Below are 144,179 nucleotides of genomic sequence, written 5' to 3' on the forward strand. Positions count from 1 at the left end.
CCTGGGGGCCTCGGGATGATTTCGGATGGTTGTCAGAAGAATTAGAAGTGGTTTGAAGCAGCTGAAGTTGTTGATCTCTGTCATAACCACACCTGTAGTTGGGTTCCGCAGGTGTGGAGCCGTAGAAGTGGCATCCATCACAGAAGCGGAAAGGGGAGAAGTCAGCAGGAGCCGCAGGTGCGAAAACAGGCTGAGTTAGTGATTGTCGCAGATGTGACCGTTTGTCCGCAAAAGCGAGACCGCAGGTTCGGTCCCATGACTGCAGAAGCGGATTAGCTGGGCAAAAACATATAAATTCTTGCCTTCGCGAATTTGAGCTATTTTCACGTCTTTTCAAACAGGAAGAAGGCTTGGGGAGCATTTTCAAGAGAGATTTTCAGAGGAGTTCATTGGGGTAAGGTCTTTGGTCCCTAAACTCATTATTGGAGTGATTTTTATCATTATAAGCATGAAAAATTAAGGAAAATCAGTGGTAATTTGGGGGCTAGGGCTTAATTAATTAGAGACTTTTGAGTGATGATTTGAGGGACCATTTGATGTCCGATTTTGGTACTTTTGGTATGAATGAACTCGTGAGAGTGTGAGGATTCTGGAAATATAAATTCTACCCAATTCCGAGATGTGGGCCCGAGGGTCGTTTTGGTCATTTTACCTTATTTCACGTATTAGCTTAGAATTTCTTTGTAGAATCAGCTACTTAAAGTGTTATTTACATTATGCAATTGAATTGAATAGATTTGGGTCATTTAGAGTCGAGTACTCATGGCAAGAACGTGGTCTCGGGTTGATTTTTGAGCTGGTTCGAGGTAAGTGGCTTACCTAACCTTGTGGGGGGGACCTTCCCCTTAGGATTTGGTATTTTTGATGATTGAAATGCATTGTGCGTGAGGTGATGAGTGTGTACTTGTGCTAATTGTTGGAAATTTGGTCTTCATTAAGTAATTACTGGTATGTTTCCTTTCATGTTTTTATTACTTGCACTATTAAGCCTGTTGTTAGCTTAGGAAAGCATGTCTAAGTTATTTAATTGCTTTACTTGCTCAAACTGCTTTACCTGAATTCTGTGTAGCATGCTAGGCTAGAATTACTTGTTTGCCTAAATGTAAAATTTGAGATCCCTGAATATTTTCCTGTTGCTACTGTGTATTTACATTGGGACTATGGGTGTGGGATTTCGGTAGCTCCCCCCTTGTCTGTTTACATTTGGGACTACGGATGTGGGATTCCGGTAGATCCCCCTGGATAGTTATATGGAAATACGGGACTACACCCGGTAGATTCCCCCAGTACTGGGTATTTATATTTGGGATTACGGAACAGGATTCCGATAGATCCTCGCGCACTATGAGTTGGACTACGAGACGGTATCCCAGGAGATCCATTGGATATGTATATTTTGGACTACAGGACAGTATCTTGGGAGGTCGCCAATTGTTATTTTTAGTGCTGAGCTATATTTCTTCCTGTGTTTACTTTGCCTCCGTAATAGTTATTGTTGTCCTCTATATCCTGTGTCACTTTTACTACTGTACTTATTTATATTATTTTGTTCTACACTGTCGAACTTTATATTTTATTTAACCTCAGTAGGGCCCTGACCTTCCTCGTTACTACCCGACCGAGGTTAGGCTTGGAACTTACTGAGTACCGTTGTGGTGTACTCATGCCCTTTCTGCACATGTTTTTCATATGCAGATCCAGGTACTTAGACTCAGTCCTATCACCCTTGAGACGACGCGACTGTTCTAGAGACTTCGAGGTATATCTGTCACGTCCGCAGACTGAGGTGTCCCTTTCTACTCTCCTATTGTATTAGCCCTTCTTTATTTCTTTTCCTTGTTAGATATTCTGGGGTTAGACACTGGTAGACATTCCAAGGCTTGTGGTTTCATGAGATTCCGGGTTTTGGGAAATATTGTTAGTTTCGAGAAGTTGTATTGTATATGCCGAGCGGCATTTTAAATACTGTTTCATTCGGTTATTTTGGCTTTTAAATTATTTCTTCCGCAAGTTTTGTTTATTTTCCACATTGATAGGCTTACCTAGTCGTAGAGACTAGGTACCGTCACGATGGTTCACGGAGGACGAACCGGGGTCGTGACACTCGTACACTGAACATAGGCCGATAAGGCCATACAATCTTTTACGTACATGGCATGTGTCTACAAGCCTCTAAGAATACACATCTAAATCATACTAACCAAACAAGTATATCCGAAGTAATTGAGTGCACCAACATCTTCCGCTGAGCTGATAGTCTACTTGGAGGGCTCTCGACCTATCTATCGGGACCTGTAGGCATGAAACGCAGAATTCCTAGGAAAAAGGGACGTCAATACAAATAATGTACCAAGTATGTAAGGAATAAAAATCAGTAAATAATAGACATGAGAGAAACATGGAGTAAAAGACTCGACATGTACGTTTGCATAACTCTGTAAATCATTTCTTTTTTTATAATGTCATGCATATGCGTATAAATGCCATACCATACATGGGTGTATGTGTTCATAACATCATCAAGTCTCTGAGGGCATCCCATCATATCATCTCGGCCACTGTGGGCAAATCATCAACGTATACCAGCTGATCAGGTGGTGGTGCATATATAACGTCGTAACCTTTTCCCATATCCTATATACATATATATACATATATATGCGTATATAACGCCATCTGGTCATGGGACAATGTATATGAATGCAATGCATGAAAAGTATGTCAATAAAATCTCTTGGAATATCATAAGACCATTATGCCTTTGAATAATATCATGAAGTAAACATTTTCAACTTACGTATTTTTCTATGACTCATGAACAGATGATAGAATAATATGACACATGGGGAATCAAGAACATAAGCATCTCTAATATTTCTATGAATAGAGTCACTTATGGAAATTATGCATCTACTCGTTTCATTGTATCGTATGGATCATGCCAAAAGAAAGAAGGGATGACCTTAACATACCTTAGCCAATTCTCTTGGCAATCCCTCTAACACACGTCAATTGTGATAACACGTAACGACGGATCGGAGTAGAGGAAAATTCATATGATATTCTTGAGAAAGATTGTACCATACTCTGTTATAATTGCAAAATCTCACTTTGATTTGAATTGTTGAAAGTATTGTGTTGCTTATATGATATATGCATATTAATTGAACCAAAAAATGTGATGAAGTTCTTTAAGAGTCATAAGACTCTTAAGTTACAAATGATAGCGTGATTTCGGATCTGGATAATAGCGTGAGTTATATGACTCACGTTCTTTAAGAGTCATAAGACTCTTAATTTTAAGACTCTTTAGTTTATTATTTCTTATACAAAGATGTGGGCCCCACTTTCCTAGTGACTAAGCTACAAAAGGCTCTCTTAATGCCATTTCGTTCTATGGTTTTAAGAGTCACATTTCCATAAAACCTTGGCTGCCACATAAGATTCTTATCTAATAATTAAACACTAATCATCTTAATTAATTATTAATATCCCCTTAAAATCAATAATTACCTGATTATCCACATAATTAAGAATTATCACAAATTACTTATTACTACTCACTTTTAACACACCTTATACACCTTACTATCATGGTCATGTGGGGTACCGTGTATGGTACTAGTCCATAAATACTGGGTATTTTAGCTCGGGTCGTATTTTATCCTAAAATGTCAAACCTCGACGAAATTCATTTTCTTTGACTTGCTTACCCTCTCAACTTCACGAATTTACTTATCACTTGTTTGAAATAGCATAATGCGTATAATCTAAAAATAATCTCATTCCCGAACTTACGTTGATTAACTTATGACGAAACTTAAACGTACGAAAATGCAAGATGTAATATCTCAATTCCTGTTACCACGTTCTATTCTATATGCTATGTAGTCAGTCTATTATAGACCTCAACATGTTCCTGTTTGATACATGATTCCTGGTCATCTTGTTCTCACCTGTTATGCCTCAGTTATTGTTGTTCCATGTGATTATATGATTAGTGTACTTTCAACTACGATATGTTTCTGTTTGCCATGTGTTTCCTGTTTGCATTCTCCCTGACTAGTATGGCTCAAATCTTGTTACTTTGCTTTGTTCTATGTGGTTATGTGATGGGCTTACCTTAGCATGTTTGGTCCTTGATTTCTTTTTATTTCTTTCTAGACTAGAGAGTTTTAGTTCCTCCTATCCTATGCTATATGTTTGTTTGGTTAGTTATTTCAAACTCCAGCATGCTTCTGTTCAATATATGTCTATATGAGTCCACCTAGTGATAGTTAATAAACTAAGTCAAGTGAAACCCTGTCTAAATCAGTTGTATGTTCCATGTTCTGAACATAGCTGGATATTGCAAGCATGTAATGTGGCTAACTCTGTCTGTTAATTAAAGTGTCCTTGATTTTTGTGATCATTGATATAAGTATCCAGTCTAACCAAATATCAATCTTCGTGAATCATGTGCTGAGTATGGATCCTATTTGTACGACTATGTTTGCAACCCCTGTAGCCTGAATCTATTTGCTTCTAAAATTAAACTGTTTTCTAAGACCGTCCTTGTTACCTTCTATGTACTGGTTTTCAAATTTCTACTCTTAGTCCTTTAGGTTCCTACCACCCCCAGTGTGAGCACTTGGGTCCCTGAGACTCCTTTAAACTCTGACACATTGGAGCTGGTTTGCCAACCTTTTTTGAATTCTGTGTTGAATACGTGGCTCTAGAGTGAGCATTTACCGGGGTCCCTGAGGCCCTCTGGGAACTTTGACACACTAGAAGTTTGGTTTAATATGCTATGAATGGATCTATGCTACTATTTCGAGACTGTTGTGCTGAAGGCCTGGCTTACATATTTATAGTGGGCCTGCTAAGTCTCCCTATAGTGTAATAGATCCTGTTATGTAATTATTCATTCCGGACTGTAATAATCTCTGTAATAAATAGATATGGGCTTATTAGTAAATGTTGGGGGGTCTATTGTTATATCCTGAGAACTAATGCTATGGTGTAGCACCCCTACTTGGGGACGATTACCAAGTATTGCACAGAAGTAATCCTATAGGCTAAAAAATCCAGGACCCCTTTTACTCTTTGTTTTAAAAGTAATATTTGTTTGTTTAAATTTCTTTATTCCCGTATAAGACTAATTCACTTAAATTGAGTTTGGCCGGGAGTTGTCCTAAAATGTCAAAATCCGAACTACGCGAGGAAAAAGGGGGCGCGACAAGTGCCCTGGAGACGGCCAGGCTCAGAGAAGAGCGGCTTGATGAGTGGATAGGGGAACTAGAAAAAGAGGTTTCGGACCTTGGTGATCAAGTTGCCGCTCTCGAGGCTGAGATGGCACAGTTATTAGCTCAGCCAACTTCTTCTCGCACTTCGGCTTCTCCTGACGTTCCACGGGATCTGTAGGAGAAGTGGATCCATGGTGAGGCCCAACTGGATATATTTAGAGATCTGATAGGGGCGGGGATAGTTTTATTGGCCGACTTCGAGGATGCTTGTGCTAAGGCCCGTGCAATTCAGATTGCTTATGGTTATGACCCCGCTATACCAGAGGCTAGTGATGACGAAGAGGATGTGGGCGTGGATCGAATTGAACAGGACTCCTAGTACGAGGATGAGTATCCTGATGGTGATGGTGGTGGCGGAGATTAGTTGTTTTTCCTTCTTTTCGTTTGTAGACTTATGTATATATTTTTTTGTGGGCGTCTTTCAAGCCTTTGTAAAAAAAAATTCTAAGTATGAAATGCCAGTTCTATTGCTCGTACCTGCTTTTGTTTTCTTTTCTATGAGCTTGTATGCATTTTTTTTGTTTCTAGGTTGCCTTAACCATAAAAATTTAATTCAAGTAGTTATGGCCGAAGGCCGATTAGGTTTTAATTTGAATAAGGTCGAATATAATCCGCGTTGAGTTATGGTCGTGGTCCGAATAGGCGATAATTCGAACGAGGTCGAATGTAACCTAGTTTTAAGTTATGGCCACGAGCCGAATAAGTGTTAATTCGAGCAAGGTCGAATATAATCTAGTTTTAGGTTATGGCCGCGAGTCGAATAGGTGTTAATTCGAGCAAGGTCGATTGTAACCTAGTTTTAAATTATGGTCGAGGGCCGACTAGGTATTAATTCGAGCGAGGTCGAATGTAACCTATTTTTAGTTATGACCGAGGGTCAAATAGGTGTTAATTCGAGCAAGGTTGAATGTAACCGAGTTTTAAATTATGGCTGAGGACCGACTAGGTGTTAATTTGAGTGAGGTCGAATGTAACCTATTTATTTAGTTATGGTCGAGGTCCGAATAGGTGTTAATTCGAGCGAGGTCGAATGTAACCTATTTTTAGTTATGGTCGAGGGCCGGATTGGCGTTAATTCGAGCGAGGTCGAATGTAACCTATTTCTAGTTATGGTCGAAGTTCGAGTAGGCATTGAGGCAACATTGCTTTGGCTATGTGTTTGGTGAAAACATGGGTGAACTTCATGTATTTGTGCTTTGTTCATACACTTGGGAAAATTTACATATTTTTTGGGCTGACATTCCAGTCCCAGTCTATCTAGTGTTGGCCGGTGTTCCAGTCCCAGTCTATCCAGTCCCTTCATTGGTTGACTTAGAGGAGTATATTGAGAGGTTGAGCAATGAACTATCCGTCCGGTGTCTCTGTCTGTTCGCACTTCTACTTGAAGTGTCCCCCTCGTCGCCTCGTTAAAAACCTCCTTGAGAAAACCCAATTGGGACAAAACTCAACTGAGGGAAAAAAGAGTACGGCTTGGAGAACACTTTTTCTTAAAAGTTGAAGTAATTGAGGTGGGTGACATTCTAATTGTTTGGTAGTATTTTTCCTTTTATTGTTTCTAGTTGGAATGACCCTTTGTTTGCTATTGTCGTGATTTTGTATGGGCCATCCCAATTTGTTCCCAATTTGCCTCTTCGTGAGTCTTTGCTTGCTTGTGTTTTAGCTTTGAGTACGTAGTCCCTAATTTTAAATGGTCTAAACTTTGCCTTTTTGTTGTAATAGCATTCTGCCTGTTGTTTTTGGGCAATCATCCTTATGTAGGCCATACCCCTTCGTTCCTCGGCTTCGTTGAGCTCCTGCCTTCTACTTTCATCGTTCCCTGACCTCTCGTGAGAGTATCTTAGACTAGGCTCTCCGACTTCGACAAGTATTACAGCATCAATCCCATAGACTAATGAGTAGGGCGTCTCTCATGTGCTTGTCTTTGGCATTGTCCGGTAGGCCCAAAGTACTTTTGGTAGTAACTCTGACCATAGTCCCTTGGCGTATTCGAGCTTTTTCTTCATGATGTTCAGCATTGATTTGTTGGAGGACTCCGCTTTCCCATTTCCCGCGGGGTGAACAGTGTTGAGAGTATTCTTTTGATATGTCATTTCTCAAAAACATTTGCAACTTTTTTTCATGTAAATTAGGGTCCGTTGTCGCAACTGATCTTTTTGGGGAGACCGAAATGGCATACGATGTTTTTCCATATAAAGGCGATCACTTCCTATTCGCGTATATGGGCGAATGCTCCTGCTTCTACCCATTTAGAAAAATAGTCGGTTAAAACAAAAAGAAATCGTACGTTACCTCGCCCTACGAGGAGGGGGACAGCGATGTCCATTCCCCACTTGATGAATGGCCAAGGGGAAGTGACTGAGTGGAGGTGCTCGCCTTATTGGGGCGTACTTTTGCCACTATTCGCATTTTTTTACAAAGTCTGTGGCCTCTTTTTTCATGGTAGGCTAGTAGTAATCTGCCCGTACAAGTCCCAGTTCGGACCCTGACGTGTTAGAAGCGCCAGCGGTGTACAAAATGCAGAGGTCCTGTGTTTGGGAAGAAGCGTGGGCGGCTTATTTTTCGACTTCGGCCATTATTTTAGTGCTGAAGTCGGCGACGAAGTCGGTAAGGACCTGCGACTTTATCGTCGTTCGTGGTTGATATGCGATATTATGCTCGCTTAATTCTATGGCCCATTTGGCTAACTGCCCAATAGATCGGGTTTATGCAAGATACTTCTTAAGGGAAAAGTCATGACTACCGAGATTGGGTGGCACTAGAAGTAGGGTCTAAGCTTTCGTGAAGCTACGACCAAGGCCGAGGCTAATTTTTTGAGGTGAGGGTACCTCGTCTCGGCGTTAGCTAGGTTTTGCTAATGTAATAGATGGGAGATAGCGTACCTTTATTTTCTCGGACAAAGACTGCACTCACAACTACTTTAGATACAACGAGGTAGATGGGGAGGCAATATCTGGGTTCCGATTTTGAAAGCAATGGTGGCAACGACAAGTAAGCCTTTAACTTCTTCAGGTCTTGGATGTAGTTAGAGGTCCATTGGAGGTCGTTATCCTTTTTGAGTACACTGAAGGATTTGTGGAACCTATCAGATGACCGTGAAATGAACCTCGAAAGGGCATTAATATGGGCGGTCAACCTTTGAACTTTTTTTTGGTGGTCCAGTGGTCTGGTATCCCTTCGATGGCTTTGATTTGGTTGGGGTTAACCTCGATGCCTCGCTATGACACTAGGAAACCCCAGAATTTTCTTGAAGCCACGCCGAATGCACATTTTTTTAGATTTAGTTTCGTTTCATATCGCCCGAGTATGTCGAAGGCTTTTATCAAGTGGTCGATATGTTCTTCTTTCCTTTTGGACTTGACTAACATGTCATCTATGTAGACTTTCATCATCTTTCCAATTTGGTCCTTGAACGTTTTTGCCACCAACCTTTTGTACGTTTCCCCTGTGTTTTTTAATCCGAAAGGTATAACTCTGTAGCAGTATGTTCCTTGGTGGGTGATGAAAGTGGTTTTCTCCTTATCTTCCTCTTCCATGAGGATCTGATTGTAGCCCGAGTAGGCATCCAAAAAACTTAGCAGTTCGTGCCCGGTTGTTGCGTCAATGAGTTGGTCGATATGAGGTAATGGAAATGAATCTTTGGGGCATGCTTTATTTAGATCTGTAAAGTCTATGCACATTTGCCACTTCTTGTTTTTCTTTTTCACCATGACCACATTGGCGACCCATTGGGGGTATTTTGACTCCTTGACGGAGCCATTTTCCAATAATTTTTTGACCTCATCGCGTACTGTATCGTTTATCGCGGAGTTGAACTTCTGCCTACCCTACCTTATCGGGGGTGGAATGGGTCGACGTTCAACTTGTGTGTAGCGATCTCCTTCAGGATACCTGGCATATCTGTATGGCTAAACGCAAACAAGTTCGCATTAGTAGTTAAGAACTAATGGAATTTACCTAGTTCTTGAAGCTTGCAGGCGATACAAGCTTTCTTGATCTGGTCGTTGCCATCTAGTTGAACTAGGTCAAGGTATTCTATGGTTGATTCTGCAGCTTCGATCGTATCAAGGTCTCTAATGACATCCTCCTTCTCATTACACATCGACCTCGGCCCTGCTAATTGTTATGCCTCTTTTGCTTTGCCCTTCATTTGTTGAGTGATCGTACAATCCAGAGTGATGCAGTAGCATTCCTAAGATGTGCGTTATTTCCTTCGTATGCTAAATATTCCCCCATAGAGTTGGAAATTTGATGACTTGGTATAGGCTGGAGGGGACGGCTTTCATGGTGTATATCCATGGTCGCCCTATTATGGCATTGTATGTCGTGTCCTAGTCCATGATATAGAATGTGGTTTCTAGAGTTACGCCGGCGGCCAGGATGAGGAATGTGATTTCTCCAGATATTCGTTCAACTGCATTGTTAAAAGTTGTTAGCGTGATGCAACACGGCACTATCCTATCCTCGAGTTTCATTTGTGCAAGTACCCGAGGGTGGATAATACATGTGCCGCTCCCATATTCTACCATAATACGTCTCACATCTATATCTAATATTTGTAAAGTAATAACAAGGGCATCATAGTAAGGGAAAACCAAACCGTGGGTATCTGACTTATCGAAGTTGATACCCTTTTCGAGTTTGTCATATCGTTCGTGAGTGATCGATCGTTTGAGCTTTTGGGTTGTGGTGAACTTCATGCTGTTGATAGAAGCATCGTCGCCACCACCGATGATCATTTGGATGGTGCGGGTTGGTGAGGGCAGTTTCGGCGGTCCCTGATGGTGTTCGCGTCCTCTGGCAAAGTTGGTCTTTCTCTGGTCGCTCATCAATTCTTTGAGATGTCCTTGCTGAAGTATGTTTACGACCTCCTATTTTAGGGCGATGCAGTCCTCGGTTTTGTGACCTCGCTATTGGTAGAACTCGCAAAGGGCGTCTGACTTTCTGGTGCTTGGATTTGACCTCATCTTTTGCGGCCACTTTACCTTTGGTCTGAGCTTCTCCAATGCGTAGACTATTTCTAAAGGTGACACACAAAAATTGTGAGTGGATAATAAAGGGGGAATATCTCTCTCATTCCGATGAGTCCCTGTCTTCGATCTAGGTGGGCCCTCTTCATGGTGGGAGGGGCGCGATGGCACTTCTAACATAAGGCTGATGTCGTTCTCGGTTAGATCGTGGAGCTACGAGGTCCATCTTGATATCGTTTCTTTGATCTTTCCTGGATTTGGCTTGTACCGAGGTCAATCAATGAGTTGGACCATTCAGGTCGTCCTCGTCTGCTCGGGCCTTGGCACAGTAGACATTATGTATTTCATCCCAAGTAGTTGGAGGGTATTTTATAAGCTGAGTCAATAACTTTCTCGCCGCCCTTGAACCATTCCAGCTCAGCCCGTTCTAGAAAGTTGTGACTAGGGTTGTTCGTCGGTTGGTTTGGTATGGTATTTAGATATTTCAGTTCGGTATCTTCGGTATTCAGTTTTTTAAAATCCTATACCAATTCCGTACCTAATTAAATTCGGTATGGTTCGGTTTTTCTCCTTTCGGTTTTGGTTTATTCAATTGGGTAACTTCGATTTATTCAGTTTGAATACTAACTAGTGCATAGCGCCATAGACTCTAATATTCTTAATTAAAGTACTCAAAAATACAAAACTAAAAATGTTTGTTGACAAATGTTTTGTCCTAAACTAGCAAATATTGACCCAAATAGAGAAAATTGTACATAAAAGAATATTTGCTCATTAGAAATATCTTGTTACTTATTTAGAGTTAATTGATGAACTTAGAGAATAAAGGAAAGTAAAATTTTGGATTTTTTATATTTATGTTATAATTGATAATATGTGTTTTATGTAATATAATATATATTTCGGTATGGTACGGTATCAGTATTTCAGTATTTTTATTTTAAAATATCTAATACCAATTTTTTTTAAAAACTTAAATCAAATACCATACCAAATACCAAAATACTGTATAACAAATATCAAAATTTTCGATTTTGGTATGGTAATTCGGTATTTACCAAATTATGCACAACCCTAGTTGTGACGACCATTCCTTCCGATACATTTGGTAAGGTCATTCTTACTCGATTGAATCGGGCGAGGAAGTCCCTCATTCCCTCTCCGCTGGTTGTTTGATCGCGAATATATCGTTCATTCTCGCCTTTGTCTTTTTGGCCCAAGCATGGGCCGTTACGAACTTGTCGGCCATCTCTTCGAATGTTTCAATTGAGCACATGGGCAGCTATGAATACCATGTTAATGCTCCTCAAGTAAGGGTCTTGCCGAAACTTTTCAACAAAATGGAGGATACTTGTTCCTTGGCGAGGTCATTGCCTTTCATAGTGGTGACATAGTGAGTTACAAGGTCTTCGGTATCCTGGGGTTTTTTTTATAATAAAAAAACAAGATCCCCTTCCAATACGGGCTCAAAAGCCGACCTCTTTCGAGCCAAAGCTAAAACGGAAGTCGGAGCTTGGTCCACATCGAGAGAAAATGTTCGTAATGTCGGTTGTACCATTATATATTTTTAAATAGGGAAGCATTTTAAAGGTTTTTGGTATGGCATGCGGAGTAGCTTCGTCATTGTATGGTTGCTCGACGAACCGACCAGTGTCTCTCTTCAGCAGGAGCTACGGGGCACCTACTATTTTGTCGACCCTTTCTTGGTGTTCTTTCATTTGGTCCCGAAGTGCTTTGTTCTCCGTCTCTTCCATCTTTCTGGAAATGGTTGTGAGGGTGTCGTCGCTTGCACTATTAACGATGTTGTGAGTAATACCTGTTATCAGAGGAGGGAACGGGCCATACCACTCAGTTGTTGTTGGTATAACGCAGGTCCTTGCATTTTTTATAATTGTATCTTGAGTGGGCTTGTTGAAAATGATGGTTAGCCCGTCGGTTAGCCAAGCCTCGAAGAGCTTTTTTAATGTTGGCGGTGTCTCTTCCATAGCGGACGTGGGATCTCCTTTACCTCGGGATGTTGAGATACTGTTGTGAGGAGGAGGTTATCTGCCTCGCCCGAGAGAGGCATTAGGCATTATATCCTCACCCTCTGTTTCAGAAACCTCGTTGATGGTGTTCAAGAGGTTGGTGGTGAGGTCACCTATTACCCTCGTTCTTTCTTCTCCGTTACCTACCATATCAGATCTGTGCATACTAGGAAAAGGAATTTTGTTCTTTTTTTAGTTAGCAATCCGTGCTAGTTATAGATCTAGAGGAAACTAAAAATTTAACTAGGAGATCCCCACAGACGGCACCAAATTGTTTGACCAAAAAATGGGGACTTTTGGCTAAACTATTAAATTTTATGTAATGAAGGGTTAGACCTAGTTAGTAACAATATCTCCAGATTCAAAACTTGATAGCACAGATAACGTGGGATAAAGTTGGTGGGAACCGAAAGCAATGCACCTTTAATATTCCAAAGGATGTGAGCAATAATAGAGGAATGTCAAGCAATAAATACCATTTATATAAATAAGGAGAATAATTTACCCAATAATAAATGAAGTGGATGATCTTTCCTTCTGACATGATAAAAGATAGACAAAACCTAGAATATTTGAACTATTCTCAGATTTGATGGAAAAGTCTAGAATAATGTGAGCAAGAATCTTGATGAAAAGGTAGAGTTTGTATCTTTTCTACAGAGAGAGAAGCTTCTTCAAAAAATGTTTTTTGAATATTACATGTCTTATCCCCTTATTTCTTTTTCTCTTTATACCAGACATATCCCAAACAACCCTAATAGTACAAGTAAAAAGAATATCTAATGGAATATTCTCATCAATGTCATTATTTCAAATAACGATTGTTACATCTATTTACGCAACAATCGATTTCGGCTTTGGTTGGCTCCTCAGTCACGAACCTTGATTCTTCATGGCCGCCCTCGACCGACCCTTTTCTTAATGTCGCTTCAAGCTAAATTCTTTAAGGCAGATTTTGGCCCATACACTCCTATCACTTATTAGGAAATTAGAGGTAACTTCATATTATAAGCATTAATTGGTAAATTAATAGAACTAGAAACTAACCTGCTATAACATGTTAAGAACATTGATAATGTAATTTTCTTTTATAATCGTTGAGTATAACTTAAATCTGATTTTAGTACACCACGAAGGAGCATTTGCGATAACTACTTAAGAAGCATGACTAATGACACTTATAACAACAATAATAAATTTAATGTAATCTCACAAAGTAAGGTCTTGACTAATAATAATTACCTTTTTGCAATTTTAAATGTAACAATTTAGCTAATTTGTGCCAAAAATCTAACTGCAAGATTCAAAACTTGCCTTCAATAGATTGGGCCTAACCGGATGAATCATAAATGATCTTTATTCGCCTTGAAATATTTCAAAAGGAATTTTCAGATACCGCTATTGTTTAGTAGTTGTTAACTTTCTATAGCTACCATATACATAATTACTTCATATAGCTACTATTTAGTTGTTACATGTCGCCTAAAAGTAGGGGAATCCAGCTGTTTAATAACATAAAGAGGATCAATTAGCATGTATCACTCCTAATATAACTCAACAAAATCACTTCTACATAATTTTATTTCTACTGTGATGTATTCCATGTATTCATGCGACTATATTTATAAATACAGTGGGGTAATCCACCTAAAAAGTAGGGATTATAGCTGTCTAATTTTTTATTTCATGTATTCCCGCGACTGTATTTATAAATACAGTGAGGTAATCCGCCTAAAAAACAGGGATTACAGCTGTTTAATTTTATATTTCATGTATTCGCACGAATGTATTTATAAATATAGTAAGGTAATCCTCCTAAAAATAGTGATTACGGGTGTTTAATAACGGAAAGCGCAATATTGAATTGTATTCAATTTTACTATATTGAATTCAGTTATATTCAAACAACAAAATCAAGAAATAGGGTGTATGTTGTAATACCCAATTCGACTATATACATTGTATTCAATTCAAAGATATTTATTATTCACTATTATACATTGTATTCAATTTACCGTATTTAATTTGACTCTATTCAAATAACAAAAAATTACAAAAAAAACACAGTGACATTTGGTTGTACTTAAAAAATACAGACCTTCGGAATACATAAATACATGCAAAAAAAGCAGTGTTTTATATAAAAATACAATATATTTGAGTGTATTTGTATAGAATATAATATATTTATATCATTGTATGTGACTAAATAACAAAGAAGAGAAGAAAGTTCGTCGGAGACGGTGTTTTCCGGCCAAGAAAAATAATATATACATTGTATTAAAACTAAAAATGGAGACGAACAAAAATCCGACCTCAAATCTTCTCTGGCGTAGCCATGGCCAGATATGTTCGCCTAAGAGGATGAGCCAATAGTGGATGACGCTGCTGAAGATTCTGACGCCGACGACGATTCTACGATGAACACAATGATGACGCCGACGATTCTGTTGATTTGATGGAGAAGAGATAAGATTAGAATCTTGCTAATAGAGAGAAGGAAGAGAGAGAACATAATTGGCGTATTTCATGCCTCAATGATAGCGTATAAAATAAATATCTATTTTGCTATAAAATAAAGAAGGTAGCTATAAGTAATAATATTTTGATTGTTTTGATTTATAATAAATATGGTGTAATAATTTGCTATAGGAGGTAAAATTTCCAACTTTCAACTAGCAAAATAAGAGTTGCCTTCACCTCGCAATTGACATTTCGTTGGTGAAAATGTTTAGGGCAAGTCAGCCACAAATAATGGCATCTGTTAGCCAATATATAAAAACATATACTGATTATATATAAAAAAATATTTTTTATATATTAATATTTAATATATAAATATATATTTTACGGGCTATTATATTTTAGAGTGGCAATATTGTATAGTTCTCCCAAATATTTAAATGAAGCCCATTCATGGAAGATTTACTAAAACTTCTATCAACAAGAATATTTGAAGTATTAGGTTCTTCAAAATGGGATTCCTCCATAAAATGGGCTGCTCAACATGGGTTATAACAATGGGCTTTATCACTATCAAATATGGACCAATATCAACAAACATTAGAGGATTTGACTGCCCATTGATTAAAGTAGCCCAAATTAAAGCCTGAGAAAGAAAAATTTCTTTCACTAATAGTCATTTTTAGTGCTGCTATTTAGGGATTTATTACTGCTTATTTTATCTTAAAAAATTTAAATTAAAAATTTTAATTTCAAGACAATTTAGGACATTAATATTTCGCAAAATTGAAATGAAAAACTAAAATTTAAAACACATAAGCTAACTCCTAAGTAGCAGCCTTTTCGAGTGGAGACATGATATCACTACCCATATATATAAATATATACTCCCTTCATTCACTTTTACTTGTCCACTTTGGACTTTTTACGTCCCTTAAGAAATAATAATTATAATATATATTTTACCACATAACCCTTAATAATGATAATATTTCAAAAAGTCTTGAGAAATAATTTAAAAAATGAGCAATTAATGATAAGGGTAAAACAGGAAAAAAAGATTGTCTTTCTCTTGATTTAGTATAGTGGACAAGTAAAAGTAAAAATATATTTTTAGTATAGTGAATAAGTAAAAGTAAACAGAGGAAATATTTGTTATACACAATTATATGTGTTATTATACATAAATTATTCATTGATTATTTTTAGTTTAAACGATTGAGTGAGTGGCTATTTGGGTTAATTCTTCTTAAATATCCGAGGCACAGCCCAAGAGATGCAAACAATTAATCTACCCTTAGCTTTCTCTCAAGTCTCAACGGTTCTGGAACGGATAGAATCTTCTCGAAACTCCTCACTCCTCACTCAATAATACTTCCAAAATTAAAACAATATTAAGCCCTAGCTCCTCTCTCTTTGTATACTTTACCAAACTTCTCCTACTCTTTCACTCCAAACCCACCCAATCCCCTTATCCTCTCACAATACAAAGACTTCCTATAGCAGCTGCCTAAAGCCCTCAAATGGCTTCTGCTAATGCAATTTCCACTGCCTCTATCATCCCTTCTCCTTCTAAACAGGTTCCTTCTTTGCTACCATTTATTGTTTGTATCATTTCTTTATATGGGTCTTGTTGTTTCGAGTTTTGTTCGATACTGTGTGTGTTGTTTGTGCCATTTCTTCTTATGGGTCGTTTTATTTTGAGTATTTCTTACTATTTAGTGCTGTTTATACATGTGAGTTTACTAATATCCATCGACAGTGTTAAGAATTTTACACTATTAGGTATAAGGTTACAAATTTAATAATACAAATCCACACTTTTTATGGAAGGTTGCGTGGAAATACCTTTTGGTGACCTGATAGTGTAGAATTTCTTTATACTATTGGTGTATATAAGTTAAATTCTTTCTTGAAATGGATTATTGTATTTGTGTTTAAGAGTTCATAGTACAATTTCTTTATAAGGGTCATCTTGTTTTAAGTCTTAGGTGCTACTATGAATGTTTTTTGTACCATTGCTTTTTGGATGGGCGGTTTTGCTTTAAGTCCTTTTGGCTACTATGTGTGTTATTTGTATTATTAGCTACTGTGTTTTAAATTTGGGATGCTTACTTGTTTGTTTACTTATATATTTGAGTGTTCGATGCGCAGGGGGCATTGAAGAACAGGAGGGTCAACCAATTGCAGGGACAGAAATTCAGCAACAGAAGTGCAAAGAGCAACCGGTTTGTAGTCAAGGCCTGTGCTAAAGAAATTGCCTTTGACCAGAAATCTAGGAGTGCCCTTCAGGCTGGTATCGATAAGCTTGCTGATGTCGTCGGTCTCACTCTTGGTCCTAGGGGTATGTTTTTTATGCCTCCTAATTGTCTTTTCAATATTTTGCGGCACTGTGGGTCAAAGTTTTGGTTTTTATTGCTTATTTGAATGACCAGTACTCTTAATTCTAGTCATTTACCTTTCGTTATATCCTTGGAAATGAAGACACTTGGTGGCCTGAAAGTCTTGCCGAGCTGCATTTTAGCTCCCTTTGTATGTTTTGATTATGTAATTCCGATTTCATAAGTTTGAGCCAGAATTAAAGGAAAAGGTTGTTTCAGTCCTTAAAAGAATTCTTAGTTGATGCAGTGAATTATCTCGTGTACTTGAAGGGAAATGAGGCGAAGCAAAGAAACTTATTTCATTATTTAAATAATTTTCAGTGATAGTTCTGGATTATCTGTATGTAGAATGGGATAAAATGCCGTGATTAATGCCTAGCATTAGTGTGCTATGTCTGAATTTTCTTGCTCCAAGCGGTGCAATAGTCTTCAAAATACAAGACATTACTAGACATCTTTTGTGCTATACTTATGTGCTTCTGTTTCTATTAGCTGTGATTTAATTTGCATGAACTATGGTTTCACACTACGGCTTGTAGATCTTCAATAATCAAACCACTTGTCTGATTAAGTCTGTTAGTATACTTATATGCTTGGTGCTAAATGAATGCAATTCCTGAAGACATTTTACTCTCCTACAGGGAGGAATGTAGTGTTGGATGAATATGGCACCCCAAAGGTAGTTAATGACGGAGTTACAATTGCTCGTGCTATAGAACTACCTGATGCCATGGAAAATGCTGGTGCTGCCCTTATCAGGGAGGTTGGTTCTTTTCATGTCAATTCTTTAACTTAAGATCATAGTGATTTTGCCCTGAATACGCCTTCGTCTAGTACAAACATGATTTTCTAAATACTGTTGATATTATCTCCTTGATTTCTTCATTTGATACCTTTGAAATGCCTACTCTGAAGGTTGCAAGCAAAACCAACGATTCAGCTGGTGATGGAACCACAACTGCATCTGTTCTTGCCCGCGAAATCATTAAACTTGGTCTGTTGAGTGTTACATCTGGTGCAAACCCAGTGTCTTTGAAGAAGGGCATTGATAAAACTGTACTTGGTTTGATTGAAGAGCTAGAAAAGAAGGCTAGACCTGTTAAAGGTCGTGATGACATCAAAGGTAATATCTTAATGCTTTTCTTTGTGGACTCTATCCATCATTCATCTGTGTGCGATGCTAATTATTAGTCTTTCAAATTGTTTTGTTCGACCAGCTATTGCTTCAATCTCTGCTGGCAATGATGAAAGTATTGGCACCATGATTGCGGATGCAATTGACAAAGTCGGTCCAGATGGTGTGTTGTCCATTGAGTCATCCTCCTCCTTTGAGACAACTGTTCATGTTGAAGAAGGAATGGAGGTTTGTATCTTTGTTGCAACTATGCTATATTCTTCATAGTGACTGTTACTGACAGTGGGTTTAGTGTTGTTTTTGTTGACATTTTTTGCTTAATTCGTTGCAGATTGATAGAGGATATATTTCCCCACAATTTGTCACCAACCCTGAAAAATTAATTGTTGAGTTTGAGAATGCTAGAGTCTTGGTCACGGATCAGAAGATCTCGGCTATCAAGGATATTATCCCTCTATTAGAGAAGACAACTCAATTACGCTCCCCTCTGCTCATTATTGCTGAAGATGTCACCGGGGAAGCTCTGGCTACTCTTGTTGTGAACAAGCTGCGGGGTATACTGAACGTTGCCGCCATCAAAGCTCCTGGATTTGGTGAAAGGAGAAAGGCTCTTCTGCAAGATATTGCCATTGTGACAGGTTCTCATACGCTCACTTAACTTAAAGCTCTCTCTTCAAATAAAATATTGATGATAGTGGAGAGTATACTAGTTTCCAGGTTCCCATTTGTTCTCTGTCAGACATAAGTTAGATGAGCTTGTTCAACAGGTATTCACACTTATCATATTTAGATGTTTAGATTGTCAAATTGATAGAAACAAACATAACCATTAAAAAGATAGAAAAGAGAAAGATTTTGTGTTTTAGAGAGGGAGAGAGAGACTCCAATGCTGAGCTAAAACCAAGAACTCTAGCTTGTTTGTTTCCTTGAATCCTTAATTTCATCCTGTTCCTATATATTATTTAATTTTTATTTTAGGAAGAAACTGGGACACTGTTCATTGGACTTTCGTTTTCTTTCGGGACAGATGCAATGATTATTTTCTTGCTAAGATGCATCTATACGGCGGAACATTTCCTGACCGTGTAAAATTTGTGATATTATTTCAGGAGCTGAGTACCAAGCAACTGACCTGGGCCTGCTCATTGAGGGTACCCCAGTTGAAGCACTTGGAATTGCCAGAAAGGTGACCATTACCAAGGACTCAACAACCATCATTGCTGATGCCGCATCGAAGGATGAGATACAGGCTAGGATTGCTCAGCTCAAAAAGGAGTTGTCCGAGACAGACTCGGTTTACGACTCTGAGAAACTTGCTGAGAGAATCGCCAAGTTGTCTGGGGGTGTTGCCGTCATCAAGGTCGGAGCTGCTACAGAGGCTGAGCTTGAGGACCGCAAGCTTCGCATTGAGGATGCAAAGAATGCAACTTTTGCTGCAATCGAAGAGGGAATAGTACCTGGTGGTGGTGCTGCCTTTGTTCATCTATCAACTTATGTCCCTGCGATTAAGGACAAGCTCGAAGATGCAGATGAAAAGTTGGGTGCTGACATCATTCAAAGGGTAAAGAGTGCTCAAATATTAATGATTACTCTCATGTCTCATTTCATTTTATTTGGCAGTATTTGGCTGGGCGAGGAGTCTAATTTGGCACATGCCAAAAGTATCCTAAAACTTATGGTCCTAAATATGCTATTGACATTTTTACGGCTATATATAAAAGAGCATGTCATAAGGGTAAAATGGAAGAGTGAAGGCTAAATGGTTTCTAAATATAGAAAGATGTCATTCTTTTCCGAAACAGACAAAAATGAAAGAGTGACCTATACAATGAAACCTAGGCAGGATAGTTTTTGTTTTGGGGTGGGTGGTAGGATAATTCTGGAATGTGTGTAAAAACATGAAGTCGATATAACGAAATATTATTTATTTATGTCTGTTAACTATCACTTTTTTGTTGCAGGCATTAGTAGCCCCAGCATCTTTGATAGCCCAAAATGCAGGAATTGAAGGGGAAGTAGTAGTGGAGAAGGTAAGGGAAGCTGAATGGGAGATGGGCTATAACGCGATGACAGACAAATACGAGAATCTTGTTGACGCTGGAGTCATCGATCCAGCCAAGGTGACGAGATGTGCACTGCAGAATTCAGCGTCAGTTGCAGGAATGGTACTTACAACACAAGCCATTGTGGTCGAGAAGGCAAAGCCTAAGACAGCTGCACCTGCTGCTCCACAAGGGCTCACAGTGTGATCCAACATAACAATATTTGGTAGGAATTTTTGTTGGTGTTGAGATGAACTTTGACGCGGGGGCGGGCATGTTAGGTAAGTTGATTAGTGTAGAACTAGATGAGTGCATTGTTAAATTTTTAGCTGGCTTTTCAGCTTTTAGTTCTCACAGTTGAAACTTGCATTAAAGCAAATATTGCTGCTCATTCTGGTACCATAAAGGCAATCGTCTATCTTTTGGAATGGATAAAAGTCTTGGTTATTCATGTTCATTTCTTTTCAGTTCATAGATTGTTATTTCAGCACATTGTGTTTAAATGACACATTTGAGATGTCGTTGAAGTGTTCAAATGGAACAGTATCTAAGTGAAAAGTGTGGACAAGTTTTAGGGGCCGTCGATGTATTTTGTTTGCTTTACGCTAACAGCGTTGGCGGAGCCAAAATTTTCACCTAGGGGAGTCAAAAATATAAAAAGATATGTATCAAAAAGTTAAGGGGAGTCAATGCACATTAAATATACATAGAATGAAAATTTTATCTAGCAATAAAGTATATTTTTGTTTTTGATGGACAGCAATAAAGTATAATTTTCTGATGAAGGAGTGTTGATCGACTCTCCTCGGTTGAATGTAGATCTGTCACGGATTAAAAGTGGGAGACATTCAGAAATAGCATTACTTACAAGTGGTCATTCAAAAATAGCCCAATTTTAAAAGTAATCGAAATTTAACCACTTTTTATGTGAAGATAATCTGAACGAAAACACTGTTCAAAATCCGGAAAAATACTCCAGCATAATATACTGGAGTTCCAATATATTATACTGGAACTCCAGTATATTAGACTGGAGTTCCAGTATAATATACCGCTCCGGCATAATATACTGGAGTTTGGAACACCGGTGCTCCACTCTCCAGTATATTATACTGGAGCCAGCAAAGTATACTGGTCCAGCATAATATGCTGGAAGTTCATACACAGGTGTACCGACTCCAGTATATTATGCTGGACCGGTCTCTGTTGCAGCAAAATAGTGGCTATTTTTCATTGACTTGGTAAATGCTGGCTATTTTTGAATGACCAATCCGAAAACTAGCTAGATTGTGCTATTTTTACATTAAAAGTGCGTCCTTTGGTCTTTCATTTACGTGATTTTATATCGTTTTTAGTTTGTTAAGAGAATAAAATTTGAAAGCATAGGTCAAACTTTCATTTTATCTTAATAAGAAGCTTTTATAGCATAAAAATGATATGATATGTTTGGGATCATAAACGTTTAGGGTCACAAGTTTCAAAGTCTTATGATTGCATAATTTCATGTTTAAGATAAAGTTCTAATTCGGTTGGTTCTAAAATTTATACTCAATCAAATGTGTCTACTAAATTGAAATAATTGTTAATTCAGCTTTCCACTAACTTAAATTCTTGGATCCTCTTCTAACCAAAATATGACAAAGTGAGTTGAATTTAAAATATAAAGATTACGAAATATTACTCTGTTTACTACACCTCTCTCACTAGCACCAAAGGTAGGCATTCGTCCGTTCATCCCGTTGTGGATTAATGAAGTTTTTTTACGAAATATCTTTTTTATAAACTATGCTATCATTAAATTGAAATAAATTTGATTCAGTTCAATCTATTATTTTAACTCAAATTTGATTAAATAAAAATTAATAAAAAGAATATATCAAAACAAAATGACATTTTAAATAAGAAATCATACCCTTTCAATTCAAACATAATGTAATTGAGCCACAATCACAAGCACTGCGGGACGAAAATTTTAAACAGGTTGGTCGCTGAATCAGTTTGCGACCTACTGTTAAATAGTTCCAGGGGTATTTTTGTTCTCTCACTTTTAATGGGTGACACATTCTTGCTCTCCAATGATAGAAAAATATCCAACACTACTAAAAATTCTGGAAAGGCTATGTTTCCTTTGTCGCATTTTTGAAGTCTTAATTAGTTTGATTTTGATCAAATTTTACCAATTCTAATAGTTACCATAATTTTACGTAAGTAATTCAAGATTTTAGGAAGTAATTGCAGAAATGTTAAAGTAGAACAGAAAGACTATCGAATTGTTAGTGACACTTTACGTTTTGAATGCCCAATTCAATTTATGACTGTTTAATTTGGGAAAAAAATTATATTTTTGTTGATTAGTAATAATGAACAATTCAAGTAAAAATAACACGGTATAGCCAGTTTTGGATTGGTCATTCAAAAATAGTCAGCGTTTACGAAGTCAATGAAAAATAGCCATTATTTTGCTGCAGTAGAGACCGGTCCAGCATAATATACTGGAGTTCGGTGCACATGTGTATGAACTCCAGCATATTATGCTGGACCGGTATACTTTGCTGACTCCAATATAATATACTAGAGACTGGAGCATCGGTGCTCCAAACTCCAGTATATTATACTGGACAATTATACTTGCTGGACTCCAATATATTATGTTGGAGTTCTAGTGTACTTATGCTGGAACTCCGTCATATTATGCTGGAGTTCCAACATACTTATCCTGGAACTCCAATATAATATGTTGGAGTTCAAGCATACTTATGCTGGAACTCCAGTATAATATACTGGAGTATTTTTCGGGTTTTGAACAGTGTTTTCGCTCAGATTTATCTTTACATGAAAAGTGACTAAATTTCGATTACTTTTGAAACTGTGCTATTTTTGAACGACCAGTTGTAAATCTGGCTATTTTTGAATTTCTCCCACAACTCAATGTAAACTTTTTTGTGAAAATGGCGTGTAGTAGCCACTAAATAAGAGTGTATTTAATTTTTATCCACTATTTAAAATGCTTATCAAAAATAGGCACTACTAAGGGGGAAAAGACACAATTACCCTTTCTCTATTTCTTGTATAATCCCAAAATCGATGAAAACCCTTATTTCATTCCTTCATCTTCTCCGTCATCTTCATCTTCATCTTCTCCGTCATCTTATGTCCTTCATCTTCTCCGTCATCTTCCGTCATCTTCATCTTCATCTTCTCCGTCATCTTCTGTCCTTCATCTTCTCCGTCATCTTCGTTTTTCTTTATTTGTAAGTTGGTTCAATGCAGTGTGAAGTATGTGTGAAATTTCAAAAATTAGCATTATATGTTGATTCAGTGTAGTATATTTTGTGTGATTCTGTTTTTGATAAATTTTTAGTGTGTGAAATTTGACCTATGCACTTACAATTTAAAGTTAAGGACTGATTGTCCTTAACTTTTGCACATGAAACTTGAAGTTAAGGACTAAGTGTCCTTAACTTTGGATGTTGAAAGTATAAGTTAAGGGCTGTATTTCCTTAACCTTTGCATTTACAATTTAAAGTTAATGACTGATTGTCCTTAACTTTTGCACATGAAACTTGAAGTTAAGGGCAAAGTGTCCTTAACTTTGGATGTTGAAAGTATATATTAAAGACTGTATTTCCTTAACCTATGCACTTACAATTTAAAGTTAAGGACTGATTGTCCTTAACTTTTGCACATGAAACTTGAAGTTAAGGACTAAGTGTCCTTAACTTTGGATGTTGAAAGTATAAGTTAAGGACTGTATTTCCTTAACCTTTGCATTTACAATTTAAAGTTAAGGACTGATTGTCCTTAACTTTTGCACATGAAACTTGAAGTTAAGGACTAAGTGTCCTTAACTTTGGAAGTTGAAAGTATAAGTTAAGGACTGTATTTCTTTAACGTTTGCACTTAAAATTTAAAGCTAAGGATTGTATTTGCTTAACTTTTAAACTTGAAATTTTAAGTTAAGTCCTAATCTTTGTTTGTTTTTCCTTCTTTTCTAGTGTTATAATGGAAGGCGATCGTTTTTTTTTATTTTGACGATTGGCGTAATTTTCTGGTATATTGGAAAGGAGATTTTCAATATAAGGAAACAATTAAAAGTTTTCTGTCGAATGGCCAATGGAAGAAATTGAGGGAAAATATTTTTGGCAACTTCTTCAGATTACAAAGTGTGAAGTTCTCGGGTAAACTTATGCACTATGTATTGCTTTCTGAAATTGTTAGTAATGAACCTGATTCGATGACCTTCAAGGTATTTGACCGCGATATTAAGTTTACTCGTGATGCATTCCATATTATTACTTGTTTGAAGTCTTATTCTTCACTTGACATGAAAGGTTTAAATGAGAAAGAGAATAGGCTTTTAAGAGTCTATTTTCCTGGAAAGGACAAAATTGAGTTGGCTGATTTGTATAGTTTTATTTCTAGTCGCCCACATGGTACAACTTCATCATTTGATGACAGTGATGATGATGCTTTGAAGTTGGCAACACTCTATTTTGTTGAGTCGGTTTTGATGGGCAAGAGGAAAAATAGGAATGTGTCGGAGCAAATAATGAAAATTGTTGACGATGATGCACTTTGCGCTTCCTTCAACTGGGGCTCTCTTGCTTATGAAACGCTATTAAAATCATTGAAGAGTTGCTTGAAATCAAATGAGAATGATGTTCAGAAGGAGAAAGAGAAAGAAAAAGATATTGATAGCTACACTTTAGTTGGCTTTCCTTTTGCGTTTTGTGTCTGGATTATGGAAGTACTTCCTATTTTCCAAGAGAAACAATTTGTGAACTTCAAAGAAGTTGGTTATCCTCGAATGTTATGTTATTCTGAAATGAAGTCTCCACAATTTGATGCTCTTTGTAGAAAATATTTCCATAATAAAAAAGTAAGTTAATGTAATTACTATCTCTTTTTTTGTTTATTTGTTTTAGTTATGTATACTTATGTTTAGTTTTTCTTATATAATAGGTGTTTAAGTTGATTGAGGTGTCACCCTTTATTCCCGTGGAAGAAGAAGATACACAGCCTCTTTGTGTGGAGGAGCCAGTTTCACAAGATCAAGGCTCAAGGTCTTCTTCCACACAATTTGACGAAGGCGTACTTAAGGAAATTGTTAGAGTATGTGTTTCTGCCTTTGAATAGTATTAGTTTTTTATTTGATTATTTCTTGCTTACGAACACCTTTTTTTTATATTATGTTTTTTGATTCAGAGATTATCAGAGAGTTTTAAGAAGGATTTGCAAGCAGAAGTTACCAGAGTTAATCAGAAAATTGTTGTATCAGAAAAAAGATTGAGAACGAAATCAAGGTAATTTCAGTTAGTCCAACTTTAGGATTTTGTGTCCTTAAATTTTGAACTTGGAATTGAAAGATAAGGACTTCTTGTCCTTAACTTTTGAACTTTGAAATGAAACTTAAGGACATCATGTCCTTAAGTTTTGAACTTGGAATTCAAAGTTAAGGACTTCTTGTCCTTAACTTTTGAACTTGGAGTTCAAACTTAAGGATTGCATTTCCTTAAGTTTTGAACTTTAAGTTCAAACTTAAGGACTGCCTGTCCTTAAGTTTTAAACATGTCCTTCTCTTTGTAACTTAGTTGCTTTCTCAGGATTTAAAGAAAACTCTAGGATCAAAGCTTGATACTTTGATGAACATGTTTGGGAAAGCTGATCAGATGAACACAGATAGAGAATCTAGTGTTCCAATTAGAAAATATGGAGTTGATGATCATTGTCGTGCTACTGAGCGTACTGGCATATTCAACCAAGATGCAGGTGGTGTTGAACGTGATTATATGGATGTGCATGCAGAGGGTCAGTATGAAAGAGAATTTAGAGATGCACATCTAGATGATGAAACTGAAAATGTTACTGATATTGAGAAAGGTTAGTTATAGATTTTTATTTTTATTTTCGTTGAAATGTTTATTCAATAGATTAATACATATAAACTATGCATGTGCATGCAGAAGTTTGTGGAGTGCCGGAGAAAATTTGTAGAGTTTGTGGATTGCAATCACAGGAGGATTTAACAAGTCCATTGGGGACAAGTGTCAGCGAGATTGTATGCAAATGCTTAGAAGGAACGTATGATCTCTCTACACCGCTGTCATACAAAGAAAAATTTGGAGTTCAAACTTGTGCCAGTCAAGGTTAGATAAAATTTTCATTATATATTGTATCTTTATTTTATTATATATTGTATCTTTTGAAGCAGCAAGCGAAGAAGCTGGAGTGCAGTATCAAGAGAAAACTGGACTACAATCTCAAGACATAGGCAGAAGTGAGATTGGTTCCAAATCTATAGATGCAACATGTGATGATGATGATGTAGCTGGAATGATCTTGGATATTGCAAATGGTTAGGCAGTGCTTTTTTAATTTTATATATGTTTGTTTTAATTAAAGATTATTAACATGTTAGCTGTTGTAAATATTTTTGCAGAATCTTGTCAACAAGCATCTAAAGATCATGGTGAACAACTGCAAGATAAAGAAAATGTGGAATTGCAAGAAAAAGAAAATGTTGCACGCAATATTTTAGCTGAGTTGTCTCTTGAAAAAACACAAGAAGGTACTGCGGAGAAGACAGGTACTGATTGTGCCCTAATTATTATATGTACAATTGAAATTTTGTCTCTTCATTTGACCTGTTACAGAAAACTAATATGAATATGTATATGTATATATATATAGTGTCGCCAACAGAGGAAAACAAAGAGGACACCAATGATGACAATCTTAACCAATATACAAGGAAAAGAAAGAGAGTCAGTATTGGTTATGATGGTCCGTCATTTTCTCTTCTTACTCCTACTCCTCCAAGTATACAAATGGACATTGATGCAACTTTGACTATGGAGGGTGAAGGAAATGTTGAAGAAGAACTTGGTCGAGGTAAAAGGAACAAGAAGTTAAGCTGGCAGTTGAAATCTCCTTTTGATAAGGAAGGAAAAGCAGTAAGTTCCAAGGCAGACAATCAAAATACTCTGAAGAGTTCAGGTTGGATAAAATCAACCTATACTCGTAGGTGTATTTTTCATTATGCCAAAGAAGATGAAAAATTAGTGAAGAAATTCATTGTGTGGTTGGGCAAGGAGAAAAGGAGAGGTCGCAAAAAAGAGTAAGTCTCTTAATGTGTTTCACTACATCCTTAACTTCTGTGATTGTAAGACTAATTTTAGGACTAACTGTCCTTAACTTATAGATTCAAGTTTAAAACTTAAGGACTTCTTGTCCTTAAGTTTGAATTCAAAATTCATAAGCTAAGGACATGCAGTCCTTAAGTTTGAGTATCAAATTCAAAAGCTAAGGACACTTGGTCCTTAAGTTATAGATTAAAGTTTTCAAAATTCTAACTTGACATTTTCAAAATTTTCAGGGGACAAATTGATTTATATGCTGATGATAATAGTTTGAGGAAAAAACCATACAAATTGTATCATCAAAAAATCAGTAGCAAAATATTTTTCCTTGAGCTTTCAGATAGCAAATTTGTTCTTGATGATAAGGTTAGATAATTCACAAGGCATTTATTTTTTCTATTATTAATTTATCATTTTTTTCATTATTTTATGACTGATTTGTTATTGATTTGTTTTATTTTTTGCCTTTTTATGAAGCATATTGACATTGCTCTCTATTATCTGAGAAAGAAGGAATGCTACCACCCTCGCGATCATCCTTTTCGATGCACAACTACTGATGTTCTTTTTGAATAATTATATGGCACTTGTGTATAAAGATTTCAGTGAAGATGCTAGTGATGAGTTTTGGTGTGCTGGTGATAATCAGTTATTTCTGACACCATATGTGTGGGGGGACAGCCGTAGATGTGGAATTGCATGGACTGAGGTTGACAAAATCTTTTTTCCATGTCGGCTTCCTTCAGAAGATGATGAAGCTGTGACACACTTTTTGTTGGGAGTATTGGACTTGAATCAAAAAAAGATTGATGTATATGATTCCATATACAGTGAGCCATATGAAGCAGGAATGAACTACATGCAAATGTATGCACGCATGATCCCCCATTTGCTAAAGTTCTCACAGTTTGACAAAAATCACAAGTCTTTTGGGAATGTCTTCAACAAATTTGATATACAGTGGCAAAGATCACCACACCAAACTGGATCGTACGTGTTATTATTTGTTATATTATTTATATGTACTTAAGATTTATTGTTTAATTCACTGCATATCTTACATTTCTCTTAGGACTGATTGTGGTGCATTCCTGATCAAATTTGCCGAGTTGCTGATGATTGGAAAGGACGTGCAGCAATTCCAACCCGAAGACATAAAAGACTTTCGAAAAGAACTTGCTGCAAATCTTTGGGCACATGGTGAATGGAAAAGAAATTCTGGTTATGATACTCCACCAGAAAATGTTGGTGATGATTATGAGAGTGAAAATGAAACATTCTGTCCAAAGGAGTTGTAAAGAAATTGTGGTGTTATTTTTGTATAAAATTGCTGTAAAGGTGACATCTGAATTATGCCAGTTTAGGATAGTTCTGAAATATTCTGTAAATTTGTGAAAAGGCACTTATATTTTGTTTTGTTGGCATAGCGTAATTTTTTGTAACAGCTACGCAAAATTACAATTTCAAAAGTTATGTCAAGGCATTTTGTTATTTATTTCGTTATTTCTCTCAACTGTTGATTTGTCCATTGAGTTTGTTAGTATTTGTTCATGACTAAGTATAAGTGAACTTCAAATTCAAAGTTAATGGCCAAATGTCCTTAACTTTTGAACTTGAAATTCAAAGTTAAGGACCGACAGTCCTTAAGTTTTGAACATGGGTCTATAACTTAAGGACCTTATGTCCTTAACTTTTGAACTTGTATTTCAAACTTAAGGACTCCTATAGTTAATGACAAACAGTCCTCAAGTTTTTAACATCGGACTATAACTTAAGGACCTATGTCCTTAACGTTTGAACTTAAAATTCAAAGTTAAGGACAGACAGTCCTCAAGTTTTTAACATGAGACTATAACTTAAGGACCTCATGTCCTTAACTTTTGAACTTAAAATTCAAAGTTAATGACAGACAGTCATTACGTTTTTAATATGGTACTTTAACTTAAGGACCTCATGTCCTTAACGTTTGAACTTAAAATTCAAAGTTAAGGATAGACAGTCATTACGTTTTCGAAATTGAAAGTTGAACTTACTGACTCCTGTTAATAATTTTTAATTGTTGAACTCAAAAGAAATTAAAAGAAGGTAACAAGATATAAATATTGAAAATCTAGGCATCCGCTCAAATTAGAATAATAATGAATACAATCTATAGCAAAAACTTAAAAGAGTCGATAAACATAAGTGTATATTTCTACTCTTCTCTATGCTTTCTTGAAAATGGATGGAGTGCCGGAGAATATATACAAGCTGTTCTATTATGACCAATTCTTCTGCAACGACCACATTTGAATGTTATTTTTGATGGCTTGGTAGCAGGAATATGCCGTATCTTTTGCCTTCTACCTGGTGGCACTTTGAAATCTGGAAGTTTAACAATTTGTGACTTAACACTCTCTGGTACAATCCATGAATCAGTATGTCCTATAAGATGTATTTGTCTTTCATATGTTTTCAGCCAAGATTCCTTTAAGTACCAGTGCGAACAAAAGTCAGACTTCTTGATGTTTCTCTTCTCGATAGCTGCAATTGCATGTGTGCATGGTAATTCATCAAGTTGAAATTGAAAACAATCACATGTTCTTTTGTTTAAGTCCACCAAGAAAGTTATTCCTTCTTCTTCAACTCTAGAACGCCATGAATCAACAGGGAAGACCTTCAATGTTGAAAAATTATAAGTGAGTACATTATGTTAAAAAATGTCAAAATCATAATATAAACATAAAACATAATACTTACGTTCAAAGTAAATGCTAAATCTATTCTGTTCTTCAATTCCTCCTCTACCCAACAAGAAACATCATAAAATGTTCCTTCTGCTTTATTTCTTCTTTCATAAAACCAATGTTGTAGCTTCACTTGAATGAAATCCATCATTCTTAGTATAGGCAGCTCCCTTGCTTCTAATAGCACTGAATTCATCGACTCAACTATATTTGTTGTGAGCATGTCATATCTTCGTTGTGGACTACAAGAACGTGCCCATCTTTCCGGTGGTTCTTCCATCAAGTAGTCATAAGTTTTCTTATCTACATTTGCAATATCTGACATGTATATGTCAAATTCTTTACGCTTGTATACTCTTGCAGCACTTTGGAAAAGTTTTATGACCTCACTTTTCACCTTTCTTCGCTTTAGGTTCTGCTCCAAATGATAGATGCAAATCCCATGATGGCTTTCAGGATATACCTTTACAATGCCATTTGCAATAGCTTGATGCCTGTCTGATAAAAAAATCAAATTCTCACGGCTCCCAATTGCATTGCGAAGCTGACTAAAGTACCACTCATAGGAATTGTTGTTTTCAGATTCTGCTATTCCAAAGGCTAATGGGAAAATTTGGTTATTTGCATCTTTTGAAACTGAAATCATTAAAACACCACGATATTTTGACTTCAAAAAAGTCGCATCAATAGCAATCACTGGTCTACAATGATTCCAACCAGCTATCGATGATCCATATGCGTAAAACATATAAAGAAACCTGAAAATACAATATAAAACAAGGTTAAAATACCCGAAGTTTAGGACAGTCAGTCCTTAACTTACATTTACAAGTTATAAAGTTAAGGACATGATGTCCTTAACTTTTATTTCAAAGTTCAAAACTTAAGGACCGGAAGTCCTTAACTTTTAATTACAAGTTCAAAACTTAAGGATAGGCAGTCCTCAACTTCTGGTTATAACTCAAAAGTTAACAAGGCTAAAGACAGCATGTCCTAAATTGTTTACCTATTGTTGTCGTCTATCTTTATGTTAGTATAAGTTCCCGGGTTTTTACTTGTCATCATGTACAAGTATGAACACAATAATTCATAATTTTCTTCGGGACTTCCTCTTATTAAAGCGGAAGCATGTTGAATAGCACGCCACGCCTTGTGATATCCAATGTCTAGTCCATGCAATTTTTGCATCTCTGCCATGACAAAAGCTGGTGTAACTTCAAATCTTGGGTCCCGAAGATTATCGATAATGTAACCACTAATCAACTTTGAAGTAGCATGCCTTTGATCTGCTTTCCTAGTGTTAACAGAGCAGTCATGCTTTTTCTCAAGCTTTACTATCTTGAATAATGTTGAGTCTTTAATTCTGAAAGCACGCACACACCAACGACACCTATCATCATTGCATGTCAACGAATATCTTGTTGAGCTTGATCTAACAACTTTGAATTCAAAATGTCCTTTGATTGCTACATTAGAAAAACAATTAATTATGCTCTTCTTCTTGTCAAATACTGATCCGACTTTTATTTGATCCAAAGAAGCATTTTCTCTTAATATCGTAGTTGGGGATTCTTTTTGTTTCAAATTTGATCTTCGTTTAGTTATTTGAGTGCAGGTTTTGTCAGCAACTACTTCGATTACCGGTGCACTCTCTAAGACTTGAATACCCAAAGCTTGTTCGTTGTCAATCTCTATAATGCTTTGTCCTTCTACTTGAATAGAATCAAATGTTTGATGCACCTCTTCATTTAATGGTTGAGCTTCAACCATATCTACTTCAACTATCTGTTGGCATCGCTCTTGATTGTCATGTTGAGTTTTTGTGTTGGCATGTTCATTGCTTGTTGATGCAAAAACTCTTTCCGAAATATCAACTATGAAACGACAGCTCTTGAAGAGTGAATGAGTTTTTAGCAACTCTATACATGTGTGAAGATCTAAATCTTTGGATACAAGCATTCCTTTGCTTGTCCCAAGGTTGATATCAAACCATATCAATATTTCAAACTTTTCACTATCCAATTCAATAAGCTCAAAAATTTGTTTAACGAAATCTTCAAACTGAATTGACTCAAGTGCTAGGAAAAGCTTTGTTTGATGATCAAGATATTTATAGTCTTCAGTCCATCTACCATTAAAAGCAACTATTATGCATATTGTTTTCATCCTACAAGTCAAGAGAATGGGAAACAAAGGACATACGTTATAAAGCAATCCTTGTAGAATTAAGAACAGGTGTACTGTAAGTGCAAGACCAAGTTAAGGACTGCCAGTCCTTAACATTTAAACATGTAATTAAAGTTAAGAACTGCCAGTCCTTAACATTTAAACATAGAATTAAATGTTAAGGACTGTCAGTCCTTAAGTTTTAAACATGGAATTAAAAGTTAAGGACCGTCAGTCCTTAACCTTTTAACATGGAATTAAAAGTTAAGGACTGTCAGTCCTTAACTTTTGAACAAGAAATTAAAAGCTAAGGACTGTCAGTCCTTAACATTTAAACATGGAATTAAAAGTTAAGGACTGTCAATCCTTAACTTTTAAAGATGGAATTAAAAGTTAAGGACTGTCAGTCCTTAACTTTTGAACCAGAAATCAAAAGCTAAGGACTGTCTGTCCTTTAACATTTAAACATGGAATTAAAAGTTAAGGACTATCAGTCCTTAACATTTAAACATGGAATTAAAACTTAAGGATTTCTAGTCCTTAACTTTTGAACCAGAAATTAAAAGCTAAGGATTGTATGTCCTTTAATATTTAAACATGGAATTAAAACTTAAGGATTGCTAGTCCTTAACTTTTGAACCAGAAATTAAAAGCTAAGGACTGTCTGTCCTTTAACATTTAAACATGGAATTAAAATTAAAAGTTAAGGACTGTCAGTCCTTAAGTTTTAAACATGGAATTAAAAGTTAAGGACTACCAGTCCTTAACTTTTGAACCAGAAATTAAAAGCTAAAGACTGCATGTCCTTTAACATTTAAACATGGAATTAAAAGTTAAGGACTGTTAGTCCTGAACATTTAAACATGGAATTAAAACTTAAGGATTTCTAGTCCTTAACTTTTGAACCAAAAATTAAAAGCTAAGGACTGTCTGTCCTTTAATATTTAAACATGGAATTAAAAGTTAAGGACTGACAGTCCTTAACATTTAAACATGGAATTAAAACTTAAGGATTGCTAGTCCTTAACTTTTGAACCAGAAATTAAAAGCTAAGGATTGTCTGTCCTTTAACATTTAAACATGGAATTAAAATTAAAAGTTAAGGACTGTCAGTCCTTAAGTTTTAAACATGGAATTAAAAGTTAAGGACTACCAGTCCTTAACTTTTGAACCAGAAATTAAAAGCTAAGGACTGTCTGTCCTTTAACATTTAAACATGGAATTAAAAGTTAAGGACTGTCAGTCCTTAACATTTAAACATGGAATTAAAACTTAAGGATTGCTAGTCCTTAACTTTTGAACCAGAAATTAAAACATACAATTTGAAACTCAAGCTACAGGACTTTGTATACAGAAGAACAACAACAAAGTGAAGGACATTTTGTCCTTAAGTTTTTTTATTCAATTTGCAAAATGAGGCCAGTAGAATCAAAGTTAAGGACATAGTGTTCTTATTTTTTTGAATTCAATTTCCAAAATGAAGACACTATGTCCGGAATACAGAATTATCATAGGAGGCGGTGTCTATAAATTTATCAATCCAGAAATTCAAAAAAATCAAATTCTTATCTAATATATAATCAAATCAATACAGATCTAAAAAAGTATAACTATAGCGAAATAAAAATTGATAGAAACACATGAAATTACAACTTACTGTTTATCTATGTTGTTTTTTTGGATTAGATTGCTGAATTTTTGAAATCGGGAAGAGAAATGGTGGTTCGTCCTCAGTTGATCGCCGCTGCTGCTGTTGCTCGCTTCTTCTCTTTGTGTAATTGTTGCTTGTGTTGATAGCGTAGGTATAAGTTATACCAGAAGGGTATTTTCGTCTAGCCAGGTATAATTTTTTTAAAAGGAGTGGCTAAAGTCTAAATACATTGAAAACAGTGGCTTTAAAATAAAAGCCACTTGTTTTAGTGGCTATTTGTGCCGTTCGCCCAACTTTTTTGCATATTGGGCCGGGCATTTTGAGTCATTTGATTCTATAATCTAATAAAACTTCGTATTTGAATTTGAAGTACTTTATTACTTTGATTCATACTGCGATGCATATTAGCCAACTAAATTATGATAACACAATAAACAACAAGTGAACATACACATAATGGGTTTAAATTTGCTTTTTAGTCGTCACTTTAAATTTTTCCAGGCTCTACATTGTTTTTTCTTTATAAAAAGAAAATTATTTTCATTTTTAAAATTGTAAAATTCAACGACGATTCCAGAATTAAGATGTTTGAAGGTTTTGAGTTGAGGGAGTAAGTTCTGAAATATATATCTAACTCTATTTATACTTCTTTTTTTCACACGTATATAGAGTTCGGTCCAAAGTATTACATTCTAAAGAATCTGATTATTTGTGGTTGGATCCACCACGGGGAGAATCAAATCCAAAATTTGTGTTCTTTAACCCTTTATGGATGGCACTAGATGTAGAAAAAATTATTCGGAATCCAAATGTTCGTTTCTTGACAATTTACATTGGAACCAAGAATTTTGTTTTTCTAATTAAAAGTTTGGGATTGGCTATTGTTTGAAAAGCTAATTTTGTCGAAGAAAATTCAAAGTAGTTAACACTAATGTTTATAGATGTCTATATTAGTAAACAACTTGACATGAAATATTTAACATAGGCTGAAAATGTCAACTTTTTGAAAGATTACTAAGAAATAAGGTCATCATCAATCACAATCTAATCTATATTTTGCTTTAATTAGAAGAAGGCGAAAGTGTATGTGCCTAATGAACATTGCATATGGCCCCAAACAAATTTATGTTTCTCTTTTTTAGGGTATTTTTCCCATTGGTTTCGTGTCAACTTCAAAATAAAACGCAAGAAAAAGAAAGGGAAAAAAAAATCTAAACAATATGTAGTAGCAGACCAATATTCGAGAAACATATATGGCCCACTAATTAATTGGTCTGGGACTATTAATTGCTAAGGCAAAGATTCACAGTGCATTTATTTCCCTTCAGTATCAATCCTGTCGTTGTTGCCTTTGCCCTCTTGGATATTACTACTTTCGGTCACTTTTAGTTGCCCAAAACTTTTCACGCCCCTTAAATTTTTTTATATAATTTTATCTATAATAATTATATCATTTCCAAAGTTTTGAGAAATGATTTGGATATGAGTAGCTAATAATAAGGGTAAAATAGGGAAAAAAGATTATTTTTCTCTTAATTTGGTATAATAGACAAATAAAAATAAAAATATATTTTTAGTATAGTGACAAATAAACGTGAACGGATGGAGTACAATATATAAACTAAAATAATATGAAAATGACTTCTAATATAGAAGATTCTAGAAGTTGTGGTTATATCTTTCGTTTCTTACATGGTGTTCGATATTTACATTGGAGCTCGAACATGCAAATTCGTATCGGAAAATTCCACATTTAAAATAAAGTGTTTCCTAACAAAAGTGACTCCATATCCAAAGCTCGAACGTAAAACCGCTAATTCAAGATAAAAGATGCAAGTTGTGATATCAACTATACATATAAATAGGACTACAATAAAGGAATGAAAACAAGATAAAAGAATATACATTACATTGGCAGATTAAAAGAATCAAAAAAGTGCTTTTACTCATGTTTACCCTAAAATCTGAGTAACAATTAAGTTTATATTGTGGTTTTAAAGATACGTGATTTAGTCCAATACCAATAAATAAACAAGGAATATAATATATAAATTGAAGAATAAAGCAAGTCAAATCAGTATGCAAGCCCAGTCTTGACCTCGAGTTATGATAGCCTCGAGGTAGGTTAGTAAGAACAGTAAAATTATAAGGCTACTCTGACGAACAATAATCAAGAAAGTGGCAAATGTATATTCTGTTGTCAATGAATAGTGTGTTACAAATGAATGAGCTCCCATTTATATAGCAGGGGGTCTTAAATAAGGTACACTTCTAATTATAGTAGGGAGTCTTATTGGATAGCTGTCTAGGCCTTGGTTTTCATCGAGCACTTCGATCTTTAAGTTTTATACTCCGCCATCGGGCTCGAGTCAAGTCTGTTTTGAGCTTATTCTCGAAGCAACTCCCCGAGGCTACGAAATCGGGCATACCTGATTTTGATAGTATACAGATAGTCCCCGCGTTTCTTAGAATAAGATGATAAGAAATGATTTGAGCCTCGATTTTTTTGAGCCCCTGATGATGATGTCATCCTTGTGACATAAGCGCTCGAAGTGACCAAAATGTCCCGTCGGATCGCTTCCCCAAAACATTAAATGCTTGCCAGTGGCGGTTGGCCACTAGCGCCGCCGAACCCTTATCGTTTGCCTATAAATACAAGGCTCCTTATTCGAATCAAAAACTTTACTTCCACCTTCAAACTTTCCTGATCTCTCCCCCTTTTCATCTCTCTCTTTCACTACCTGTTACTCCCACCCTTTTAGCGCCAAAAGATATCAAACTACGCCTCTTTTCACTTCCTCTAACCTAAATCCATGGCGAAAACCTCCAAAACCGTTCCTCAAAAGGAGAAAGCTTTCTCCTCTTCTTCTCAGCCGGCCGACGATAAAGCGTCGGCCCTTTTCCGGCCCCTGTGTCATAAAGAAAAACTTCAAAGTTGAAAATCCCCCCGCGATTCCTGGTCGATGTGAGCATGTATCGAGGTATATTTGCTCGATAACAGAGAAATACCTCGAGACCATAAAGAGGGATTGTGGCTGGGGGGATGAGGTCGTGGTAGATATCCCCACCCCCGAGGAGAGTATCACCACTCATGTGGAGGGGTTCCTACGTGTTTACACTTACCCCTTCACACTGGGTCCCATCGATCCAATCGTGATCGACTTCTGCAAGAGGTATCAGGTCACCCTCAGCCAGATCCACCCTTCTTTCTGGCGCATAGTGATCATGCTCCGTTATTTCTTCTGCAAGGCCGAGGGCTAGAGTTCACCCTCAATCATCATATCTGATTGTACCGGCCTCAGCTTTTTTGAGGGTTGATCAAGCTCCAATGTCGATCGACCAAGGCCTTCTTTGCTAGCAACAACAAGGATAAAGATCGGGGATGGATGAGCTGGTTCGTGCGAGTGAGGACCTGAGACATCATCCCAGAGGAGAAAATGCCATTCCCAGAGGAGTGGAACCCCGATCGTAAGTGAAGTTTTCCCAGTAGCCATTTGTATTTCGTTTTTGGCACTACATGATACCTTTATCTTTTTTGTAGTGGTCACTTGGATGCCCCATGCGATCACCGACCTCGAAGACTGGGCCCGAAAACTAGCTCCGACCTCCTCGTATGATGAACGTCGCTGGCATGATTTGGCGAGGGGCAGATGGGAAGTCAAACACCATGGTAAGTTCTTCTTGTAAGTTTTTGATGCTTTCCTCTTTATCGAAGATGTTTCTTTACTCATACCTAATTCTCATTCATGCTGGCATTGGAGATGTCTCTGAAATGAGTCCGGCCCCACCTGGGAAAGAGATCGAGTCCCCAATTCCGAAATCGGGGAAAGATAATAAGAGAAAAAGGGTCTCGAAGCCCGAAGACCCTCAAGATAAAAGGGCTTCTACTCGAAGACGCAGGAGGAATCTCATTCCTGTGGATATAGACTTAGTCCACCAGTTGAATGATGAAGAAGAAGACGAGGGTGAAGACTCAGCGCTGGTGGCCCGAGCCAGGAAGCCGGTTGAAGTTGCCAAGCCCTCCGAGACGGAAACTTTGCCTCGTGATGAAAAGGCTTCGAAGAAAGATACGGGCAAAACTCCTGAGTCACTCGAGGTCGAGATTGTTCCTCGGCTATCAACAAGTACACTAGAGGGGGCAGGTTCCGAGATCCCCAGTACTGAATAGAATGCCCCGAGTGATTTGCTCGGGGTTGTGACATTAGGTCACTCTCCCTCTCCACCGGCTTATTCTGAGGAGGCCATAAGGGAAGCTCGGGCTCTACAGATGCCTGACTTAGGCGGAGTCCCCAATGAAGAGGATCCCTTCCGGAATTGCTTTACCGGGGTCGATGATGCCATTGATCTCAGTGACGCATCTACCCTCTTCGAAGAGGCACAATGCCTTTTATCTCAAGTAAGCCTTAATTCCTATTATTGTAATTTTCCTTTCCTTCTTCTCCCTTTACTCTAACTTGTAATCTTTTTTCTATATAGGCTTTCACTAGGTTTAGGGCCGACCTGAGCCAATATGAGGCCGAGCTCCAGAAAACATCGGATGAGAGGAACGCTTTGAAGCTCCTTTGCAATCAAAAGGAGGAGGAGCTTAGCGACCTTCGGACAGACTTGGACAAGGCTCGTAAGGATGAGGCCGAGCTAGACAAGTAGGTAACTGTCATTTTGAAAGAGTATGGTCTACTCGACCCAACTGTGAAGGCTAATACTTCAGTGTCTCAGCTGCAGCAAAAACTTGAGAGGATCAAGCTGCTTCGAAAGGAAGTCGATCAGATCAAGGCTGACTGCAATCGGTGGAAGGAGAATATGGACCGCCTTGCTGCGGAGAAGGAGGCTGATTTGGCCAAACTGGCATCGGCTGAGGCCCAACTTCTCGGCGTTAAAGAGAAAAGCTCGACCCAGGTCAAAAGGATCGATGAGCTCGAGGTCAAGCTTGCCGAGGCCAGGGCAGAGGTCAAGAAGACGAAGGTCACGGCTGACAAAACTGTTGTTGTGTACTTAAGAGACACTGAGGCTGCACAAATGCAGCTAAGGGAAGCCTTCGATAGAGAGCAGCGGAGTAATGATCTGGCCAAGTACCAATCCTGGAGGGAGACCCTCGCGGAAATCCACACTCGAGGTTACGACCTCTTTGAAGATATAGCTCAAGCAAAAGCGCACGAGGCTGATGCTAGATTTCTCATCTCCTCCTCCGACGATGATAATGATGAAGGCAACCAAGGTGGGTCTGACAATGATGAGGGGCCCGAAGAGGAAGCTGCTCCCGATGGAGAAACCAGCCCCCACATAGTTAGGATTTTTCCTTTTCTTTTTCTTTTTGTAAGACTTCTTGTCGGTCTCTTGTACATATCTTTTTTTTCAAATATATAAAAGAAAAATTTTCTTGAATGCCTTCTCAATTTTTTTGAACATATTTATTGCCTTGCAAAATTTTGGCATAGTTTCATGCTTTGAACGGCGTGTTCGAGACTTTGTCTCAGATGGCTTCCTTGAAGTTGCAATGGTCGAGTTCGGATAAGGTTTGAACTTTGGGGCATAGTGATCACGCTCAACTATGCCTTATAAAAGACAAAGCATTCATTGCAAATAAATCAATGACGGCTCTTTATGGCCAATAATAAGCAATAAATGATGAACTATAAGTAGAACACAATAAATGATGAACTATAAGTAGAACACAATAAATATGAGCAATAAATGAAGTAATGAGATCAAGAGAATGTGTTAGAGAGCCGAGAGAATGTTCTTGTGTATTTAGTATTGAGCAACAGATCCCTACAAAATGACAAGGATCCCCTTTATATAAGAGGGGGAATCCCAACATAGTACAAATGCATTAATTACAAAGATATGAGGCTGGTACAGCCATTTAATGCCTAGATTCGTTTTTCTAACTAGTCTACTAGATTTGACCAGCTATATGCACGCACCTTGAGAACTTCAACTTGATTCGTCCAAACCACTAAGTTACATTGCCTCAAAGTCGATCATCGAGAACCCTCGAAGTCGACCACTAAAAACCCTTGGGATGCCCTGATGATTGTAAAATCGAACCGCCGATTTCTACCGCATACAGATAGTCCCCGTGTTTCCTAGAATAAAGTGATAGGAAACGATTTTGAAATCCTACGCCTTAAGCATCATCATCATGATGTCAGCCCATCAGAGCATTAAATGTTATAACTCAAAAGCCGCATAAGGATCACCGTCAAATACGACTATCGAGAAACCACGGGATCATCATGCTTATCAAAATCACTTTTGCTCATAAGTCCCCGAGAATTTTGTCCTCGATCATTTCTTTGATCGTTCTGGGATGGATTGCGTCCCAAGCCATTGTTCCTTCGATATGTGGCATATGGTTGATATCGTTCCCTGTTCGACATTGGCTCCATGTCCGTGTCCCTCGGGGCTTTAACTGCCAATCTATTTACATGAACTGAACCCGAAGGGGCTCCTAACTGGTCTTCCTCGACCCTGATCTTTGATTGATATCGATTGTGCCCATCTGCCCAAGTTACAGATGGATACTCGATCAAATTTTGCTTCAACTGACATGATGCTATCGAACTACGCTCGTTTAACCCCTGAGTGAAAGCTTGAATGGCCCAATCATTTGTTACTGGTGGTAAATCCATGCGTTCCATTTGAAATCGGGACACGAACTCCCTCAGCATTTCGTTATCCCTTTGTCTTATCTTGAAAGCGTCCGATTTTCTTGTTGCGATCTTTATGGCCCCGGTGTGTGCCTTCACAAAAGAATCTGCTAACATAGCAAATGAGTCGATGGAATTCAGTGGCAAGTTGTGATACCAAATCATTGCTCCCTTTGATAGAGTTTCCTCAAATTTTTTCAGCAAAACAGACTCAATCCCATTGCCTTCTAAGTCATTTCCCTTTATCATGCATGTGTACGATGTGATATGTTCATTAGATCTGTGGTCCCATTTTATTTCAGTATATCCGGCATACGGAACTTCTTAGGAATAGGCTTCAGAGCCGCACTCTGAGGAAAAGGCTTTAGCACGATTTTTTTTGAATCCAAACCCTTTAAGATCGGAGGTGCCCCTGGTATCTGATCGACTCAGGAGTTGTATGTTTTTACTTTTTTTTGTCATTATCTTTGATTTTCTTTTCTCCCGACTCAATTCTTTTGGTGAACTCTTCGAGCATTTTCATAATTGTAGGATCATCTCCTGATTCGTTACCATTCGTCCTTTCCGGCACTGGCTCGGTACGGTGAGTGATTTTCGGCTCGACTACACTCAGAGTTCTATGTTAACTCTGAAGCTGAGCAATAGCGGCCTGTTGAGCTTGTAGCATCTCGAATATTACCTAAAGACTAACTCCCCCATCTCCTACGCCCTATGTTCCTTGGCCACCATATCGGCCTTCCCTGCGCACACTCCCTTTGGGGTCCACGCCTAAGTCCGCATTCAAAGAAATGTGCGAACTGACATCCACTGGATCGGCAATCGGCACTTCCCCAGGGTTAGTCGGTGGCACCCCGACTCCTGAATCAATTACGTTATCGTTTTCCCCGTGAAATCCAAGACCGTCATCACCATGTATGAGTGCGTTTTGTGAGTTTGACATGATTTAACCTGAGAACAAAAAATCTTTGACAAGAACAAGTGTAAAAATAACGTGTGTTATCAGAATCAACATTGAAATAATCACTATTATCCTTAGCCCCATAGTGGGCGCCAAACTGTTTACCCTAAAATTCGAGTAACAATTAAACTTATATTGTGGTTTTAAAGATACGTGATTTAGTCCAATACCAATTGTTAAACAAGGAATATAATATATAAATTGAAGAATAAATCAAGTCAAACCGATGTGCAAGCCCAGTCTTGACCTCGAGTTGTGATAGCCTCGAGATAGGTTAGTAAGAACGGTAAAATTTAAGGCAACTATGACGAACATTAATTAAAAAAGTGATGAATGTATATTCTCTTGTCAATGAATAATGTGTTACAAATGAATGGGCTCCCCTTTATATAGTAGCCGGGGGAGGGGTTGGGGGAGATCCTAAATAAGGTACACTTTTAATTATAGTAGGGAATCTTATTGGACAGTTGTCTAACCGCCAAGTACAAATCCGTTTCGGAATTTAAACCGGGATCTTCGGGCCGTTGCGGGAATCTCGCTCTTTCTGTTACTGAATCATAATGGTGTTATCTCGAGGTTGGTCATACTCGGCCTTGATTTTCATCGAGCACTTCGATCTTTAAGTTCTATACTCCACCATCGGGCTCGAGCCAGATCCCTTTTAAGCTTATTCTCAAAGCAACTCCCCGAGCCTACGAAACCGAGACGCCCTGATTTCGACCTTATACAACTCAAATCACACTAGTAGCAAGAAAATGATACTTTCCTTGTACAAACAGGGATTATTGTAATAAAAGAATCCTTTAAATTATTTAAAAGAAAGAATAAATAAAAGATAGCAGAAAAAGCATCTATTCCATAATTTTTTGGCCGGATTTTCTGAGCTAAGTTTCTTTGCTCTTATCTCCTCATGTTCAATTTGGAGAACCTCATCTCTCTTTTCTTGTTTTCAGTTTTATTATTGGGGTATAAAGAGAGGATGAAATGCTTCAACATTCTAAAGAGGTGTTTTTCAAATTTGTCTATATGTTCACATTATGATTCAATGTAATCTCCTTTTGATTTTGGCATTTTAGTTAAACATATTTGAGGAAAATTGAATTCTTAGACTCTAATAAAGTAGTTAAAGAAACAATTAAATTTTAGAATTTATTACAACAAGGTCCAATAAGAATAAAATAGAACTCGTAAAATACATCATTTAAACGACCCCTATGATAAAATTTGAGAATTTCAAAACTTTATGACTGTTTTAAATTCTTAGTATTCGAACATCCATGTTCAACAAAGTGTACGACCCAAAAAATAAATTTTGGTTTTATACAATTAGATTACTAGAAAATTGGGATTTTATACAATTAGATTACTAGAAAATCGGGGTTAATCCTCCTGCTGATCTGGTTCGACCTTGGCCTCGCTTTATCTTTTAGCTTTGATTTCGACCTTTTGAAATCATATCGACGACCTTCAACGGCTTTTATTATCATTGACCGGCTCAAACATATAAAATGAAGTTTTTGCTCACACACGGAGCAATACTAGCAGAGTAGCAGTAGTAGTTAAACAATCTATTTCAAATCACAATATGCGCAAATATTGCGTGGGTGATTCAAGAGAAAGCACAACAATCTTATGGTTTATCGTATATTTTATATTTTTTCCTCCTAAAGTTTAACTTAAAAAATAGTTAGCAAATAAAGGTTTGCATAGTTGAATTATTTTAACAAAAGAAGACGAAAAAACAAAAGAAATAATTTTTTATTATTGGCAGCCTTGACAAAACAAATAACAAATGTTAGAAAGCCTTTACTTTTAATTAGGGGTGTCAATGGTTCGGTTCGGTCGGTTATTTTATAATATTTGTATCATACTAATTTTTCGGTTATTCTATTATGTATAATTAAAATTAGACTTTTCGAAACCGTCCCAATCATGTCGGTTTCTCTTTGGTATCGGTACGGTTCGGTAAATATTCGGTAATTTTTTTAAAATGCCATGTAAAAATTACTATTAGAAGTAGAATGCAGTAACATACGTACTTTTATAGGACTTAGCAAAACTCTCTAGATATTTTTACAGTTTAAAAGGTGATAAATTAAGAAAATATAAAAGATTGATAGAGTATAGATTCATCAATTATTCTACATTAACGTAAAAGAAACTAAGCAAATACAAAAAATATAAATCATACGAGTGAAAAGATATTAACCAAGATGGGTCTCAAGAATAAAGTCTATAGAAGATTAAATATTCAAAAAGAAAAATCTAAATCATACGAGAGAAAACATATTCAATACATTGTAGTTTTCTACTCATAATCGCTACAATACCTTGTGTTTTGCTAGTGAATATGTTGGAAATAATTTAGTTTCAATAGGAGTAGCATAATAGATTTGAAAATTAGGATTTTAAGTTTAATTACTTGTTGGCTTGTAACTATTTCATAATTCCAAGGTCCCGAATTTTTTTTTAATGCTTTATCATTTTTAAACGTAATATATAAATATATTTTTCACATTGTAAATTTATTCGGTACGGTTCAGTATTTTTTTCGGTTTTATTTTTATAAAATAAAAACTTACCCTAATTATCGGTACGGTTATATATTTATATAAAAACCTACAGTTTTATTAAAAAAAATCTAAAAATTGGTTCGATACGGTATGGTTCGATCGATTTAGTCGATTTTCAAATATCCATACTACTTTTAATATCTATTTTGTTTTCCTATCAGTGCCAACAACTAAATTTTGTATAATGTGATATAAGATGTGTAATTAATTATTTCAAGTTACTGCTTTCTTTTAAAGTGGCAACTGACAAAGATATTGCTACAAGAATAATAGAATATCAGATTCTCATATCCAATAAAAATATTAAATTATTGAGTCTGGAAGTCTAGATATGACCTATTGACTTATCTCGTTGGAAATTGTGTGCTTATTTTTCTAATAATAAATTGGGAGATGCTATGTGAGTTATATTAAATACTCCCTCCCTCTGTTCGCATTTGCCTACACGTTTTAACTTTTCAATCCCCTTAAAAAATAATAAATAAAGTACATAATTTATCATGATATTCATATTAATTGATGGATATTTTATTGGATTTGAGAAAATAATTTAAAATATGTAATAAATATTGTGGGTATAATAGGAAAAAAAATTGTCTTCTCTTAATATGCATAAAGTGATAAATAAAAATAAAAATTTATTTTTAGTATACATGCCGAGTAAAAATGAATCAGAGTATCAAATTATGATGGAATTTATGCAGTTCTTAAATTCTCTAGATCAGCAGATTGTTAGAACCAACTAAAAGCATAGAATCCTAGAAAAGAAAATGATTTCGACAGCTAGATCATCATAAATCCATATCTAATTATTAGTTGGAACACACCTTTTGGATGGTAAATACTTATTCATATTCGTGTTTGCACCACATTAAATAATTTAATCTTAATAGCTAAAAATTAAAGTAAAAATATTTTTAATTAACCATAATAAAGTGATAAATTTGTGTACTAAAGATATTTCTTGCATTCATTAATATGATGTAAATATCGAGTATGAATAAATTTTTATCTGTTTCGCCATATTAGAAATTCAAATTATCAAGGGAAAAACTTGTACGGACACAAGTGCACCAGTTATCGTGCCCAATACAAACGCTCAAGTTCGGAGGGGATAACTACCGAAAGCATCTAAGTAGTAAGCTCACCAAAGATGAGTGCTCTCCTATCTCGGCTTCCTTAGAGCCTTCGGTAGCACAATTGAGACAACGGCGGGTTCTCTATCCCTACATGGATGGAGTGCCAAGTTTTTTTTAGAATTCAAGTGAAAGTCACAGCGAGACATGAAATTTATCATTAGGATAGATATCAAGTGAAACTGCAGTAATGTATACAAGTAAGGTATCCTAACAAATCGATATACTTAAACCTTGTTCCTACATGACCTGATCGAGAATCTTTCATAGCCAAAAATAGCTGCCTAGACATGATGAAAGAATGCTATTATTAGAAAACTTTAATGCTATCCCTTTGGTGGACAGGGTTTGATAGCTAGTCCATTCTGATAATTTCTTGAATCTGATTCCATTAGAATTGATTCATAATTTTGACTTGAGCTGTAATTTTATTACTAATATACTTACTAAGCCGCTAAATATTTTTCCAATTCTGTGTTGAAAATGACATAAATTAGCTTTTTGGCTTCTGACGTTAGGTGAAAAGAACGATGGATTTGACACTTTCATAATACATCACAATTACTATCTGTTTTCCATTTATTAGTTTTGCTTCCAACACAAAGAACTTATACCTCTATGCTTCTCTCTTTGACCCTTAAAAAAGTTTTCACACGCATGAATTACTTTTGGTGAAAAAATTTATTCGCACTAGGCATTTATATCATACTATGCATATCAGATTATCATCATTAAGTAATAAATTGAGATAAAAATTCATATTAATTAATTATGTTTAAGTGATCAAAGTATATATAGAAGATACATGTCATGCTATTATTGGTTTAGTATAAATATTATGTGCAAATGAATTTTTTCCTTATTTTGCTTATAAGCATCTTGTTTTCTAGCTTTTTAGTTCTCGTGGAGAATTAATTCCGACAAAATCAGAGAATCCACCAATATAATGGACCAATTAGGGGTTCAGATGCAACACGTGTAACAGGAGAGTTCGCTTTACCGCATAAGATTCAAATAAAAACAATAGGAGCTTTGATAAGAACATTTCATTGTCTAACTCCAACACCCGTCTCTCGAAACGGTATGCTTACTTCTAAAGAAACTTTTTTTGCTGCGTAAGATTCTCAAATCGAGATAAGAGTGAGATTTGACAGAGACGCTTTTGTCTACCACCCATCTCACGAAACCGTATTATGCTTAATTTGTAAGAAATTTTTTCGCGACGTACGCATGATTCTCAAATCAAGATAAAAGCGAGAATTGACAAGAATATTTTGTCTACCACCCATCTCACGAAACCGTACTATGCTTAATTTTTAAGAAACATTTTAGCGACGTACGTAGGGTTCTCAAATCAAGATAAAAGTGAGAATTGACAAGAATATTTTGTCTACCACTCATCTCACGAAGCCAGACTATATTTACTTTTAAAGGATTTTTTTCGCAGCGTAAGATTCTCAAATCAAGATATATGAGAGAAAAAGATATTTTTATTTATCACCCTTGTTATAGAACCGGTACTATTATTCCTAAAAGAGCTTTTTTCGATGCGTAAATTTTTTGATTTAAGATAAAAATGCAGTCTGATAAGGATATTTTCATCAATCACCCATCTCACGGAACCATGCTGTGAACACCTAATTTTTGACAATATTTAATTTTTTATCACTTCTTTTATGTAAATATTTTAGGAGGTTTTAACCTACTATTATTTTAGCTTTATTACACTTTTTATTATAGGATAAAAATACCAAAAAAAATTAAAAGGTGAATTATCACTATTAATATTTATTTTATTATTTTTTGTTTTTATTTTATATAAAAAAAATCCGAAAATATTTATTTTTTTTAAAAAAAAAAAAATAATTTCGGGAATGATTTAAAAAATAAGAAAAAGGGAAGTATTGAATAAAAAATATAAAAGTAAAAATAGGTGGAATTATCTTTTAAAAAAAGCAAAAGAATGTAGAAAATTTTAAAAAATAAAAAGTTTTGTGGAAATTTTAAAAAAATTAAAAAGTAAAAGAAGGTTGGAATTAAAAAATAAATATAAAGGTATCTGAAAATTTAAAAAATTTAAAGTAATTGAAAGTAGCATTTTTAAAAGAAAAAGAAAAGATAGTGGTTTGTTTTTTTAAAGAAAAGTTAAATAAAGTGAGATTCTCTTTTAAAAAAAAATAAAAAGTGGGATTTTAAATAAGATAAAAGTAATTAAAGTTGGAATTTTAAAAATAAAAGTAAATAAAGGTGGGATTTCTTTTTCTAAAAAAATAAAAGCAATTTGTAAGTGGGATTTCTTTTAATTAAAAAATAAAAAAAAAAAAAAACAAATCTGAAAATTTCTAAAATTTTGCTATAAATAGAAGAGAAAATTTAGGAAGAAGGGGGTTCAAAAAAGAGGAAAAAATAGATAGAGAGAAGAAAAAAAAGAGGGGGCGGAGAATGCGGTATACACTCGATATACACTCTGGATACACTTGATATACATGGACAGAATTCATTTTGCAGAGAGTAAAAAAAATATAACCAAATTTTCTGAAATATTGAGAGCGGAAGAACACCAGAGAGAGTTCAAAGCTAGAAAGAGAAAACAAATAGAGATTTCCGGACTATTTTTCTTCTCCATTTTTACTAGTTTTCTTCGTGTTGCTGGGATTTCTGGATTGAGGTGTTGAAGCTACTGTGTTGGGCTTTCTGCTGCTGTATTTTGCTGTGTTATTACTGTTGCTGACTGCTCTTTCATCTTCTTGTATTGCCATTTCCAGGTACATAGCTGTAACCTTGGTCATTTGTAAGCCGAAAACATAAGCATGAATATACATGAAGATTTGAAGCTTTAAGTTTGATCTAGTTTTTCTACTGATTTGTATATTAGGATATCTCATTCATTAATATCATGCAAATGCCTGCGGAATGCATAAACTGGACTGTTGAATCTATTTCTACAAACATGTGAATAATGTTAGTAACTAATATTCGCGAATGTTAGTGATTGATGTTAGCCTAATGTCGGTTTTTTAAGCATTGACGTATTTCTTCGACAAGTCGTAAAAAGAGTAAAAAACAAAAATGGCTTTGTATTACACACAGTCAATTCCAATAGTTCAAGTCATCTAATAATGTTAGTTTAAATTAATCAAAGAGTAATTGGTATGTTTTGATATTACCGGTGTCACACCTCCTTTTTCAAAAGATGTCCCCCATTATCTTGGAGTTGGTGTAAGGTGTGGTGGGTTTGGATTGTTATGAGTTAGGTCCGAAAATTAGGCCTAAAAACGGGTAGTTTGAACCCAAATATTATTCTTTTGCCCAGACCCGAGAATAAGAACACGACGTTGTTCAATTAATCCTATGTAAGTAAAATAACTACCAAAATAAGACTGACATTTAAAACAAAACTATTTTTTAATATTTTTTCAAGATTAAAATAGCTACAAAACATTAATAAAACTATTTTTGTGATTTTCGTTTTTATATAAAGATAAAATATAAAGTATTATTTTTTTTTGTGTGTTTTCTAAAGATTAAAATGACTATAAAACGTTAACGAAACCATTTTTTGTAATTTTCAAAATTATATGAAGATAAAAAAAATACAAAGTACTAATTTTGTATTTTCAAAAGATTAAAATGGCTGCAAGACATTAGTAACTATTTTTTGTAATTTTCGAAATTATATAAAATACAAAAATAAGGTACTATTTTTGTATTTTTCAAATTTATGAGAAACGCATAAACTAAAATATATATATATTTTTTTGTAATTTTTCTTTTTGTGACGAAATAAGGTAAAATAGTCAAAATTAGCTAAAATAGCTATATTAGACCTAAATTAAATATTTACGCTAAAAATGTGAAAATTCTTGGGAAGGGTCAAAAATCACATGTCTACAGCTGCCCCTCTTTGACTGGAAACACGAAGAGTTTTCCGACAAAGAACGACTAGACATGTTTCTGACCCGACCCTTATTTGGAGGGACTAAACTAAAGGAAAAGAAAAGGAATGTGACCGAGCCCTGGTATCTGAGCTGCCTACATATCCTTGGTTATAGAGGAATCAGGCCACATGTAGTTCGGAAATGAGAGAGATGGTAGAGTGTACCGAGGTGAAGAGCCGATCGAGGTGTCATTCCGTTGAGGTTCCGGTCTGCGGTCCTGCTATTACAAAAATGAAAGATGAAGAAAACTAACTAAGCCTATCAGCTACTAGTTACAACGATTCCTATCTATAAGTCTTCTGAAACTTGGTCTCGAATCTTGAATGGTGCTTCATGTAGACTTTGGATTTGAACCTTGAAAACTTGCTAGTTGTAGATGCTAGTTCATCCTTCTTCAACTTTCCGGATCAGGACCAGGCTTGCAGTTCTTGCGACCTCAACCAACTACTGAGCAGAGCACATCTTTTCTACCCTTCTGCACTTTGGATTCTTTTTTTTTCCTGCTATTTCCAGCTTGGATTGAATGTTGGGGATTTTTGTTGTAACCTTCTACCTTCCAGTGGGTTACTACTTGATCTTGAAAGATATTCCTCTGTTCTACAGGCGGACTCCTGACTTCATCAACTTGAATTTAACAACCTCCGTTCTACAGGCGGGCTCCTGACTTCTTCAACTTAAAATTTAACAACCTCCGTTCTCCAGACGGGCTCCTGACTTCAACAATTTCTTAAATTCTATCACCTCCATTCTCCAGGTGGGCTCCTGACTTCTTCAACTTCTTGAATTTTAACACCTTCATTCTCCAGGCGGTCTCCTGACTTCAACAATTTTAAAAATAATTCAGCCTCCGTTCTCCAAGCGGGCTACTGACTTCAACAACTTCTTTAAAATAATTCAGCCTCCATTCTCCAGGCGGGCTCCTGACTCCAACTTAAAATTTAACAACCTCCGTTCTACAGGCGGGCTCCTGACTTCAATAGTTTCTTAAGAATAAATCAGCCTCCATTCTCCAGGCGGGCTCCTGACTTCTTCAACTTCTTAAATTTTATCACCTCCATTCTCCAGGCGGGCTCCTGACTTCAACAATTTTTAAAAATAATTCAGTCTCCGTTCTCCAGGCGGGCTCCTGACTTCAACAACTTCTTAAAAATAATTCAGCCTCCATTCTCCAGGCGGTCTCCTGAATCCAACTTAAAATTTAACAACCTCCGTTCTACAGGCGGGCTCCTGACTTCAACAATTTCTTAAGAATAAATCAGCCTCCATTCTCCAGGCGGGCTCCTGACTTCTTCTATTTTCAAAAATATATTCAGCCTCCATTCTCCAGGCGGGCTCCTGACTTCAACAATTTTTCTCAAAATAATTTAGCCTCTGTTCTCCAGGCGGGATCCTACAACCAAAACAAACGAAATTTCCTAACCCAGTTCGCACTGGGAAGATTTGTGAGTCGTTAGCAAAATTGTAACCCACTCATATTACTGATGCAATGATGAGAGTAAATTAAAGACTAGACTAGGATATGCATCTCCTACGAGTAAAACCAAAAAAACTCTTGCTAGCAAATGTGTCTGCTAAAATAAAACCTCAACGACGCAAACTAGGAAGTGCGTCTTCTATGGTTGAATCGAAATGAACTAAACTAGGAAGTGCGTCTCCTTGGGGTGAAAACTTCAGTGACTAGAACTAGGAAGTGCGTCTCCTATGAATAAAATCTCGATTTAGGAAGTGCGTCTCCTAAAAAACTTGAAAGACCTTGATTAGGAAGTGCGTCTCCTACAGGTAAAACTTCAATAAACTAGACTAGGAAGTGCGTCTCATATGGCCGAACTTAACATGAATCAAACTAGGAAGTGCATCTCCTAAGGGTGAAATCTCTATTCTGGAAGTGCGTCTCCTGAAATAAAATATAACCTGAAAAAGCCAAACTAGGAGGTGCGTCTCCTATAAATGAACTATCAATTTTAGGAAGTGTGCCTCCTATGGGTAAAATCTCAATGACTCAAACCAAGAAATGCGTCTCCTACGAATGAAATCTTAAATGAACCAGACTAGGAAGTGTGTCTCCTAAAGAAAAAATAAAACCTGAACGACCCAGACTATGAAGTGTGTCTCCTAGGGGTAGAATAAACTTAGGAAGTGCGTCTCCTATGGGTGGAATTTTAACGATTTTAAACTAGGAAGTGCGTCTCCTAATAATGAAAACTTAATTCAGGAAGTGCGTCTCCTATGCATGAAATTAAACTTAGGAAGTGTGTCTCCTATGGGTGACATTTTAATGATTTTAAACTAGGAAGTGCGTCTCCTATGAGTGAAAATAATTTAGGAAGTGCGTCTCCTATGCGTGAAATCTTAATTTAGGAAGTGCGTCTCCTATGGGGTAAAAGTAAACATAGGAAGTGCGTCTCCTATTGGTGAAACTAAACTCAGGAAGTGCGTCTCCTATTGGTAAAACTAAACTTAGGAAGTGCGTCTCCTATTGGTAACACTAAATTTAGGAAGTGCGTTTCTTATGGGTAAAACAGACTTAGGAAGTGCGTCTCCTATGGGTAAAACAGACTTAGGAAGTGCGTCTCCTATGAAAAAAATAATTTAGGAAGTGCGTCTCCTGGGGTAAAACAAACTTAGGAAGTGCGTCTCCTATGGGTGAAACTTTAATGATTTTGAACTAGGAAGTGCATCTCCTATGAAAGAAAATAATTTAGGAAGTGCGTCTCCTATGCGTGGACCATTTCCTTCTTCATGAATTACCTTCTTCCAGAACTGTTTTCTCGTGTTGTCGTCCCTCGAAACTGCTGGGGATAACATTGGTGGGAATTATTTACTTACCTGCTGGGGATGATACTGCTGGGGGAATCTTCTTTCCTCCCCCCCCTTCTTTTTTTCAAAACCACTTCCTTCAAAACTTTTATTTTCTCTCAACATTGCGGGAGATAAAAATGATATAACTGGAGATAACTCTGTTGAGGATAACACTGCTGGGGAATTTTCATTCCTTCAAAATTTGGTGCTCCACTCTTCTGAAGCCTGCTGGAGCGATACTGGCCCTTTGCCTTTCCGAACACAAGTTTCAATCATTTTGTTCTGTCTGCTGGGGATACAACTTCCTTTATTAAAACTTGGGGATAACACTGGTTCAAAGATCAGCTCCCTTGAGACTGGTGTTTATCTTTCCTCTTCCCCATATGGGTACCTGCCTTCAAGAAAATTTTCACAATGAGAAAATTTTCTGCCCCGGTTTGATGATCTTCTTTATGGCCTGTCTTTCCGCCATCAATAACATTCATTTTTCCTGTTTCAAATCAAAGAGAATTTTGTTAGTTTAAAAACATGGTGAGCGGTCATGCCACTCCTGATGGTTTCCTCTTTCTCCTTTCTCCGCTTTGTGTTCCATTATGCTATCAAAACTTGCTGGGGATGATTTAATTGTTGACACTGGCTCATCCCTTTTATCAATCTCATCTTGATGGGGATACCTTTCTTGATACGGGTTTTACGAATGTTCCTTCCTGACTTATACCACTTGGGTGTACTTGTCAGATCCCGTCTTGCAATATTGGAAAGCTGATGGCAAATTTTGAAGTCATTTCTCACTTGCTTTGACCAAACAGACTCTACTGGGGAATTTTCTATGAAAGGAGAAAGACAAAAAAAGGGACGGAATAAAAGACAAAAAGAAAAAGATGACTCTCTAACAAGAGAAACTATATATAAAACCTATCAAACACGGATACCGACTCTAACGGTCATGACATGCACATGTGGCCTATCCTCCATCGTCAAATCGCCTTTCACCATTTCTGTCTGATGATTTTCATCTGATTCTCAATCTTTATTCGACTAGTAGTGCCCCGGAGGGTTTTCACTATCAAGCCTCTCTCATTTCGGTTTTCTCTCAGCTTTCTTCGCCTTATGGTACCTGTGAAGGTTTTCACCGATAAGACTCTCTCAGTTGTATCACTTTACAGCTGGGGATTTTGAGTGTTGTCGGTATGACTCTTTCTGCTGGGGATTAGAGTCCTTTCTGCTGTGGAACAGAGTGTTATGTTCACCGGTAAAACTCGCATTTGTCTGACTCGACATCTTTTGAAGACTGATCAGAAGGTCTTTATTTGGACCGTAATGTGGGTTTTGGATAGGCTAGAAAGAAAGGGTATTAAAGGCTCGAAAAACAAATCAAATTGGGGTTCAAAATTACAACTTTCGGAACCATATTTGTTTACTACAAGCGCAACCCTTGCCCCCAGTTTCTTGCTTGGGGATTTTTATTTTTATTATACTATGTTACATTATGCATACTATGCACATTATGCACATCATGCACCCTATGACCAAGCCGTGAAACGCCTACGTATCCTCTTTGAGGAATTAGGTTAAACGTAGTTCACAATTCCTCTGTTTTCTTCTGACTTTCTTTTGTTTTTGTTATCATTTTTCTTTTTTTCTTTTTTTTCTTTTTTCTTTTGTCGTTTTGCTGTTTTTCTTTTCTTTCTCTCTTCTTTTTTTTCTTTATCTTCCATGTTCGTATTTTCTAGTCGTTGCTATTGATTCCGAACGAGGGGTATGAAAGAAAAAATAAACAAGGCTCAAAAAGGGGTAACGAAGGATAAAGTGTTTAGGTAGCAGAACAAAATGCCTTCGTCATTTCAGTCTTCAAACATGCCAAGTGCAAACAACACAATTAAACAAAATTTTGTAGCCTCTTCTGATGGTGCTGGACTTGACAATTATATTCACACATTTGCTTTTTCATTTGTCATCTCTAAAGCACCGTTGGGCAACACTCTCACTCGCATTATTATGAACGACCCTCATGTTAATTTGGCAAACCTTGCATTTAACGGTTTTCTTTATGTTTTACTTGCCCCAGTTCCATATGACACGGGTTCCAAATAATCTCAATCTGTTCTTATTTCCTTTAAACGTTTCGATTACCTCTCAATGGTTTAATGATCAGCTTTTAAGATTGGGCCAAAATTGTGTGCGCATGTCATGTCACTAGAATCGGTGTTTGAACAAAAGACACAACAAAAGGATAGAAGAACTAAACAAAGAAAATTACTGGAAATAATAAAAGACCGAAATTTGCATTATACTAACGGTGGAATGGTTCGAATAACAAAGTAAGCAAACAAACCAAAGTACACCATGAAACAAACCTGGACCAAACTAAGTAAATCATTGTGGCAAAATGGAGGGACAAGAGGGTTTGACACAAGACAATATCCAGATTACAACCCTAAGAATAATCCAAACAATAGAAATGACAACAAAATAAACCATCAAAGATCCTCTCCGGCTGACCCAAAATGGAGTGTCTTTCCAACTACCAAGCATGACATTTTAGCCATTGAGCTCTATATCAATATTGCCAAGACCATCACCAACTTCAGCATCATCAACATCAGTTAACAAGTTCTCAAGAGGATTCGCGTGCCCCGTGTCACTGTCATTGATCACAATTACCCCTCCCTGAATCATTCTTTCTATTTCCTTTTTCAAAGAATGACAGTCTTTAATGCTATGTTCTTGGACATTAGAGTGGTACATGCATCGTACAACAGGATCAAATCCTTTTGCATATGGGTCTGGAGTATAGCCAAGGAGCGGCTCAATCAGGCCAAAAAGCTTTAACTTTTCAAACAAACTTGTGTAGGACTCCCCAATCAGCGTGAAACTATTTCTTTGCCTTTGTTCCCCTCCATGCCCCTGTTTTCTAGGGTCGTTGGGTGCTTGAAAATGTTGTGAAGGCAAGAATGCATTATGTGGTGCTGGCCCTCGCCATAGGGGGTGACCTGATGGTTGAACCTGTGGCCGGACATTGTTCGGAGGATAATACTGAGGCGGATTATATGGAGCTCGAGGGCAGGTTTGGGCATGATGGGCTGAAAGGAGTTGCCCTGATGGTGGGTAGTATGGTTGTGGAAGGTTGTATGGAGTGTGCGGATAATTTGGGTGATGGGGTCTGGGCTGGTAGTGAGGGGAAGGACCTCTGGATTTGGACCCAATACCTTCTTCGACTGTTGCGACCTCCTCTCTCTTCTTTCCGAGCGCACCTCCCGTGTCGCTCTGGATGGCCTGAGTGGTTGCTTTAATCGCCGAATAGCTTAGGATTTTGTTGGATCTGAGTCCCTCTTCGATCATACCGCCCATTTTTACTACTTCGTTGAAAGATTTACCAACTGACGTCACTAGGTGACCAAAGTAAGTTGGCTCCAAAGTTTGTAAGAAGTAGTCCACCATTTCACCTTCCCTCATTGGTGGATCGACTCTTGCTGCTTGTTCCCTCCAACGGAATCCGAATTCCCTGAAGCTCTCTCCAGGCTTTTTCTCAAGTTTTAACAGTGTGAGACGGTCTGGGACGATCTCAAGGTTATACTGGAAGTGACCCGCAAATGCTTGTGCTAGATCGTCCCAGGTATACCACCTGCTAGGATCCTGCCTCGTATACCATTCGAGTGCGGACCCGCTTAAACTTTGACCGAAATAAGCTATCAGAAGTTCATCCTTTCCACCTGCTCCTCTCATCTTACTACAGAAACCTCGCAGATGTGCCATGGGATCACCATGCCCCTCGTATAGATCAAATTTGGGCATTTTAAAACCTACCGGCAATTGCACATCAGGGAAAGGGCACAGATCTTTGTAGGCCACACTAACCTGGCTGCCCAATCCATGCATACTCCAGAAAGATTGCTCCAGGCTTTTCATTTTACGAAGCACTTCATCCTGCTCCGGATTCTTAGTCGGCCTCTCAGTTTCTGCTGGGAGTTGGAGGTGAGGGGTGTAAGTGTATGGTTCGGGTGCTTTAAAGGTTGGTTCAGGAGGATAATACTGGTTATCATGAGCCTGAAACAACGGCCCGCTGGAGGATCTTTGCAGTGTGGCTGGTGGAGGTGCCCCGAAGACGGGGACGATTGACGGAGGAGGGTTTTGTTTGGGTGGTGGAGCTTGGGGATTATAGGAGGTTTCCCCTTGGTAGTATTGGGCAATGGGGAAGCTTGTTGAAAGGCCGGGTGAAGGGTATTCCGGTGTGTGTCCCGGTGGGGAAATAGGAGTGACGAGTGGTTCGGGCCCCTTTTGCACCTTAGCCATGGCTAGCTGCATTTCATGCATTTCCAATCTCATTTTTTCTATATTGGTCATCGTCTCCTTCAGCATCCGATATGCCGCCCTTTCCGACTCAACACTATTTTCTGAGCCAGTCATGTTTTCTGGTATAATCCCTTTTGATCTTGTTCGATAATGGTAGGGTGCCAGTACGCTTTAACAATTAACTGTTTGGAATTGGACAAACAACAAATTTGTTAGCGTTAGAGTTTTAACAGATATTGCAATTGCATTTTGGGGGATGCAATATTCTTAGGCAGTTAACCATTTCTAACATGTTTTTGCTCCTACCGCGTGCATCCTCCCGACTGGTTTTTATTTATGCCTTTTTCAAGTGTTTCGGAAACCCTCCATTCCACTTTTTCCCCTTTTTTATTTATTCACTTTCTTTTACTTTTCCCTTTTTTTTTTTGTTGTGGTCGAATCTTATGGAGATTGCCTACGTATCATGACCCCGCATGAATCAGACCTTGCGTAGTTCGGCCCAAATGAAAGGTAACAACAATGAGACATTTTTTCTTTATCAATTTTCATCATAAAACAAACTGGGTTTCAAAGGTTTAAAGATGACCTACAAACTTGAAAATCAAACAACCCACCTATTCTAATCAAAAGATTTACAAACTTCAAAACAAATGGCCAGCTTCCTTTCTCCGTTTGACAAATGCGACCGAACGCTTATTTTTGCAAACGTGGCCCCTTCTAAATTTCACATGAATTTTGAGGCCGGAGAGAATTATTTTATGACACTTTACAAACTTGTCCGTTCTTTTACGAAAATAGCCTTTCGACAACTGAAAGATACTCTAAGGCTATTTCGGCAAGAACGGTTTAAGACACTGCCGAAGCTGGCTCGGCTTATTTTGACCAAAAATTCAAACGGTATTCACCTGACCGCTGACTCTTGTTTTTTTTTCTTTTCAAATTACAATAAAACCTGGTGTTGCAAACACGGCCCTTCAGCGCCTCGAGGACGAAGATTTTTTAAGGCTGTGTGGATCAACTGGACCAAAATCCTAAACATGACCCAAAAGGTGGCTGTTTATGCAAAGTCAGCCTTCCGGCGTCCCTTTCGGGAATATTTGGCTGTGTTTTGACAAAACAGCGTCACCCGACTTCTTTATGACATGTTTTTTATTTATTTATTGGTTTTTGGCTATTTTAGCAAAAAGGGGGTTGGACCCGATGAGGGTTGCCTACATATCTCACACCCGGTGAGAATCAAACTCGCGTAGTTCGGGTCAGATCATGACTAAGTAAATGAACTAACTTTTTTTTTTTTTAAATTTTCGAAAGAAAAACTACTAAAGCAGAAAGAAAATATTTTTGGAATTTTACTTTCAACGAAAGACATGCTTACAAAAATATTTTTGCATTTTGAATTTTCTTTTCAAATTTGAAAAACGAATGAAAATATTTCGGATTTTTTTAAAGAAAATATTTTTATTTTTATTTTTGGCATTTTCATAGACAAATAAATAAAAAAAAACATTTTAAACAAGACTTTTTTCATTTTCATTTTCATGGCAAGACAAATTATTATTTTTTTATATTTTTTTTTGAAAACAAAACAGAACAGCGACTTTTTTCTTCTATTTTTTCCTTTGCTTTTAATAAACAAACTAATAAGACTTTGTTTTTTTTTTCATTTTCTTAAAATTTCGGCAGAGTTTTGAGAGTATTTGGGTATTGTTTTTTTTTTTTTTCAGAAATAAACAATCAATTCCCTAACCGCTATTTTTTCTTTCTTTTTTTCAATTTCACAATATTCCTGATATTCAAAAATCGGTCAACACACAAGTCTGAATTAAAAAAAATGCACAAGTAGCAGCAGGTAAGATGCATCAGGATGGTCATTTTCATTTCAGGTTGCTAGTCCTAGACGGACCCAACCCCTGTGTTGAGCCCCCTAAGTCAAAATGCAACATGATGCAAATAAGCGTTCCTACTAGGGATCCGGCATGAAGTCACGTTATTATATGTTCAAAACCTGGGTCGGTGTTCTAGACAGTGTACCCGAGCGGACAACTCGAGTTGAGGAAAGAGCTCCTTTCTGGGAACCAAAAGGCCAGCCGGCTTAGAAACTTTCCGAGCCTCTTTTATTTAGGGTATGACACTAACAGAATAGGGAGTCTTAACCAGTAAGCACATCCTCGGAGATAAGAAGAGAAGGTTTCAGCACAGTTTATATGCACAGTTCAGATAATATCATAGCGGTAAAAGCAGCATTTAGCACATTAGGCTCAAAACATGTAAAAATCAGATAAAGCCAAATATAACAATTTGTCTAAGCTCGAATTTCTAACCCTGAACCAGTGGTTCTCGAACCATCCCCAGCAGAGTCGCCAGAGCTGTCACACCTCCTTTTTCAAAAGATGTCCCCCATTATCTTGGAGTTGGTGTAAGGTGTGGTGGGTTTGGATTGTTATGGGTTAGATCCGAAAATTAGGCCTAAAAACGGGTAGTTTGAACCCAAATATTATTCTTTTGCCCAGACCCGAGAATAAGAACACGACGTTGTTCAATTAATCCTATGTAAGTAAAATAACTACCAAAATAAGACTGACATTTAAAACAAAACTATTTTTTAATATTTTTTCAAGATTAAAATAGCTACAAAATATTAATAAAACTATTTTTGTGATTTTCGTTTTTATATAAATATAAAATATAAAGTATTATTTTTTTGTGTGTTTTCTAAAGATTAAAATGACTATAAAACGTTAACGAAACCATTTTTTTGTAATTTTCGAAATTATATGAAGATAAAAAAATACAAAGTACTAATTTTGTATTTTCAAAAGATTAAAATGGCTGCAAGACATTAGTAACTATTTTTTGTAATTTTCGAAATTATATAAAGTACAAAAATAAGGTACTATTTTTGTATTTTTCAAATGAGAAACGCATAAACTAAAAAATATATATATATTTTTTTGTAATTTTTCTTTTTGTGACGAAATAAGGTAAAATAGTCAAAATTAGCTAAAATAGCTATATTAGACCTAAATTAAATATTTACGCTAAAAATGTAAAAATTCTTGGGAAGGGTCAAAAATCACATGTCTACAACCGGGTGTCAATCTCGTGTTCTATTCATAATCTCAACTTTAGTGTTATTAACTAATAGAATAAGGAACGAAATAATCTCCCTTTGTACAAGCTCGATTACAATTTCCCATTTGCATTTGTCTTAGACTAATAACTAATAAGTCACGTCCCTTTTTTAAGCATGTAATTAATTTGGAGATTTTCTTTTAGAGACAAACTTAATAAAAATGTAGTCACTTTAGGATTGTCCTTTTAAAATAAATGAGATGAGCCTCGCTGGATAAACACATAAATGGCGGGGCCCTCGTTAAATGTATGTATTAAATACTTAGATTCCGGGACGGGCCGTTTAGCAAATTTTACGGCCCTACCCAAAATAATGATACGCTAGTCGCTTTAGGCGCGTATTTAATAATGTTATCTTCTTAAACTCGGGTGCACATTTATGTGACCCAAATCCAAATCTCAACGGAGTAGAAATGTGTCGCTAATCACGGGTGCATTGATTGTGACGTGGTTCGAGATGCATGTCCATGACGTTGCAAATTCCTTTAAAAAATAATGAATGAGACGAGCCTCGACAAACAAGAATACACAAATTGTGGGGCCCTCAACGGATAGTTATTTCGAATGCTTAGATTTCGAGACAGGCCGCATAGCGAACTTTACGGCTTTTCTCAAAATAACAACGTGTTAGTCTTTAGGCGCGTATTTAATAATGTTATTTTCCTAAACTCGGGCGCACATTTATGTGACCCAAATCCAAATCTCAACGAAGTTGGAACGTATCAAAAATTGCGGGTACATTTATGTGGCGCAATTCGAGATGCATTCTCACGACGTTGCAATTCTTTGAATAAATAATAACAAAGCGGTAAACAGTTAAAATTTGCATGTAGGTTCATAATTGTATAAAATCAGATAATCAAGCCGAATATGACAGTTGAGCGACCGTGCTAGAACAACGGAACTCGGGAATGCCTAACACCTTCTCCTGGGTTAACAGAATTCCTTATCCGGATTTCTGGTGCGCAGACTATTAAACAGAGTCATTCTTTTCCTTGATTCGGGATTCAACCGGTGACTTGGGATACCATAAATCTCCCAAGTGGCGACTCTGAAATAAATAAATTAATCCTGTTTCGATTGTCCCTTAATTGGAAAAACTCCCTTCCGCGCCCCTTTGCGGTGGCGCAGGGTAAAAAGGAGGTGTGACAGCTCTAACGACTCTGCTGGGGACCGAACACAGAACCACTGGTTCAGGGTTCAGAATTCGAGCTTAGATGAATTGTTATATTTGGATTTATTTATTATTTGATCTTATTACATGTTTTGGCCTAAATGTGCAAAATGATGCTTTTTTACCGCTTTGATAGTATTTGAACTGTACATACAAACTGTGCCGAAACCTTCTCTTCTCACCTCCGGGGATGTGCTTACTGGTTGAGACTCCCTATTTTGTTAGTGTCATACCCTGAAATAAAAGAGGCTCGGAAAGTTTCTAAGCCGGCTGGCCTTTTGGTTCCCGGAAAGGAGCTCCTTCCTCAACTCGAGTTGTCCGCTCGGGTACACTGTCTAGAACATATACCCAGGTTGAACCTAGAATAACTTGACTTCATGCCGGATCCCTAGTAGGAACGTTTATTTGCATCATGTTGCATTTGACTTAGGAGACTCAACACAGGGGTTGGGTCCGTCTAGGACAAGCAACCTGAAATGAAAAAAGACCATCCTGCTTCATCCTGTTTGTTTTGCACATTTATTTGCTTCAGATCTGCATGCTGACCGGCTTATGAAATCGGGAATTTTTGAAAAATTGTGAAAAAAAAGAAAAGAAAAATAGCAGTGTAGGGAGATAACTACTTATTTTTAGAAAAATAAAACCAATGTCCAAGTAGTGTCAAAACCCTGTCGAAATTTTGAAAAATGAAAAAACAATTGTCTTTTTAGTTTGATTTATTTGAAAAACAAAAGAAAGAAGTCTTGTTTACAAGTTTAGTTTATGTTACCCGAACTACGCCGGTTTGATTCTCACAGGATGTGAGATACGTAGGCAGCCCTCATCGGGTCCAACCTCCCCTTTTGCAAAAATAGCAACAAAAAAAAATGTGTCAAAATTTTAATTTTTGTCATAAATAAGTCGGGTGATGCCGCCTTTTGTCAAATATAGCTGAATGTTCCCGAAAGAGGCGCCGGAAGGCTGACTTTGTATAAACAACCACCTTTGGGTCATTTTTTTTTAGATTTTGGCCAGTTGACCCACACAACCTTAAAATCTTCGCCGCCAAGGTGCTAAAAGGTCGTCTTTGCAAAACCTGGCCTTTTTTATTTTTTAATTTGAAAAAAAAAGAGTTAGTGGTCAAGTAAATACCGCTTAGATTTTTAGTCAAAATAAGTCATTCCAGCTTCAGAGATGTATTAAACCGTTCTTGTCGAGGTAGCCTTAGAGTATCTTTCAGTTGTTGAAAGGCTATTTTCGTAAAAGAACAAACCAGTTTGTAGTGTCATAAAATAATCCTCCACGGCCTCAAAATTCATGTGAAATTAGGAAGGGGCCACGTTTGCCAAAACAACCATCTGGTTAAAATTACCAAATAGGGAAAGGAATTTGGCCGTTTGTTTTTGAGTTTGTAATTCTTTTGATTAGGGTGTGATATGTTTTGATTTTCAAGTTTGTAGGTTGTCTTTTCGTCAAAATCTGTTAGTATGGTCAGTTTTTAAACCGTTGTAATCATGTTTGTTTTATTATGAAAATTGAAAATTCCAAAAAAATAAAATATTTTATTGTTTTTTATCTTTTTCGGTCCGAACTACGCAAGGTCTGATTCATGCGGGGACATGATACGTAGGCAATCAACATAAGATTCGACCACCATTTAAAAAAAAGAGCACAATTACAAGACGCCGGAATGACGCACGTAACTGAAGCAAATGCATGATAGAAAGGGTTAACGCCCTAGTTGCATTGCATCCTCAATGTGTATTTTTCCTATCTGTGAAAAACCCTAACGCTACTCGGTTGCTCTCATTTTTGTTCCCTTTTCAATCTTTAGAAAGGTGGTTGGTTGTGGTTCTGAAAGTAACGCTTCCCTGCAACACAAAGTCAAAAGGCAATGGTAGAGAACAACATAGCTAAGTGGGTTGGTACCGATGCCCGAAAGGGATTGGTTGAACATGACTATGGGTTGGTAGAAGAGGTAAAAATGTTGAGACAGCATGTGGCAGACATGTATCAGGCATGGATAACTGGGAAAGCACCACCCCCGCCACCGCCTAGCTTCTTGAACTCTGTCCTTAGCCAAGAACCCAACACCATAACGGATGATCCCTCATACTCTCCATCTCAACCCACTTATGATAGCTTTCCCAGCCACCCGAGTACCTCCATCACTCGTCAACTCTACTCCCCTCCCCAACGCCACTTCTCTCCACGAAACTCCCAAAGACATGCTTTGCTTTCCAAATACCCAGCTCCACAAAATGCCTATCCACCCTCACAAGCCTACCAAAAGCCCTCTGGATCAGGTTTCCAGCCCAATCAAGCATTTAGGAACGAGAGGTTGCTGAAACGAGAAAAAACTCTCACCCCGATCGGAGAATCTTATGCAAGTCTGTTTGAAAGGCTAAAACATGCTGGCCTGATTGAGCCGCTCCCCGGATATACTCCAGATCCACGTGCAAGAAGCTTTGATCCTACTGCACGATGCGCATACCACTCCAATGTCCCAGGGCATAGCATTGAGAGTTGTCGTTCGTTGAAAAGGGAAATAGAAAGAATGATTCACAAAGGAGTGATTACGATCGATAACAGTAATAAAGAGCATGGGATATTAACTAAAGTTGAAGATGTTGAAGCGGATGGTGGTCTTAGCTATATCGATGCGAAGCTCGGTGGCTAAGATGCCAGGTTTGATAAGTGGAAGGACGTTCCGTTCCTTGGTTAGCAAGAAAGAAGCTTTTGGTGGCTTATCTTGTTGTCATTTCTGTTGTCCGGATTATTCTTAGGGTTGTAATCCGGATATTGTCTTGTGTCGAACTTTCTTATCTTTCCATTTTTGTCATAACGGTTTGTTTAGTTTTGTCCAGGTTTGTTTCGGGATTTTATTCTGGTTTGTTTTTGTTTGTATTATTATTCAAACCATTTCACCGTTAGTCTAATGCCAAATCTAGTCTTTTATTATTTCCAGTCATCTTTTTGTTTAGTTCTTTTATCATTTTGATCAGCGCCGATTCTAGTGACATGACATGCGCACACGGTTTGGGCCTAATCTTAAAAGTTAATCATAAAACCATTGAGAGGTGATCAGAACATTTAAAGGAAATAAGGACGGTTTGAGATTATTCGGAGCTTGAGTCATGTGGAACTGGGGCAAGTAAAACATAAAGAAAATCGTTAAAGGCAGGATTCGCCAAGTTGACATGAGGGTCGAGAGTGAGAGTGTTGCCCAACTGTGCTTTAGAGATGATAAATGAAAAAGCAAATGTGTGAATATAATTGTCAAGTCCAGCACCATCGGAAGAGGCTACAAATCTTTGTTTAATTGTGCTGTTTGCACTTGGCATGTTTTGAAGACTGGAATGACGAAGGCATTTTATTCTGCTACCTAAACACTTTATCCTTCGTTACCCCTTTTGAGCCTTATTCATTTTCTTTCATACCCCTCGTTCGGAATCAATAGCAAAGGTTGGAAACACAAACGTGAAAAAAAAGAAGAAAAAGAATGCAACAAAAACAACAACAAAAACAAGAAATGAGGAAAACAAAGAAAAGAAAAGAAAATAATAGGTAAATGAAAAAAATAAATAAAAAGGAATTGGGAACTACGTTTGACCTGATTCCTCAAAGAGGATACGTAGGCGCTTCACGGCTCGGTCATAGTGTGCATAGTGTAACATAGTGTAAAAAAAATCCCCAAGCAAGAAACCGGGGCAGAAGTTGTGCTTGATGTAGAGAAAGCCGGTTCCGAAGGTTGTAAATTTTGAACCCAAATTGATTCGTTTTGAGCCGCTAATACCCTTTCTTTCTAGCCCTATCCAAAACCCCACGTTACGGTCCAAAGAAAGACCTTTTGACCAGTCTTCGAAAGATGCCAAGTCATACAAACGGAAGTCGGGGATAGCACCCTGATTCCCAACAGAGAAAAGGATCATGGACTGGAAATGAATTGATAGCCGAAAAGAATCCCCAGCAGAGAGAGTCATATCAGCAACACTCCAAATCCCCAGCTGGAAAGTGATACAAATGAAAGAGTCTTATAGGTGAAAATCTTCACGGGCACCATAAGGCGATGAAAGTTGAGAGAAAAACCAAAATGAGAGAGGCTTGACAGTGAAAACCCTTCGGGTACTACAAGTCGAATAAAGATTGAGAATCAGATGGAAATCACCAGACGAAAGTTGTGAAAGGCGATTAACGACAGAGGATAGCCATATGTGCATGTCATGACCATTAGAGTTGGTATCCGCATTTGATAGGTTTTTATTTTATAGTTTCCTCATTAGAGAGTCATCTCTTTCCTTTGTCTTTTATTCTGTTCCTTTTTATCTTTATCCTTTCATAGAAAAATTTCCCAGTAGAGTCTGTTTGGTCAGAACAAGTGAGAAATGACTTCAAAATCTGCCATCAACTTTCCAATTATGCAAGACGAGATCTGACTAGTATATCCAAGTGGTATAGTCAGCAAGGAACAAGCGCGAGGCCAGTGTCAAGAAAGATATCCCCAGCAAGAGGGGATTGACAAAAGGATGGACGAGTGTCAAGAGGGATATCCTCGCCGAAATCAAAGGTTATAGACCTCAAGGCCAAGGCCCGTGGACAAATCAAGAAAGAACAACGCGGAGAGCAATGGGCATGATTTGGAAAATTCATATGAGACTAAAAGGTCGGGGAAATTCCAGTTTCCGAGCTATGCCACAAAAGAAGAGGGATATCCCCAACAGAAAAGGTTGTTTTCAGTGACACGAATAAACAAAGAAAGTGGTTAATCAATGAACATGCAAGATCTGCAAGTGAAATCAGCTGTCATGAAAATACATGAGGTTAGATAAGGAGACTGGGAAAATGGTCAAGAGGTTTGGGAATAAGGAATCGTCAAGAAGGTCAGAAAGTATCAGCCCAAGCTTCAAGATGGACAGACAATGCATAGATGAAGAATGGTTGATGGCATCCCTAGCAGGAGTATCACAACCAACCACCACGTTCTAAACTGCCCAAATTTTCTTTGATTTGAAGCGGGGACAAGGAATGCTACCGATGACGGAAAGATGCGTCACAAGAAAGATTGTCAAACTGGGGCAGAAAATTTTCGTTCATTTCGAAAATTTTCGGGAAGTATAACACAAGTTTGGTGAAAAGCGGTATCCCCAGCAGTTTTTCGGGAGAAGGCAAAACGAGTTTTAAGGGAGGTAGTCTTCGAAGGAAGAAGATAACAAAACAAAACAAAACAAAAAATCATAATAATAATAATAATAATAATAATAATAATAATAATAATAATAATAATAATAATAAAACTAAAGAAAGATTTTTTTTTTAAAAAAAAGAAGAAAAAAAAAGAAAAGAAAAAAGAAGAAGAGAAAGACCAGTTTTGCAAAAGGAAACAGTTTGCAGAGGAATGAAACATCCTACTTAAAGGAAGTAGTCTTGGAAGGAGTAAGATATCATATTTTACTCAGCAGAGTTATCCTCAGCAGTGTTATCCCAGCAGTGTTACTTAGCGGTTTGCAGTGTTATCCCCAGCAGTCCACAGAGAAGACAGTACAAGTTTTAAGGTAAGTAGTTTTGAAGAAAGATAATTCAAGTTAGAAGGAAAATGTTGTTGAGGTCAGGAGCCCCCCTGAAGAATAGAATGACGATTTATTTTTAAAGTTGTTGTCGAGGTCAGGAGCCTCCCTGAAGAACAGAATGGCGATTTATTTTTCGAAGTTGTTGAAATCTCGCCCCCCCCTGAAGAACAGAATGACGATTTATTTTTAAAGTTGTTGTCGAGGTCAGGAGCTCCCCTGAAGAATAGAATGGCAATTTATTTTTAAAGTTGTTGCCGAGGTCAGGAGCCCCCCTGAAGAACAGAATGACGATTTATTTTTAAAGTTGTTGTCGAGGTCAGGAGCCCCCCTGAAGAACAGAATGGCGATTTATTTTTCGAAGTTGTTGAAATCTCGCCCACTTGAAGAACAAAATGGCGATTTATTTTTAAAGTTGTTGTTGAGGTCAGGAGCACCCCTGAAGAACAGAATGACGATTTATTTTTCGAAGTTGTTGAAATCTCGCCCGCCTGAAGAAAGGAATGGAGATTTATTTTTCAAATTTGTTGTTGAGGTCAGGAGACCCCTGAAGAACAGAATGACGATTTATTTTCGAAGTTATTGTTGAGGTCAGGAGCCACCCTGAAGAACAGAATGGCGATTTAAATTTCAAGTTTGAAGTTGGGAGCCCGCCCATATAACAGAGGAATACATTTCAGTCTTTAAATTTTAAAGTTTTAAAGTTGGGAGCCCGCCCATATAACAGAGAATACATTTCTGTCTTTAAATTTCAAGTTTTGAAGTTGGGAGCCCGCCCATATAACAGAGGAATACATTTCTGTCTTTAAATTTCAAGTTTTGAAGTTGGGAGCCCGCTGTCTTTAAATTTCAAGTTTTGAAGTTGGGAGCCCGCCCATATAACAGAGGAATACATTTATGTCTTTAAATTTCAAGTTTTGAAGTTGGGAGCCCGCCCATATAACAGAGGAATACATTTCAGTATTTACATTTCAAGTTTTGAAGTTGGGAGTCCGCCCATATAACAGAGGAATACATTGAAGTTTGAAGTCAGTAAAGCAGAGGGTTACAACAAAAATCCCCAGCAGAAATCAGAAGGAAGACTACAAGTCGAGCTAGAAGTAAAGAAATACATTAGGAAACACAAAGCAACAAGGCAGCAACAGTCACATGACCAAGCTCGAGAATAAATCTTTGTAATTCATAGATCATAGCTTAATATAACTTCTTGTTTTCTTTCTAGCAATGGTATAATAAGGAGATCGAAAAGCAGTAGTAACAGCATGCAACAGCAGTAACAGCAACATCGCAGTCCCATGGTAGTCCCAGCTACCAAAACTTTCTGAACTACACGCGACCTGATTCCCTTATAACCAGGGATATATAGGCTATCCAAAACTAGGACTCGGTTGCGCCTTTCCTTTTTTATTTTCTTCCTATTTTGAATAACGATATGATCAAAAATTAGTCGCATTGTTTACTTTATCTTTGCCTGAAAGCTCTTCGTGTTTTCGAGCAAAGAGGGGCAACTGTGAACACCTAATTTTTGACAACATTTAATTTTTTATCACTTTTTTTATGTAAATATTTTAGGGGGTTTTAACCTACTATTATTTTAGCTTTATTACACTTTTTATTATAGGATAAAAATATCAAAAAAATTAAAAGGTGAATTATCACTATTAATATTTTTTTATTATTTTTTGTTTTTTTATATAAAAAAAAATCCGAAAATATTTATTTATTTATTTAAAAAAAAAATAAAATAATTTCGGGAATGATTTAAAAAATAAGAAAAAGGGAAGTATTGAATAAAAAAATATAAAAGTAAAAATAGGTGGAATTCTCTTTTAAAAAAAGTAAAAGAATGTAGAAAATTTAAAAAAATAAAAAGTTTTGTGGAAATTTTAAAAAAATTAAAAAGTAAAAGAAGGTTGGAATTAAAAAAATAAATATGAAGGTATCTGAAAATTTAAAAAATTTAAAGTAATTGAAAGTAGCATTTTTAAAAGAAAAAGAAAAGATAGTGGTTTGTTTTTTTAAAGAAAAGTTAAATAAAGTGAGATTCTCTTTTAAAAAAATAAAAAGTGGGATTTTAAATAAGATAAAGTAATTAAAGTTGGAATTTTAAAAATAAAAGTAAATAAAGGTGGGATTTCTTTTTCTAAAAAAATAAAAGCAATTTGTAAGTGGGATTTCTTTTAATTAAAAAAATAATAAAATAATAAAAAACAAATCTGAAAATTTCGAAAATTTTGCTATAAATAGAAGAGAAAATTTAGGAAGAAGGGTGGAAAAAAAGAGAGGAAAAACTAGATAGAGAGAAGAAAAAAAGAGGGGGCGGAGTGAGAAGTATACACCCGATATACATTCTGTATACACTGAATATACAGGGGCAGAATTCATTTTGGAGAGTTTTGAAGTTGAAAAAAAATAGTTACTGCTTCATTGCCTCGCTTAAGATCTGAAATAGCTGGGATTTCTGGATTGAGGTGTTGAAGCTACTGTGTTGGGCTTTCTGCTGCTGTATTTTGCTGTGTTACTACTATTGTTGACTTCTCTTTCATCTTCTTGTATTGCCATTTCCAGGTACACAGCTGTAACCTTGGTCATTTGTAAGCCGAAAACATAAGCATGAATATACATGAAGATTTGAAGCTTTAAGTTTGATCTAGCTTTTCTACTGATTTGTATATTAGGATATCTCATTCATTAATATCATGCAAATGCCTGCGGAATGCATAAACTGGACTGTTGAATCTATTTCTACAAGCATGTGAATAATGTTAGTAACTAATATTCGCGAATGTTAGTGATTGATGTTAGCCTAATGTCGGTTTTTTAAGCATTGACGCATTTCTTCGACAAGTCGTAAAAAGAGTAAAAAACAAAAATGGCTTTGTATTACACATAGTCAATTCCAATAGTTCAAGTCATCTAATAATGTTAGTTTAAATTAATCAAAGAGTTGTTGGTTTGTTTTGATATTACCGGGTGTCAATCTCGTGTTCTATTCATAATCTCAACTTTAGTGTTATTAACTAATAGAATAAGGAACGAAATAATCTTCCTTTGTACAAGCTCGATTACAATTTCCCATTTGCATTTGTCTTAGATTAATAACTAATAAGTCACGTCCCTTTTTTAAGCATGTAATTAATTTGGAGATTTTCTTTTAGAGACAAACTTAATAAAAATGTAGTCACTTTATGATTGTCCTTTTAAAATAAATGAGATGAGCCTCGCTGGATAAACACATACTCGTTAAATGTATGTATTAAATACTTAGATTCCGGGACGGTCCGTTTAGCAAATTTCACGGCCTACCCAAAATAATGATACGCTAGTCGGTTTAGGCGCGTATTTAATAATGTTATCTTCTTAAACTCGGGTGCACATTTATGTGACCCAAATCCAAATCTCAACGGAGTAGAAATGTGTCGCTAATCACGGGTGCATTGATTGTGACGTGGTTCGAGATGCATGTCCATGACGTTGCAAATTCCTTTAAAAAATAATGAATGAGACGAGCCTCGACAAATAAGAATACACAAATTGCGGGGCCCTCAACAGATAGTTATTTCGAATGCTTAGATTTCGAGACATGCCACATAGCGAACTTTACGGCTTTTCTCAAAATAACAACGCGTTAGTCTTAGGCGCGTATTTAATAATGTTATTTTCCTAAACTCGGGTGCACATTTATGTGACCCAAATCCAAATCTCAACGAAGTTGGAACATATCAAAAATTGCGGGTACATTTATGTGGCGCAATCCGAGATGCATTCTCACGACGTTGCAATTCTTTGAATAAATAATAACAAAGCGGTAAACAGTTAAAATTTGCACGTAGGTTCATAATTGTATAAAATCAGATAATCAAGCCGAATATGACAGTTGAGCGACCGTGCTAGAACCACGGAACTCGGGAATGCCTAACACCTTCTCCCGGGTTAACAGAATTCCTTATCCGAATTTCTGGTGCGCAGACTGTTAAACAGAGTCATTCTTTTCCTCGATTCGGGATTCAACCGGTGACTTGGGACACCATAAATCTCCCAAGTGGCGTTTCTGAAATAAATAAATAAATTCCGTTTCGATTGTCCCTTAATTGAAAAAACTCCCTTCCGCGCCCCTTTGCGGTGACGCGGGGTAAAAAGGAGGTGTGACACATGCTATGCTTCTTTTAGGACTACTTTTTAATTTTCAAGAGCTGGTTGTTATATTTTTCCATAAAAGAAAGAAAAATACTTTTACTCATTGTATTTTTCATATAATTATCAAATATCTAAATATTACTATTTGAATAATTGTCACATTGTATTTGACTTCACTACAACGATTTTCAAATTGAACGTAAAGATAGAAAAAGTGAAAAGTGCCAAAGATATATGTGGACGAGATAGTAATTGATAAATTATTAGGATCTAGAAAGAGTCATGGCTATTTCTTCAAAAATTAACTAAAATAAAACGGTCATACAATGGCTACTTTTTAAATTTTTCTTTTTGGTACTGTACTTATAATTCAAAGAATCAAAGTGATACGAGATTTGACAGTACTTTAAACTGTGTGCCGGTGATGGACCCCATTTTCCTAAAATTCTTAATTTGTGATGTCAATATAGAAATACTTTTTAACGCTGTAAAGCAAGATTACATAATTTCAACAAAAAATAATAATTAAGTTTCTGAATATTTTAATTGTATACACCAGATTTATGTCTATTATTAGTAGAATGAATTAACTCGCGCTTCCTACAATTTTCTCTTTTGACAATAATCGCAATATAATTTGTATTCTTCCACATTCCAGCCAGAGAATAGGTAATATTTAGTCTTTACGGGATAAATAAAGTATTATATTAGAGACAAAAAATATAGGATTGTTTTGTGTTTAATAGACACGTTCTTTTGACCCAATCAACGTGTATCTAAAATATTGGTAGAAAAGTACTAAACTATGTTTATAACAAGAAAAAAAAAATCATGATTTAAGAAGTAGTAGTAGAAAAAATATCACGATTTTAAAGAAATAAAAGAAAAAAAGACAAAGGTTGATAGTGTAAGGAAAAATAGCCATTTTTCATAAATTTATCTTCTTTTAAGCGTATTTTATTTTTATTTAGGAAAATAAACAATATATTTGGGAAAAATCTTGTTGGTTAGCAGTTTTTTTCTGTTGCTCAACTTCAATTTCAAGAAGATCCCTCCAAACTTTTTTTTTTTTTTTTGGTCAGCAAAAATTAGAACACAAACCTATATTTCCTACATAATTCTTTTGTGATAATGGTAGATAAGGTTGATCCGTTGAAAGAGAGGGAATTAACATTCAGTTCATTTCTTTCTTCGCAGTCTTTGCTATTCCATTTGCAATTCATTTCACACCTAATTTATGAAGAAAATAATTCCATATGATCAGTTACAATTTGAATGGAAAAAATGACTTTATAATCATCTCATTATTTTATTTACAAGTATCATATGTTTTACCGATTTCATGTAAAAATAGTTATACAACTAATAAATCACTCCCCTTGCGAAAGACATATGACACATTATCCCTGTTAGAGACGACAACTCGTTGTACAAAGAATTCCGGTGTGGGGAAGGATTGCACTACAAAGGGTTTGATATAGACGTCTACCCTAATGCAAGTATTAGTAGCTGCTTCTATAACTCGAATTCGCGACCTATAAGTCACACGTAGTCCTTTTTTGAAGGGGTTCATGCCAAAAGGTGAGAACCTCTATGTCTCAGCTATTATGAGTAATTCATGAATATAACGCGAGTCTTTGATCCATGTATGTCTTGTTGCTCCAGTTCATGAACACGTTTTCAAGATGACAAAATTAGGTATGTAAATGCGTTTAACTTATACAAAATTTGGACATATACGTAACAGAAATTGCATATCTTCTAGAACAGTGGAATCATTCATCACGTATTTTTGCTCTCTTCAGCTATTGAAGTAAAGATTTCTCAAACAAAAAAAAAGTGAAAGGAAAAGATTTAAAGCATTAATTATTAGACTTGAAATACTTTAACCTTTTATTTTTATTCGATAATATAGGTCAATATATGCACATTTCGATTGTTTTATTGATAGCTATCGTTCACGAGCACAAGTACTGAATATCTTTGCCTAAGCTTATTGCAAACATGAAGCGGAGTGGAATTAGGTAAGCTATTATGACAACAAAACATTTTAAAAAGGTAATATTTTTTTTCATTCCATTGTTCTTTTTACAAATTAAAAGAAAAGAATTAGTTAAAGTCGTTATATTAAAGCGCCGTGTAGTGGAAAGCATTGAATAAATAATCAAAAGATCTAACGTTGGTCTTTAACGCCAGTCCAACTTTAGGAACTTTTTCCTTTCGTGGGATCTTGGTGTTTTTCTCTTTCTTAAGCAAGTCAATTAACGTGTGGCGTTATTAATCATTAGATTAAATGAGATTCCCTTCCTTTTTTCATTTTTCTTTTTTAATAGTAACTTTTGCATATTAATTTTAACAATTTTATTGGATCGATCTCTATCGCCTTCTATTAGCACATGTATTTAACTACAAATTGTGTCCATTAAAGTTTTAATAAATAAAAAGAAAGTACCTACTATATTTTTTATTGAGATAATCCTTCATTTTTAATGTATTTTTTCTTGATAATATATATATATATATATATATATATATATATATATATATATATATATATATATATATATATAATGATGAGGAAATACTATAGTTCTCCCTTTATCTGAACCTATTTCCTTTTTGGTCCATTTCAAAAAGAATAATTTATTTTTAAATTTGGCAATAATTTAGCTTAAACTTACAATTCTACCATTAATGAAAAGCTTTTATAACCACACAAATATTTTGGGGCCCCTTTTAACTTGTTTAAGACTACAAATTTTAAATTTTTTTATTTTTTCTTAAATTCCGTATTCATTCAATGAGGTTCACATAAATTGAAACGGATGAAGTAGTATTGTTTATTTGTCTTGGAAATTGGGTCCTTGACCTATATTACCGCTATCCTTAAACCGCCCTACCCCAAAAATAAATGTGTAAAAGTCATACTCTTTGGAGAAAGGATTTAAAATAGTCCCTTAAGTTTGGACTTTGGATCAGAATCATCTTATTTTTAACCTTAAGCACTGACAGTCCTCTAACTCTATAAAATGAGTGTAGAATTCATCCAACTCTGACTAATCTGCTAAAAATGAATGCGTGATACACACAAATGTATACACAAAGAAAATCTAAGTTAATATTACGAAAATACTACATACTTCTAATATATATATATATATATAATAGTTTTGTGGAACTAGCTTGTTAAAAGTCAATATTTTTTTTAATTTTAAAACAAAATAATTTTATCATTATCTTTTAAAGACGTCTTAGCATATTTTTGGGAATGAAACATGCTTTGTATGTGGGTGACACGTTGTTTCTTACGATAACGTTAAAATTCTACAAATTTACATAGTTAGAACGTTGATAATCTTCAAACAAGAATAAGGACGATTCGAATCAGGATAAAATATATTCGATGATCAAGCCGTTTTGTTTTGTTATGGGAATGAGATATTCTTAGCAAGTGAACAACTAATATGTTAATCTTTACGCCTCAATTAAAGCTAAAATAATCCAATTTAATATGATTGAAACGCTATTTTTTTTTTCAAGAATAAAGACAATTGAATCGTGGCAGTAACATATTAGATGACCAAACCTTTTTTGTCGGAATATAAACATTACACATTGGCAACACGTTAATTTTTACGATTCAATTAAGACAAATTATAAAATTCAAATGCAAAATTTAAAAGGTGTTATTGGCTCGTGTCTAGAAAAACCAATATTTCAAGACAAAGCCGCATTTAAAGTTTGTCATTTTCTTTCAAAGATGTCATATTGCGTTTAGGATAGAAGTATACGAAGAGTTGAAGATTTACCTTTTCTTTTTTGTTTTGAAAATAAAATTATACGTTTTGCACGTGATTTTCGTTAATTTTTAAGTCTCTTAAATTAGGACATAAGGTATACAGAAAGTAAAAAATCTATCTATTTTTTTTTTTTGGGTTTTAAGAATGTAACATACTTCGCCGATTTTCACAAACTTTTAAAGATTAATTAGAGTTAGATTAAAGGTTCTCCAATTTTTCATAGTTGAAGGACTATTAATCTTTCTCAAGATAAATGACAAAGATGAGTTTAAATCGAAACTCAAACTTAAGGGGCTATTTTGGTTATTTTCTCCTCATAATATTTATTCACAAGTCCTTTTCATGTTTTCCCTTTGCTTTGTTTCATTTTCAATGTCTTTTTTGTTCAATCTTCAATCCGCAAATAGACAATTACCTCGTAATTCAAGGACAAAAGTTGTTACTCATATTCAGATCCACTTTTGTCTTTTCCCATAATTACAACATACTTCTGTGCCCTCCCACGTGTAATAAACACCCAGTCTTCGGTGCCCCGATACTAAACCCGAAACCGACCCGAAAAGAACCGGCTGGGAATTTATAATTACTATAAATAGACACGAGAAGGGAACTCGTGTATGTACTCGTGCTTGGATTCGTGGAAAAAAGCAGCAAAGCAAAGGCGTGTAATGTAATGGCGAGATCGCGTTGGAAATTGCTCTCTTCTTCTTCATCAATTTCCTCTCTCTAGTAATCTCACCGTTTCCTAACCCTAAACCACAGCCTCCGCCGCCTATCGCCGCCGCCGACGAAATAACTCCAAAAGGTTCAATTTCGATATTCCATTTATTGCAGTAATAACCGGCATTATAATATCGTTATAATGTGTGTGATTTTGTAGATTTTTTTCTTCATAAGGTGGAATTGATGATCGATTATGTTACGGAGACAAATTAACAATTTAGTATGCATGTTGATCTTGTAGATTGTTTAATTTATTTGCTTGGAGATTAAGTTTTTCGGTTTTTGTTTTTACTGTTGTTGCAGAAAATGGCTAATACAGAGGTGACAAAGCTATTGTATATAGTGGTAGGAGAGCCAGAGAAAGACTCTTTTAGATATACGCGTTCTGTTCTGCAGAGTACTCTTCAACTTATGGGATGTAAACCTCGACATGCCTTTAAGGTACTACTAATTATTTCTTCTCGTTTTTTGATGATTTATTATATGGATAACTCAATATTTGAAAAAAGTACCTAATTTTGGAAAAAAAGTGCCAGTTGTTATGATCCGATTTACTGTTGAACATGCTCATTGATAATTGTTGCTCAGTAATTGTGCATATGGTAAAAGCATAGTTGGAATGTTAACAGTTTTTTTCCCTCAATTCTGTGACTGCCAATAACTCACTGATCAGTTATGATTAGAAAGTTTGACGAAGAGGTATTTCTGGTTTATCTTCAAGATTGAAGTTTGACAGTTAGATTAATGAAGTTTGACAGTTAGATTAATGAAGTATGGCAGTTAGATTATGAAGTATGACTGTTAGATTAACGACCAACAATATTAAGCCGTTGTCTTCTTAAAGTTGAGTTTTTTCCTTAGCTAGATTAGTGAAGTATGACAGATTAACAACCGAATCTTTGTCGTCTTCGTAAAGTTGAAAGTATGACAGTTAGATTAACGACCGACAAGACTTTTTAGTCGTCTTCGAAAAGCTGATTTCTTTTTCCCTTTAGATTGTGTTGTGGTAGAGAAAAAAATTAATGCCCTTTTGTTTTAAGCTCACACGTAATGTGTTCCTGATTATATGCTTGAGGAAGTTTTATTTTAAACTTTTTTCTATTTGCTTAAAGAGACAATGAGTCTCATGTAAGATTCTTCTTTTAAGGATTGGCAAGAATGAAAGTCTTAACCCTGCTGATGAGAGTATCCCTCATAAGATTCCAAAAGTCCATTATCATCTGTTCTTTAGATGATCTTTTGCATTTGTGACTTCCAATTTCGCTTAAAGCATATTAAATTTAGGCACTTCTATTACTGAATCTTATTTTGCATGAACAGATTAGCAGGACAGTTTTTGATAAGATGAGAAGTGAATGCATGGGCGATAAGTTGGTATCAGCAGATAGAGTGCAGGCGGGACAGGATAACTTGAAAGGCCTTCATCATAAAGAGTCTAGTGCCTTTATTGATGCATTCTTGGATAAAGGGGACAATCGAAGTGAGAGTAAACCATTTGAGTTGTACAAAAGGCGCACAACAGTGGTTGTCAAGAGAAAAACGTTTTTAGATGTTGTTTGTGATGCTCTAACCGAATACAAGTATATGGGCCCCAACCAGAGGGCTGACTTAATTTTAGCTTGCAGGTAAGTTCCTGCAGTCTGTTAATATTACTAGGTGTATTTTGCTATGAGTACACCCACCTCCCCCCAACAACCCCCCCCCCCCCACACACACACACACAAAAAAAAAGTTCCAAATTTGGCATTTTAATCACAGTTATATACAGAGCCGGGATGGGTATGAGAATTGTAGTTTTGTAGCCCAGTTACCAATTAACTGCAAGTTCTGGGCTTCAAATCCTCCTTATCCCCTAAAAAATATAGTGATGTCTTAAATAGTATGCAACCGTTTAAAAACGCAAAAAAGATCTTTTCTCAGATGGTGATCATTCTTTGGCCTAACTAAAAAGAATATTTGCAGATTTTCTAAGGTGTTAGATAAGCAAAGTAAAAGTTTCCTTTTTGATGGTGTATATATTTGAATGGGTGACTGATATGATATTTCTGTTTTCCCATTAGCGGGCACCATGATGTATTTATTGGTTAATTTAACAAGTATGAGATGAGTCTGCCATTCTCATCAGAGGTCACTGATAGGCTTTGCTAGTAATTTTCTCATCTCCTCTAAATGAATTGATGTCTGAATTAGTAAAAATGTCACTGAAATGCAGGTTTTTACTGTCTATGAAATTGCATTAAGATCTATTTCCTTGGTAGAAATACATCCTTCATTTACAAATTGTGGGAGTAATCGTTGCCTTTGGAGGTTTCCTGAATCACTTTTTAATCACAATTCAATCAGCGTACTTGTGGATTGTGTTAATCAAGTTTATTCCTTAGTATTTTAAACTAATGTTTCTCTGGCGCCAATGTCATTTGTTTTTATTTTTTCTGTTTCATGTATCTGTGGTTATTTATATTTTAGTGTCACTTGTTAAATTAGGGGAATAATGGCCCTATCCATTTGTTGTTGATTGATATAGGAAGCTGATGATGTGCACATGTGCTGATATTTTTCTTCAGTGTACCTTGTTCTGTATTTTCTTCACAAATTCGTTTGGTATGTTTCAGGATCCGAGAGAGAAAAGAATCTGTAACCGTGCTATTGTGTGGGACTAGTGGCTGTGGCAAATCTACCTTGTCTGCTTTGCTGGTATAGATTCTCTCATAGCCTTAGCTGATGTACTAACCTCCTAATTTTGGCATGTCATTTACTCCCTGGGTCCCATTTATGTGACTCAATTTGAATTGATACATTGATATTGATCTGACTTATGTATTATAGTAGTGGTAATGGAAGAAAATATTTAAGTAATAGTGGACTTTTTAGTTTAATAAGGAAAATATCATATCAAAGGATCAAAATTTGATTTAGTTTAAATGAATTTGAATTCTTGAAATTTGTGAAAGCTTGATAAAATAAGTACATATCTTTGGTGGAATGATGTTAAAACATTATAATATCTCCTGAAATGGAAGATTGTCATATATACTGGGACATGAGGTGTGTATGATTTCCTTCTCGAATCCTGTTTACAGGGAAGCAGGTTGGGCATAACAACTGTTGTGTCCACCGACTCCATTCGACATATGATGAGGAGTTTTGTAGATGAAAAGCAAAACCCTTTGCTTTGGGCCTCAACCTACCATGCTGGGGAATATTTGGATCAAGTAGCTGTTTCTGAAGCAAAAGTGAAAAAAAGGGCAAAGAAGTTAGCTGGCATTTCAACCCCTCCAATACAAAAAGAAGGTGTAAATGGTCCGACTAATGGAAAATCTCCACCTGTTGGGATTTCAAGTGCTGTTGATTTGATTAGTGCCAGAGAAATGGCAGTTGAAGGATTTAAGGCACAGAGTGAGATGGTAATTGATAGTCTTGATAGGCTAATCACTGCCTGGGAAGAGCGGAAAGAATCAGTCGTCGTGGAGGGTGTTCATTTGAGCCTTAATTTTGTGGTAAGAATTAATTTTAAAGAATGTGTATTTCGCTTTTTATCTGGAGGAGTCTTTCCAGTGGTGATTAACTTGGTTCTAATGTTTTCTTTTACCTGCAGATGGGACTAATGAAGAAGCACCCCTCAGTCATACCTTTTATGGTTTACATTGCAAATGAGGAAAAACATTTAGAGAGGTTTGCAGTACGTGCAAAGTACATGACACTTGATCCTGCTAAAAACAAGTATGTTAAATATATTCGGAACATCCGGACAATACAGGAATATCTCTGTAACCGAGCTGACAAACATTTGGTGCCAAAGATTAACAACACCAATGTTGATAAGAGTGTAGCAGCCATTCATGCCACTGTATTCGGCTGCTTAAGGAGGCGTGAGACAGGAGAGCAATTGTATGATCCAATCACAAATACTGTTGCACTCATTGATGAGGAATACAGGAACCAGTGTGCTGCCAATTGTGTGAGCTCTAAGGGAATGTTTCAACTGATTCAAAGACAAGGTTCTTCTAGGCACTTGATGGCTCTTCTGAATAATGATGGATCAGTAGCAAAAGCTTGGCCAGTTTACACATTGGGCAATGATGGGAAGCCTAATATGGACCATTCCATTGCGAATGGAATAGGGACCCCTATGTATGGACCACTGCAGATTGGCAAGGCTGAACCTATTAATCTGCAATTTGGCCATTTCGGGATCAGTGCTTGGCCCAGTGATGTTGGTGGTACGAGTCATGCCAGTAGTGTTGATGAATCAAGAGGTGAGCTGACAGACAATGGCAGCAGGTACTATTCGTCTTGCTGCAGCTCACCAAGGTTTTCTGAAGGACATGCAAAGGAGGTATGCTTAGAAATCATGACGAGCTCTTATAAACTAGTGTAGTCTGTCTTGGCCTTTGGTTGATGAAATTTGGAGCTTGTATATATATATTTATATATATTTTATATTGTCCATTTAGTTCGAGTAGTTAGTTGATGCATTCACTTTTTTCACCCTAATTACAGCTCAAAGAGGATCAATCAGTGCATGGTAGCGATGAAGAGGTTGACGAACCACTTGAAAGAGACAGTGATGAGGATCTTAGTGATGATGGGTCCAAACAAGTTGACGATGAGGTATGTGGGAATGACATATATTTAATGTCATTAAGAAGCTGCTAGATATTGTTGGTAGCATGTTATTTCTAGATGGGAGGAGGTCTAAACCAATTAATAAGATCACACATTTTGGTTTGCTTAGTGAATATGCGACTATGTTCAGATCCTCTTTCTTGCTGAACCATCATGCCTTTCAGTTTCGTTTCCAAATATTGAATTTGAAGCACCCAGTATCAATTTTCAGGTAGCTCCTGGGAATTTTATTCTCTTTTGTTTCTTGTTTAATAGTCAACCTCTTTGTTGCTATGAACACAGGAAGGCTCAGTGGATGAGGAATCTACCAAATCAGACGAGGAGTACGATGATCTTGCCATGCAAGATATTGAAGAAGATGGTTATACGACTGATGTTAATGAAGAGCTACACAATAAGTTGGAGTTGAGTAATAAGGTCGTACCTGTTTCAGGGGAGCAGCTAACTGAAGGTATTGAGACGTATAGGAAGAGCATCGATCAGTCCTTCAGAAGTAAGAGTGCTATAATTTTGGAGCCACCTCTTGGGAGCTACACTTCTTTTCTCAAAGAGAAGAATGAGAAGAGAGTCCCGACTTCTGGAAACATTAGAATAAAGAAACGCTCTAACAGTATTCCAACCCTGGGAAAGCACGGGACGTTGATAAATGGCTCTACCTTCCCAGAAGAAGTGTCTAGGTAGCACCATAATTTTATTGTGTGGTTTTCTTTCATGCTCTTGATGTAGTTGCTTGTCACCTCCTTCATGGCCTCTTTTCTTTTCTCTTCGACTTTACTAGCATGTTTCTCTTTTGTTTTTAGCTTTGTGGTTAAACGTTTCGAAAGAGGTATCACCTCTGTGTATAGGAGTGCATCTGCATTAAATTATGCCAGAGAATGCCTGTTTATTGAGTGTGGTCTTCTTCCAAGGTCTTGATGCAGTTGAAGCCTCGCATCCCACCTCCCTCGTGGCTTCTTTGCTTTTCTCGTTGCTAGTTTTGTTCTATTTTTTGTGAACTTACGAAAGAAGTGCATCAGATAACCTCTTCTAGAGCGTTGGCATCTTTTACTCTTTAGTAATCTGAAATTGACATGTCATATAGAGTTTGGGATTTTACTGGGTCCGTTGTTGTTATTGCATATAGAGTTTGTGAAAGAATCAGTAACCGTAATAATGCATCTTCAAATTGGAAGGCAAGCAACCATTAATTAGCATCTCATATATGTACAGAGAGCAAAAGATATTACCTCTCTTTTCCATTTAGGCCTGTAGACTTTAAGTTTCCTGTACATTAGTGTACAATGACAAACCTGAAATAGTCTAAACGATTTTTTTGGGTTATCAGTTTATAATTGTTATAAATAGTTCATATGTTATTGTTAATCTTATCGCGTAAAGATATTATTTAAAACATCCGTGCATAGTCTAAACGATTTTTTGGGTTATCAGATCATAATTGTTATAAATAGTTCATATGTTATTGTTAATGTTATCGCGTAAAGATATTATTTAAAACATCCGCGCATATAACTTAAACTCATCAATTAACGTAAATTTGAAGTTTCTTTTATGACATGCCAAATGGTACTTACAACTCGGGAATTGTTAATCATGATTTTCCCCCAAAAATCACCACCCAGGCTATATTGAGCTGTGGTTTCGTGGGTTAGGCGTAGACTCCTGCCATATATATTAAAGGGAAATTGTCAGTTTTGTCCATTTATAAGTAGCTTATTACAAATTGGCCAATTAATAAAATATGCTAAATATTACTAATGTTAGCCAATTAGCTATTTGTAGCAAAAAAAAGGTAAAATTTTTGTTTTCTTTTGAGTGAGTGTTATTAGGATAGATTTGGTACATATAAGGAGCTTGAATCTCGATTTTGAGATGATTTAGTGGAGTTTTTAGGTGGTTTTAGCTGAAAATTCGAAGTAGAAGATGAACATTAAAAAAAGATGTGTATCACACTGTGTATCATTTGCATATCACATATATATCATATTTATATCACATGTATACCTGTGTGTGAGATACTTGTGTCACAAAAGAATTTTTTGAACTCGATTTTAACTACGAATTTTGTGGAGTTTTTAGGTGGTTTTAGTTGAAAATTCGAAGTAGAAAATGAACATTAAAAAAAGATGTGTATCACACTGTGTATCATTTGCATATCACATATATATCATATTTATATCACATGTATACCTGTGTGTGAGATACTTGTGTCACAAAAGAATTTTTTGAACTCGATTTTAACTACGAATTTTGATACCAAATAATTTCAAATCACCTCCAATCTTCCTCAAATTTTGTATATCGACTCATCTATATGTTTTCAATGAATTTTAACAATACCCATTGAAAAAGGTTCTTTTTTTGCTTAGATTATTAGAATCTTGTGTGTGTGTGTAATATATATATATATATATATATATATATATATATATATATATATGTATATGTATGTATATATATATATGTATATGTATATATATATATATATGTATATATATATATATATATATATATATATATATATGTATGTATATGTATATGTATATATATATGTATGTATGTATGTATGTATATGTATATATATATATATGTATGTATGTATGTATGTATGTATATGTATATGTATATGTATGTATATTCACACACAACAAAAATAACAACAACAAACCCAGTAGTTTCCCACAAGTCACTACTAAAAACAGCTGATTTTCGACTGAAAATTTCCGCCCTGAAAAATTAGTCGGAAAATTCGGACTAATTCGGTCAGAAATTTCAAAAATAATATTTGTTATATATATTTTTTAATTCTTTTGACTATTTTTCCTACAACATTGGTCGCAATGTTTGGCGCAAAAATTCGGGATAAAAAATGGCTCACCACTGATTGCATCCCCGAACCATCATAGTAGCCAGCATTGTGGTTCATCTTTTGTGCCTCATACATCGCCAACTCAATTATCATCTCCATCATCATCCACTCAAAGTATATCTAACTTGGATATTAGAGGCTCTCACGCAGCTGCATCCCCATCTACCAGTACTTCTATAGTTGCTGGTACTATGAGACAATGTACTGGAGGGACTGTACAGTACGATCATCTTCATCGGCTGATTATCGTTCCCCATAGAGAAATGTGAGTTTTCCTTCAATTTCATTTTAAAAGCTTTCAATAAAATTTTGCATATAATAAATTTAATGACATTTTATATGTTAAATTAAATGCAGGTTTTTGCCATCCTTTCAGGTCGCGCATGTGATGATGGAATATATGAAGCCATTTTTTATGAGCCATGAAATTCCTGTAGATAGATACCGTACGAGATCAGAATTAATATATGGCAATAATTTAAGGTAAGAATAAATTAATTTTTATTAATACTTATCATCATTCGTCTAATATTATTTATTAAATTTTGCAGGTTAGGTGCGTATGGCAGCCTACACTTGAAAATCTGGTGAATGAGAACTTCGAGAAGAGAGCACAAAAGCGGATAACAGATTCACATTATGTTGCTAGGAGAGGTGGCACCAAGCCTGATTGGATACATGAAGATATTTGCAGTCAGCTCTTGGTGAAGTGGAACACTCCTGAGTTAAAGAAGAAGAGTGAACATGCAAAGTTAAACAGAGCTTCTACTAAGGGTGGAGCTTTCATGACCCAAGTTCTCCCTCCGTGAACTATCGTGACGGCACATAGTCTCTACGACTAGGTAAGCCTAACCATTTGCGGAAAAAGGAATTTAAAAGTACAACTAGCCATCCAACAGGTAAATATAGATAAAGTATTTAAAATGCCGCTCGACATATACAATAATAACACTCTCGACCAATAGCAACACTCCCAAAATCCTAAATCTCATGAATCACAAACTAGAGGAAATACATAGTGTTCTAACTCCAGAAGTCTAAACAAAAGTAATTATAGAAGGTCTATAGCTAAAAGGAAGAATAGAGAGGGACTTCTCGGTCTGCGGACGCGGCAGATATACCTCAAACTCTCAGAAAATCGCCTCGCCTCACTGGTGGTATGGCTGAGCAGAAGAACCTGGATCTGCACACAAAAAACATGTGCAGGAAGGGCATGAGTACACCATAGCGGTACCCAGTAAGTGCCAAGCCTAACTTCGGTCAGGTAGTGACGGGGAATGTCAGGGACCTACTGGTTATATATATATATATATATATATATAGCCAGATAAAACAGTATAAAATGTGACAGTATAATTAAAATACAAATAGTCGATAAAGAAGGAAGTCACAGAGAGAAACAACTCAGAACATAGAGATAGCAACAAGGGATCTCCCAGGATATAGTCCCGTAGTCCCAAACGTAGATGTGCAGAGGATCTCCCGGATATTGTCCCATAGTCTGAATCATAATAAAGGAAAATCTCCCGGAACACCTATCCATAGTCCCAAAGTAAATACTCTGTACAGGGGGATCTCCCGGGATATCGTCCCGGAGTCCCAATTGTAAAGTGTAGGGGGATCTCCAGAATACCAATTCATAGTCCCAAAGTAAACACACAATTTTCTTAAGAAAGAAATCTACAGTTCTATTCGAGAATAAACAGGAATTTCTACTCTAAATATGTTGTACGAAATCCAAGCAAGCAGTTAAAGCAGATACGCCAGTTAAGTCATATAATCATGATTTCCTAAGCTAAATATGAAACTTCAAGTACAAGTATTGCTCAATTAAAAGAAAACACAGATATTTACTTAATGAAAATGGGATTTTTCAACAATTAGCACGTGTACGCACTCGTCACCTCACGTACACGACACTCATATAACAACAATACCAAAATCCTAAGGGGAGTTTCCCCAACACAAGGTTAGGCAAGCCACTTACCTCGAACCAGCACAAAATCAATCTGAAATATTCACGCTCTTGCCACGAGTATCCAACTCCGAGTGGCCCAAATCTAATAAAATCAATATCATAACGTAAATACAACTACAAACAACTAATTTAGCTAAAGAAATCGAAGCTAAGGCAAGAAAATACAAGAACGCTCCTCCTCGGGCCCACGTCTAGGAATCGGGTAAAAGTCACAAATTATGAGCACACATTCACTCATGAGTCTAACCATACCAATTTCACTCATATCCAATACGAAAATCTTGAACAAAATCCTTAAATTAGGCCTAAGGACTTTTCTCAATTTTTAATTTTTCCCAAATTTTTACCCCAATCCGAAATAGATGATGAATTCATGATTAGATTAATGAGTTATAACAAAAAAAGGAGTTAAGAATCATTACCCAGAAACTTCCTCCGAAAATCTCTCCAAATTTTGCCTCCTACCGAGCTCTCAATCCAATTTTTGAGTTATGAACTCAACCCTCGATTTTGGAATTTAAATTCTGCCCAGGTGCATTCTTCTTCGCGAACGCAAGACCACCATCGCAAACACGATGCACAAAATCCCACTGACCAAATTTCCTCTTTCGGGAACGCGAGGGTCCACTCACGAACGCGTAGCTTGCACTGACAGACCCTTCGCGAACGCATAGGCTAAAGGGTCCACACCTTCGTGAATGCGGGAGCACCATCGCGAACGCGAAGCACAACTCAGCTGCCTCTCCCAGATGCTCTTTGCGAACGTGAGACCCCTCTCGCAAACGCGAAGAAGGATTGCTCTGCAACAACACCAGAAAAAATTTGCCACTTCTCTAAGTCCAAAAAGACACGTTGAGCATCCGAAATACACCCGAGGCCCCGGGACCTCAACCAAACTTACCAACCAATCCTAAAATACCATACAAACTTAGCCGAGCCCTCAAATTATCTCAAACAACGCTAAAATCACGAATCACCCTCCAATCCAAACTTAATGAACTTAAGATTTCAAAATTCCACAACCGATGCCGAAACCAACCAAACCACCTCCGATTGACCCCAAATTTTGCACACAAGTTACATTCAACATTACGGAACTATTCCAACTTTTGAAATCAGATTCCGACCCCGATATCAAAATCTCACTATCGATCCGGAAATTTAAAAAATTCAACTTTCAGCATTTCAAGCCTAAATAAGCTACGGGCCTCCAAAACACAATCCGAACATGCCCCTAAGCTTGAAATAACCCAACGGAGCTAATGGAATTGACGAAATTCCATTTTGAAGCTGTCTTCACACCGCTCCGACTACGATCCAAATTCTAAAGCTTAAGCTCTCATTTAGAAACTAAATGTCCCAAAACACTCCGAAACTCAAAACGAATCTTCTCAACAAATCACAATAGCAGAAATAAACATGGAAAAAGCACTTAATAGGGGATCGAGGCATTAATTCTCATAACAACTGTAAGCACGTGATTTTTGCCCTATATGAGAATTACTCCCACAAAATTCAAAATAAAATGATTTTCCTTGATGTGCAATTTTGAGAATTTTGTGATATTTTTGGATAATTATTTGTATTTGTCTGTGCATGTTTATTTGTTAAATTAATAAAAAATATAAAATATGTCGCATTTTGCATGTAGGATTTAATTATACAATTGTTAGTAATTAAGTTTGTTTTACAAAAATTGAAAATTACAAAAAATAGGCATATTTTGCATTTTTAGCATTTAATGTCCAAATATACAATTTTATGCTTAATTATTACTTAATTGTGCGTTAATTGTTATTGGGAGTTAATTTGCGCTTTTATAACTTAATTTAGTTCTTAATAATAATTTAAGTATTTTTATAATTTAGTTTTAGAAAAATAAAAGAAGAAAAGAGGGCAAAAATACAAAGAAAAATCGGATTGGGCCACTTCTTCAATTGTGAGCCACAGGCCCAAAAAATTGTCCAACCTTCTCATGACCCGGTCCACTTCAAACCGGGTTGACCCAATCCATAACCCAACACCCCCTATCTTGCATTTCAAAAAACAAAACAAAAAAAAAAAAACCTAAAAAAACCTAAACTCATCCCATCCGCCCCCCTCTCTATCTTCTTCTCCAAAAAAGCTCCAAACAAACCCATCAATGGCTGCCCTTCCCCCGCCTCTTCTCCTTCACATACACACACACACAACCACGGCAACACAACACACACACACCCGCTGCCCGTGTTTCTTCTTCTTCTTCAAGATCGCGAGGGTTTCTTCTTCTTCTTCAAGTTCACGATGATCGTTGCTTCTTCTTCTTCCTCACTTCATGCTGCTGCGTTTCCAGCTCCCATAGTTGCTACCGCTACTTCGTCTTCTTCTCCATCCAAACGAACCCTCGAGACTCCAGCTCCATCATCGCCCAACGACAACCATGAACGACCCCAAGAAACCTTAGTTGCCGCTGCATCGTCTGCTTCTTCTACTACTGTTGCGTCTGCTATGGCTGCTGCGTGACTGCTTCGTCCAGCATCTACTGCTGCTGCCCGTCGAGCAGCTGGTTCGAAGCTTCCCCGTACTGCTGCTGCTCACGTTTTTGCGTTGCTGCTGCCCCGTCCGGCATCGCTTCCACTGCTGCTTTGCTTCACCTCCTTCAGTTGCTTCTTAGGATCGTCTTCGTCGTCATTTGTGAGAGTTTTGGTTGGGGTCGTCAAAACAGTCCATATGAGTTCGTCGTTGGTCAATCATTGTTCGTCGTTTCGATCCGGTTAGTGGGTTTTGAGTTTTATTTTTATCCATATTTCGTTTTGATATTTCTCGAAGCCAAAATCGGTAAATGTTTGATTCTTGTTTTGTTCGTTGGTCATCGTTTTGTTAAATTTTTAGTTTGTTCATGTGTTTTGTTGGTTTAATTTTCAGACTTAAATGAAAATTTAATTAATTGTTTTTCAGTTTATTTCATGTTAATTTTATTTATTTTTGTAAAAAAGGAATTGTTAGTTTAAGTTTAATATTGATAGATTTAGTTTAAATCGCTTAAATCCGTTGTTTGTTGTTAATATAGATTTAATTCGTATTCATTTTTTTTTGAAGTTCGTTTTTAATTCAGTGATTTAATGTGAAGTTATGTTTTGGTTTTTAATTTTTGGATCATGTATCTTTGTTATAATTTTGTTGGATTTAATTTAAAAAGATTAATTGATTATTTGAAGATTAGTGATTTGAATATGTTTATTTGTTTTTGTTTAAGTTTAATTCGAAGTTGAATAAAGCTTGTTTGTTATTGTTGTTGAATCTTTTCATTTATGCTCATACTTTGTTTGATTGATCTTGAATCCGAAATTAGTATAGTTTGATCTTCTTGTTTGTTGATTATCATTTTTTGATTATTTCTTCAGTTTGCTTCATGATTTTGTTTAGTTTTAATATAGGAATTGTTGGTTGTAAAGTTGTTAGATTTTAAGTTCAAATGATTATTGAATTTAGAAATCTGAATATATTTGTTTGTTGTTGTTGTTGTTGAATCTGAAAGTAGGTTTGTTTGTTGTTAAAGATGTTGTTCAATCAAGATAATTTTAGTTGTTTCTTTGTTGTTCATCATTTAGTTTGAATTTGTTGTTGAACATTGTTAGAAATTGATCATATTGGCTATATTTTGGTTAAGATTGATTAGGTGAATTGGTTATAGCTGATGGGGTAGTTTGGTAATTTGCAGTATGTTCAGGGGTAAAATGGTAATTGCAATAAGGTCGGAGGGGTAGTTTGGGAATTGAACATTTTGAATAATTCTTTATGTTAAGCATGAGGGACAAAATGTAATGGGGTGTAGGTGATATAATTGTTTTATATAATGGGGGACAAGACATAATGTAGTGGAGGGGAATATGATAATTGTTTATGATAAGCATGGAGGACAAGATGTAATGGGGTGAGGTTGATATATTTGTTTAATTTAGTGGGATTAAAATGAGGATGAGTGAGAAGATAATGGGTTTGGTAGGAGAAAATGGTTGTTTTATTAATTAATTAAAGGGTTTGGGATGTGATATATATAGGAGGCTTGATCAGATTTTAGGGGAGGGAACAGATAGAGAAAGAGAGAGAAAAAAGCTGAATATTTAAGAGAGAAAGAAAAAATCCGAAAAATATTAAAACTTTCAAGAAAGAAAAGAAAAAAAAAATACAAATAAAAAGAGCTGGAAATTAGAAGAGAGAGTAGTACACACCTGATAAATATTCTGATATACGGGTTTAGAAATTAAGGGTTAAACATTAATTAGCCTTTCAAATCTGAAAATTCCCTTGGTTTCTGTCCGTTGTTTGTTGATAGTGTTTCTGGATTTTATTTTGATTTTCAAATCTGTCACTGAGATTTCTGTTGACTGGATTGTTGGTTATTATTGTTGTTGCTGTGTTACGTACTACGTGGCTGACTTTCTTCTTCTTATATTGGCAATATCAGGTACACAACTGTAATTTTGGCATTTTGTAAGCTGAAATGAAGAATGGAATGTTAAATTTCTAATTTAGTTTTAATTTTTTTTAATTGTATTTAGGTTATTTCATGTATTATTATTCTGTAAATCGCTGTCGTTTGCATAATTAGGCATATTGTAGCGATGGATTAAATAATGCTTTGCTTTAACCTGATTATTAGGTAGTATATATTTAAGCATGTTCATTACTGATTAAACTGTCAAATAATAAAAATAGAAGAAAATAATGTAAAAATGGCTTTATTAAATCAGTTTGGCAAAATTGATTAAGTTCCTTATTCATAAGGGTTTTAGTATCGCCAACATTAAGTTAATCGAAATCATGTAGCTAAATTCAGTTAAAACAGGAATTAATTTTGCGAATCAAGTATTAGGACATAATTTGAATTAAAACAAGGATAATTAAGGTTAAATTATTAAATTTTTAGAAATACGGTTTAGTAATCAAGATTATTTCTAATTTTCAGTATTTGTAAATAATTAATTTCAATAGCTCAAGTCATCTAACAATATGATTTTTAATCCGACTATGGGATAATTAGTTTTTTTTTAAAAAAAAAAAATAAAATTTGACAATTCCATGTTGTATATATAATTATAATTTTAGTTATATTACTTTCCATTAATATTTGTTTTAAACTAGTATCTAATATGTTATTTTAAGTATGTAGAGATTGATTTTATATTTATAGAAAAACTTAGTAATAATAAAATGTAGTCATTAAAAAATAATCATAAAATAAGGGAGGATTTCGCTAAAAATAAATAAATATAAACAATACAAAATTTGCAGGGTCCTCCAATCTTATTTTTTTTTTAAAAATAAAAATATTTAAATTCCGGGATGGGCCATTTAGTAAATTTCACAGTCCTACCTAATAGTTTAATAACGCGTAGTATTTTGGCGCATATTTAATAAAGTTATTTTCTTAAATACGGGTGTGCATTTATGTAACCCAAATCCCGATCTTGACGAAGTCAAAATGCGTCAACAAATCACGTGTACACTGGTTGTGATGTGGTTCGAGATGCGTTTTCACGACGTTGCAATTTTTGTATAAAATAATAATAAGAATAGTGATAAAAGCGGTTTAATGCTAAATTTGCATATAAATTCTTAATTGTTTAAAAATCAGGTAAATAAGCCAAATATAACAGTTGAGCGACCGTGCTAGAACCACGGAATTCGGGAATGCCTAACACCTTCTCCCGGGTTAACAGAATTCCTTATCCGGATTTCTGATTCGCAGACTGTAATATGGAGTCATTCTTTTCCTCGATTCGGGATTAAATTGGTGACTTGGGACACCCTAAATCTCCCAAGTGGCGACTCTGAAATAAATAAATAAATCCCGTTTCGATTGTCCTTTAATTGGAAAAAATTCCTTCGCCCTCGCGGGTGCCGGAAAAAGGAGGTGTGACAGCTTTGGCGACTCTGCTGGGGAAAACAGTAACCCAAAACCACCGGTTCAGGGTTAGAAATTCGAGCTTGATAAATTGTTACATTTTGGCTTCATTATCTGATATTCTCGTATGATCTGTGCTTAATATGCAAAATGATGCTTTTTACTGCTTTGATATTATTTGAATTGTACATATAAACTGTGCCGAAACCTTCTCTTCTTACCTCTGGGGATGTGCTTACTGGTTAAGACTCCCTATTCTGTTAGTGTCATACCCTAAAATAAAAGAGGCTCGGAAAGTTTCTAAGCCGGGTGGCCTTTTGGTTCCCGGAAAGGAGCTCCTTCCTCAACTCGAGTTGTCCGCTCGGGTGCACTGTCTAGAATATAGACCCAGGTTTTGAACATAGAATAACGTGACTTCATGCCGGATCCCTAGTAGGAACGCTTATTTGCATCATGTTGCATTTTGACTTAGGGGGCTCAACACAGGGGTTGGGTCCGTCTAGGACTAGCAACCTGAAATGGAAAAAGACCATCCTGCTGCATCCTGTTTGATTTGCACATTTATTTGCTTCAGATCTGCATGCTGACCGGCTTCTGAAATCTTCAATTTTTGAGATAATTTGTGAAAAGAGAAGAAGAGAAAAATAGCAGTGTAGGGAGATAACTACTTTTTAGAAAAATAAAACCAAAAAGTCCAAGAAGTATCAAAACCCTACCGAAATTTTGAAAAAAAAATAAAAAATAAAATGTTTTGTTTTTTAGTTTAATTTATTTGGAAAGAAAAAAAAAAGGGGAAAGAAAGGAGTCTTGTTTACAAGTTTAGTTTATGTCTACGCCGGTTTGATTCTCACAGGACGTTAGATACATAGGCAACCCTTTTCGGGTCCAACCTCCCATTTTGTAAAAAATCGATAAAAAATATGTCAAAATTTTTAATTTTCTGTCACAGAGTCGGGTGATGCCGTTTTTTATCAATAGCCGAATGCTCCCAAAAGTAACGCCGGAAGGCTGACTTTGTATAAATGGCCACTTCTGTCATTTTTTTTAAAACTCGCACAACCTTAAAATCTTCGTCCCTGAAGTGCTGAAAGGTCGTGTTCGGAAGATCTGTTTTTTTAGGAAAATAATCAAATCATTTTGAGTCAAATATTTTCTTTTGTTTAATCATATTAATAAATGTGCAGAATGAGCACGATTCAGAAGGAACCTTTTTCAATCATGAATAAAATTCCCCTCCAGTTGCGGCTATGGTGGAGTGATTTAGGCAAAGAAGGGCATGACGAAATCAAGAAACATTTGAAAGGTCTCACGAGTCTGTTGGACATCAGGCCTCGAGGAGATATTATAAGGGCCTTAGTCCCTTACTGAGACCCTGCACACAATATCTTCCATTTCTCGGACTTTGAACTCACCACGACTTTAGAGGAAATAGCAAGGCAGTACTGAGGTTCCGTTGAGGCATAAATACCTGGTTGCTCCAAGAGCCGTAGCAGTGCACCGGTTTCTGGACTCGTTAAAGATAGTCAGAACAATCCATAACCCTGATTTGGCAAAAGGTTTTTGCACTCTGAGCTTCATATACCAAAGATATGGCCACATAGGAGGATTCGACAAGCCAGAAAACAAGTTGTGCAGCAAAAGTAACCGTCGAAAGTGGGACGAACATAGACGGGTTGCTTTAATGATAACCTTCTTAGGGCTTTTAATTTTCCCGAGAAAAAACGGGAATATTGACATAAAGATAGCTGGGGTCGTCAGTACTTTGCTCACTCAAAAATATAGCACGCTGGCACCGATGATTGTATCTGATATGTTCCGAGCTCTCACGGCCTGCAAAGCCGGAGGAAACTTTTTTGAAGGTTGTAACTTGTTGTTGCAAATGTGGATGACCGAACACCTATGTCACCGAGCCCAGTTCCTAAGCCATGGGTCTTCTGAAAAGACATGCATAGAGGAGTTCTACACCAGAATTAATGAGGCCCGCCTACCTGAAGGAGTCTCGACATGGACTTCATATTTACGGACCCTCAACGCCAGTCAAATACAGTGGACACTGGGATGGTTACCGATCGACGAAGTCATATACATGCCAGCAGCTAGACCCCATTTTCTCTTAATGGGACTTAAGAGCATTCAACCTTATGCGCCGTATCGGGTTTTGAGGAAACTTGGGAGATGTCAGATAGTGCCCAAAGATGAGGATTTAAGCACCCAGGTAATTGAGATCAGTTCCGATGGTCAGTTTCCTGAAGCGAGGGTCCGCCAGATTTGGAGCCAATGTCAATACTTAGAGGCAAATACTTGTGTGTTGAATCAAGCAAGAGGGTAAGTTTCACCTGGATATCAGGCTTGGTACAAAGGGGAAATGTCGTCTGGAAGGCCGGCTAAAAGACCTTACCTTCAAGAGTTTGCCAAATCTTCACAAGAACATTGGGACCGGTTGGCCAAAGAGCGGGAATATCTTGCCGAAATAGGCAAGCTGAAACAACAGATTAAGGATCTAAAATTTTAGAACAAAGTGCAGGTTGCTGCCGACAAGGGAAAAAAGAACAGATTAGCCAGAGAAAGCGAGAACCTCAAAGCTCAGATCCGGAGGATAAAAATGGATGCCAACAACCAACTGAGAAGCCGGGTTGATACGAGGTTGATAGCAGAGTTGAGGAGTCAGGTCAGCAAAAGCCGAGAAGACTTGGAGAGATCTGAGGCTTGTATAACAAGAATGCGGGTCAGGTGGGCAAAAATTACAGCAACGCGGAGAGAGCACCTATGGCAAGTGAAAAGGGACTACAAAATGAGTGTTGCAACATTGAGAGAGATAAACTCCATTCTCAATGATCGGATCCTTAAACAAACCTGGGATGCTAGAATAGATAGAGAACGCTGCTATGAGTCGATAGCCCAAAGGAAGAACAAACGGAGAGGTTCCAAGATCAGCTCATTGATAATACTCGAATATTGGGACTAAAGAATCAACGGATAGAACAGTTGTGCATAGAGAGGGATAGAATCAGGGGTAGGATCAATGAGATAGGGCGCTATATCACCACAAAGTGCCTAACATGTGAAGAGATGCCCCGTGATATCCTTTTTGCCTCAGTCATGGGTTATGTCCACCGGATCATGGAGGAACTAAAAAGCTTGCAAAGAAGCCTGGCACCAAAGCCCGCGGAAAGGCCGAACGATGCCTCGCGGGCACCAAAATCCAAAGCTTTAATGTATCCCTAGTTCAATCTTGCACTTGTTTGTTTTTCAGAGTCTGTTGTTTACCCTTATGTTCTCTTCAAACATTCTTAAAAAGAAAAGTATGGAGTCTGTATTTTTGTTTGTTTTTGATGGCTTGTAATAGCATATTTGAATAATAAAAGTTATAATTGAGTCTTTATTTTTATGGCACGAACTACGCTTGGTCTGATTCGTGCGGGGTCACGATACGTAGGCAATCTCTATAGGATTCGACCGTAATTATGGAAAAAAAGAAGAATATATATATATATATACATACATATATGTATATCTGTCAGAACAAAATAAGCCGGGATAATGCATGCGGTCAGAGAAAAAGCATGTTAGAAATGATTAACTGCCTAAGAGCATTGCATCCCCTCAACGTGCAATCACAATATATGTTAAGACTCTAACACTGACAAGTTTGTTGTTTTTCCAATCATATCAGTTAGTTGTTAGAGCGTACTGACACCGTACCATTATCAACCAAGATCGAAAGGTCCTATACTAGAAAGCATGACTGGATCAGACAACAGTGTTGCGTCGGAAAAAACGGCAAATCAGATGCTGAAGGAAGCCATGGAAAAAATGGAAAAAATGAGGTTGGAAATGAATGAAATGCAGATAGCCTTGGCCAGAGCCCAAAAAGGGCAGGAACTACTTGTTACTCCTACTCTCCAACCAGGAAACACGTCAGAATATCCCTCTCGCGGTCCATCAACAAATTTCCCAAGCCCTCACTATTATCAAGGAAGAGAGGCTTATGATCCCCAAAATGTTCCCGTCTTTGTGGCACCTCCCACAACCCCATTGCACAGATCATCCAGTGAGCCACTGTTTCAGGCTCACGACACACAATATTACCCCCTGAACTCACATTCAAAGCACCCGAGCCACATACCTATAATCCCCACTTTGAGGTCCCGGCAGAGATTGAAAAGCCGGCTAAGAGCCCAGAGCAGGACGAGTTGATGCAGAAATTTAAAAGCTTGGAGCAGTCATTCAGGAACATACACGGGTTAGGCAACCAGGTCAGCGTGGCCTACAAGGATCTATGCCCTTTCCCTGACGTTCAATTACCAGTAGGGTTCAAAATGCCCAAGTTCGATTTATACGAAGGGCATGGAGATCCTATGGCATATCTACGGGGTTTTTGTAGCAAAATGAGGGGAGCAGGGGGAAAAGATGAGCTGCTGATAGCTTACTTTGGCCAGAGTTTGAGCGGGTTGGCACTGGAGTGGTATACAAGACAAGATCCGAGCAGGTGGTACACCTGAGATGACTTGGCACAGGCTTTCGCAGGACACTTCCAATACAACCTTGAGATAGTCCCAGACCGTCTCACATTGCTAAAGCTTGAGAAGAAACCCGGGGAGAGCTTCAGGGAATTTGGGTTCCGATGGAGAGAGCAGGCAGCCAGAGTTGATCCTCCAATGAGAGAAGGAGAAATGGTAGATTACTTTCTACAAACTCTAGAGCCGACTTACTTCGGTCACTTGGTGACGTCAGTTGGCAAATCCTTCAATGAAGTGGTGAAAATGGGAAGCATGATAGAAGAGGGACTTAAGTCCAATAAGATCCTGAGTTACTCGGCGATTAAGGCAACAACTCAGGCCATTCAGAGCGGCACGGGAGGTGCGCTCGGAAAGAAAAGGAGAGAGGAGGTCACAACAGTAGAGGAGGGCAATTGGTCCAGATCTAAAGGCCCTTCCCCTCATTAACAATTCAAACCCCATCATCTAAACTACCCACACAATCCATACAACCCTCCACAACCCTACTACCCACCACAAGAACAACATTTTTCCATACATCACGCCCAAACTTATACCCAGCCTCCGGTTCGTCCGCAATGGTGTGTACCAGCTCCCCAACATACATATCCACCTCCACAAAGCACATATCCACCACCGAGGGCCTACAGGAATCCTTCAGGGCCAGGCTTCCGCGGGAATCAGGCTTTCCGAAACAAAAGGATACAGAAGCCAAGAACATTCACTCCGTTGGGAGAAAACTATACTACTCTGTTTCACAAGTTGAAACAGATAGGCCTACTAAGTCCTGTTGAAACCAAATTGCCAAATCCCCTTCCCAGAAATCTGGACCATTCAGTGAGCTGTGAATATTGTTCGGGTGCTCCCGGGCACGATACTGAGAAATGTTGGAAGCTAAAGACTGCTATACAAGATCTTATTGACACAAATAGGATCAATGTTCAGGCACCAGGCCCCCCCAACATCAATGAAAATCCATTACCGGTGCACCATGAAGCCCACATGATCGAATTAGTGCACGAGGGAGGGAAACCAAAAACACCCTCACAAACGGTAATGATGATTCGCGCCAGTACTAATGAAGAGTCAACCAGTGGAAAGGCAGTGGTACAGTCAGGAAAGGTATATGACAAACCCTTTGTGATAGCAGGGAAAGGATCATCTATTACTGCGAAGAGGCCAGAGTCAGTCAAAGCAGTATTGCAGGGAGTAGCAAACAAACCAAGGTTGGTAGTAAAAGGGGTCCATGTGGGACCAGTTGTTATCAAGCCGGTCATACAGTTGCCGATAATAAATGAGAAGGCTGTGCCATGGAGCTATAGTCAGGTGATGGTGACGCATGAGGGGAAGGAGGTTGTAGAAGACATATGCGAGGCACAAGGGTTAACTCGATCGGAAAGGTGTTTTGCTCCCGCAGAGTTAAGAAGGGTCAATCCTGAAAAAATAAAGAAACCTATAACAGAGGAAGAAGCAGAGGATCTTTTGAAGAAGATGAAGGCGCAGGATTACTCCATTATAGAACAATTGAGAAAGACCCCAACCCAGATTTCATTGCTATCCTTGTTAATCCATTAAAGCGATCACTGCCAGGCCTTAATGAAGATTCTGAATGAGGCCTATGTCCCGGACAAACTCTCAGTGAACCATTTGGAGAAGGTAGCGCACAAGATCTTTGAAGTAAACTGAGTGACATTCTCTGATGATGAGTTACCGGTAGAGGGTACTGAGCACAACAAAGCTCTCTATCTGACGGTAAAATGCGAAGAATTGGTGGTCACTCGAGCATTAATTGATAACGGGTCAAGTGCCAATATCTGTCCTTTGGCCACTCTCAACAAGCTAAAGGTTGCTGATGACAGGATCCGCCAGAACAGTGTCTGTGTCCGAGGTTTTGATGGAGGCGGCATTAACACAGTAGGCGATATCGTACTGGAACTAACCATTGGTCCAATTGAGTTCACCATGGAATTCCAAGTAATAGATGTGGCAGTATCGTACAATCTTTTGTTGGGTCGACCATGGATACATGCAGCTAAGGCAGTGCCTTCTACACTGCATCAAGTGGTTAAATTTGAATGGGATAGACAAGAGATTGTGATACACGGGGATGATGGCACACATGCCATCAGTGATGCTATTGTGCCCTTCATAGAAACCGACGATGATAAGGGCCCGTGGGTTTATCAGGTTTTTGATGCAGTCTCGGTAGACAAAATTCCTGAGGGCGAGGGCCTTCCACTTCCCAGAATCGCAGCTACAACATTCATGATAGCAACAGAAATGTTGAATAATGGGTTTGTACCAGGGAAAGGTCTGGGGGTTGATTTTCAGGGAATGATCCAGCCAGTTTCGTTGCCCAAGAACCCGGAAACTTTTGGGTTAGGGTTCAATCCTACCGCAGCGGATGTGAAGCGAGCCCGCAAATTGAAGAAAAGAGTTTGGGTCCTCCCTAAACCAGTCCCACGCCTGTCCAGATCATTTGTCAAAGCAGGGTGTAGAAAGCTGCCAGTCCCGGAAGTTCTTGGACCTCTGATGGGGTCAAACGGAGATTTGAATGAAAGCTGTGGAAGAATGTTTGCCGACGTCAACATGATAGAAGCTGGAGAGGGTTCCAGTAAGGCAGACATACAGTTTGTGGGTCCCAAAGTCAAGGTCAACAATTGGATGGCTACTCCTCTTCCTACTTGGAGGGAGTCTTGGTAGTTGATTCTGATTTTCCTTTTCTGTTTTCTGGATTATTCCAGGGCTGTAATCCAGATTTCTTTTTATTATATCGAATACAGTGTGAAGCCTTGTTATCCCATAAATAAAACGAAAAGTTTCTTCTTTATTATTTTCTATTATTTTAATTTTGTTTCTTTCGTTTCTTTTCTGAACAGTTCTTTTCATACTGGTTCTAATGACATGGCATGCACAACGGATCTTCAACCTAGTCTAAAAGATCAATCTGATTCCGAGCTAATCATACAAGAGGTCGATTATGATAATGAGTCGGAATACAATGAGGATGAAGCATTCGAGGAGATAAACATGGAGTTAAGCCAGTTTGAAGAAAAATACAAACCCAATTTAAATGACACAGAAGCTATCAATTTAGGGGATGCCGGCGATATCAGAGAAACTAAAATAAGCATCCACATTGCACCAAATATCAGGGAGGAATTGATCAAAACACTTACTGAATTCAAAGATGTTTTTGCATGGTCATATGATGACATGTTGGGGTTAAGCACATATTTAGTGGTTCATAAATTGCCCACTAACCCAGCATGCCCTCCCGTCAAGAAAAAATTGAGGAAGTTCAAAACGGATATGAGTATGAAGATTAAAGAAGAAGTAACCAAGCAGCTGCAAGCAAAGGTTATTCGTGTCACTCGATATCCTGATTGGTTGGCTAATATGGTGCCGATACCAAAGAAAGATGGAAAGATCAGGGTGTGTGTCGATTACCGCAATCTGAATAAGGCAAGCCCTAAAGACAACTTTCCTTTACCCAACATCCATATCTTGATCGACAACTGTGTCGGATGTGAGATCGGATCTTTTGTGGATTGCTATGCTGGGTATCATCAGATTCTGATGGATGAGGAAGATGCGGAAAAGACAGCATTTATTACGCCATGGGGAACTTATTGCTACCGGGTAATGCCATTTGGATTGAAGAATGCTGGGGAAACGTACATGAGAGCAATGACCACTGTGTTTCATAACATGATCCACAAAGAAATTGAAGTGTACGTAGACGATGTAATCATAAAGTCCAAGCATCAGGAAAACCACGTAGCAGAACTAAGGAAGTTCTTTCAAAGACTTCGGAGGTATGATATTAAGCTCAACCCGGCCAAATGCGCATTTGGTGTTCCATCTGGGAAGCTTTTGGGATTCATTGTCAGTCGGCGAGGTATTGAACTGGATCCATCAAAAATCAAATCTATCCAAGAGTTGCCACCACCAAAGAACAAAACAGAAGTAATGAGTCTGTTGGGAAGATTGAATTACATTAGTAGATTTATTGCTCAACTCACAGCAACCTGTGAACCCATTTTTTGGCTGTTAAAGAAGGATGCTGCGATAGGATGGACGGCGGAATGTCAGGAGGCATTCGACCAGATCAAAGAATATTTATCAAATCCACCTGTATTGGTTCCCCCTGAGCCGGGAAGACCATTAATTCTTTATCTAACGGTCTTGGAGAATTCTTTTGGTTGCGTGTTGGGGAAACACGACATTACAGGAAGAAAAGAGCAAGCCATCTATTATCTCAGCAAGAAGTTTACAGTATATGAGGTTAAGTACACTCAACTCAAGAAGACATGTTGCGCCCTAACCTGGGTGGCCCAGAAGTTGAAACATTATTTATCCTCATATACTACTTATCTCATTTCCCGTTTGGATCCGTTAAAGTATATTTTCCAGAAGCCTATGCCCACAGGAAGGTTAGCAAAATGGCAAATACTACTCACGGAGTTTGACATCGTCTACGTGACGAGGACAGCCATGAAGGCCCAAGCATTGGCAGATCACTTGGCTGAGAATCCGGTTGATGAAGAATATGAGCCGTTGAGGACGTATTTTCCTGACGAGGAAGTAATGAATATAGATGAGTTGAACTTACCTGAGGAACCAGGTTGGAAGCTTTTCTTTGATGGAGCCGCAAATGCGAAGGGAGTTGGAATAAGAGCAGTGCTTATTTCTGAAACAGGACATCATTACCCTGTTACAGCTCAACTGCGTTTCTACTGTACCAACAACATGGCTAAGTATGAAGCATGCATTTTGGGTTTGCAATTAGCGGAAGACATGGATATCTAGGACGTCTTGGTCTTGGGGGACTCAGATCAAATTCAGGGTGAATGGGAAACACGGGATTTGAAACTCATACCATATCGACAATGTTTGCACGATCTGAGCAAGCGATTTCGATCAGTGGAGTTTAGACACATCCCAAGAGTTCACAATGAGGTTTCCGATGCATTGGCCACTTTAGTATCAATGTTGCATCACCCAGACAAAATTCATGTTGACCCGTTACACATCCAGGTTCGTGATCAGCATGCCTATTGCAACATGATAGAGGAAGAAGAGGATGGTGAGCCATGGTTTTATGATTTCAAAGAGTACCTCAGGATGGGGATATACCCGGAGCAGGCACCGGAGATCAAAAAAGAGCCATTCGGCGATTATCAAATGGTTTCTTCCTCAGTGGAGGAGTGTTGTACAAAAGAACCCCAGATTTGGGATTGCTGAGATGTATAGATGCCAGCCAAGCCACGACAGTTATGACAGAAGTACATGCTGGAGTCTGTGGGCCACATATGAGCAGATATATATTGGCAAAGAAGATTCTTCGAGCAGGGTATTATTGGCTCACTATGGAGCATGATTGTATCAGTTTCGTACGAAAATGCCATCAGTGTCAGATACACGGAGATCTGATTCATTCTCCACCAATGGAATTGCACATAATGTCAGCACCATGGCCATTTGTGGCATGGGGCATGGATGTCATTGGGCCTATTGAGCCGGCAGCTTCGAACGGTCACAGGTTCATTCTGGTGGCCATCGACTATTTTACTAAGTGGGTTGAAGCCAAAACTTTCAAGTCAATAACCAAGAAGGCAGTAGTGGATTTTGTCCATTCCCATATCATCTGTAGATTTGGGATCCCGAAAGTGATAATCACGAACAATGGCGCTAATCTTAACAGCAATTTGATAAGAGAAGTATGTGAACAGTTTAAGATTACACACCGTAATTCCACACCTTATCGTCCCAAGGCAAATGGAGCTGTTGAAGCGGCCAACAAGAACATCAAGAAGATACTGAGAAAGATGGTAGAAGGATCCAGGCAATGGCATGAAAAATTACCATTTGCATTGTTGGGTTATCACACTACCGTCCGGACCTCAGTAGGTGCAACCCCTTATTTGTTGGTATATGGAATTGAAGCAGTAATACCGGCGGAAGTGGAAATTCCATCCCTTCGGATTGTCGCCGAGGTTGAGATTGATGATGATGAGTGGGTCAAAACCCGTTTGGAACAGTTGAGCTTGATTGATGAAAAGAGATTGGCAGCTATGTGTCATGGCCAGTTATATCAAAGGAGAATGGCAAGAGCCTACAACAAGAGGGTGCGCCCCAGAAAATTTGAAGTGGGGCAACAAGTGTTGAAATGAATCCTGCCACACCAAGCAGAAACAAAGGGCAAGTTCGCCCCGAATTGGCAAGGACCATTCATTGTAACCAGAGTGTTATCCAATGACGCTTTATGTTTAACAGATATCAAAGGGAAATGCGTCGACATGACTATCAATTCCGACGCAGTTAAAAGATATTATGTATGATCTCTTTTGATTGTAATTGTCATTTGTTTGTGGTTGGCATTTATCGGAGAATGAAATGACGGAGGCAATTCTTTCTTCTATCCAAACACCTTAACCTTTGCTTACCCTTTTGAGCCTTATTTATTCTTTCATATCCCTCTTTTGGAGTCAGTAATTAAAATAAAAGATAAAAAGAAGGAAAAACAATAATAAAGACAAAAGAAAATCACAAGAAAAACAAAGGAAGTGGGAACTACGTTTGACCTGATTCCTCAAAGAAGGATACGTAGGCGCCTCACGGCTCGGTCATAGTATAACAAAAAATAAGAATCCCCAAGCAAGAAAAACTGGGGCAGAAGTTGTGTTTATAATTTTGGGAAAGAAAGTTTGATTCCAAGAGTTGTAATGTTTTACCCGTCAAAATTATTCTGAGCTTTGTGATAGCCTTTTCTTTTAACCCCACACAAAAATCCCTATTGATGTCCAAAAAAGACCTCCGGATCAGTATTCGAGAAGTGCCAAGTCCATGCATGTGGAAGTCGGGAACAACACTCTGATCCCCAGCAGAGAAGAGGATCATAAACTGGAAATAAACTGATAGCCGAAAGAATCCCCAACAAAGAGCGTCATATCAACAAATGCTCCAGTCCCCAACTGAAAAATAAAATAAAATGAGAGAGTCTTATTGGTGAAAACCTTCACAGGCACCATAAGGCAACGGGAGTTAAGAGAAATGAGAGAGTCTTATTAGTGAAAACCTCTCGAAGGGCACTATGAGACGACAAGGCGAGATTGGCGGAGAAGGTCCCCCTTTGTCAAAAGTTGAGTATTTATTTATCCCCAGCGAGATGAGGCCATCCGAAAAATTGATTGATACAAATAGACTGGGTTGATCAATCCGGAATGCACGACATGATCGTTGGGATTGGTTATATCATTCAGATAAGTTCTGTTCTTTTCTTTTTCCCCAGCGTTTATTCAGAAAGACTTCTTTTTCTATCTTTAAAATTATCACTCTTTCATTTCTTGGCTTAAAAGATTTTATTTCCCTAGTAGTTTATTTTTGAAAAGGATTTTCAGAGTTTACTGCCAATTGCCAAAATGGTGCAAGTCAAAATGCGAAAACACCAAGCCAAAGATAAGGCGACAAAGCGAAAAGAAGTTTGTCGCAAGACCAAATGATGAATGAGTCTAGATCTTAAGAGGCCCAAATTTCCAAGGGAAGTTATGGATCAAATTCCAAGATGATCCTCAGCAGATTTGCGAGATACAGGGACAACTCCGACAGATTCTCGACCAAGCTCCACAATGGTCGGACGACACGGAGCGGGGAAGGAAGAGGAACGACAACCACCCCCAGCAGGAATATCAGCCCCAGCAATCAATATTCTCCCTAGCAAGTTTTACTGCAATGAAAGGAAAAGAAAAGGGAAAAACCATCCTCAGCAGAAGTGGCACGACCACTCGTCTCCATTTTAAACTAATAATTTTTTTTCTTTGATTTGAAATAGGGAAAAGAAATATTATTGACCGCAGGAAGACAGGGTCACAGAGAAGATCATCAAACTGGGGCAGAAAATTTTCTCTCATTACGAAAATTTTCTTAAAATCAGATAGTCATTTGGGAAAGAGAAAAGATAACACAAGTGTTGAAGGAAGGAAAATCCCCAGCAGTATACGAGAAGGGAGATACAAGTTTTAAGGGAAGAGCAATCTTGGAAGAAGCTAGATAATCAGTATCACCCCACCATTGTTGAAAGGAGAAAGATAAATCCCCAACAGTATTATTCCCGGCAGGTTTCAAGGAAGTGAAAGCACCAGCTTTAAAGGAAATAGTCTTTAAGAAAGGAAAATGACATATTGAGGAAATAAAATATCGGTGTTATTCCCCAGCACATTTTCAGAGGAATAAAACACCAATTTTGAAGGAAGCAGTTGAAGAAGTCAGGAGCCCCCTGGAGAATGGAGGCTTATTTATTTCAAGAAAAGTTGTTGAAGTCAGGAGCCCGCCTGAAGAACGGAGGTTGATATATTTTAAGTTGAAGAAGTCAGGAGCCCGCCTGTAGAACGGAGGTTGTTAAATTTTAAGTTGAAGAAGTCAGGAGCCCGCATGGAAAATGGAGGTGATAAAATTTAAGAAGAAGTCAGGAGCCCACCTGGAGAATGAAGGCTGAATTATTTTTAAGGAGTTGCTGAAGTGAGGAGCCCGCCTGGAGAATGGAGGCTGAATTATTTTTAAGTTGAAGAAGTCAGGAGCCCGCCTGGAGAATGGAGGCTGAATTATTTTCAAAGTTGGAGAAGTCAGGAGCCCGCCTGGAGAATGGAGGTATTAAAATTTTGAGGAAGTTGTTGAAGTCAGGAGCCCGCCTGTAGAACGGTGGTCGTTATATTTAAGTTGAAGAAGTCAGGAGCCCGCCTGGAGAATGGAGGTTGAATTATTTTGAGAAAGTTGGAGAAGTCAGGAGCCCGCCTGGAGAATGGAGGCTGAATTATTTTCAAAGTTGGAGAAGTCAGGAGCCCGCCTGGAGAATGGAGGTGTTAAAATTTTGGGGAAGTTGTTGAAGTCAGGAGCCCGCTTGTAGAACGGAGGTCGTTATATTTAAGTTGAAGAAGTCAGGAGCCCGCCTGGAGAATGGAGGCTGAATTATTTTGAGAAAGTTGGAGAAGTTAGGAGCCCGCCTGGAGATTGGAGGCTGAATTATTTTCAAAGTTGGAGAAGTCAGGAGCCTGCCTGGAGAATGGAGGTGTTAAAATTTTGGGGAAGTTGTTGAAGTCAGGAGCCCGCCTGTAGAACGGAGGTCGTTATATTTAAGTTGAAGAAGTCAGGAGCCCGCCTGGAGAATGGAGACTGAATTATTTTGAGAAAGTTAGAGAAGTGAGGAGCCCGCCTGGAGAATGGAGGCTGAATTATTTTCAAAGTTGGAGAAGTCAGGAGCCCGCCTGGAGAATGGAGGTGTTAAAATTTTGAGGAAGTTGTTGAAGTCAGGAGCCCGCCTACAGAACAGAGGAGTACATTTCAAGATCAAACAGAAGTCAGTAATGAGGGGGAGTACAACAAAGATCCCCAACATAACAATCTTTAATGTAGGAAGCAGTGTCCCCAGCAGACAGAACGGAATAATAAAACTTATGCTCAAAAAGGCAAAAGACCAGTGTCATCCCCAACAGTTTTCAAAAGAAAGGCACCAGAGGGAACACAAGCCGACAAAAAAGCAAGGAAACCAGAGAAAGGGAAAGACAGATAAGATTTTGTAATTCTTAGTTTAGTATAGCTTCTTATTTTCTTTCAGCACGGTGTAATAAGGAGATCAGTAAGCAGTAGCAACAACACGCAGCAGCAGTAATAACCAAGTTATAGTTCCATGCTAGTCCCAACTACCAAAACTTCTCGAACTACATTGACCTGATTCCTGTTTAGCCCAGGATATGTAGGAAACCTCTAAAGCAAAGGTTCGGTCAAATTTTTTTTTCAAAAAAAAAAATGCTTCATACAGAGTACTCGGATGGGCAAAAATCGCTCACTTTATCTTTGCACGAAAACCCTTCGTGTCTTCGGGCAAAGAGGGGCAGCTGTAAGCACGTGATTTTTGCCATATATGAGAATTACTCCCAAAAAATTCAAAATAAAATGATTTTCCTTGGTGTGCAATTTTGAAAATTTTGTGACATTTTTGGATAATTATTTGTATTTGTCTGTGCATGTTTATTTGTTAAATTAATAAAAAATACAAAAATATGTCTCATTTTGCATGTAGGATATAATTATACAATTGTTAGTAATTAAGTTTGTTTTACAAAAATTGAAAATTACAAAAAATAGGCATCTTTTGCATTTTTAGCATTTAATGTCCAAATATACAATTTTATGCTTAATTATTACTTAATTGTGCGTTAATTGTTATTGGGAGTTAATTTGCGCTTTTATAACTTAATTTAGTTCTTAATAATAATTTAAGTATTTTTATAATTTAGTTTTAGAAAAATAAAAGAAGAAAAGAGGGCAAAAATACAAAGAAAAATCGGATTGGGCCACTTCTTCAATTGTGAGCCACAGGCCCAAAAAATTGTCCAACCTTCTCATGACCCAGTCCACTTCAAACCGGGTCGACCCAATCCATAACCCAACACCCCCTATCTTGCATTTCAAAAAAAAAAAAAAAAAAAACCTAAAAAAACCTAAACCCATCCCATCCGCCCCCCTCTCTATCTTCTTCTCCAAAAATGCTCCAAACAAACCCATCAATGGCTGCCCTTCCCCTGCCTCTTCTCCTTCACATACACACACACAACCACGACAACGCAACACACACACACCCGCTGCCCGTGTTTCTTCTTCTTCTTCAAGATCGCGAGGGTTTCTTCTTCTTCAAGTTCACGATGATCGTTGCTTCTTCTTCTTCCTCACTTCATGCTGCTACGTTTCCAGCTCCCATAGATGCTGCCGCTACTTCGTCTTCTTCTCCGTCCAAACAAACCCTCGAGACTCCAGCTCCATCATCGCCCAATGACAACCATGAACGACCCCAAGAAACCGTAGTTGCCGCTGCATCGTCTGCTTCTTCTACTACTGTTGCGTCTACTATGGCTGCTGCGTGACTGCTTCGTCCAGCATACTGCTGCTGCCCGTCGAGCAGCTGGTTCGAAGCTTCCCCGTACTGCTGCTGCTCACGTTTTTGCGTTGCTGCTGCCCCGTCCGGCATCGCTTCCACTGCTGCTTCGCTTCACCTCCTTCAGTTGCTTCTTAGGACCGTCTTCGTCGTCATTTGTGCGAGTTTTGGTTGGGGTCGTCAAAACAGTCCATATGAGTTCGTCGTTGGTCAATCATTGTTCGTCGTTTCAATCCGGTTAGTGGGGTTTGAGTTTTATTTTTATCCATATTTCGTTTTGATATTTCTTGAAGCCAAAATCGGTAAATGTTTGATTCTTGTTTTGTTCGTTGGTCATCGTTTTGTTAAATTTTTAGTTTGTTCATGTGTTTTGTTGGTTTAATTTTCAGACTTAAATGAAAATTTAATTAATTGTTTTTCAGTTTATTTCATGTTAATTTTATTTATTTTTGTAAAAAAGGAATTGTTAGTTTAAGTTTAATATTGATAGATTTAGTTTAAATCGCTTGAATCCGTTGTTTGTTGTTAATATAGATTTAATTCGTATTCATTTTTTTTTGAAGTTCGTTTTTAATTCAGTGATTTAATGTGAAGTTATGTTTTGGTTTTTAATTTTTGGATCATGTATCTTTGTTATAATTTTGTTGGATTTAATTTAAAAAGATTAATTGATTATTTGAAGATTAGTGATTTGAATATGTTTATTTGTTTTTGTTTAAGTTTAATTCGAAGTTGAATAAAGCTTGTTTGTTATTGTTGTTGAATCTTTTCATTTATGCTCATACTTTGTTTGATTGATCTTGAATCCGAAATTAGTATAGTTTGATCTTCTTGTTTGTTGATTATCATTTTTTGATTATTTCTTCAGTTTGCTTCATGATTTTGTTTAGTTTTAATATAGGAATTGTTGGTTGTAAAGTTGTTAGATTTTAAGTTCAAATGATTATTGAATTTAGAAATCTGAATATATTTGTTTGTTGTTGTTGTTGTTGAATCTGAAAGTAGGTTTGTTTGTTGTTAAAGATGTTGTTCAATCAAGATAATTTTAGTTGTTTCTTTGTTGTTCATCATTTAGTTTGAATTTGTTGTTGAACATTGTTAGAAATTGATCATATTGGCTATATTTTGGTTAAGATTGATTAGGTGAATTGGTTATAGCTGATGAGGTAGTTTGGTAATTTGCAGTACGTTCAGGGGTAAAATGGTAATTGCAATAAGGTCGGAGGGGTAGTTTGGGAATTGAACATTTTGAATAATTCTTTATGTTAAGCATGGGGACAAAAGGTAATGGGGTGTAGGTGATATAATTGTTTAATATAATGGGGGACAAGACATAATGTAGTGGAGGGGAATATGGTAATTGTTTATGATAAGCATGGGGGACAAGATGTAATGAGGTGGGGTTGATATATTTGTTTAATTTAGTGGGATTAAAATGGGGATGAGTGGGAAGATAATGGGTTTGGTAGGAGAAAATGGTTGTTTTATTAATTAATTAAAGGGTTTGGGATGTGATATATATATGAGGCTTGATCAGATTTTAGGGGAGGGAACAGATAGAGAAAGAGAGAAAAAAAAGCTGAATATTTAAGAGAGAAAGAAAAAATCCGAAAAATATTAAAACTTTCAAGAAAGAAAAAGAAAAGAAAAAAAGATACAAATAAAAAGAGCTGGAAATTAGAAGAGAGGGTAGTACACACCTAATAAATATTCTGATATACGGGTTTAGAAATTAAGGGTTAAACATTAATTAGCCTTTCAAATCTGAAAATTCCATTGGTTTCTGTCCGTTGTTTGTTGACAGTGTTTCTGGATTTTATTTTGATTTTCAAATCTGTCACTGTGATTTCTGTTGACTGGATTGCTGGTTATTATTGTTGTTGCTGTGTTACATACTACGTGGCTGACTTTCTTCTTCTTATATTGGCAATATCAGGTACACAACTGTAATTTTGGCATTTTGTAAGCTGAAATGAAGAATGGAATGTTAAATTTCTAATTTAGTTTTAATTTTTTTAATTGTATTTAGGTTATTTCATGTATTATTATTCTGTAAATCGCTGTCGTTTGCATAATTAGGCATATTGTAGCGATGTATTAAATAATGCTTTGCTTTAACCTGATTATTAGGTAGTATATATTTAAGCATGTTCATTACTGATTAAACTGTCAAATAATAAATATAGAAGAAAATAATGTAAAAATGGCTTTATTAAATCAGTTTGGCAAAATTGATTAAGTTCCTTATTCATAAGGGTTTTAGTATCGCCAACGTTAAGTTAATCGAAATCATGTAGCTAAATTCAGTTAAAACAGGAATTAATTTTGCGAATCAAGTATTAGGACATAATTTGAATTAAAACAAGGATAATTAAGGTTAAATTATTAAATTTTTAGAAATACGGTTTAGTAATCAAGATTATTTCTAATTTTCAGTATTTGTAAATAATTAATTTCAATAGCTCAAGTCATCTAACAATATGATTTTTAATCCGACTATGGGATAATTAGTTTTTTTAAAAAAAAAAAAAATATTTGACAATTCTATGCTGTATTTATAATTATAATTTTAGTAATATTACTTTCCATTAATATTTGTTTTAAACTAGTATCTAATATGTTATTTTAAGTATGTAGAGATTGATTTTATATTTATAGAAAAACTTAGTAATAATAAAATGTAGTCATTAAAAAATAATCATAAAATAAGGGAGGATTTCGCTAAACATAAATAAATATAAATAATACAAAATTTGCAGGGTCCTCCAATCTTATTTATTTATTTTTTTTTAAAAATAAAAATATTTAGATTCCGGGATGGGCCATTTAGTAAATTTCACAGTCCTACCTAATAGTTTAATAACACGTAGTATTTTGGCGCATATTTAATAAAGTTATTTTCTTAAATACGGGTGTGCATTTATGTAACCCAAATCCCGATCTTGACGAAGTCAAAATGCGTCAACAAATCACGTGTACACTGGTTGTGACGTGGTTCGAGATGCGTTTTCACGACGTTGCAATTTTTGTATAAAATAATAATAAGAATAGTGATAAAAGCGGTTTAATGCTAAATTTGCATATAAATTCTTAATTGTTTAAAAATCAGGTAAATAAGCCAAATATAACAGTTGAGCGACCGTGCTAGAACCACGGAATTCAGGAATGCCTAACACCTTCTCCCGGGTTAACAGAATTCCTTATTCGGATTCCTGATTCGCAGACTGTAATATGGAGTCATTCTTTTCCTCGATTCGGGATTAAATTGGTGACTTGGGACACCCTAAATCTCCCAAGTGGCGACTCTGAAATAAATAAATAAATCCCGTTTCTATTGTCCTTTAATTGGAAAAAACTCCTTCGCCCTCGCTGGTGCCGGAAAAAGGAGGTGTGACAACAACCGTCCGGGTCGTTATATTCTCCACTTCTTAAAACATTCGTTCGTCCTCGAACGAGCATAGAGACATACCTAATGTGGTGAAAAGATGAGGGTAATGACTGCGCATATCCTATTCGGTCTCCCATGTCGCCTCCTCGACCGGCAGACCCCGCCAATGAATCTTTACCGATGCAATGCTCTTTGACCTCAGCTTTCAAACCTGTCTGTCCAATATCGCCACTGGCTCCTCAATATAAGATAGATCTTTGTCCAACTGAGTTGAACTGAAATCCAATACGTGCGACGGATCACCGTGATACCTCCAGAGCATCGAAACATGAAATACCGGATGAATTACTACCAATCTGGAAGGTAAGGAAAGCTTATAAGCAACCTCCCCAACATGTCGCAATTCCTTAAAAGGACCAATAAACTTCAGACTCAATTTCACCTTCTTCCCAAATCTCATAACGCTCTTCATAGGCGAAGCCTGAAGCAAGACCCACTCTCCAACCATATAGGAAACATCACAAAACTTCTGGTCCGCATAACTCTTCTGTCAGGACTGGGCAGGCGGAGTCTATCCTGAATTACCTTAACCTTCTCCAAGGTATCTTGAACCAAGTCTATGCCCAATGATCTAGCCTCGTCCGGCTCGAACCAACCCACCGGGGATCTATACCGCCTACCATACAAAGCCTCGTATGGTGCCATCTGAATGCTGGACTGATAACTGTTGTTATAAGCCAACTCTGCCAGTGGCAAGAGCTGATCCCAAGAACCTCCAAAATCCATCACACACGCATGGAACATATCCTCAAGAATCTGAATAGTGTGCTCGGACTGTCCGTCCGTCTGGGGGTGAAATGCTGTGCTTAGCTCCACCTGAGTACCCAACTCATGCTGTAAGACCCTCCAGAACCATGATGTGAACTGAGTACCTCTATCTGAAATGATAGAAACTGGAATACCATGCAGGCGAACAATCTCCCTGATATAAATCTCGGCCAACCGCTCTGAAGAATAGGTAGTACACACAAAATGAAATGCACGAACTTGGTCAGCCGATCCACAATCACCTAAATGGCATCAAACTTCCTCAAAGTCCGTGGGAGTCCAACTACGAAGTCCATGGTGATCCGCTCCCACTTCCATTGTGGAATCTCTATCTGTTGAAGCAAGACAACGACCTCTAGTGCTCATACTTTACCTGCTGACAATTGAGGCACCGAGCTACAAATCCAACTATATCTTTCTTCATCCGCATCCACTAATAGTGCTGTCTCAAATCCTGGTACATCTTAGCGGCACCTAGATGGATGGAATACCGAGAAATATGGGCCTCCTCTAGAATCAACTCCCGAAGCCCATCAACATTGGGTACACATACCCGACCCTGCATCCTCAATACCCCGTCATCACCAATGGTCACATCTCTGGCATCACCATGTAGAACCTTGTCCTTAAGGACGAGAAAATAAGGGTCATCATACTGACACTCTCTAATACGATCAAACAAGGAAGACTGAGAAATCACACAAGCTAGAACCCGACTAGGCTTTGAAAGATCCAATCTCACGAACTGGATGGCTAAGTCCTGAACATCCATTGCCATGGGCCTCTTCGCTTTTGGTAGATAAGCCAAACTCCCCAAACTCTCCACCCAACAACTCAAAGCATCGACCATCATATTGGCCTTGCCCGGGTGATACAAGATACTGATATCATAGTCCTTCAGCAACTCTAACTACCTCATTTGGCGCAAATTTAGGTCCTTCTGCTTGAACAAATGCTACAAATTCTGGTGATCAGTATAAATCTCACAAGGAACACCGTACAAATAATGACGTCAGATCTTTAAGGTGTGAACAATAGCAGCTAACTCCAGATCATGGACAAGATAATTCTTCTCATGTACCATCAACTGTCTGGACGCGTAGGCAATCACCCTACCGTCCTGCATCAATACCGCTCCAAGGCCAATCCTCGAGGCATCACAATAGACAGTATAAGACCTAGAACCTATATACAATGTCAATACTGGGGTTGTAGTCAAAGTTGTCATGAGCTTCTGGAAGCTCTCCTCACTCCTCCGTCCACTTGAACGAATCACCCTTCTGGGTCACCCTGGTCATAGGTGCTGCAATAGATGAAAATCCCTCAACAAATCGACAGTAATAACCCACCAAGCCAAGAAAACTACAGATCTCTGTAGTTGAGAATGGTCTGGGCCAACTCTGCACTGCCTCCACTTTCTTCGGATCCACCTTGATCCCTTCATTCGATACCACGTGATCCAAGAATGCCATGGAATCCAACCAAAACTCACATTTCGAGAACTTCGCATATAATTTCTTTTCTCTCAAAGTCTGAAGCACTGTCCTCAGGTGCTGCTCATGATCTTCCCGACTCCGAGAGTATACCAGAATATAGTCAATAAAGATAATGACGAACAAATCAAGATATGGCCGGAACACGCTGTGTATCAAATGCATAAATGCTGTCGGGGCATTGGTAAACCCGAATGACATAACATGGAACTCGTAATGACTATACCGAGTCCTGAAAGCAGTATTTGGGATATCTGGCTCCCTAATCTTCAATTGATGATAACATGAACGTAAGTCAATCTTAGAAAACACTCGTGCACCCTGTAGCTGGTCAAACAGATCATCAATACGAGGCAAATGATACTGGTTCTTCACTATAACTTTGTTCAACTGGTGATAATCAATGCACATACGCATAGAACCGTCCTTCTTCTTCACAAACAAGACAAGAGCACCTCAAGATGATACACTGGGCCGAATAAAACCTTTGTCAAACAATTCCTACAACTGCTTATTCAACTCCTTCAACTCAGGAGGAGCCATATGATAAGGAGGAATAGAAATGGGCTGAGTGCCCAGCAACAAATCAATGCCAAAATCAATATCTCTGTCGGGTGGCAACCCGAAAGATCAGCTGGAAACATATCGGGAAAATCCTATACTACTGGAACTGAATCAACTGTAGGGGTATCAATACTGACATCTCTTAGATAAGATAGATACGCATCATACCCCTTCTCAACCATCCGCTGAGCCTTAAGGAATGAAATAACTCTACTGGGAGTGTGATCTAAAGTGCCCCTCTACTCCACTCGCAGTACACCTAGCATAGCCAGCATCACAGTTTTGGCGTGACAATCAAGAATAGCATAATTGGGTGACAACCAGTCCATGCCCAAGATAACATCAAAATCTACCATGTTGAGCAATAATAAATTGGCTATGGTCTCAAAACCACTAAGAGTAATCAAACACGACCGATAAACACGGTCCACAACAAGAGAATCTCCTACAAGAGTAGAAACATAAGTAGGGGAACTCAAAGAATCCCGATATACGCCCAAATGCGAGGCAAAATAAGAGGACATTTAAGAATAAGTGGAGCCCAGCCTCCACCTCTAGCTGTCTGGGCAGGTGCGGCAGCAACTGGTGCTGTGATCATGGCCTGGGAACTCTGCGGAGCACGTTGTGGCTGAGAAGTCTGTAGAGGTGCACCCCTCCTAAGTTTGGGGCAATCCCTCACCATATGGCGTGTGTCGCCACGCTCTAAACAAGCTCTGGGAGGACGTGGTAGTTGTGACTGGCTTGGGCCAGGTCTGCTGGACTGACCACTGAAAGCACCCCGTGTAGGAGGCACACTAGATACTGGAGGTGCATAATAAGGCTCCTGAGGTCTAGGAGGAGCGGGAATACCACTGGCTACTGGAAGAGCTGAATGAACGGGGCGACTCATATAACCCCTACCATGACGAACTGCAGCTAGAGCATGGGCACCAGAATAATCGCCCGACTCTTGAGACCTCTTGGCCTCCCTCTCCTCTCTATCCCAAGAAAGCATGCCCTTTACTCTCCTAGCAATGCTCACCGCCTGCTAATAAGTAACATCCATCTCCAACTCCCGGGCCATGCTACCTGATATTGGGAATGAGTCCCTCAATAAATCGGCAAACTCTCTCACGAACTGTAGAAACCAAGGCCGATGCATGTCTAGCCAAGTTGGTGAAACAGACAGCATACTCCAAAACAGTCATAGTACCCTAGCGCAAATGCTCAAACTTTGCGTGCCATGCATCCCTGAGGCTCTGAGGAACAAACTCCCTCAAGAACATATCTGAAAACTAGGTCCATGTAAGGGAGGCTCCCTCAGCTGGACTGTCCAACTCAAAAGTACGCCACCACTGGTAGGCTTCTCCTCGAAGCTGGAAGGTATTGTAAGAAACCCCACTTGATCCTGATATACCCATAGTGCGGAGGATATGGTAGCACTCCTCCAGAAATACCAGGGCATCATCTGATGCTAGACCACTGAATGTAGGAGGCTTATAATTCTTGAACCTCTCAAGCCTCCGTTGCTCATCCTCTAAAGCCGCTGCCCTATCCTTGGGCTGAACTGGGGCTACAGGCGATACCGGTATAACCTCTAGGATCTGATCAACCCGGACCCGCTTCTCTAGGGTGCGGACAACGGAGTCTGTGCTCCTCTCCCGACCTAGGATGTGGCTGCAGCAAGGGGAATCAACCCTGCCTGAGCTAGAGTGGTGTACATATTCACGAACTGTGCAAGGGTCTCCTGAAGAGCTGGAGTAGTAGTAGCAGTAGGCGTATCAGGTGCCTGGGCTCCGACTGGAGTTGTTGGTAGATCATCTTTGGCAGCTCGCACGTGTGCTCTAGCTGCACCACGTGAGCATCCTCGGCCTCTACCTCGTCCCCAACCTCTGGAGGCTCTAGCAGGGGCGCGGGTGCCTGGTCGTCTCTGGTAGCACGTGTCCTTATAATCTGTGAGTGAATCGAAGACAAAGGTTTAGAATTTCGAAATCAATAATCTCGCACGAAAGGAATCAAATGAAATGAAACTTTTCCTAACAGTTACAGAGCCTATCGAAGATAATTACAGACGTCTCCGTACCGATCCGCGAGACTCTAATAAACCGGCTTGTGATTCATGACTCCTATAAACCTAGAGCCCTGATACCAACTTGTCACGACCCAAGTTCTCTGCCCGTGAACTATCGTGACAACACCTAGTCTCTACGACTAGGTAAGCCTAACCATTTGCGAAAAAAGGAATTTAAAAGTACAACTAGCCATCCAACAGGTAAATATAGATAAAGTGTTTAAAATGCCGCTCGACATATACAATAATAACACTCCCAAAACCCGAAATCTCATGAATAACAAACTAGAGGAAATATATAGTGTTCTAACTCCATAAGTCTAAACAAAAGTAATTACAGAAGGTCTATAGCTAAAAGGGAGAATAACGAGGACGAATGTTCCAAAGGGGGGAATGATGTTACACCCCAAGTTTTCATACGTGAGAGTACATCGTAAGTCATTGATGTAAGCTCGGAAATGAGATTCTATTTGGAAGCAAATAAAGTAAGTTAATAATGTTACCTTGGAGGTTACAAATATTTAAGATCATGAATAACGATTACCAAGAGGGTTGGAAATCTTAGAAGCTAAACCAATTGAAGAAAATAAGTTTCGTCGAAAGTCGACAAGTTTCGAATGTTATAACATGTACTTTGGGGTGAGACTAGGGTTATTAACATGATAAGGAGGTTATTCTATGAGTTATTTTAGTCGTATGATATTCATTTTCTACATTTTGAAGGCAAGCAAGTTGTGGAACAAGAGTTGGCAAAGGTCATCACAAGTTACATTCATAAATTTGCTGAAATTTAGGTCAAATGTATCTGAGAATTTCTCCAAATATACTTGGAATAATGGGGTGTTCTACCTACCAAATTGAAGGTCTACGAGTCTAGTTTCTAACGCATTAAACCGTTTGTCAATACGACATCGGAGTAGAGAGATATTCGCATTTTCGCGAGACCGCGCAAGCAGCTCCCAATGGGACCCACTTAGGCGGTGGTTGACCTACTTCAATTTATAAACGATTTGGACGCCTATTTTTGCTCATTTTTCAACTAAAGTTCGTCTCCAAACTTCTCCTAACCCTCCTAAACATATATCACAAGGGTTTGAAGTGATTCCAAAGTGATTACACCATATTTCAACATCAAAACTTAGTTCTAGTGAAGAACAACACCTCTTTGAGGTTGTGTTGTCATTGAGGATTGTTGTGGGCTGTATTTGGATGAAATTCCAAGTTGTTGCTGCTGTATAAGGTGAGTATAACAACCTACTAATTGTGCTTAAGCTTTCTTGTATGTTGGTTAAGTTGTTAGGATGATAAACTATAAGATAATACTTGGACTAGCTTAAGTCACTTCTATGGTGTTGTATTGCTATTAAGGGTTGTTGTAAAATGAATATAACTTGGATTTTGACTTGAAGTTACTGTAGGAGGTATGTATATTGTGTTCTTGCTTGTGCCTAAGGTTATCTTGATATTTATTAAGTTAAATGGATGGGCTAGACCTGAACTAGTGAATAAAGTTGCTAGTTGGGGATAGTTGAAGTTGTGGATTATTTTCGTTGTTATAAATATATGGTATAATGCTGGAATCATTGATTAATGACTTCATTATCAAGTTAATGATACTTTTATGTTGAAGTAAGAAGTCTATAAGGATTGATAAGGGGTATACGGATTCCAATCGGAGTTTGCCGCTCGTCGTAATGTAGTTGTGACTTGTTGTGGTTATATGGTGTCTTGATATTGATAATTATGTATTGATGGATTGCTCTGGTCATTGTTGTTGGTATATGGTATTGGAGGAGGCCCTTGTTACAATGGAGATGCTGCCCAAATTTACGTAAACGAGCTACTAGCTTAAGTTATAGACTTAGCCTTTGCTCAGCACTGATTTTGAATCTCCTTATACTATGATAGATTGAGTTGACTTGTTTGAAGAGTTGCTTGGAAGGGATTAAGGACTCAACGGGTTTAAGGTATGTTAAGGCACTTTCTTCTTTCTTTTGGCATGGTCTAAAATGAAATGAACATAAACGATACGCTATTTCATAATGACTCTACTCCTAGCAACTAAGGTTGTCCATGTTGTTCTTTCCTTATAAAATTATTCTAAACAAGTGTGTATGATCCTTAAATCCTACTAAGGTTCATATTGATGGTAGGGATGTCCATAATGTTCTTAAGTCACTCCAAAAGGTTTAGAAGATGATTCCATGAGTCTAGCATGCATTATATATAGTATCTATTTTACTCTACCGAGCCGCGCTATAGTCGGCCGGGTACGGCACCTATTGTGCAACCACTGATCAGTTGGGTTTACCGAGCTCCACGTGGCCGGGTACGATTCTACCGAACCTTATGATGGTCGGGTACGCTTTTACCGAGTCCTCTTTGAGGCCGGGTACGATATGATGATGATGCCCACAGAGGCGAATGTTTTAAAAAGTTTATGTATATATATGTATTATGCATTTCATATCAGTAACCCCCAGAGGCACTCTGATGTTACAGGTTGTATCTCCTTTATCTCTCTCTTTACATTACTGTTCTTGTTTATGCTTTCCTGCCTAACATACTCGGTACTTTATTCGTACTGACGTCCCTTTTTGCCTGGGGACGCTGCATTTCATGCCCGCAGGTCCCGATTGATAGGTTGACAGTCCTCCTAGTAGGCTATCAGCTCAGCGAAGGTGTTGGTGCACTCCACTTGCTCCGGAGTTGCCTATTTGGTCAGTATGCTTTGGATATGTATTGATTGATATGGCGGGGCCCTGTCCCGACCTTTATGATTTTATGTACTCTTAGAGGCTTGTAGACATATGTCAGGTGTATGGATAATTGTATGGCCTTGTCGGCCTATGTTTCGAGTTTACTAATGGTCATGTCGGCCTTATAGGCCCGTATGTCACATATATTAGTTTGTATATCATGTTGGGTCTTCATATGTTGACTATTCCCTTATGTTTTATTCTTGTTATCTCAGGACGAGTTTTCTAGCTCATTTACTCATGATAACATGATAAGAAAGATATGTTACGTTGGTACTCGGTTGAGTAAGGCACCGGGTGCCCGTCGCGGCCCTTCGGTTTGGGTCGTGACAGAAGTGGTATCAGAGCAGTTCTGTCCTAGGGAGTCTACAAGCCGTGTCTAGTAGAGTCTTGTTTATGGGTGTGTTGTGCACCACACTTATAAGCAGGAGGCTACAGGGCATTTAGGTCTGTCACTCTTTCTTCTTACTCTAGATCGTGCAGTAGAGCTCAGTTGTAAGAATTCAAACTCCTAAATTCGACTTTAGTCATAATACAACGATACCTACTTCCACAAAGATAGTTGGTAAGAGATTACATGTGGATGTGAAAGAGTTGAGTCAGAGGAACTCGATTTCACATCATACTTATGATGAGTAAATATGAGGTCTTCAACAGATCGTGTGTGTACTAAGATGTGTATGCTTCTTAATAAGGAGCCTTAAGGCAAGGATATCTATTCACGAATATGGTGAAAATCTATGAGGGATTCAGAAGCTAGATACAAGTTTCAACAAGTAAAAGAAGTAAGGTGAAGAGGGGTACAAGGCACCCAGATAATGAAGATTATCAATATTTTCAAATCAGGCAGAGAAATATAAGCATTTTGGTACCTTCATCAATGACAGAGGTAAGTACAATTGGCCACACCCATCTCAGTTATGTTCTATGGGAGCTAACAGATATTATTTAAGAGAAAGATGGGATATCAGGATCCAGTTGGAGTTAGAGTAACCCAAAAATTGTGGATAGGTTGTTATTATTAACCAATGTTTCCGAAAGATGGTACAAATGTGGTAAAAGATATCCTTCTAAGACACCCAGATGGTGAACTCTAGAGTAGTACAATCAGATACGAATACTGGAATATTCAAAAATTTCAGAATATAGGCAGTGGGATCCTAGAAGGGACAAATATTTACCTTAGTATGACTCTAGCCCCGAGTAAAAAAAAAGAATGTTAGGCATTCTAATGAGATGAAGCTAGGGGAGCTTATAGGGAAAGAACTTTTTGTTGAAGTTTTCAGAATAAAGTGATAGACAAAAAGAATATTATCCGGAGAATAAGAAGAAAATAAATGAAGCATCATGAGTAAGATGTGATATAGGGGTGATAACAGTAAATCAAAATATGACACGATGACAGAGTCTATAGTCAAAGTGAAGGAAAATACAAGAGGTGACAAGCCTTAAGGCAATAAAAGAGTATAAGCCATAAAATCATATTTTTATTTCGAGAAATGAGTTGGTGACTTCAACGTGATTACCAGGAGGAAAGGTTAGACCCCAGAGTAATAAAAATCAGTATGGGCTGGTGAACAAGATAAAACCGAACATGAATTAGGGCCCGGAGGATTTGATAATGGTCGACATCGTGAGAATTTCAAAGATCGTGCTCCAAACAATAATAGAATAGACAACAGACGAATAACCTTTAAAGGTTATTTAGGAAGTCGCTTACCTAAAGCAAGCACTCTGAGCAGAGTTAATCTTAAGGGACTAAATGTGCCAGTTACCGTAGGTGTCACCTTCGTGCGTAAGAAATTTAGTTATCCCTGGTACAGAAGGTTACCATAAGGTGATTAAGGTTCATTGATAATGTGAAAAGACGCCGAATATGAAAAGGTAAAACAAGTATAGGTAGATCGTCGTAGTACTAAATCTTAGTACTCCCCTGAAGGGGGGAATATGGTGTGATATGGTATTAAGTCGGAGTTAAGCGGTTCAGTTAACTATGGAATGGTAAAGGAAGAATGTGGTAAAAAGGAGAAAGGGATGATGTTGCATTTATTCAGTTCCTGCAGATATGTTGCGAATCCAGAACATTATACAAGCACGACACCGGGGAGAGGGCAGTAAAAGTTTCCGGCCAGGATGTTATTGATAAATAAGTATGAATGGACATTTGATACATCTGGAGCTAGTGGTGAGAGATAAGTTAAGACAAAGGATATATCCCAAGAGGGATTATGCAGAATAAATATATATATATATATATATATATATATGAGAATAGACCAACGAGTAATTAGTAGTTGATTTAGGAAGAGCCCAGTTATGGCTAGACAAGAGGTCACGGATAAATCAATAGATCATGCAAGATAAATGTAGTGAACTGCAGCATAATGAATTTAGTCTCGCAGATACAAGATCGCAATCATTTGAAAAAAATTCAGATAGGAGTTGAGGCAATTAAAGGTACCACTTTTAAAGGTTTATGAAAATAAGAGAGAGTGTCACTAAGGAGACAATAAAAATTTGAGCTTAGAAGTAACCCTACGAGCACAAAGGCATAAATTTATGTAACTAAGGATTATTATAGGCAAGTAAGAATAACGAAAATTACCTTCGGGTGTACGATATATCAAGCTCGCAACTTTACAAGAGCCAGAAGGTCTCCCTAAGTACTACAATGAAAGACTAGTTGAGGAAATAAGGAAGAAGGTTTCCACCTAAGCATAGTGAGCTAGAGAGTAAATGATCCTGTAACAACAGTCTCACTACAATATTGTATACACTCCATAAGAAAGTGGCACCTATCATGGCTAATGAATGGTAAAAAAAGAAGCTATCAAAGGTGATGTTTGAGATCATATAAGGTACAAGAAATTATAGTATTCGTGGGCAAAAAGGACAAGCCAAGTATTCATGCAACAAGTGATAGAACGACCATCAAAAGTAATTGCTTACATTTAAGGACAACTGAGAAGGCACAAAAGGAAATTTATGGTGCTATCAAGTTAAAGGAAGGTTGGGAGTAGTATAAATAGATCGGTGTAGGTCCTAAGGTAAAGTATTGTAGAGCAACAAGGTTTTAGGTAGATAGGAGTAAGGATATGAAAAGATGAGTGAGAAGGTGACGAGAATATGTATGTCCTCGGGATTAAACCCATCAAAACAAGGGAGCTGATGATTTCCATATGAATAAAAAACTCTATACAGCCTGAATGAACCCAGAGGAGTCTAAGACTAGGTGCATTTAGAAGAGATGGAATGTTGCCCTGGCGGTAGAATAAGGGTGTAATTGTGATAGATAAGAGGATGATTCTTAGGCCTTTGATTGAGTAATGATTTAACGAGAAAGGGATTTCATTAATTGCACGGGATTAGAATACCCCCATAAGATGAATCGCGTTGGGATGCAATGAAATATGGTTATTGAAGTATAGTATTATCCCTAGGTGGATCAGGAAAATCACTTCAGATGTTCCCCAATAAGATGTGAGCCCTAGTGACAGTGTATTACGTAAGAGGTTGCAAGTTATCAGTGATAGATTATAGATCAACATTAAGGTGAATAAACAATAGATGGGTACAAGTTCCAAAGTATGAGATGAGATTTGTTTGTTATTCTTAAGATGAATAAAAATGAGGAAGCACTAAAGGACTTAGATTTATACATATAGGATAAGCAGCGAGAGAGTAACCTGGAGTTGGGTAGCAAGTCTCGGTAATTATAAAACGAAGTAAGTTTTATGGTATAGTATAACCTGCCTAGATGTAGTAAATCCATAAGGATAGATATGCAAGGCTATGAAACAAGAGATAGCAATAGTCTTAAGTTCGATAAAGTACCAAGCGAAAGACATCAATACACCTATAGATGCCTAGAGGGACAGCTTTTCATAATTCTGTATATGTTCATACGGTGAGGCTTATAGATTGGCTAAAAGATGGAGGAAAAAGGGAAGACGAGTCGCTAGGCACTCATATAAGGACACAGTCGTACATACTGCATGATATAAGGTAGCAAATGTTACGATGTTGGAAAAATTCCGACCACATGTCATGGCGTGACAAAGAGGCCTAAAAGGGGGGAATGCCCAAGCGTTTGGATTTATTCACAAAACTGTTGCTTAGATGGCAAGATGAACATTAAAGTATTCGTAAGAGCCATAGTTTATGAAATTGATAAGTGCATCAGTCAACATTCGAGGACGAATGTTCCAAAGGGGGGAATGATGTTACACCCCAAGTTTTCATACGTGAGAGTACATCGTAAGTCATTGATGTAAGCTCGGAAATGAGATTCTATTTGGAAGCAAATAAAGTAAGTTAATAATGTTACCTTGGAGGTTACAAATATTTAAGATCATGAATAACGATTACCAAGAGGGTTGGAAATCTTAGAAGCTAAACCAATTGAAGAAAATAAGTTTCGTCGAAAGTCGACAAGTTTCGAATGTTATAACATGTACTTTGGGGTGAGACTAGGGTTATTAACATGATAAGGAGGTTATTCTATGAGTTATTTTAGTCGTATGATATTCATTTTCTACATTTTGAAGGCAAGCAAGTTGTGGAACAAGAGTTGGCAAAGGTCATCACAAGTTACATTCATAAATTTGCTGAAATTTAGGTCAAATGTATCTGAGAATTTCTCCAAATATACTTGGAATAATGGGGTGTTCTACCTACCAAATTGAAGGTCTACGAGTCTAGTTTCTAACGCATTAAACCGTTTGTCAATACGACATCGGAGTAGAGAGATATTCGCATTTTCGCGAGACCGCGCAAGCAGCTCCCAATGGGACCCACTTAGGCGGTGGTTGACCTACTTCAATTTATAAACGATTTGGACGCCTATTTTTGCTCATTTTTCAACTAAAGTTCGTCTCCAAACTTCTCCTAACCCTCCTAAACATATATCACAAGGGTTTGAAGTGATTCCAAAGTGATTACACCATATTTCAACATCAAAACTTAGTTCTAGTGAAGAACAACACCTCTTTGAGGTTGTGTTGTCATTGAGGATTGTTGTGGGCTGTATTTGGATGAAATTCCAAGTTGTTGCTGCTGTATAAGGTGAGTATAACAACCTACTAATTGTGCTTAAGCTTGCTTGTATGTTGGTTAAGTTGTTAGGATGATAAACTATAAGATAATACTTGGACTAGCTTAAGTCACTTCTATGGTGTTGTATTGCTATTAAGGGTTGTTGTAAAATGAATATAACTTGGATTTTGACTTGAAGTTACTGTAGGAGGTATGTATATTGTGTTCTTGCTTGTGCCTAAGGTTATCTTGATATTTATTAAGTTAAATGGATGGGCTAGACCTGAACTAGTGAATAAAGTTGCTAGTTGGGGATAGTTGAAGTTGTGGATTATTTTCGTTGTTATAAATATATGGTATAATGCTGGAATCATTGATTAATGACTTCATTATCAAGTTAATGATACTTTTATGTTGAAGTAAGAAGTCTATAAGGATTGATAAGGGGTATACGGATTCCAATCGGAGTTTGCCGCTCGTCGTAATGTAGTTGTGACTTGTTGTGGTTATATGGTGTCTTGATATTGATAATTATGTATTGATGGATTGCTCTGGTCATTGTTGTTGGTATATGGTATTGGAGGAGGCCCTTGTTACAATGGAGATGCTGCCCAAATTTACGTAAACGAGCTACTAGCTTAAGTTATAGACTTAGCCTTTGCTCAGCACTGATTTTGAATCTCCTTATACTATGATAGATTGAGTTGACTTGTTTGAAGAGTTGCTTGGAAGGGATTAAGGACTCAACGGGTTTAAGGTATGTTAAGGCACTTTCTTCTTTCTTTTGGCATGGTCTAAAATGAAATGAACATAAACGATACGCTATTTCATAATGACTCTACTCCTAGCAACTAAGGTTGTCCATGTTGTTCTTTCCTTATAAAATTATTCTAAACAAGTGTGTATGATCCTTAAATCCTACTAAGGTTCATATTGATGGTAGGGATGTCCATAATGTTCTTAAGTCACTCCAAAAGGTTTAGAAGATGATTCCATGAGTCTAGCATGCATTATATATAGTATCTATTTTACTCTACCGAGCCGCGCTATAGTCGGCCGGGTACGACACCTATTGTGCAACCACTGATCAGTTGGGTTTACCGAGCTCCACGTGGCCGGGTACGATTCTACCGAACCTTATGATGGTCGGGTACGCTTTTACCGAGTCCTCTTTGAGGCCGGGTACGATATGATGATGATGCCCACAGAGGCGAATGTTTTAAAAAGTTTATGTATATATATGTATTATGCATTTCATATCAGTAACCCCCAGAGGCACTCTGATGTTACAGGTTGTATCTCCTTTATCTCTCTCTTTACATTACTGTTCTTGTTTATGCTTTCCTGCCTAACATACTCGGTACTTTATTCGTACTGACGTCCCTTTTGCCTGGGGACGCTGCATTTCATGCCCGCAGGTCCCGATTGATAGGTTGACAGTCCTCCTAGTAGGCTATCAGCTCAGCGAAGGTGTTGGTGCACTCCACTTGCTCCGGAGTTGCCTATTTGGTCAGTATGCTTTGGATATGTATTGATTGATATGGCGGGGCCCTGTCCCGACCTTTATGATTTTATGTACTCTTAGAGGCTTGTAGACATATGTCAGGTGTATGGATAATTGTATGGCCTTGTCGGCCTATGTTTCGAGTTTACTAATGGTCATGTCGGCCTTATAGGCCCGTATGTCACATATATTAGTTTGTATATCATGTTGGGTCTTCATATGTTGACTATTCCCTTATGTTTTATTCTTGTTATCTCAGGACGAGTTTTCTAGCTCATTTACTCATGATAACATGATAAGAAAGATATGTTACGTTGGTACTCGGTTGAGTAAGGCACCGGGTGCCCGTCGCGACCCTTCGGTTTGGGTCGTGACAAGATATACCTCAAAGTCTCTGAAAATCGCCTCGCCTCACTAGTGGTATGACTGAGCAGAAGAACCTGGATCTGTACACGAAAAATATGTGCAAGAAAGGGCATGAGTACACCACAACAGTACCTAGTAAGTGCCAAGCCTAACCTCAGTCGGGTAGTGACGAGGAAGGTTAGGGCACTACTGGTTATATATATATATATATATATATATATATATATATATATATATATATATATATATATAAGTGGACGGCGTGCCACACGATCCCATAGTGATGAGGAAGGTCAGGGCCCTATTGGTTATATATATATATATATATATATATATATATATATATATATATATATATATATATATATATAACAAGATAAAACAGTATAAAATGTGACAGTATAATTAAAATACTAATAGTCGATAAAGAAGGACGTCACAGAGAGATACAACTCAGAACATAGAGATAGCAACAGGGGATCTCCCGGGATATCGTCCCGTAGTCCCAAACGTAAATGTGCAGAGGATCTCCCTAGATATCGTCCCGTAGTCCGAATCATAAATGTAGGGGAATCTCCCGGAATGCCGATCCGTAGTCCCAAAGTAAATACTCAGTATAGGGTGATCTCCCGAAATACCGATCCGTAGTCCCAAAGTAAACATACAACAGTCTTAAGAAAGAAATCTACAGTTCTATTCGAGAATAAACAAGAATTTCTACTCTAAACATGCTGCACAGAATTCAAGTAAGCAGTTAAAGCATATACGACAATTAAATCATATAATCATGCTTTCCTAATCTAAACAGGAAACTTCAAGTACAAGTATTCCTCAATTAAAAGAAAATACAGATATTTACTTAATGAAAATGGGGGTTTTCAACAATTAGCACGTGTATGCACTCCTCACCTCACGTACACGACACTCATAAAACAACAGTACCAAAATCCTAAGGGGAGTTTCCCCTACACAAGGTTAGGCAAGCCACTTACCTCGAACCGGCTCAAAATCAATCCGAAATTACGCTGTTGCCACGAGTATCCAACTCCGAGTGGCCCAAATCTAATCAAGTCAATATCATAACGTAAATACAATGACAAACAACTAATTTATCTACAAGAACGCCCAAAAATCCTCCCCGGGCCTACATTTAGGAATCGGGAAAAAGTTACAAATTTTTAACACTCATTCACTCACGAGTCTAACCATACCAATATCACTCAAATCCGATACCAAAATCTTGATCAAAATACAAAAATTAAGCCTAAGAACTTTTCTCAACTTTTCCCCAAATCCGAAATTAGATGATGAATTCATGATTAGATTAATGGGTTATAATAAAAAAGGAGTTATGTATCATTACCTACAAACTTCCTCCGAAAATCTCTCCAAATTCCGCCTCCTACCGAGCTCTCAATCCATTTTTGAGTTATGAACTCAACTCTCAATTTTGGAATTTAAATTCTACCCAAGTGTGTTCTTCTTCGCGAATGCGAGACCACCATTGCGAACGCGATGCATAAAATCCCACTGGCCAAATTTCCTCTTTCACGAATGCGAGGATCCACTCGCGAATGCGTAGCTTGCACTGCCAAACCATTCGCGAACGTGAGGACCTTGTCGTGAACGCGTAGGCTAAAGGGTCCACACCTTCGCGAATGCGGGAGCACCATCGCGAAGCACAACTCAGCTGCCTCTCCCAGATGCTCTTCGCGAATGCGAGACCCCTCTCCTGAACGCGAAGAAGGATTTCTCTGCAACAACACCAAAAAAAAGCTGCCACTTCTCTAAGTCCAAAAATGACCCGTTGAACATCCGAAAAACACCCGAGGCCCCCGGTACCTCAACCAAACTTACCCACCAATCCTAAAATACCATACGAACTTAGTCGAGCCCTCAAATCACCTCAAACAACGTTAAAATCACGAATCTCCCTCCAATCTAAACTTAATGAACTTAAGATTTCAAAATTCTACAACCGATGACGAAACCAACCAAACCACGTTCGATTGTCCCCAAATTTTTCACATAAGTCACATTCAACATTACGAAACTATTCCAACTTTTGGAATCGTATTCTGACCCCGATATCAAAATCTCACTATCAATCCGAAAACTTCAAAAATTCAACTTTCGGCATTTCAAGCCTAAATAAGCTACGGACCTCCAAAACACAATCCAAACACACCTTAAGCCCGAAATCACCCAACGGAGCTAACGGAATCGATAAAATTTCATTCCGAAGCCGTCTTCATACCACTCCGACTAAGGTCCAAATTCTAAAGCTTAAGCTCTCATTTAGAGACTAAATGTCCCAAAATACTCCGAAACTCAAAACGAATCTTCCCGGAAAATCACAATAGCAGAAATAAATACGGGAAATACAGTTAATAGGGGATCGGGACATTAATTCTTAAAACGGCTGGGCCGTTATAGGAGCGTTGTATACTAGAGGTTCTATTAGTTTTGCAGCCCATCGTTTGAGAAATTGAACACACACACACATACATACATATATCTCTAATTACTTCTTAATTTCAGGAAAAGAAACATGGGGGAGATGTGATTTATGCTGAGGTCTTTGCGGAGACTCACAAGAAGAAGAAGAAAAACGACACAAGAGAAAGATGGGTAAGATCGTGTGCTTCAAAGACATTTGTATGATCCCAACACCGACACTATATTATTTTCCCCTCTTTGTTTATTTTATTTATATAATGTGTATTATTTTTATTTTAGGACAAGTATTATATTGATCTTGATGCATGACGACAAACTTAGCCTGCCTTGGAAGATATGACTGCAATTTGGACACGGGCGACTGGTGGCGTGAGTAAAGGTATAAATATTATGTAATTATCTATTTTGGTATTAGTTTGAAAGTTGCTTGTCTATTTTCTCACTTCTTTTACTTCCTTTTTTTTTTATTTCTCGTGAAAATAATAAATAAAGGTAGAGTCTAACGAAATGGAGTACAACCATCATCCAGTCATCCACCGACAGCATTATTCACTGGGGCGTCAGTTTCCCAAGAAGACATGGAAGCTATGCGTCAAAAAGTGGATCAAATGTCGCAAGAATTTCAAGCAACTCAGGCTTTGATCCAAAAATTATCAAAAAAAAAAGCAAGAAAGGAGCTGCAATAGAGTCTGAGTTTGAGGAGGATACTGATTCTGAATAGGTTATTTGAATGTTTTAGAGATGAAGTTAGAGACATGTTTAATTTATGTTGTTTGATAGTTGGTTGTTTGATTAGTTAGTTGAATTCTTATAAATATTACTATTCGTTTTGTAGTAAACATTGGATTTGGATTTTTATATTAGGTTTTTGGATTGTTATAAAGGTTTTTGGTTGGTTGTTAGGTGTTTGGTTGGCGGTTTTATTTGGCAGGTGGTGTAATTAGAAATACAGCAGAATTCTGCTTAAAAATGCCCAGATTTGCGACAAAAACAGTCGCAAATTTCACCAGAAATTACCCAGATTTTCGGCTAGAGCAGTCGCAAATGGAGAATTTCCGAAAATTTTAATTAATTAATAATCAATATTTACGACTGTTTCAGTCGGAATAATTAATTAAAATTAATTTTATTTTTTAATTTTCCGACGGAATCAATCGAAACTTTTAATTTATATTTATTTTTTTAATTCTGGGGCTTAGATTCAAATGTCTTGTATATTTTAGTTTGCGACTGAATTCGACGCAAATTTTTGACTGATTCTATCACAAATATATTGTGACCACTTGTTTTCTGACTGACACTTTTGGTCGGAAAAACACGATCTCCGACTAATTTGACGGTCACAAATTTGCTATTTTTTAGTAGTAAGTGGGGTATGGGGATGGTAAGATGTACACAGCCTTACCCCTACCCCTAGAAGGGCAGAGAGGTTGTTTCCGATAGACTCTCGGCTAGAGAACGACTGAAAAAAAAAGATAATTCCAACATATATATATATATATATATATATGCATTTCATCACCTTATATGCTACCCCATCCACAGTGGCAGATGCACATGGCCTCTTGTGGGTGCTTAAGCACCTATTAACTTTGACCATATTTAGTAAATTTACATAGGCAATTGTACAAATATTTAGACAAATATTGAGTGAGCACCCATAAGTAAATTCATTTTCCTCTTCTTTTTGAGTCTTTATCTGCGAGCACTTATAACTTTAAAATCCTAAATCCGCACTGCCCATCCATGAAATTTTCTTTCCGTCTTGCATCTAATGTTGCTAATCACACTTAAAAATATTAAAGGAGATCTTTGCGTGTGATTTTTGTAGGAAAAAAAATCTTATTTATTTGAATTTTTAATTTTTATACGTGCTTGGCTAGTTTTGGTACGTCGCTAGAGGTTGGTAAGTTAGAACTTATTTGGGGTAATTCCCAATAAATCCAAAGGAAAAATCCTTTTGGCCACACCAATTTTGGCCAGATTAACCCAAATGGGGTCATTTAAGTCATTTTATGCCCTAATTATGGTTTTACCCGAATATTTATACCCAAAATGCCCTTGCAGTAACCTTTTGAATATTTTTCTCCCACCATTAAATATTTGTCTTCCCAATACATGGAAGATCTCAAGGGTTCAAACCCTATTTGTCCTCACAATATTTCTTTTTTTTTAAAACGTATTTCCATCCTTTTTTTTGGGTAGTATACACCCATATAATTCGAAATAAGTCATCTATATACATGTATATAATTATGTATTTCATATATGTTTAGTATTTGAGTGTGTATTTCGTATATTTTTTAGTAGGTCTTCAAAGCCCTACTATTTAAACACATGATACCCTACTTAAACAAACCCTAGATGACTCCTATGTTCTTCTAAGTTTAGATGGCCGAAAACATACTTAAATAGACCTTCATTTAAAATCCTATCCTCTTCTAAGTGTGAGTTAATAGATTAAATATGCATTCGAAGAAGAATAGTGCTTCAAAAGTATATGTTGTATTTTCTGGTAAAAGGCCAGGAATATACTACTCATGGAGTGAATGGTCTCCTATGGTTATCGGGGTTAAGCGTAGCATCTTCCAGTCTTTCAAGTCTCACGATGCGGCCATATCAGCGTTCTATGAATTTGAAAAATCTGCTGAAGGTAAACAAAAACTCAAATCTATGGTGTTTGTTATTTTTTGTGGTAAGAAGCCGGGAATATACAAAAGTTGGTCTGAGTGTGTTAAAATACTTGTTGGAGTCGAGTGTAGCTACTTTCATGCTTTCCAATATTATGATGAAGCCTTAGAAGCATTCAACAAATTTAAAAAAATAAGTTTTTCACAGGAAGAGTCATCTTCAAGCTCGGTCGTTGAAGAAAGTGAAGAAGTGGTAACAAATGAAAGTGCAGCAAGTGCTATTTCATCTGCTATATTAGCGGGTATATTTATTGGGTTGAATCTGTCTGAAAAAATGTTGGAAAGTAATTATGTCAATTTTAGTTCATATGTTATCTTGTGTTTGAAAAGTGTTTGTTATTTCTATTTAGTGATGACTTTGTTTTACTTCATATGTTGATAACATAGTTCATATGTTATCTTGGTAGAGTTGATGACTTTGTTTTTACTTTTGAATATCAAGTGTTGTAATGAAGTTGAACATGATTATTTTATGTTCAATTTCTTCATTATTTCATTATCTATGAAGTTCGAATTTTGTGACTTGTTTCGCATTTTGATCATGTTTAACCTTTGGGATGATCTTTGTCCGGTTAATACGTGGTTTATGAATTATGTAGATTTCAAAAATGTAATATAAACAACATTTATATTGAGAACTATCTTTTTGAAGTAATGCAATCTGGAACAACAAAGTTGTTCAACCACAAGTGATTTGTAGACAGATACAACCAAGAAAATGCATACTTGGTTGGTTGAGAGATTAATAATATTTTTCTTTACACCAAAAAAAAAGTAATACAACACTCCCAGTCTATGGAAAATTTTAGAAAAAAAAAATTAAAAAATCTGTTTATTTGATATTTTATTACAACCAAATCTGTTTGTTTGAAACTGAGAGATTAATAATATTTTTCTTTACATAAAAAAAAAGTAATACAACACTCCCACTCTATGGGAAATTTTAGAAATAAAAAAATTAAAAAATCTATTTGTTTGATATATTATTACGACCAGATCTGTTTGTTTGAAATTGAAATTTTTTTGGTTGAAACTGAATTTTTTTGGTTGAAACCAGATCTGCCCCTCTTCAAAAACCAAATCAAAACATCACCTATTTCGTTTCTGATTCTTTTGCAAAACCAAGTCGAAAAACACAAGCATTTAAAAAAATAGAATTTTATAAAAAAAGATCTCATTTACCATATAATCTTGCTTGATGTATGAATCCTTCATGAGCACTTCAAATGATGGATTTTTATCTTCGTCGTTTTCATCTGAGGAGTAGCCGGATGGGGATCGTTTGGTGGCGCTGGGAGGGGAGTCCATGGTTGGGTTCTAGGGTTTGTGTGAGAGTTAGGGTATTAAAAGTTGTGTGTGTGTGTGTGTGAATGGGTATAACTATATATATACACACATTTAAATATATAAATAAAATAATTTATTTAAGTTAAATATTACATATAATTACCAAATAAAAAGGTAAGTCTTAGATATTAAGAGTAAACTTGAACCAATTTTCTCCCTTATAAAAGAGCAAATCAGTTTCGCTCATCTAAATTACTTTTATTATTGCTAATAATAATTAGTAAAGAAATATAAAAACTTATAGTAACACAGAAAACTCGATCTAGCCAATTTAATTGTGAGATCCAACTCTCACGTTAGATCTTAAAGTCATACATAGTTAAAACTTCAAGTAAGGAAATATTTTTTAAGGTAATATAAATCTTATCTTATATATATATATATATATATATATATATATATATATATAAGATAAGATACATAATTTCATAACATTATGGTCATACGTATCGGCCACTAATTCTTCATAGCAACTATATAATTCACTTGCTTTAAGGTTAATTTCATTATATATATCTTTATAGTTATATTGATCAATATATATATATATATATATATATATATATATATATATATATATATATATATATATATATATATATATATATATATATATATATATATATTGAACCAATGATAATTACATCGTTGCGATTCACAGTTATATAATAGTCGTTTATGTTAATTTCATTCATTAAGTTCATACGTATCGGCCGATGGCAACCATAAACGTCCACCGACTAAGGTTGTAGTGATATGACCTACGATAATTACATCATTGTGATTCACAGTTATATAATAGCCGTTTTTGTTAATTTCATTCATTAAGTTCATAGTATCGGCCAATGGCAACCATAAACGTCCACCGACTAAGGTGTAGTCATATGAACTACAATAATTATATCATTGCAATTCAGAGTTATGTAATAGCCGTTTATGTTAATTTTATTCATTAAGTTCATAGTATCGGCCAATGGCAACCATATAAGTCCACCGACTAAGGTTGTAATCATATGACCTTGTGATTGTTTTAAAAAATAAATTATGCATTTCAAGGTCTCAAAAACCTCTTTTGACATCACCTCAATTTGCGTGCACAGTCCGGGCGAGTAGCCGGAAAGCCATTATGTGAAAATCTGTGAAAAATAATAAATTTTGACTTTAAAATGGATTTAAGTTGACTTCGGTCAATATTTTAGGTAAACGGACCCGGACCCGTGATTTGACGGTCCCAGAGGGTCGGTAGGAAAATATGGGACTTGGGCGTATTCCCGGAATTGAATTCCGAGGTCCCAAGCCCGAGAAATAAATTTTTAAAGAAAATTGTTTTCTGGAATTATTTATGAGTTTTGGAAATGAAATGTTTTTAAAACTTGATGGTATCAAGCCGTATTTTGGTTCCGGTGTCCGGTACAGGTCGTATATATGATTTAAGATAATTCTGTGAAATTTGGTAAGAAACAGATTTGAAATGACGTGAATCGGATCGTATTTAAGAAAATTTGGAAAAATTTGAAGTTCTTAAGAAATTTCATGATTTTGATGCTAAATTCATAGTTGTTGATGTTATTTTAGTGATTTGAATGCACAAGTGAGTCCGTATGATGTTTTTGGGTTGGGGTGCATGTTTGGTTTGGATCCCCAAGGGCTCGGGTGAGTTTTGGATAAGCCATAGAGTGAAAATTTCACTTAGGAATTTGCTGGTATGTTGCAGGCCTGCAGGCTTCGCATGTCCCGCAAATGCGAGCTCGCAAATGCGAGCATTGTATCGCAAAAGTGAGAAGTGGCCTGGGCTGCCTTATTCACAAATACGAAGAAATGGTCGCAAATGCGACATCGCAAATGCGACATCGCAAATGCGAAGGCACAATCGCAAATGCGAAGAGACCTGGTTTTCCTGAGGGTTCGCAAATGCGAAGTTAGCAGAAGTCTGGGTTCGCAATCGCAATTGGGACATCTGCAACCTGCAATTTTATAACTTAACCGAAAATCTTCCATTTTTCACACTCTTTCAAAATCAAAACACTTTTGGGCGATTTTTCAAAGACAACTCTTCTTCCAAATCGATTCTAAGTCAATTTTAACTTGTTTCCTTCAATCGTTAATATCTTTTCACATGATTTCAACTCAAAATCAATGATTTTCATGGGGAAAATTGGGAGTTTTGGGCAGAACCTAGGTTTTTCAAAAATTGGGGATTTGGACCTCAATTTGAAGTATGATTCCAAAACAAATTATATATTTGGGTTCGTGGGGGAATGAGTAATCGGGTTTTAGTTTGAACCTCGGGTTCTGACCATGTGGGCCTAAGGACGATTTTTTGACTTTTTGGATAAAGCTTTGGAAAACGTATTTTCATGCATTGGCATTGATTACTAAATCATGCATGTCTATTTCTGAAATTGCCTTGTTTGGCAATGCTACCCCAATAATACATGTAGTATCACCAGATCAAAGTCGAGCAGGTCAAGCAGAGGCAACGAGAATACGAACTAACCTCCCCCTTTACAAAACTCACGATTTTTCTTTGGATGCATGCACTTGAGTTGCAAAATCATCAAATATACTATACACTCACAAGACTCACATTGCTCAGAAATACAACTCTCAGAACTGTTGCACTTACTCACAACTGCTATCCGCATACAGTGTCCCCAATAGACACAGTATCCCCAACAGTCGCAATATCGCAATCCGCTATCAGCTAAGAAATCTATTATCATTTGACCTTTTACTTCTTGCATAAGGCTACCATTCTGCCTTCCGAGGTTAAACTCTACCTCCATCTACATTTCTGCATTGCATAAGGCAACCATTCTGCCTTCCGAGATTAAGCTCTGTCTCCATCTGCATTTCTGCATTGCATAAGGCTACCATTCTGCCTTCCGAGGTTAAACTCTACCTCCATCTGCATTTTCTGCATTGCATAAGGCTACCATTCTACCTTCCGAGGTTAAGCTCTACATCCATCTGCATTTCTGCATTGTATAAGGCTACCATTTTACCTTCCGAGACTAAACTCTGTCTCCATCTGCATTTCTACATTGTATAAGGCTACCATTTTGCCTTCCGAGGTTAAGCTCTACCTCTATCTGTATGGCTGAAAGATCGCCACCTTATTTATATTTGCATGGCTAAAAGATCGCCACCTTTATTATTTGCATGGCTGAAAGATCGCCACCTTTACATTCGCAATGGCTAAAAGATCGTCACCTTTATTATTTGCATGGCTGAAAGATCGCCACCTTTACATTCGCAACGGCTGAAAGATCGCCACCTTATCTACATTCACATCGGCTGAAAGATCGCCACCTTTACATTTGCATGGCTGAAAGATTGCCACCTTATTTACATTTGCATGGCTGAAAGATTGCCACATACTGCATTTGCATAGCTGAAGGATTGCCACTTTATCATTTGCATGGCTGAAAGATCGCCACCTTTTGCATTTTATAGGCTGAAAGATTGCCACCTACTGCATCTCATGGGCTGAAAGATCACCAATCATCTAAAGGCGTCATCATTTAGAGGCACCATTTTCATAGCCTGAGAACACCATACCATGGCCTGAGGACCCCTTTTAATCTTTTGCATATCATTATTCAAAGGCATCATAGTTCGGAAGCATCATTCTCATAGCCCGAGAGCATCATTTCATGGAATGGGGATCCTCTATCATACGTTTCATGGCCCAGGACATCATGGTCTGAGGACGTCATCCTAACTGTCTAAAGACAACATTCATGGTCCGACGGGAACTTGCATCATGTTTAAATTTCCGCACAATATACGCTTGTATTGCTTATTTGCAGGTAAACCGGCAAGCAACGGTCATCTTAGAAGGAGCGATCCCGCTCCAGTTCCCGCAACCCTATTAAACCTTAACCATTCATCCCAACCTAAATATTGCGTCCTTTCTTGAAAGGTCTCCATCGGCGTACTCCGCCGACGGATCCTGAACTACATATGGCCTGATTCCTGTAAGACCAGGTATATGTAGGCAACTCAGGAACCAGAGCACGGCCAAACCTCTTCAAACCATTTCATTCGATCAAAATTGGCCATTATATCTTTACCCGACAACTCTTTCATCCTTTCCGGGTAAAGAGGGGCAGTTGTTGATACCCAATTTTTTCATGTATATTTTTCATATGTAAAATACCTTTCAAATAGAATATTTATGCATATATAAGTATGCCCAAGAGTTTTCTTATTTTTTTTTTAATTTTTTAAAAGATTTTTAAATCAATTTATTGTCCTATTTTATCAAAAAAAGCCCAATAATTATTTCCAAAATTGTCATTTTTGAAATTCACTTATTATATTCTTATATTTATACTAAAATATAGATAACATAATCTTTTCATATTTTTACAAATTTATTTAGTATTTTTAAGCTAAATTGCATATAATTGCAATATTGGCCTATTTTAAGGTTTAATTGTGTTTATAATTATAAAATTAACTCCAGTATTTTTATTTTCATAATTATATATTATTAATCATTTTAGTACCTTTAATTTACTCTCAGAAGTTATTTTACTATTTTTATAAATTAAAAAAGGGAGAAAGTGGCTATTTAAATGTTAGCCCATTTCATTTCACTTCTGGCCAGATTAGGCATCCCAATTAAACCCAATTTCAGATCTCATTACCTGGCCCAATTCCTAAAATTACCCGACCCACGACCCTTTAAAATAACCCACCTGACCCCCTTTTTAATCCAAGCCGTAGATCTAACAGATCAACGACTCACACTTTTCCTTTCCTTTTTAATTCCCCAATACCCCCAAACCGTATTATTTCTCACCGGTAGCCGCCCCTGGATTCTCCCTCTCCCAAATTCTCTCTCAAAAACCCTAGTTGCCTCCCTCTATTTCCACCCTAAAACTACCGGAATCTATGGCTTCCAAGGCAACTGAAGTCTTATACCGACCTCCTATAACTCCTACACGCCGGGCTATTGAAGATTCAAGGCCTGACCATGAAGAAGCTTGGTCCAGGCTTCGTTTGATTCGAGTTCTATGGCCGTCTCCGGCCTTGCTCCGGCAAGCCATGTCTGTTCGAACCTGATCTCGACTTCTACCGCTCAGATCAATGACTTTCCAAGCCTTTCTCACCATTTGGGTTCATCTAAAACCCTAGATTTTGAGGTTCTTCTGATTTCTTTAGATCCGTTCTAGATCCGTGTTTTTCCTGAGCTTTTAAACGGTTTCTCGAGATTTCTTTCAAAAGCTATGCTTTCAAACCTTTATCTTTCTGATTTAGGTTTTTGTCGAGATGCTTCTCCGATTTTCATTAAGTTCTTGTGTGTTTCTTTTACTATTAGTTTCTTCTACTGTGTTTCTCTCCTAATATATTCTTACGAGTTCTTCTACTGTGTTTCCTATGTGTTTCTTCTACCATGTTCTTATGAGTTTTTCTATTGTGTTTCGCATGTTGTTCTTTTACTATGTTTCTCATGAGTTTCTTTTACTGGAAGATGCATGTTAAAGGTCTCAGTTCCTTTCTGAGATTTCTGAACTTATTTCATTAGTATTTCTGCCTGATTTACTTGTTTTCGTCTCTACACTCGATTAATGGTAAAACCCTTAGAGTTTGGGGGTTTATACGAGTTTTGAGACCATTGCCTATGTGATTTGCTTGTTCTTCATCTCTGAACTTGTTTGATTTCAAAAGCCCTAACTTTCTTTGGACCTATTTCAAGTTTCTGAAGATTGTTTCATCTGTTGCTCAAACTGAGTCTTGAAATCTTTGTTTAAACCTTGGTTTCTTTATATGATTCTGATTCTCTGTTAAACTTTTCTAAGGTCCTTCTACAGGACCCTTTGTATGCTATTTGATACTCTTTCTTCTCCATTGCTGAGTTACCCTGTGATTACCATGTTCCTATAGTCTACTACTTACTGATTGTGCAATTGCATGCCACTTTTTCTTCATCCTAAATTCAGCCTCGCATGCCTAATACTTGTGTACTCTTTATATGTGTTGAACTTCCCCTCTAAATGGCTTTCAATTTTTTGAATGATTTCAGACTTCCTTTTGTGTAAGTCTGGTTGATTTCTTTCCTTTTTTTTTGATTGCCCTGTTACTTGGTTTGAGTCGAAAGCTTTCCTTAGCCTTTGTGACTTGGTTTATTCATGGACCAGAAGTTACAAATCTCTGATTCCTTGATTTACTATGTACTAATTGATTCTTACCTTATTTGTTTTAACCGTGTATTTCACAACTCTACCCTTAATTAAACTCTTATGTATTTACCTCTAATTGCCTACTTTGCACAAGATGCTTATTTGATTTATTTCCTTAAATAACTTTTGCTCATTACCATTTAAGTCTAAATTCCTTAATTAAAGGAAGTCTGATACTAATTGATTTTAATTGATACCCAGTTCCTTATTATTTTCTTACCTTCTTTCCGCCTGTTTTCACACCATAAATACTTGCTTTTCATTGACACAGAAAAAACACTCGTAGCTTTTTTTGAACTCACACTCACACTTAAAAGTATTCTCTCTTGTTACTTGTGGCCTGTTTGCAAATCTTGCTGCCTGCTTCTCTCTCTATTTGTTTTCTTTAAACTGGTATATTCTAATTAAGATTCAGCATCACAACAATATGTTTGTTTAACATTTTTTCCTCCTATCTGCCTACTGCTTGTGTTTAGTTCAATACTTATTTAACATTCTCTTTCTACCTATGCTGCCTCTACTGTGTATTCTAAGTATGTTTGACAATGATGGTTGTTTGAGGCATGACAACATTAAAATATTGTTGTCTATGACTCAAACTTGATCCCCTAAGATAATAACCTCATGCTACCATTGTATGTAATATATTCTGTTGGCATGACAACATTCCTTATTGCTGCGTATGCCCAGAATCAATTAATGCCCAGGCACAAGGGCCCTCTGCAATCTGTTCCCAACCCCTGAATCCCGTTTATGTGAAGTTATTATTTCTATATCACTCCTTTCCCTTTTCTTTTTTCCCTTTACTCTCCTAGTTCTACAAGTTCTGTTTCTGCACTTGCACTCTCTCTTAGCCTTTAAGTTCTTCCCCCCTCTTGTGAGCCTTGCCTTGGGACTCATTGAGCTCCTTCTAAACTTGGACACTTGAGGGCTGGCCCTTCCACACTGCACTGACCCCATTCTGATAATGCAATTTGGGTGTGAGCATTGCCCGGAGTCCCATTGAGGCTCTTAGGGAACTTTGACACACTCAAATAGGAGAAAATCTTTGGATCATGGTCTCTTTGAGTTGGTCTATCTCATAACTCGGAGAGAAAGTCAAGAATCAGGCTTCCTCTGGTTGTATTTTTCTTTATAGTTTCTGATGTAATTTTATTTATTCCGGGCTGTAATAATTTGTAATAAACTCTTGGAGATGGTTAGTGAAAAGGGTGGGTAACTATGTATGCAAATGGTAGATACCATGTCTAAAGGTATTTTGAATTCTGCATACTCAAATGCATATAAAAATCATGCCTATAGGTCATTTTGAATTTTGCATATCCCAATCTCACATAGATACCATGTCTATAGGTATTTTGAATTCTGCATACTCAAATGCATATAGAAATCATGCCTATAGGATGTTCTGAATTTTGCATGTTCAAACTTCACTTAGAAATCATGTCTATAGGGTTCTGCATATTTAACTTCATATAGAAATTATGCTTATAGGATTGTCCAATTCTGTATATTCCATTACATCTAGATGCCATGCTCATAGGTTTAAAAACAAATTCCGCATCTAGATACCATGTCTATAAGGATTGAAAAATCAGCAATGTATAGAAAGCATGACTATAGGGGTTTCTGATAAAAAATCTGATTCACCCAGTAATAATGGCTACTATCAGCCGCAAGACTTCTAATCAATTTGTCAAATCCTGCCTCTTTTTTAACAATCTGATTCTATCACTTAGCAAGTTTCACGAGTATGCATTCAAAACAGTTTACTTCGAGCCTTGTTGTTTCATTGTTTTCTGAATCCAGTAGATACCATACCTATAGGATCCTTGTCCAACACTTAGACAAGACTTAGGCTGATAATTATAAGCCGAATTTGTTTATGTTAATGATTACAACCAGCAGGCAGGCCTGATTCGGACTTCTTATCTGAGTTATGTGATAAGCTGAAACTGTCTCAACAATTTCCTCTCCCTCGTCTTTAATATTTTTTCAGACCTAAAACAGTATGTGTAAGTCATGCTAATTATGTGCTTCTTTGTTCAAGGACTTGTTATGTGCTTTCCCCAACTTGCAATACGTGTTTTGTATGTCGCCTTAGAGATTTTACCTTTGAAACTACAAATAAGCCCAATATCCCTCCCTTTTAGGATTAGTAGTCCTAAATGCCTCCGGGACTAATAGGATTAGGATGGGTAATAGCATGCAATAAGTAAACGAGACCAACCCGCGCTTTAAATACGTTAATGGGGTGGGAAGGGTAGATATGGATATAATGACTATGCGATAACGTCACGTGTAGCCCCTCATTAAGGAGTGATTACCGGACGTTGTGTGGAGTGATTCTTATTTTTAGTAAACCTAGGACCCCCCTTTCCTTTATTTTTATTTCTTTAACATTTTCATTCTAGAATCCGCTTCCTCACATTGCTCTTTTAAACTTTGTCTATTTTCAAACCTTTATATGTGAAATCCCCTCCTATTTGAGTTTTATTTGTCTATATGTTAATTGTACCCTAAACGCACAATAATTATCTGGCCGGGAACCACACTAGTGGATTCTGAGGGGTGTCTAACACCTTTCCCTTGGAATAATTTCAAGCCCTTACTCAATCTCTAGTTACTCAAATCAAACCCCCTTGGTGTCCTAATGCACCCTAATCATTATGTGGTGACTCTTCGAATTCAAACCTAATTCCCAAAAGGAATGAGTTGTCCCTTCAAATATCATAAACCCGATTCCGCGAGGAAAAAGGGAGGGGAGACATATATAACATATTCTTTTACAATATTAGCGCATGATAAAGATTATGTGTACAATTAATGAGTAACACAAATTATGGGATCGGTTTTATCCTTATTTATCTTTTTACATTCTCTCCTACAATTTTCTATTCTATTTTAGTTGCTTGATTTAGCATTCAAATCTCTCTTCTTCTTTTTTATTCTAAATTTCTTTCCTTTAATTTAGCATGCAAATATTCTTTGAATATATATGAGTAGTATAAATAAAATATGTCATATATATTGTTTATACATATATTATATCGCATATATATATAAAATACCATGTATATATTTAGTTATCTACTATTATTCCATAAAACACAATATATACATATAATGGCTGAAGGATTCACTATACTCTGTATATTAATATACTAAAAATACCATTGTAATGTATAAACTATTTAATACCATCATTATACTGTGTAAAAATTTATTTTGATATATAATTAAAAATAAAACTTTATACCAATAGTATATAAGAGTATAATTTTACCATTTAATTCGATATTGTTTGACAAAAACTTGTGCAGTCGTATTAATCTGAACAAGTAAGATATATAAAAAAAATCGAAAATAAATGTACAATATGTTTTCAAAATGTATTAGAGTCCATTAATCTCATATATGCACGTAGCAATAGAAAATGCATTAATCTCTTCATTATTGTTCGTCGATAATTTAGGGAGTGTATTCACTTAAGGACAATCGGAACTGCTTTGGAAATTTTTAGGAATTGAATGCTTTGAATTTTTTGAAACGTGATTCTAGGCCCATATTTATAGCTTGCTGCTAAGAATATAAAAGAGAAATTTTCATAAAGCACTATATTTTAGTAGTAATTAGCCATCTATAGATACCATTTGCTATATTACGTTTTATAGATACTTTTTACATGGTTATAAAATGAATTTGATGTATGTAACCTAATGTATTCATGAATACAGTAGCAAAAATAGGCATGAACCAGGGTAGTCCAACTAATCTTTAGATGTATTCAACTGTATTTACGAGGTGTATTAAAAAATACAGTAACATTATTAGCGTACAATATGGACCTTTCAACTGGTTTAAAATGGAAAGGAAATCAATTTACATGATATTCTCCTAATATAACTCAGCTAACACAAACTAATGCACCATAAATCTGTATTCCTCCATTCACGAAAGTTTTTCAATCAGAAAAAATAACCTAAAGCAGAGCAACATCTGGATTTTAAGTTCTCCCTTTTTTTCTATAGTTCCAGTGCGTACCCAGTTATCTTTTCAACAACGAAAAATTACGATTGATACAAGTGTATACATATGGCAAGTTTAATAGTGTTGTTGCAGCATTCTGGCAAGTGGAACAGTGAGAGAAATTACGTCGATTATTAAATTGAGGGAATACTGATAAAGGAGTATGCGTCGTATAATGATTTGGTTGCGTCAATCTCTAATCAACTGGGCATAGATTTGAGCTCAAAGTCCATTAAAATTCAATGCAAAGTAGAAGAAAATTGCACGCCAATGAAAATACACAATGATATGGGTTACAGGGAGTATGTAGAGTTGAAAAAAAGAACAGAGAACTCAGGATGTATCCTTTGTGCATAACAACGATTGAAAAAGAACTTGTATCCGGGGATAGTTTAATTCAAGGTGACATTGTGCAAATAAACGAAGCAGTTCAAAGGTATGATTCCGATACAGATGATACACTTGCTCTAGATTTTGTCAATTCAGGACAAGCAATTGGAGTGTTCGAACTGGACAAGGATTTGATAATTTCAAAAACTAATCAAAGGGAGGTTATGGCTGGACAAGTATATAAGGATAAGGCTACATTGAAAGAGGTGATGGAGCATTATGCTATATCTCAAAGGTTTCAATTCGGGGTTGATAGGTCTAATTCTGTTAGGTTTAAGTGTATTTTATTATTCTTTATTTTTGTCGTATTTTGTATTTGTGGTTGGAGTTGTAAGTTATATGTTGATGTGTTTATGCATATTTGTAATACAATTGATCTTCACTTATGTGGTTAACTATTTTTATGGTCTTCAAATACATGTATTTTTGTGTATTTTAATTGTATAAGCTTATTACAGTGGCTCTCATTGTTTTCCTCTTTGGTTTACTAGTTGTATACAAATGTATGCATATAACTATAAGTGTATTCAGTTGTATTATTTGCACAAATAACTATAGTCGTATTTGTATTCATGTGTATATGAGTGATTTTTTTGTAAGCATTTATTCTAATCATATGTATAATGATAAATTCTTTGCAGCTATGCATTATTATGTATGTAAGAAGATTGTGAATGGAGGTTTAAGGCTTCGAGCATTAACAAATAAGAACTATTCAAAGTGAGAGAGTTCATTGATAAGCATACATGTCCATTGAAGGACAAGGTGTATGAGCAGCGACATGCAAGTAGCAGCCTTATAGGTGGTATCATTAGGCCCAAGCTTACTAATCATAAGAGAAAATATACCCCAAAGGATATAATTGATGATGTGAAATCAGACTTAAGTGCAGATGTTAGCTAAATGTTGGCGTGGCGGGCAAAAAAAAAGGCAATGAATTTTTTGAGAGGTGAACCGGCTGATTAATACAAAAAATTACCAGGATACTTATATACAATGTATAAGACATATCCAAGTTCGCACGTTAGAATGGTAAAATCGCCCACTATAGACCCACTATCAAGGGGTTTGATCATTATAGACCCACTATGGTTGTGGATGGAAGTTACCTAAAATCTTACTACATCGGGACATTCGTCTCGGCCAGCACATTGGATGGTGCAGGTGAGCACGTGAATTATAATAAATTTTGTTAATATTGTGAAGATTGAAATACATATTTTAAAAATATGTATACAATTGTCTTTACAGGTCATATATTGCCACTAGCATATGGTGTTATTGATTCAGAGAACAATGCTGCTTAGACGTGGTTCTTTGAGCAATTCAAGATAGCACACGGTGACAGGAAAAACATGTGCATCGTTTCAGATAAAAATAAGAGTATCATTAAATCTGTATCGAGAGTGTATCCAGATGTACCGCATTTTGCCTGTATATGGCATCTATGGAACAACGTATATAAGAAATTCAAAAAGAGCCATGCAAAGTTGAGCGAGATATACTTCTCGATGGCAAAAGCATACACACAAGCTGAATTTGACAGTCTGATGGAGAAAGTGAAGAAGGTAGATATTAAGGTAAAAGACTACTTGGAGTTAGCTGGATACAAAAAGTGGGCTAGGTTGTATGCACCTGTTAATAGGGGATGGACCATGACGTCAAATATTGCTGAGTCAATCAATGTCGCACTAGTGTCAACAAGGGAATTGCCAATATACAACTTCCTCGAAGAAGTTAGGAAGATGTTTGGACGTTGGAATTGCAGTAACCGCAAAGAAGCTACATAGACTTACACAACGCTTGGAAACAAATACCAGGAGATGTTGACTTTGAATGAGGCAATGTCTACACGCATGACTGTAAGTTTTATTTTAATATCATTGTATCATATATTTAGCTCTTTCTTTAGCTAGCTTAATTTTTTTTGAAATAATTTATACCTTTTTTTAGATAAATGTATTCAGTTGTATTATCATGCAAAGTCTTATAATGTTTTTGTTTCTTTTCAGCTGCTTAAAGTTAACTAGATTTTAGATGTATAATAGTGTATTCATAAACTAAGACGTAATTATAGTTTATAGTCTGCCGGTCTACATAAATGATTTATTCTTCTGTATTCAAATATTTCAGTTGTATTTAACTGAATAATTATGCATTATACATACAGAAATTCATTTGTTTAACTAAAATAATTATGCATTATGCATATATGATGCATTATTTAACTTAATCATTCTGCATTATACACACATAAATATGTTTGTATTCAATACATATTTGATTTAATTCATACTGCTATATTTAATACGTCTATTCTATAGTATATAAATAAAAAAATTTGTTTATTGTGCGCAAAACTTATAGGTCTATGTTTAAATGTAGGTGGTACCATCGACTGAATACTTACATACAATTACTGATGAAGGGAGGAATTACATCGTCTGCCTGTTAGAGAGAAAATACGTTTGCGGGAGGTTCCAAGTTGATGAGTTACCATACCCACATGTTTGGGCTGTATTGAAGAGCAAGTTTCTAATGCCAGAAGATTATTGCTCTAACTATTACAAACCAAATTCTGTTGTAATGACATACGATGTGCCTGTGTACCCACTACCGGACAGAAATGAATAGAATATACCAGCACATGTTACAGAGGAAGTTGTATTACCATCCAAATGGAAAAGACCTCTTGAAAGGCCAAAGAAGAAGCGTGATAAACCTTTCAATGAATTGATGCAGCCGAAAAATCAACATTCATGTAGCATATATGGGCAGAGAGGACATAATAAGCGAAAATTGTAGAAATGCTCCATGTAGGATTTAGTTAACACTCTGACATGTATTAGTGCTCCAACGATTTGTCATTACTTCCAATGACATTGTGAAATAATACATTTTGAACCTTTTCGTGAATAGATTCTGGATATAGTTAGTTGTAGTATTGTATTGAATACATTCGAATACAACCTTTCAACAGATACTTAGACAATCTATTATAGACAGTGGATGAGTTGTATATATATAGCCAACCACAATACATCTGAATACAACTATATACTCAGTTATAATATAACAATTTCAATAAATACATATACAATCTGCTAAATATATAATTATAGCAATTGTATTATTCAGTCTCTGATTTGGATATACAATACACATGTGAGGAGCTGATTACATACTAATATACAATGTTGAATACATACAAAACTACAAATTGTCTTATACATTGTGTCTGCCTTGACTATACAAATCAAACCAAATGAATACAATTACTTATAGATTTGTATAAGTATGAATATAACCTGCTTAAGTAAAATAAATTGTCACGACCCAAAAATCCCTCCAAAGAAGTCGTGATGGCACCTAGTTTCTAAACTAGGTAAGCCTAACATTTACTGTAATAATATGGGTATTCACTAACTTTAAATTAAATTACTCTGAACAAAATACAATTCC

General features: G+C 37.0%; 8 protein-coding genes and 1 long non-coding RNA gene across 9 annotated transcripts; 7 read left to right on the forward strand and 2 right to left on the reverse strand.

Annotated features, from left to right (window-relative positions):
* The first annotated feature begins 16,151 nt into the window (after window positions 1-16,151).
* LOC104245920 (ruBisCO large subunit-binding protein subunit alpha) lies at window positions 16,152-20,751 on the forward strand. Its single transcript, XM_009801629.2, has 8 exons — window positions 16,152-16,322; window positions 16,897-17,086; window positions 17,765-17,886; window positions 18,039-18,246; window positions 18,341-18,486; window positions 18,590-18,896; window positions 19,368-19,819; window positions 20,220-20,751. Exons 1-8 carry the CDS (start codon window positions 16,266-16,268, stop codon window positions 20,505-20,507), a joined length of 1,770 nt encoding a protein of 589 aa, XP_009799931.1. The 5' UTR covers window positions 16,152-16,265; the 3' UTR covers window positions 20,508-20,751.
* A 4,035-nt stretch (window positions 20,752-24,786) lies between these two features.
* LOC138882356 (uncharacterized) lies at window positions 24,787-26,008 on the forward strand. Its single transcript, XM_070163042.1, has 4 exons — window positions 24,787-25,179; window positions 25,263-25,412; window positions 25,506-25,603; window positions 25,904-26,008. Exons 1-4 carry the CDS (start codon window positions 24,811-24,813, stop codon window positions 25,908-25,910), a joined length of 624 nt encoding a protein of 207 aa, XP_070019143.1. The 5' UTR covers window positions 24,787-24,810; the 3' UTR covers window positions 25,911-26,008.
* On the forward strand, window positions 25,949-26,961 carry LOC138881720 (uncharacterized). The gene is made up of 5 exons (XM_070161969.1): window positions 25,949-26,180; window positions 26,264-26,446; window positions 26,512-26,655; window positions 26,740-26,886; window positions 26,954-26,961. Exons 1-5 carry the CDS (start codon window positions 25,949-25,951, stop codon window positions 26,959-26,961), a joined length of 714 nt encoding a protein of 237 aa, XP_070018070.1.
* A 194-nt stretch (window positions 26,962-27,155) lies between these two features.
* On the forward strand, window positions 27,156-28,004 carry LOC138882305 (uncharacterized). The gene is made up of 3 exons (XR_011403834.1): window positions 27,156-27,417; window positions 27,676-27,805; window positions 27,917-28,004. It is a non-coding gene; the product is annotated as an uncharacterized lncRNA (long non-coding RNA).
* Window positions 28,005-28,019: 15 nt separating this feature from the next.
* LOC138882306 (uncharacterized) lies at window positions 28,020-28,816 on the forward strand. The gene is made up of 2 exons (XM_070162881.1): window positions 28,020-28,429; window positions 28,512-28,816. Exons 1-2 carry the CDS (start codon window positions 28,020-28,022, stop codon window positions 28,735-28,737), a joined length of 636 nt encoding a protein of 211 aa, XP_070018982.1. The 3' UTR covers window positions 28,738-28,816.
* An 817-nt stretch (window positions 28,817-29,633) lies between these two features.
* Window positions 29,634-37,476, reverse strand: LOC138881721 (uncharacterized). The gene is made up of 5 exons (XM_070161970.1): window positions 37,251-37,476; window positions 36,807-36,891; window positions 31,172-32,332; window positions 30,179-30,923; window positions 29,634-30,095 (listed from the first exon to the last, which is right to left on the reverse strand). The coding sequence occupies exons 1-5, from the start codon at window positions 37,474-37,476 to the stop codon at window positions 29,634-29,636; spliced, it is 2,679 nt and encodes an 892-aa protein (XP_070018071.1).
* A 173-nt stretch (window positions 37,477-37,649) lies between these two features.
* On the forward strand, window positions 37,650-39,501 carry LOC138881722 (kinesin-like protein KIN-14N). The gene is made up of 5 exons (XM_070161971.1): window positions 37,650-38,106; window positions 38,188-38,378; window positions 38,459-38,600; window positions 38,691-39,265; window positions 39,418-39,501. Exons 1-5 carry the CDS (start codon window positions 37,650-37,652, stop codon window positions 39,499-39,501), a joined length of 1,449 nt encoding a protein of 482 aa, XP_070018072.1.
* A 693-nt stretch (window positions 39,502-40,194) lies between these two features.
* On the reverse strand, window positions 40,195-40,881 carry LOC138881723 (uncharacterized). Its single transcript, XM_070161972.1, has one exon. It carries the CDS (start codon window positions 40,879-40,881, stop codon window positions 40,195-40,197), a length of 687 nt encoding a protein of 228 aa, XP_070018073.1.
* Window positions 40,882-74,736: 33,855 nt separating this feature from the next.
* LOC104223084 (P-loop NTPase domain-containing protein LPA1 homolog 2-like) lies at window positions 74,737-80,354 on the forward strand. Its single transcript, XM_009774437.2, has 8 exons — window positions 74,737-74,920; window positions 75,142-75,279; window positions 76,159-76,463; window positions 77,451-77,532; window positions 77,919-78,335; window positions 78,434-79,174; window positions 79,339-79,449; window positions 79,747-80,354. Exons 2-8 carry the CDS (start codon window positions 75,145-75,147, stop codon window positions 80,143-80,145), a joined length of 2,190 nt encoding a protein of 729 aa, XP_009772739.1. The 5' UTR covers window positions 74,737-74,920; window positions 75,142-75,144; the 3' UTR covers window positions 80,146-80,354.
* Window positions 80,355-144,179: the final 63,825 nt, after the last annotated feature.

Source organism: Nicotiana sylvestris, chromosome 11 (genome assembly GCF_000393655.2).
Source record: "Nicotiana sylvestris chromosome 11, ASM39365v2, whole genome shotgun sequence".
NCBI lineage: Eukaryota > Viridiplantae > Streptophyta > Magnoliopsida > Solanales > Solanaceae > Nicotiana > Nicotiana sylvestris.

What these genes read in the sequence shown, in the direction of transcription:
- LOC104223084 (XM_009774437.2), top strand. Translation starts at nt 75,145, where the DNA reads ATGGCTAATACAGAGGTGACAAAGCTATTGTATATAGTGGTAGGAGAG. An exon ending in ATTTGAGCCTTAATTTTGTG is followed by an intron (nt 78,336 to 78,433) that starts GTAAGAATTAAT and finishes TTTTACCTGCAG; the next exon opens with ATGGGACTAATGAAGAAGCA. An exon ending in CTGAAGGACATGCAAAGGAG is followed by an intron (nt 79,175 to 79,338) that starts GTATGCTTAGAA and finishes CCCTAATTACAG; the next exon opens with CTCAAAGAGGATCAATCAGT.
- LOC104245920 (XM_009801629.2), top strand. Translation starts at nt 16,266, where the DNA reads ATGGCTTCTGCTAATGCAATTTCCACTGCCTCTATCATCCCTTCTCCT. An exon ending in TCCCTTCTCCTTCTAAACAG is followed by an intron (nt 16,323 to 16,896) that starts GTTCCTTCTTTG and finishes TTCGATGCGCAG; the next exon opens with GGGGCATTGAAGAACAGGAG. An exon ending in AGGTCGTGATGACATCAAAG is followed by an intron (nt 18,247 to 18,340) that starts GTAATATCTTAA and finishes TTGTTCGACCAG; the next exon opens with CTATTGCTTCAATCTCTGCT.
- LOC138881720 (XM_070161969.1), top strand. Translation starts at nt 25,949, where the DNA reads ATGTTTGGGAAAGCTGATCAGATGAACACAGATAGAGAATCTAGTGTT. An exon ending in TGTTACTGATATTGAGAAAG is followed by an intron (nt 26,181 to 26,263) that starts GTTAGTTATAGA and finishes ATGTGCATGCAG; the next exon opens with AAGTTTGTGGAGTGCCGGAG. An exon ending in TCAAACTTGTGCCAGTCAAG is followed by an intron (nt 26,447 to 26,511) that starts GTTAGATAAAAT and finishes CTTTTGAAGCAG; the next exon opens with CAAGCGAAGAAGCTGGAGTG.
- LOC138882356 (XM_070163042.1), top strand. Translation starts at nt 24,811, where the DNA reads ATGGGCAAGAGGAAAAATAGGAATGTGTCGGAGCAAATAATGAAAATT. An exon ending in AATATTTCCATAATAAAAAA is followed by an intron (nt 25,180 to 25,262) that starts GTAAGTTAATGT and finishes CTTATATAATAG; the next exon opens with GTGTTTAAGTTGATTGAGGT. An exon ending in TACTTAAGGAAATTGTTAGA is followed by an intron (nt 25,413 to 25,505) that starts GTATGTGTTTCT and finishes TTTTTGATTCAG; the next exon opens with AGATTATCAGAGAGTTTTAA.
- LOC138881722 (XM_070161971.1), top strand. Translation starts at nt 37,650, where the DNA reads ATGGTAAGTTCTTCTTGTAAGTTTTTGATGCTTTCCTCTTTATCGAAG. An exon ending in TGTTCCTCGGCTATCAACAA is followed by an intron (nt 38,107 to 38,187) that starts GTACACTAGAGG and finishes TTGTGACATTAG; the next exon opens with GTCACTCTCCCTCTCCACCG. An exon ending in GACAGACTTGGACAAGGCTC is followed by an intron (nt 38,601 to 38,690) that starts GTAAGGATGAGG and finishes CTAATACTTCAG; the next exon opens with TGTCTCAGCTGCAGCAAAAA.
- LOC138881721 (XM_070161970.1), bottom strand. Translation starts at nt 37,476, where the DNA reads ATGGCTACTGGGAAAACTTCACTTACGATCGGGGTTCCACTCCTCTGG. An exon ending in ATCAGATATGATGATTGAGG is followed by an intron (nt 36,892 to 37,250) that starts GTGAACTCTAGC and finishes TTTATGACACAG; the next exon opens with GGGCCGGAAAAGGGCCGACG. An exon ending in AAGATAGACGACAACAATAG is followed by an intron (nt 30,924 to 31,171) that starts GTAAACAATTTA and finishes TTGTATTTTCAG; the next exon opens with GTTTCTTTATATGTTTTACG.
- LOC138881723 (XM_070161972.1), bottom strand. Translation starts at nt 40,881, where the DNA reads ATGATAAAGGGAAATGACTTAGAAGGCAATGGGATTGAGTCTGTTTTG.
- LOC138882306 (XM_070162881.1), top strand. Translation starts at nt 28,020, where the DNA reads ATGGCACTTGTGTATAAAGATTTCAGTGAAGATGCTAGTGATGAGTTT. An exon ending in TCACCACACCAAACTGGATC is followed by an intron (nt 28,430 to 28,511) that starts GTACGTGTTATT and finishes CATTTCTCTTAG; the next exon opens with GACTGATTGTGGTGCATTCC.